This window comes from Myodes glareolus, chromosome 7 (genome assembly GCF_982192425.1).
Source record: "Myodes glareolus chromosome 7, mMyoGla1.1, whole genome shotgun sequence".
NCBI classification, from domain to species: Eukaryota; Metazoa; Chordata; class Mammalia; order Rodentia; family Cricetidae; genus Myodes; species Myodes glareolus.
The window spans coordinates 2,876,833-2,996,295 of record NC_142032.1 but is presented as its reverse complement, the minus strand read 5'-3'; the positions used below and the strand labels follow the sequence as shown (position 1 = coordinate 2,996,295).

The 119,463-nt window shown below is 41.9% G+C and overlaps 2 protein-coding genes across 2 annotated transcripts; both read left to right on the top strand.

Moving 5' to 3' along the window:
- The first annotated feature begins 71,531 nt into the window (after positions 1–71,531).
- Positions 71,532–85,344, top strand: LOC125393473 (pancreatic triacylglycerol lipase). Its single transcript, XM_087907732.1, has 13 exons — positions 71,532–71,642; positions 71,778–71,823; positions 72,987–73,141; positions 74,224–74,346; positions 75,275–75,409; positions 76,482–76,593; positions 77,980–78,099; positions 78,215–78,334; positions 79,031–79,149; positions 81,125–81,254; positions 81,686–81,794; positions 82,457–82,621; positions 85,221–85,344. Exons 1-13 carry the CDS (start codon positions 71,640–71,642, stop codon positions 85,282–85,284), a joined length of 1,401 nt encoding a protein of 466 aa, XP_087763858.1. The 5' UTR covers positions 71,532–71,639; the 3' UTR covers positions 85,285–85,344.
- A 14,665-nt stretch (positions 85,345–100,009) lies between these two features.
- On the top strand, positions 100,010–119,193 carry LOC125393556 (pancreatic triacylglycerol lipase). Its single transcript, XM_087907733.1, has 13 exons — positions 100,010–100,028; positions 100,164–100,209; positions 101,320–101,474; positions 104,574–104,696; positions 105,634–105,768; positions 109,048–109,159; positions 110,696–110,815; positions 110,932–111,051; positions 111,787–111,905; positions 114,280–114,409; positions 115,455–115,563; positions 116,146–116,310; positions 119,073–119,193. The coding sequence occupies exons 1-13, from the start codon at positions 100,026–100,028 to the stop codon at positions 119,134–119,136; spliced, it is 1,401 nt and encodes a 466-aa protein (XP_087763859.1). The 5' UTR covers positions 100,010–100,025; the 3' UTR covers positions 119,137–119,193.
- The last annotated feature ends 270 nt before the right edge of the window (positions 119,194–119,463 follow it).

The window sequence follows — 119,463 nt, the reverse complement described above, 5'->3', positions numbered from 1 at the left end:
TTTGGGCAGCCTGAAAAAGAGCATTAATCAGTCCCTGATAAGAGGCCACACCATACCTGTTACTGTTGAACTGAACTTACACATGAGTATATGGCCATAATGGACGAGGTTCCCTTACAACCATAATTTAGAAAGGAAATTACTCTTCCTTTGGAAGTTCATATAGATGGATGAATATACCCACTGGTGAATATTTTTAGAGAAATCTGGAGACTCAAAGTGCTAGTGGGTAGTTTCAAGAAAAGATTTTCTTTGGCTTAGTTTCCTTTTATTTTCTTTTGTTTCTATCTATTTGAGCAGACTTTGTGTCTTAATATTTTTGCTCAATAGGCTAATAAGATATGAGTTTACCATGAAGGGAAGTCACAGGACAGAGCGGACTCAGCTGACAGTGGAGCTGCTGGCACTTTACGGTGTGAGGCAAAGTGGTGAATGGCCCTGATAGGTGGACCTCAGTAAACTAATTAATGGTGATTTGCACGCTCCTTAGAGGCAAGCAGGCATCACCTGACATGCAGGCATGAATATAAGTTATGAGACAAAGTGTTTTAATTATATATCATGCCACATAGGTTTTATAACTTGTACCAAGTCTGTCAATATTGAAGTCAATAAAAGTTGAGTGACTGTGAAATAAGACTGTGAACAATTAATCTCAAAGCTAAAGTAGTATGAAGAATTTGTGAAAATTATAGATATATATATATGTTCATTATATTAGTCCATTTATGCCTTATATGTAATAATTAAGCTTTCCTTTATAAAAGTCAATCATAACTACATTGAAAACTGATTCATTCTGCCTTTGGAAATAATTTTAAATATGCTCAACTGGCTTATTCTAAATGGTTGGATTCTCAGATGAGTATAAGTAAATTATTATTTGTTCTGAGACCTGATGCTAGAAACAGTATGCATTTATAGACAGACGTACAGTTCAGGAGGACAGAGCAATACCTACCTGAAATGTGTGTGGGACAGGAAACCCAACAGTCTGCCTCTAGAGGTCCTGACGTGGGCTTGAAGGACTTAAAACCCCAGAGCATTTGCTGGAGACGATCTCGAAGGTCATGGAGTTTAACTTCCGACTAGATGTATAAATCTTCCTTACATCACCCCAGTCATGGAGCCTCTCCTGTTCCTTGCCAATGACATTGGATTTATTACCCTTTTACTTGGCTCATAAATTTTACCTTCCATCTGGTTTTGGATTTCTTTATGTATACGTCATACAAATTTGAGGAGACTGTCTCCTAGAAGGGATAGTCAACAGCTAACCCTCACCTCCCCCCAGCCTGCCAATAAACAATTTTTCTCTGTAATAATGTTCTAAAGTATTTTATTGAAAGAATCAATTAGTGATTTCTAATGTGGGAATATTCTGCTTCTCAGGAGATTCATTCTTAAGCAGAGTCTTTTACTCTTCCTTAAGTCAGCCCGTTTTCCTCCCTCCCTTCCTTCCTTTTAATGCACATGAGTGTTTTGCCGAAATGTATATCTGTGTGCCACATGCCTGGTGCCCAAAGAGTCCATAAGACTGAAACTGGAGTCACAGACTAGAATCAAGGTTGTTGCAAACCACCATGTGGGTGTTGGGAACTCAGCCCAGGCCCTCTGTAAGATCACCAAGTGCTCTTAGTTGCTGAGCCATGGCTACAGCCCCAAACTGGTCCTCTCTTAGGAGTCTCCGATCACTGGTAAGGCATGCCATGCTTTAAGGGGAAATACTTAACTCTGGTTTTCATTGTTCTTTTCCACAATGGGAAGAGCAGTGTGTCAGTTCCACTGTATCAAGTAAGAGATCTGTAAGACAGCAGGGGTGAGTGCTGTATGTGCATGCGTGTGCTAAAGTGCATGTACAGATTATAAGACAGCAGGGCTGAGTGGTGTGTGTGCATGTGTGTGCTAAAGTACGTGTACAGATCTGTAAGACAGCAGGGGTATGTGGTGTGTGTGCATGTGTGTGCTAAAGTACGTGTACAGATTATAAGACAGCAGGGCTGAGTGGTGTACATGAATGTGTGTGCTAAAGTACATGTACAGATTATAAGACAGCAGGGCTGAGTGGTGTACGTGCATGCGTGTGCTAAAGTACGTGTACAATGAGCACCCTGATCATTACTATGTTTTTTCTTATTCCCTTGGGCCTGAGCCTTTCCCTGAACCTGCAGCTGGGCTGGCCACCAGAGATCCGTCTGTCCCTGTCCCCCACCTCTGATGTATTCCCAATGATGGAGTTAGAGGGGCGTGTGTGGCAATGCTTGGCTTTCCACATGGGTTTGGAGGGGCATTCTTATCTGCTGGGCCGTCTTTCCAACTGCCAAGCCCACAGGTTTTGCTGGGCTTAATTCCCTTTACTCAATAAGAAACACCAATTCTTCCGCCATTTCAGTCTCCATTCAGAAAGTCAGGTAAGGACATCCTGCCACAAGAGAGGTGCTTCTATCTGGGTGTGACCACTGACTCAGTGCAGCTGCCCAAAACCACTGTACTCCAGGCACAGGGCAGGAAGTCACATCAGCCAGTTTCTCTTCAGGAGAAGTTACTTACTCAAGTATCTATGAAAGTAAACCTTAAATTCAAAGTAAAGATCGCTGTAGCACCACAAAGCCCTCACAGCACAGTGTTCAGTGTCCGAGGAAGACTTTTGTCTCAGAGGCTCCACGTCAGAGGCGAAGACCCTCCTGTGCTTCCAGATCTCCACCTCTGGGAGCCGCCCTTCCATTGTCACTTTGTTTGGATTCGAGACTGGGTTGCCTTTTCTGTACCATGTCCTGCTGAGAAAAATGTGAAGATGAATTATCCAGAGGAAATAAGTACTCTGGCTGAAATACATTTAGCGACTTATCTCACAAAGAGAGTACAGAATGTTCTCCACAAGCCTTGAAAAGCAGCAGGCCCTTATCTGTAATGCCTGAATACCGCCTCTCGTGTGCAAAGAGAGTGCGTGACTGTATTCATTTTACTCCCAAGCCATCTTTTCCCGAGTGAATTTCAATTTATTAAAATTAAACTAACCCTCTGGAAAAAGAGGTAAAATAGTATTGAACAAGGTGATAAGACTGTCTAGCTTTCAGCTTTGTGGGAGGTAGATGTTTAATAATTGTCATGGAAGGACATGTTTGTTATAGTTATCACATACATCTATTTTCCTTTTGTATTTGTGTATGTGCATGCTTAAGCTTGCAGAGGCCAGAGGATGCTCTGACAGACAGGGTAGTTTCTCAGATGCCCTTTGCTTTTTTGAATAGGCTCTCTCATTGGGCTGCAATATCCTTTAAAAATTGCAAAATAATTCTTTACAGACCTTGAAAGAATAATACTCAACTTCATATGAAAAAACAAAAACCCAGGAAAATTAAAACAATCCTAAACAATAAAAGAACTTTCAGAGATATAACCATCTCTGAGTTCAAGCTGTACTATAGAGCTAATAAAAACACCATTGTATTGGCATAAAAACAGATATATTGATCAATGGAATTGAATTGAAAATCCAGACATAAATCCATACAAGTATGGACACCTGATTTTTTATAAAGGAGCCAAAAATAATCAATGGAAAAAAATCTTCAACAGATGGTACTGGTCTAACTGCATGGAGAATGCAAATAGATACATATTTATCACCCTGCATAAGACTCAAGTCCAAGCAGATCAAAGACTTCAACATAAAACAAGATACATTGAACCTGAAAGACAAAAAGGTAGGGAATAGTCTTAAATACATTGGCACAGGAAATAACCTCCTAGCAAAACACCGCTGCCACAGACACTAAGATCAACAATAAATGAGACCTCATGAAACCGAAAAGCTTCTATAAGGCAAAGAACACTGTCAGCATCCCCAAATTTGCAAGTCTTTAAATAGGTTTAGGGACTGGAACTCAGGTTCTCATGCTTTTGAGGCCAGCACTTACTAACTGAACTATTCTTGCAACCTCTCTATTTTCATAAGTTTAGTATTGGGAGGCTGGGGAAAACCTGAAGTAGGAAGGAAGGGCCTATATGAACTCTCAGAAGTTTGGTGGGACAATAAATATAAAACAGTACCAAGTCTCACTTACCCCAGCTGGCTGGCAAACTTACCACGTAGTTGAGGATGACCTTGAACTCCTGATCCTCCTGTCTTCACTCCCCAGGTACTGGGAGTGTAAGTGTGCCTAGGCTAACAAACATGCACATGTGCACAGACATACTCACATGAACATGTACATATACCACACACATAATTTACAAGCACACAGGTTTGAATCAAAGAATCATGAAGTCTATATAGTCAGGAAAGGATGCAAATTACCTGTATGTTAACATAATCCTGCCCATGGAATCACTGATATAATTTAAAACAATAGAAATAAAGGTCAACAGTATACTACTTTGTATAAAGTGTTATCCACACAGTAAATAGTTCATTCACTTAGTTAGATTTCTATTGCTGTGAAGAGACACCATGACCATGGCAACTCTTATAAAGAAAAACATTTACTAAAGGTGGTGGCTTACAGTTTCAGAGGTTTAGCCCATTATCATCCTGGTGGGATGCATGTACCTGGGGGTATCGTGGTGTGCCAGCAGACATGGTGCTGGAGAACTGTACATCTTGTTCCAAAGGCAACAGGAAGCGAATTGAGTGTCTTACTGAGGGAAGCTGAAGCAAAGGAGCCCTCAAAGCACCCCCAACTTCTTCATCCAACAAAGCTGCACCTCCTAATAGTATCACTCACTCCTTTTGGGGAGCATGCTCTTTCAAACACCGCAGGACCCAGGGTTACCCTCATTTTATAAGTGAAGAAGGGAACAGTAGAGATTTTAACTCAAAGTCTCATTAACAAAAGGCACAGACAGAATTTGAACCCAGCGATTGGACTGCAGAGGACATGATGATAGCAAGTCTGCTACAGTGTCCCACATCATGTTAGAGGTGTCCATTTTCTGAATGTGGAAAACCTTTTACCGCAGTCTATTTATATGAAGTGCATGCTTACACTAAGAATTACATACTAGGGAGAAAAGGAATTATATATTAGGGACAAAAAAATCACATAAACACCTGGAAGTATCTAATTCTGTTTTGGAAAACATTACCTTTTTATTGTGTATTATCTTGCACCTCAAATTCTTAATATAACTTTACAGATTCAATCAGTTTGTCTTTAATTACTAATTATGAAGTTGTAAAACTTCAAAACTGTTCATCATCAGTTAGAGATTTTAGCTACACCATGGTTATATTTTAAAAAGTATGCTGTATTTATGAACATATCTGAAGTATTGGTATTCTATATTTCTGTTTATTCACTATGAGATCACCCAAGGAAACACATAATTTTCTTACTTGCATAAATCTGGTGAGCACTTGAGGAGTGTGCATGTATCAAGGTATCCCGAATTTGGCTTTTAACTCCTCTTTTTGTTGGTCTTATATCCATGGCTATAACTTACCCATTAAAATCTCTGGTTTTTTCCCCCTGAGTATGTAGCAATGAATGAGAAAATGTTGCCTTTCAGTTTCTGACTCAACATCAATGTTCCATAAATGTTTGACTGGATGAATAAACGAATTATTAATGTGGTTCTACAGAAGTATGTTGATCTGAGGACATGTCTTTCTATCTTAGTATTCCTTTACATACTCTTTATTATATGGGGTCCTTATATATCACTATCTATGTCATTTCTGTTTTTCTTTCTTCTTACACTCTTAGTTCAGTATTATATCTATAAGCACTAGTGTGCTAGAAATAGAATTAAATAATGTCAGTGTTGAAAGAGGTCAGTTAGGTAGCCCACTCCTTTCTCTGAAAGTTGTTATAGTTGGCCAATACAGCATAGCAGCAAGAAGACATATATTTGGTATAAGCACTGCCTGGGGCTGAACCCTGGTTTTGCTTCTTGAGAGTAAGTCAAGCCTCAATTTTTTTATCTATAAAACTAGGACAGTAATAAAACAATCCCAGAGCTTGTATAAATTGAAGATGATTCATGCAAAAATACTGCCTTGATATCTAGGACATATTAATAGTGGACGATCCATAAACAGTTCTTTTCGCAAAGGAAGAAAGCCAAGGACAGACTTGATAATTTTACAAGGTCATAGTGTTCGGTGATGGCAATGACCAGTCTCTAACTTTGCTTCCCTAACCTTCAGCTCTCCTCTACTGAACAAGTGTTGTTAGTTTTCATATATTCCAGGATTTGCCATGAATACTGAAAGCAATTAGACTGCTGAGGGCAGAATTAAAAAATAGACTAAGTCTTTCTTGGTCTGCTATCATTTGGTATTTTGAATCTGTTAATACAATGATTACTAAGGGAATGGCAGCAGGCAGAGAAGTATGAAAGTTCAAGGAGACAATCCTCATGCTCTCCCTCAGTAGGAAGTCAGGGAGATGATGGGGAAGTGGAAAGAAGACTGTTAGGGTACCAGTGAAACAGGAAACATGGAATTGTGGCACCCTGGAGCTGGGAAGGAGGCAGCAGGGAGGAGGGAAATTGGCAAAGGAGAGGGAATGGAAGCATTGCTGAGGACCCTTTAGTGGGTGACAGGAGGTGGGGTCTAACACAGAAGGAGGATTAGCACTTGTGGGAGCAAGGTGTTAAGAAAGATAGGGTGATTTGTGAGGAGCTCAGGAACTGGGTGCTGGGAACCTGTGGGAAGATGCTCTGTTTGCTTGTTTTCTTCTTGACAGAGGAAGCAAAGTTATCAGCCAAGAGGATTGGTGAGCAAGGGTTTGGGTGAATAGGGGAAGCATGAAGTGCAGACCAGGAACTTCGGAAATGAATGGCCACTGGGCACTTTTAGAGTCTGTGTAGTTTGGAAATCACACATCCCAAGTGAGACAGCATACTTGGTGAATTTTCCCAGGCACAGATGACAGTGGAAACTTAACTAGAGTCAGGATTTTATGCCAAGAGAAGTAGAGCTGTCACATAGGAATATCATGTGGCCATGGGATTTAAACTGAGAGAGAAATGAGGAAAGAGACTTAAAATTAACAAAGTAGCTATATATGTAACTTAGGTAATACATATTTTTCCATTACACACACACATGCACACCATATATCATTACATAGCTGCCATAAATAAAATAATTATGTTTATTTACTGGGAACCTGCAGTCTATTCTGGTCAGGGAAGCAGACCTAGGTCTGGCTCAGCCTTCATCAGAGAAGCTTCCTCATAGGCAGAGACTGCTTGTTTATTCCCAGCCACCCATATCTAAAATAATCATACAGAAACTATGTTAATTACAACACTGCTTGGCCTATTAGCTTATGCATATTTCTAGGTAGCTCTTATACCTTAAATTAATCCACTTCTATTTGTCTGTGTATCACAAGTGGTTATAGCCTACCAGTAAGCTTCTGTCCAGCATCTGGCATCTGTCTCCTGAGGCAGCTACATGACTTCTCACTGCTCTCTCCTAGCATTCAGTTTAGTTTTCCCACCTAGCTCTAGTCTGCTCTTACATAGGCCCAAGCAGCTTCTTTGTTCATTAACCAATAAAAGCAACACATATACAGAAGGACTTCTCATATCATCTTCCCTTTTTTGTCTAAACAAAACAGAAGGTTTTAACTTTAACATAGTAAAATTATATATAACAAAACAGGTATCAAGCAAGAATTACAGTTATAATATTTATAGCTACTTTATCTTTTATCATAACTAAGAAAAACTATTACTATCTATTCTTCAACTCCATCAAAGACTCCAGAAGGATATGATATTACCTAAGTTAACAGGAAGTGCATTGTAAGCAACTTCTAAAACTCTAGAATTGACAGAGATATCTTACAGCCTGGACAGTCACCCAAAGTTCTTCTGTACCATTGGGGTATCCATCTTCAGCCTATAGGCCCATAGTATCCAGCAGATTTTCCCATGAAGCAGGAAATTTTAAAGGCAGTGCTGTGGGACAATGGTCTTATACCATGTAAAGATTTGTCAATTGCCTTGTACCCTGTAAAGATTTGTCATTTATCTTGTATCCTGTAAAGATTTGTCACTTGTATTGATTTAATAAAATGCTGATTGGCCAGTAGCCAGGCAGGAAGTATAGGTGGGGCAACCAAAATGATAAAATTCTGGGAAGAGGAAAGGCTCAGTCTGCAGTTGTCACCCAGATGCAGAGGACATAAGATGAAAATACCTCACTGATAAAAATTACAAAGCCATGTGGTTAACACAGACAAGAATTATGGGTTAATATAAGATGTGAGAGTTAATTAATAAGAAACCTGAGGTAATAGGTCAAACAGTTTATAATTAATGTAGGCCTCTGTGTGTTTCTTTGGGACTGAATGGCTGTGGGACCAGGCTGGACAGAAACCCCTGTCAACACTTCTTCCTGAGGCAGATGGAAACAAATATAGAAACCCACAGCCAGACATTATTTAGAGACAGAAAGATTTTGGAACATTCAGCCATAAATGGGATGTCTCCATTAAATCCCTCTCATCAGGTCTCAGGAACCCTGTGGAAGAGGAGGCAGAAAGAGCAGAAGAACCACAGGGGATGAAGGACACCAAGAAAACAAAGCCCTCTAAACATGATTGGCACATATATGAACTCACAAACTGAGGCAGCAAGCACAGGGTTTGCACCTGTGGGGTTCTAGAGCTTAAAGGAGAAGTAGCACATGCCCCATCCCTGACCCAGAAGCTATCTCCACTTAATGACCACTTGTAAATTAAAATTTAGTTTCCTTCAAGTGACTCTCCCTGGGGAAACAAATGGTTCTTGAAGGTAGACTGCATGTCCAGCACCAGACGGCCAAAAGAAATGAACTCAGTGGCATCATTAGAGGCTCCTTGTCTCATAATGTCATGTCAGGGCTCCTCCTCCTTTATATATATATATATATATATATATATATATATATATATATATATATATATATTCTGTCTCTTGTGACTTCTCTTAGGCTCTTTTCCTTCTCTTTTTTGTTTAGTCCAATTCCAAAGTGTTATTTTTGTTTTATCTTATTATTTATTTTACTATTATCCTATAGATACCTGTTTGTTTTCTAATAAGAGACAGAAAGGCTAAAAGGAGTAAAAAGGGAGGGAAACCATAATCAAGATATGCTATATGAGGAAAAAAGAGATGATTTTCAATTTGAGGAAATAACAATTATGTCTACATCATGTTTGCACTATTGTACATATCTCATCAGTTGTAGAAAAACTAGGTCCCTCTACCTTCAGTCTTCTGGTACCTCACATTTATGTTTAAACATCTGTAGAATCAGTGTCCACAGCTCAACCTCTCCCCTGGGTTCAGTTCCATCGATGCAGCTAACTGCCTTTGTAGCATCTGCACTTCAGTACCTAATTCATCTCAAACATGCATACTCAAACTTAAGCCTCAGTATTAATCCTGAATACATTTCTCTCACAAACCTCCCCCACCTGATTAAAGGCCTGGAAGGTCTGTTTCGTTCCTTTTGGACCTTCCTTTGCTTCAAGCGTTTCAGATCTGGCCATTTCCAAATGTCTTTACTGCGACCACCTAAGCCACCATCGTATTACATTGTGTATCACTCTTGCTCCACCTTAGTCCATTGTCAGTGTAACCTAAGTTAGTCAGTGCCACTTTTCTGCCTTCCTGTCTTACTTCAGAGTAAAGTCCCAAGCCCTTCCACTGGCTTCCACCATGACCTGCCACATACTAAACGCATTAACCTCGGCTGCCTCTCTAACAATTGCTGTAGGAGAATTGTCTAAACAGTCAGTCCACTGTACCAATAAAGCAACCTTGAATCAAAGGATGGAGTTGCAATTGGCTGACCAGGATTAGCGATAGAGTTCTTGGAGGACTTAGCAGGGTGGCTAGAGAGGACAGGAAGAGAGACAAGAGAAGCTCTGGGAAATTTCAGGGGTTGGTTTGGGAAAAATGTGGAAAGAGGGTCAGCCAATTGCTCTGATTTCCTTGGATTTTCCAGGTAATTATCTGAATTTCTGACTCCCAAGATTTTATTATACTGGAACAAATTAGGTAATTGTTGCATCTGACAGCCACATCTGGCACCCAACCTGTGGCATTATTAAACCATACCACTGCCACTGTTGCTGAAGGAGCCGGCTTTGTCTCCCTTCCCACAGGCCCTCTACACCTGTTTGTGTGTGTGTGGGGGGGGGTTCCCTTGCAATCTTTCTACAGCCGCCTTGAGCTACTGCTTACCCCTCGCCTGCAAAGGCCACTGGAGTTAGCTACCCCACCACTGACCTGAGACCTCCCTTCCTGCCATGGGGGTCTTCTTTCCCAGACTACCAACCCAGGGCAGCTTGAGACTCGCTTAGAACTTGGGCTCTTCCTGCTGCTGCCACTGCTGCAAACTGCCCGGGGCCTGTCTGCGTGTGTCCAGTGCCACGAGAAGCTGTTGGATCCCACACTGTATTTCAGGTGCATGGATTTCTACCAGGTGTGAGCTCTTCAAACATCCTGCGTCCCTCCTAAGAGCAATCAGCTCTTAGCCTCCGGCCCAAGTGTATAATTAATACAATTCAAGGCAATCCTGCTGGCACCCTACACACAACACAAGTAGTTACAGGTGCCCACAACCAGGTCCACAGCAGCAGCCCCCATGACCCCAACACCTGCTGCTGTGCTAATCTGACTGCCTGGGCAATCCACTGCCACAGAGCACAGTGCTGCCACAACAGCTGGCTACCCATCTCCCAGTCCCCCCACCTCTCCACCTATACTGTCAGTTCTCAAGATATTAAATAATCTTCCAGTCCTTGGAATTCTCCTGTATTTATCAGCTCTTTACAGTCTGGAATTCCCTTTCCTTCTTTATTATCTAAAAGATGGTTTATCATAGTGATGGATTTAAACACTGCATTTTTACATACCTTAAGGTGGTATAGTAAAACTATGCCCACTTATAATAATTCCCAGCCTGTTAAAAGATATCAGTGGAAATTCTTCCACAAGGAACATTAAGCAGCCCCACCTTGTGTGAATATTTTGTATAACAGCCATTGGAAATAATTCTAAAGACAGTTTCCTCAAACTATAATTTACCATTATGTACAGAACAATTTATGAATATCGTATTAATTATCTGGGATAAGAGATAGATTTACAAAATTTCAACCACAGAAAGTACAAATAATGAAAAATCAGTTATGAACTCTTCATGATTTTCAAAAATTGAGGGGAGATATTAACTGACTACAGCCCACATTGGATTGATAATTCATGAACTAAGTAATTTATTTCAAACCTTACAAGGTGATAAGGACATAAAGAGTGTAAGAAAATTGTCAGCTGAGGCTGAGAGAGAATTTAGAAAAGAAATGCACATGTGGGAGCCACAGCTTGACATGTCCCGGTCATACCTTCTATACAACATGTCCTGATCATGCTACCCTCCGTACATTCTCCTACAGGAATTCTTATGCAGAGAGAAGACAGTGTTTTGTTATGGGTTTTTTTCCTACACAGGCAGAGTAAAAAGTTAAAGACCTATGTAAAAAAAAAATTTCTGGATTGATTCTGAAGGAAAAGTTGAGACTTCATCAATTAACAGGAGCAGACCCAACAAAAATTGTAGTACCTTTTCCAAATGCTGAAATTTCCTTATTATGGGCAGAAAATGAACATTGGCAATGAGTTTGCAGTAATTTTGAGGGGAGAGATTATCAGTAAATATACCAAAAGCAAGAGATTTCAATTTATCAAAAGAACTAATTGTGTCGTTTTTTACATTGTATGGGGACCATCAGTTTCTGGAGCCTCTACACATACTGATGCAGACAAATCAGGAAAGGCAGGTCATACATAAGGATATTTAAGCAAAGTGGCTCAAAACTCTTATGATTCTGTTCAAAAGTCAGAAATATATACTATTCTTGTGGTATTATTAGATGTTCCAGAACTCCTTAATGTAGTTACTGACTCTTAATATGTAAACAGAGTTGTTTTATATATTGAAACTGCTGAACTTATTCTAGATGATTCAGAATTAACTTTGTTATTTATTCAATTACAAGAAATGATTAAAAATAGAAATCACCCCTTGTATATAACACACATCAGATCACATACATGTCTATCAGGCCCTCTACCACCAGGTAATGAAGAAATTGATCAGCTATTGGTAGGAAATATGTTAGAAGCCTCAGAATTTCATAAGAAACATGTGTTAATAGAAATGGTTTAAAGAAAGATCTTTCTATCACTTGGCAACAAGCAAAGGGAGTTATAAGGAAATGTCCTACCTGTTCTTTGTGTAACAAAACTCCACTACCTGCAATAAATAATCCTAAGGGTACTCAAAGAAATGAAATTTGGCAAATCAGTGTGTTTCATTTTGCCAAGTTTAGAAAATTAAAGTTGTGCACCATACCGTAGATGCAAAATTCAGGGTTTTTATGGGAAGCTGCTTTGATTTATAAAAAGGCTAATTCTGTAATCATGCATTTATTAGAAATTATGGCCATCATGAGAATGCTTGTACATGTCCCACTGGTCAGGACAGAACCTTACTGGTAGGCCACAATCATGTAGCAATACACGGATGAATAGAAATTGGTTAATTTAAGATGTAAGAGATAGCTAGAAATATGCATAAGTCAATAGACCAAGCAGTGTTTTAATTAATACAGTTTATGTGTGGTTATTTTGGATCTGAATGGCTGGGAAGCAAACAAACAGCTTCTGCCTATACAACTGCCATAGTGAAAGGCACTAACTTCCTAGAGTTGGGGCTGCTGAGTGCAGTTCCAGGTCGTGTTCAACTGGACCAGGGTGCTAGCTTCAGGCTCAGTTATCGTAGACAAAAGGAGGGAGCAGAGCCAGCTACCAAAACCTTGGCAGAGGACCAAGGGGTAATTTTGCATTTTGTTTTGTTCATGCAGAAAAAAAAATGCTAGAGATAGTCAGTAAAATAGATTCAGATGGGAAAAAATTCTCTGTAGTAGGAGGAGCAGTAGGCTGTGTCCCACTGCCTGGCTATCTTATACCTGAAATAATCACACAGAAACTGTATTCATTTAAACACTGCCTGGCCCATTATATGTAGCCTCTTATTGACTAACTCTCACATCTTTATTCAGCCCATTTCTAATAATCTGTATGACACCACGAGGTTGTGGCTTACCAGGAAAGATTCTAACTAGCATCAGTCTCAGGCAGGAGATTCATGGCATCTGCCACACTGCCCTTCTTCCCAGCATCCTGTTCAGTATTCCCCACCTATCTAAGTTCTGCCCTATCAAAAGCCAAGGCAGTTTCTTTATTCAACCAATGATAGCAATACATAGACAGAAGGACCTCCTACACCAATCCTCTAAACAGGTCACAGAGTGTCTAAAATGTGCATAGGCTAAGAAAGAAAAGAAAATGGGTATAGGCAGTCATAGAAAAATTATATAGTTTTATAAATAATAAAAAAGAAATAAGCTATGTAGAGATGGGAAATACACTCCCTATATATCTGTATGTATGTTGATGCATTGATTTTGACTTTTTGAGTGCCAATGAGCTAATGACATCTTCTTGATGAGATGGGACTATGAAAGGAACTGCTGACTTAAACCAACTTTAAAACAGAGTCACAAATATATTGCTTTGAGGGAGAGGTTAAGCTTTTGTTTCCAGAGGAGTCATTCAAGGTTATCAGTGGTCAGATTTCATTGGAGAAGATCCCCAAAAATCTTGGTTACAGAATAAACAAATAAACCAAGAGACAAACTATGAGACAGGTGATGTGTATTTTACTTGCTCAGACATAAAACAAGAAAATCATCTTTGGCTGGCTTGTACACAATGCAAGTCCATACTTGTGTTAGTGCAAATATGTATGTTACCTTTAAAAGTCTGTGCATTTTCAGAGCAAGGAGACCAGACACCAGTGAAAACGGGCGGCCCAGGTGACCCAGCCTCTCAGATGCCTCTGCTGCAGTTTCCTCAGAGTTCTGCCCCCAAAACAGTTTCCAAGCTGCTGGCCAAGATGGTCCAGCCTCACACACTATTCTAGCCAGCACCACAAATAAGCCTGTGCTTTCCCATTGCACAGAGATTGGACCACAAATGTTATGGCTAGTTTTCCCATGACTTGACCATTATCTCAATTTTCTCAGGTTCCCTAAAATGCCTTCATCCCCAACCACCAGGAAGCAGTCTAGAGACCACGACACCCACATTCCCAAGAGGTGGAGTTGGTAGTTTTGTCGTTTGGTGGGTTACGGATGTTTGTCATCATTTAGTGGTGATACAGGAGAAAGAAGCAATCTCAAATATACAATTGATACAATTTTAATGTTATTTTGTTGTGTTGTATATATGTTTTCATCTTGTTTGGGATATTGTGCTTATAAAACTCATTGATATATAATGTATAGTTAAGAAATGCAGGTTAGTAGTTGTACTGACTGGTTTTGTGTCAGCTTAACAGAAGCTGGAGTCATCAGACGAAGGAGAGCCATTTGATGAAATGACGTAATGAGATCCAGCTGTAAGGCACTTTCTCAATTAGTGATCAATGACGGGGGGCACAGCCCAGGGTGAATGATACCTTCCCTGGACTGCTGGTCCTGGGTTCTATAGGAAGGTGGACTGAGCAAGCCATGGGAAACAAGCCAGTAAGCAGCTCCCCATCCATTGCCTCTGCATCAGCTCCTGCCTCTGGGATCCTGTCCCGTTTGAGTTGCTGTCCTGACTTCCTTCAGTGATGAATGGAAATGCAGAAGTGTAAGTCAAATAAACTCTGTCTTCTCTAAATTGCCCTTTGGTCATGGTGTTTTTGTCACAGCAGTAGACACCCTAAGAGATTAATCATCTATAGTAACCAAACTTGTAGTCCTAGTGAGTCTGTTTTCAAGGTTAAACAATATATTTTAGATAAGTTGTCTTCAAACACTTCAAAGAACTATAGAACATGGCATTTAATAACTTGAGACTGTTCATGGCACTCACTGCCCCATACCAAATCCATTAGCACCTTTGCTGCTCTCCTCTGAGTTTATCCCAGCATCTGACACTGTGAATTCACTCAGCTTCTTACTTGGTACTGTGCATCTCCACAGCCCCTCCTAGATCACACACCCAGCAGAGCTAGAGTCACTGACGGTATGGTACTCAAGGGAATACTCCCCAGTATGCATCGTCTTGGAGCTTTTTTGTACCATCAGAAAAGGCTGTTTGTGGTAACAGGGAGAAACCATTCAGAAAGTGGAAACCAGGACATTATGAAATAATCTACCAATTCATGATTTCTGAACCAGTTCAAACTAGATTCTCATAATGCACTGTATTTCAAATGTTTTCTTAAAGAACTCTTAGGTCAAAGAGGATATGAAGTATTTTAATTGCGGAATTTCTGAGGCAGTATATATTGAAACAAAAAAAAAGAATGAGTAAAGTTGAAGGATTTAATTAATAAAAGTTAAAGTCAGAGTGGATACAATATGAACAGAAAAAATAAAACATAAAAATTTCTGTGGCAGTAGCTTAATAAAACTAATAAAATGGGAGAGTCTGATGGCCAATATAAATAAACATGGGAAATAGGCTGAGATGTGGAGGAAATTAGACTGCACTCGGCATGAATGCATGTAAGAGCTTTGGCACTCTGCCTGAAATTTCTAGTTCCATAGCAAAATAAACCCCAGACAGGTGAGCAGAACCAAACAACAGAAGTGTGTAGAGAAACAGGAAGCTGTTAATAGTTCTGGAGTGATGGAGGCTTTTCTAAATAGATAAAACCCAAGACCACTAATAATAAGACTGATAATCTTGATTGAATAAAGTATATGATTTTTATACAGCAAATATGAGCTCAGACAAAAACATAAACAACAAACTGCAATAGTTTTGTCAAATATGTGACTGGAAGAGAGAAAATTTCTCTACTATCAGAAGAATTTGTACAAATAAACAAGAAACAAATATGTAGAATATCCTCCTAAAAAAACTCATCCGTAGAAAGCAAACAAACAGCCAAAAGTGCACAAAAGGCTGTTCAGATATTTTGGTAGTTAATAGATAAAAAATAAAAATAGCAAAAGCCTTTACTCTGTGTTTGTGTATGTATGTGCATGTGTGTTTGTATGTATGTATGCATGCATGCATGTATGTACATGTGTATGTACGTACATGTGTGTTTGTGTGTTTTATTTGCAATTGTGCATATGTATGTATGTGTGTGTTTCTGTGTCTGTATGTATATGTTGTGTGTATGTGTTTGTATGTATGTGTGTTTGTGTGTATGTATGTGTGTGTTTGTGTATGTATGTTTGTGTATGTATGTCTGTGTGTCTATGTGGAAGCTCGGGTCAACTCTGGTGTTGCTCCTTGGAATAGTCTCTGCTTTGAGTCTTGATACTTGGTCTCTCACTTCACACAGACTAGGCTGACTGGCCACAAGCCCCAGGGATTTGCCTTTCTACACCTGCACAGCGCTGAGATTACAAGCACGCAACACCATGTCTGCCTGGGATTGTTATTTTTTTAATATATGGATTCTAGAGATCAAATTCAGGTCCTCATGTTTGTACAACACACACTTGACCAACTCAGTGGTCTCCCTAGCCACCGAAGGTCTTCATTCTGTAGAACACATGCACGCCATTCCCATGGATGGTGGAATCCTCATCGTTATTTCCTCTCCTTCCCTGGACAAGCCTACCTGTGAGCACACCCCGTATTGGACCACACGTGTTTAACGTGCATCTGTTCCTTCTGTCTGAGAATGACGCGTTCCGGCAGGTCCCCGCTCCTTCAGCCGGGATCCCGCAGGAAACAGCCGATGGGTCCGAGACAGAGCCTCCCTGGTGCCACTGAAGCCAGAGCACAATGTGAACAACAGATAAACCTGAATTTTGTTAAGCCAGTGATTTTTGAGAGCTATTTTTTAATACCACATAACAGCAAACAGTTTTAATTAGTGTGCCTCTGATTCCATTGGTTGAGAGACCCAAATAGCAGTTATATTCTGCCGTTTAACAGCGGATAGTACTTCACTCAATCATTACATTTTCTCTTTAGTTTTCATACACACACACACACACACACACTCTATAAGGTTCAATTCTAATGTCAAAATTGTATTAATAATTGTAGTTAATAAGACAAAGAAATTTGTTATTATTTCTTAATAATTGTAGTTAGTAAGATGAAGAAATCAAACTAGCCTTCATTTGATAAAGAAACATGCTTTATTTTCCTTTTGTGTTTTTATTATTACTATAAAAGTAATTTGTATTTATCTATGAAAATTAGAGATCACAAGTATGCATGAAGAGGGAAATAAAAGCCACTTATAAACTTCCCACTGTTGCTCATTAGGTAGATTTCCTTTGAATTTTATGCTCCTCAATTACAAATAACACTGTAAGTTCTCTATACACATGTCAATGACTGCATAATATTCTCAAGTGTCGTAGTTTCAGGGCCATATCCTTCATAATTGCTACCCAAGTTACTCATCTTTCAAATTTTATAGAAAGTGTGTTAATTTCAGAAATGTATTAATCACCCTATTTTCCCATAAAGCAAATTTAGTATCTCACCCTGTGGTCCAGCCTGTTTTATCAGATTTAGTGCCCTTCAGTGTTAGACTCTTTCATCATTATCTCTTTACGGAAAAGTGGGAAACGACAATAGTTCTGGTAAGTCACGCGGTGGCTTGAGTGAGAAATGTCTCTAAGCTGAATTTTAACAGTCGACTCTGTTGGGGAGGTTGTGGAACCTTTAGGCCGAGCTTTGCTGAAGGGAGTGTATCAATGGTGCACACATTTCCTGCTTTTTCTCTCTCCCTGCTTCCTGTGCATGGACGGAAATATGATTAGCAGGATCCTGCTCCCATTGCCTTGCCTCCCAGCTATGACGGACACAAAATTTCATTCTTTTAAAGTAGTAACTAAAATCTAGGGCAAGTCAAGGTGTGTACTTACAGGATGTCCTGAGATCTGGTCCATGTGCTGTTTATGAACCTGGCCATCTTATTTGTAAGAAGGTAGAAGTAATCTCTGAGTAGTTAACAAATCTCATCCCCAAGGAAGTCAACAGGCACTGGTGATCACACAGGGGATTGCCCAGTTTATACCAGGGGTCCAACCACAGGGAAAGACGAAGTAGAAGGACAAAAGTAACTGCCTTTCTACTGTCTCTCCCTCACAATGCAGTCTGGGAACAAGAAGCCACCTTCTTAGGGAGCTCACTCTCACTTCCCCTGTCTACCTTTCTTCCCTTAGCTCTCTACCTCAGCAGGAAGTGTCAAAGATAGATGTGGTGTGGTGCAATAAACTTCAAGTCAAAAGTTTTCAATCCCCACAGCCACAAGGGGGATGCATACACCAGTCAGTCTGGTACATCCTGTGTCAGGAGTTTTAGTCCAGGCTAACACACACCCAACTGTTGAGTGGTTTTGATTTCCTAGAAATGAAAGCACAAGGATGCAATCTTTGGGATGAGTTGATCTATCACTGATTAGGCACTGTTTCTTCTCTGTCAGGGTCTGTTAGAGGAAATCTGTCAAACCTCCACACTTTAAGTAGCCCTTCCTGTTCTGTAAGATGCCTATGACTTCAAAAACAAACTTTCAATGACCTTGGTTTATGGCTAGAGTCACAAATGAGTGAGTACATACCATATTCATCTTTTTGGGTTCACAAGCCCAGAGAAGCCAAATAACAAGGTGAACCCAAAGAAAACCATATATAGATCCTCCTGGAAACTGGAAGCAAACAAGATTGCAAGGCAAAAGCTGTGAGCATGGGGGTGGGGACAGGGATGGGGTGAGTTTGGGGGAAGGGAGAGGGGGAGAGGGAAGGGAGAAGGGAAGGACTGGCAAGAGCTTGGGGGAGTGGGAAGGTGGAGATGGAGGAAGGGCGGATATAGGAGCAGGGAAGAAGATATCTACAGTAAGGGATCCATTTTAGGGTTGGCAAGAGACTTGACTCTAGAGGGGATCCCAAGTGTCCACGGGGATGTCCCCAGCTATGTCCTTGGGCAGCAGAGGAGAGGGTACCTGAACTGTCCTTGCCCCACTACCACACTGATGATTATCTCGAATATCACCATAGAATCTTCGTCCAGCTATGGATGGAGATGGAGACAGAGACCTTCATCAGAGCAACAGACTGAGCTCCCAAGGTCCAGTTGAAGAGCAGAAGGAGGGAGAAGATGAGCAAGGAAGTCAGGACCACGAGGGATTGGTTCACCAACTGAGGCAGTGTGCCTGTTCTAATGGGAGCTCACCAAACCCAGCTGGACTGGGTCTGAATGAGCATGTGATCAAACTGGACTCTCTGATTGTGGCTGACAACGGGGATTGACTGAGAAGCCATTGATAAAGGCACTGGGACTTGTTTTTATGGCATGCTCTGTCTTTTTGGGACCCTAGTCTATATGGATGCACAGCTTCCTAGACCTGGATGTAGAGGGGAGGGCCTTGGACTTCCCATAGGGCAGGATTCCTGGCCCTCTCTCAAGCAGAGCCAGAGAGGTTGGAGGGGGTGTGGGGGAGCAGGAGGGGATTGGGAGGAGGGAAGGAAGTGTAAATAATTGAATGGAATTATATAAATTTTAAAAATTAAATTATAAAAAGTAAAGAAAAAACCCCAAACTTTCAGTACCAGAGTTCAAGTTTTCTGTTACTGACTTCATACGCTTTTGTAGAATTTTTCACAATTATTTTGAAACAGTACTTGAGATGGGTATACCAAACTGAAGAAGAAATGCACACAGATATTTTTTTCTCCGTGTTCTACTTTGTGACGCTCAGCAGCTTTGGTGACACTCAGCAGCTTGGGTCCCTACAGCTTGTCAGACTGCCAATTTGACGCTTTCATGGGGCCTCTCTAATTGTAGGTATTCTCATGAATAAATGAGAATTCTCATGAATAAAGAGTAAATCAGCCTTTTGTACTAAATTCCCTCTCCAAAACAGCTTTTCTCTTGATGACAAAGAGGACTACAGTCAGAGTTTGCGGTCTCCAGTGGGACCTGTAAGAGCTGGAATGAAGGGGCTCTGGATCTGTGTTGAAAGGAACTGCTTGTTTGTCCTGGCCACCCAGAACTGAAATAATCACACAGAAACTGAATTATTTAGATCACTGCTTGGCCCATTAGCTCTAGCTTCTTATTGGCTAACTCTTACATCTTAACTTAACCCATCTCCATTAATCTGTGCATCACCATGAGGTCGTGGCCTACCAAAAAAGTTTCAACACATCTGTCTCCAACAATGGCTTCATGGCTTCTCTCTGACTCTGCCTCCTTTCTCCCAGCATTCAGTTTAGTTTTCCCTGCCTATCTAAGTTCTTCCCTGCTATATGTCCAAACTATTCCTTTATTAACCAATGGTATTCACAACATATAGAGAGGAAGCCCACATCAGATCTGTTTAGATACATAACAGTTATATTTCCCATATGGACTGCATTATTTAGCAGAAAAGTGTTTCAGAAACTCTGAAAGCAATCGATTTTATTTCCTATCTCTGCAAATTCTGCTTCTGGTTTTTGCTCTCTTGGTAGGAATGTTGTAATCAGAATACAAGGACAGAGCTCAGCGGTTCAACACTCAACCTGAAAACCATGGGGGTTTGGACCCAACTTGCCAAGTTCCTTGACCTGTGGTGTCCACCCTGTTAGTTCCCACCACGGTGGTTAGCCCACCTCCCCACCAATGCAGTTACATTGCTGCCGGGTGCCTTCCCACTGTCAGCTATGTGGCACGCACACTCCATAAAGGTGCTCTTCAGTCACAGAACTCTCACTCGCTCTCTTGCCCCTCTTATTTCTCTCTTGCCTGTTCTGTCTGTCTGCCTCTCTCATGTCCCCACTCTGAGATGGCCTTTCTCTGTCTCCCCAGTCTTTGTCCCCTCCCCAATAAAACTCTTGCAGTAACTCAATCACACATGGCATGTTCTCTTGGCAGCATACCTTGGGGGAGCCCACCAAAGGTACCCTTTTTCCATTTCAATCCTAACTTGTAGTCTTTGTGCTTACTGTAAGGTCTCTAAATCAATAGAGAGCATAGAGTCAGATTGTTTCTTGAGGCCATAAGGTAGATTGATGGGAGTTGGTGTGAGCTCTGACCCCCCAGAAGCAGTAGGAATGCTCCTTTTAAGGTAGTTGTGAAAGGGAAGGGAAGAGAGCCTTGTGCTTGGAGGAAAGAAAGTGCAACCTTAAGGATTTATTGAAGCATAGAAGCATCCAATTGATGTAGCACGTTCCCATATAGAGGAGGTGCTGTCTCTGAAGGGTTTAAACTTTCCCATTTTCACAACTGAATTTAGGTTTCAGTTCTCTGAGAGAGGCAAAACAGGTGTCTCTTCCAACAAAGGGCCATTAATCAACAACACCCTTATTCACGGACAAAGAAGAGAGAACACAGGAGGCCTGAGTCAGCCTCACAATGCCTCAAGGACAAATCCTGCAACCTCCCTTCTGAGTCTTGTAGGGGCTTGCCCAAACTTATCCAAAAATGATAAAACTGAACCTCAGCCAATTAAAAATATACTGTTGCTTGCTTGACCTAATCTTGACCATCTTGTTTGAGATGACCTAATGCTTCCTGAAATTCCCCTAGCTGTGCTTGAAAGGAGCCTGCACGCTCCTCTGGAGTGATCACCAGCATTGAACTAATGAATACAGATCGACAAGGGACAGACAAGAAACACCTTTGCCATCAAAAAACAACTTGGGGGCCTCTCAAGGGCCTCAGTGTCAAATTTGTTTCAATCGTTTTCTGTCAGCACTGGGGAAACCCCTCCATAGAGCAATTAAAAGACTTAATACCTGTTCTTAAAAGCCATACTGCTCTGAACGACATAACAGTTTCATTAGATACAACAAAAATTTCAGGAGAGACCATAGAACAAGTTTGACAAACTTCTATAAATCATCAAAAACCAAAGCTAAAAATACAAATAAATGGCATTGTGATTGAAGGTTTACTAGACAGATGGGGATGTAACAATAATTTCACCAAACTCTTTGTATCCAGATTGGCCTCTGTATGAGGTAAATATTCAGCTTTTAGGGAAAACAAAGAACAAGGTTAATCAAGTGTATAGGGCTAAAAAGACAGGTAGGGAACTGCTGTGGAACTCCTTCAGCCAATAGCCTTTAAGAGACTAGCCCACTTTGGGTGGGGTCTCCTGCACTATAAAAGCATGCGTGGGTCTCTTGGCTGCTGGATTCAGTTCCAGTTCCCCACTCACTCAGAGGACTGCTGATCTGAGTCTAACCCTAAATAAAGAAACCTTTATTATACTCCATTCTGGGCAGTGCAGGACTATTTTATTATAAGTTCAACAGGAAAATTAAAGCCATATGTGGCTAACATAGCAATGAATTTATGGGGACATGATTTGTACAGCAATGGAAACCCCTGATTAACATCTCTCTAATTTCAGAAACAAACCTTAAACTAAATAAGGATTTAAACAGTCAAAGAAAAAATTATCAGCTGGGGCTAAAGGAGAATTGACTTGGGTAGAAAAGAAGTTACAGGACGCACGTGTGGATCATTTGGATTTAGAGCTTGGTGGTGTTCTGGTTGTTTTCACCTTCTCACAGGAATCCTTATACAAACAGAAGATAATATTGTAGAGTGAATATTTTGACACACAAACAGAGGGAAAAAAGACCTATGTAGAAAAGTTTTCTAAATTGATTCTGAAAGGATAATTAAAACTTGGTCTGTTAACAGGAATAGACCTAGCAGAAACTGTGGTACCTTTATGTGAACAGAATGAATACTGGCAAAGAACTTGCAGTAATATTTTGGGAGAAATTATCAATAAATATCCTAAAAGCAAAAGACTTAAATTTATAAAAAGGAATAATTGGATTCTTCCTCACATTGTATGGGGAGCAACAACCTCGGGAACCCCTACATTCTACACTGCTGTAAACAAATCAGAAAAATCAAGTTATAAGTCAAGAAATTTAAGGAAAGTAGCTGAAAGCCCTTATGATTCCATTCAGAAGTCAGAATTATATAATATTCTCATGGTATTAGATTTTCCCAAACCTCTTCCTATAGGTGCTGACTTTCAATATGCAGAAAGAGTTGTTTTACTTTTGAAATTGCTGAACTTATTCCAGATGTTTTAGAATTAACTTTGCTATTTGTTAAATGACAAGAAATAATCGAAACTAGAAATCATTCCGTGTATATAACACACATCAGATCCCAAATAGGTCTACCAGGCCTTCTAGCACCAAATCAATCAGCTACTGGTAGGAAATGTGCTAGAAGCCTCAGAATGTCATAAGAAAAAAAATATGTTAATAGAAAAAATCATGTTTAAAGAAAGGTTTTTTAAACCACTTGTCATCAAGCCAGTCAAAGGAATTATGAGGAAATGTCCTACTTGTTCTTTATATAACCAAACTCCATTATGTGCAGGAAGTAACACAAAATGGACTGTAATTAAATTTAGCAAATGGATGTGTTTCATTTTGCAGTTTGGAAAATTAAAGTATGTATACTGCTCCAAACAAAGTCAGTGTTTTAATGGGAAACTACTTTGAGTTCTGAAAGGGCTGATTCTGTAGTCACACATTTATTAAAAGTTATGACTATTAGGGTAATGTCTTTGCAAATTAAGACTGACAATGTTCCAGTATATGTCTCTGTTAAAATGGAACAGTTTTTTGCATACTACAACATAAAGCACATTATAGGTGTACCACACAAACCTACGGAGCAGGCAGGTGCAGAAAGATCTAACTGCACTTTAAAAGATATGCTTAATAAAGAAAAAGTGGTAATAAAGACCCCCAGAAATAGATTGCACAATGCTTTATTAACTTTAAATTTTCTAAATGCTAATGAGAAAGGAACCAGAGCTGTGGAGAGACACTGGATAGTAGAAAAAAACTGCTGAACTAAATAAGCTTGTATACTTTAAGAATGTGTTGATTTCAGAATAGAAACCAGGATATATGTTACTTTGGAGAAGAAGTTTTGCTTTTGTATCAACAGGAGAAGAAAAGCTATGGACAACATAAAATTCATAAAGATTGGATTCTAAGAAGACAGACTTCGTGATTAGGAAAGGCAATAGTTCATCAAACAGTATGGTCATTCAATCTAAACTAACTTAAAAGACTAACAATTGGCTTTAAATTTTTCAGATATAACCTGTCGAAAAAGGGAAACTACCCAAAGTTAGGATTAGAGCAAAGTTTTTTATTATTATTTTGTTTTTCCAGGAGAATAAAAACATCCAACTAAGGAGTCTGCAGACCACTGGACATCTAAGTGAACTATCTAAAGAAGGGAGATGCCTCAAGAAAAAGAATAAATTGGCCTAATGGTATAGCCCACTTCCAACAGGATAAAATTTTGTAAATCTTTATAGATGTTTGTCTCTATGTTCTCTTCAGATGTAGAAGGCAAACGATCTTTTTTTTGTAGTCCCAACTCAATTAAAAATTAAAGCTGGCTATGAAGTTGAAGCATGGCTCTCTTCTTCTCTAAACCCAAATATTCTTGTTAAATGAAAATCCAAAATCTCTGTCTTATGCCATAAGAGCTACCTGTTTTGGAACAAAAGAAAAATCAAAATTAAGGGCTATTCTATTTACACTAATTCCATAATTCCTTGGTATTATTTTGTCTCTTTAAAACTTTTTTAAGGTATAAGTGTCTCAAAATGTATCAGATATCTATGTATAAACACACAAACACGCTCATACTTTCTGTTGTGATGCAACTGCTTCCAGCAGTTGGAGTGGTAAACATGGCTCCCAGAACTGGCTGTAAATGGACTTCAGCCATGTTGGAAAGTTGAGCAGGGTGGAACCAACAGCCAATGTGGCCACTCTAGTCCTAGCCATGCCTACTTAACAGTTTACAACAGTGATCAAAAAATGCTTACGGATATGCAATAAAGACAGATTCAGACAGAGATAAACCTCTGAAGCAGTAACAGCATGCTTACAAAATGTGTGTAGGCTTAAGAAAAAAAGAAAATGGCCATCAGCAATTATAGAAGAAGTGGTTTTAAAAATAAAACAAAGTAAAGAGGTGATGAAAATAATATAAAAGAGTACAAACAGTCATAGATTAAAGACATAAAGATAATAAATATTAAAAAGTAATGGAGTTTTAAAAAGTCATGTAAAGATGAAAAATACACAGAGAGTCTGGATTATGTATATTATTGTGTTTTCTTGGATTTTTTGGGGTGCTAATGGGTTGACTGTTAAAAAAACATTTGACTCTGAGGCCTGCTAAGCTAAGCCAACATATGTATTTTAAAGGTATCCTTACTTCAAAATTTGAGTCTAAAGATATGTTACTTTAGAAAAGAGTTCTGCTTTTTTCCACAGAAGATTAAAATCTGTAGATTCCTTCTAGGCTAATGTGATTTGATGGAACAAGACTCTCTGAAAGGTGTCCATGAACCCTAAAAATATTTTGCCTAACAAACAGCAGGAATTATTTCAGTGTAAGCACTTCCCAAATTAAATGGTCAAAGGTAATAAAGGCAGATATGTTAGAGAGATGAATACTTTGTATTGGTATGGATCTTGGTCTATTGGTACAAATTTAAGGTCAATTTTGTTACACTGTGTATATGTATTTCTGCTCTTGTTTAAGGTATTGTGTTATTGTAGCTCATTTAAACATGTAATATATGTTAAGAAATACAGATTAATAGTCATTTGTAATAATCAAACTTTTAATTATGTTAGGTTTTCTACATATACAGAGTTATATTTTAATTAGATAGATAATCTTCAACACCTCAAAGACCTACAGAATAGGCATTTTAAAGGTTTTAAGAACTTAGATCTTTCTTGAACATGAGACATTTCTGCTCCTAGCAGCACCAATCTACTTCAAGAGGATGATGGGCATTCAAGAGGCTCCGTATGCACTTTGTCTTCACTGTGACAACGTTAGTCATTTGGGAAAGAAACTGCTCTTGCCTGGATGATTGATGGTATGCTGTATGAAATAGATATGCAGAACCCACAGAAGATTGACTACTGAACTTTCCAAAAGACAGGATGGTTCTTCAGGGTTCCTGCTTTTCAAAGGAAACTGCCAGACATTCTGCATGGCACAGAAGAAAGTGACTGACAAACTGCCAATATAGGCAAATCAGTCTTTCAATTTTTCTAATTCATAGAAAAGTCTTTCAGATACTATGGGCCTGTAGGCTAAAGATGGATGCCCCAATATTACAGAAAAACTATGAGTGATTGAGTGAGTGTCAAGGCAGTGAGACGTCTCTATAAATTTTAGAGTTAGTTTTGGAAGTTGCTGACAATTCACCTCCTGTTTTCTTAGGTAAAATTATATCTTTCTGGAGTCTTTGATGGAGTTGAAGACAAATAGTTATAATTATGATAAAAGATAAATTAGAAATAAGAATTAAGATTCACAAAGATAGGCTAGATGATAGAATATTTTTCTTAATTCGACAAATGTAAATGGACTAAGTATTGTAACTATAATTTTTGCTTAATGACTGTTTTGTATATTTAATTTCACTATGTAAAGCCTTCCTTTTTAATTAGACAGAAAAGGGATAAATATGTACTCAACAACATCTGTGTCAGTATGACCCTGCTAGAGCTCAGCTATCCTACAACAAGATCTGAGTGCTCCAATACAGCTGAAGCACAAGAAAAAAGCCTGAAAAAACAACTTTATAAAGATGATAGAGGTCCTTAAAGAGGAAATGAAAAACTCCCTTAAAGAAATCGAGGAAAAGACAACCAATAAAAGATAGAGGAAATCAATAAATCCCTTAAAGAATGCTAAGAAAGCCAAGAAAAACTAAACAAACATGTGATGAACACAAATTCATTACATGAAAATTGAAATAGAATCAATAAAGAAAGCACAAACAGAGGGAATTCAGGAAATGGAGAATCTGGACAAACTAGCAGAAACTAGAAATGATAAGTATGACTAATACATTTATTAATACATTACTAATACATAAGAATACAAGAGATGGAAGAGTGATGAAGCTACAATAGAAGAAATAGATTCATCAATCAAATAAAATGTTAAATCAAAAGAACTTCTAACACAAATCATCCAGGAGATCTGGGACACCATGAAAAGACAAAACCTAAAAATAATAAGAATAGAAGAAGGATAAGAATCTCAGCACAAAAACCCAGAAAATGTATTTAACAAAATCATAGAGGTAAATTTCCCAGACATGCCTATAACAGTACAAGAAGGTTACAGGACACCAAATATAGATCAGAAAAGAAAGTCCCCACATCACATAATAATCAAGACATTAAAATACAGAACAAAGAAAAAATATTAAAAGCTGCAATGAGAAAAGGTCAAGGAACATATAAACACAGACCTATTAAAATTAGACCTGCCTTCTCAACTGAGATTCTAAAAACTGGAAGGACCTAGACTGATGTCTTGAAGACTCTAAGAGATCATGAATGCCAGCACAGACTACCGTACCCAGAAAACTTTCAATCACCACAGGTGGAAAAAACAAGATACGCCATGACAAAGTCAAATTTGTAACAATAACTATCCACAAATTCAGTCCTACAGAAGGTACTAGAAGGAAGGTTGCAGCATAGAAGTTACCTACATCCACAGAAATCCAGTTTGACTGTGGGTTTACTTGAGAGATGTTTTCTGATTAAAGATTGAAGTGGTGGGGGCCTAGCCCACTGTGGGTGGTGTCACTCTCTGAACGGGTCATACTGAATTGTTTAAGAAGGCAAACTAAGAAAACCCTGGGAAGCAAGTCCGTAAGCAGAATTGGCCTCCTTCTGTGGTTTTGTTTGAGTTCTTGCTTCCCCTTCCAGTTTCGAGTTCCTGCCCTGGCCTTCCTCTATGATGAACTGCAACCTGCAGGTGAAATAAACTCTTTCCTCTCCAAATTGCTTTTGGTCATAGTTCCTAATATAGTAAGCAAAACCAAATTCACACACGCACTCACACACACACACTCACACATACACTTACTTGTAAATGGAGACTGTTTTTTGTTTTTCAGCAGCCTAGTCCCAAACAATTGCACAGAAACTATATTAATTACAATATTGTTTAACCAATGGCTCAGGCATATTCCTAGCTAGTTCTTACATTGAAATTGACCTATTTCTATTATTTTATATTTTACTATGAGGTTTGTGGGTTACCACATTTATAAACAAGCATTTTGGTAATTTGGGCATAATTTTCTCCAAGCTGCTTTTTGCTGCTTGTTGGGCAAATTATTTTTAGGGTTCACAGAGACCTTTTGGGGATCTTGTTCCATAAACCACATTATCCTGGAAGGAATCTGTAGGTTCTCATCCTCATCTGTGGGAACAGAAGTGGAACTTCTTTTCCAAAGTAACATATCCTTAGGCTCAAATTTTGAAGTTAAGATACCTTCAAAATATATATGTTGTTTTAGCTTAGGAACCTGTACAATGAAATGTCTTTCCGTGGTTAGTTTAATCACAGTAAAAAAAATAATAATAAAATTACAATAATATACATAATCCAGACTCTTTGTGTATTTCTATCTTTATGTGACTTTTTATCTTATTACTTTTTAATATTTATTTTATTATCTTTATGCCTTTAATGTATGACTTTCTGTACTCTTTCTTCTCGCTCTCTTTTAAGTCCATGTACATTTATTCAACACTGTGACCCAATCAGAGATTTTTTCCATCATACATTGTAATACCAGAATATACTCAACACTTGTTCTTGTTCATGTTTTGTGACTGAGTGGGCAGGGAGGTGGGATCGGGTGAACAGAGACATGGGGCATTAATATGTATGTGTGAGCAGGACATGATGTGTGCATAGGCGTGCCTATGTCAGAGACCCCAGGAAGTGGTTGGGGATATATATGCACAAAGTCATCTACATGTGGTTTTATTTACTTATCCAGCATGAAAGTCTTTTTAGAGTCTTGGCACAAAGAAACTGACATATATTATTGATTAATGTGAAATATCCAAGCTTAGACACGGAGGTCTGGCCCCAAGTCAGAAATTACTATTTGAACTTGTACAGGGGTTTGGAGTACTTGGTGTTCTTGCAGAGAATTAGATCTTAGCTTCCATGGTTCTTAGCATCCTGTCATGTGCTCACAACTACCTGTGACTCCAGCTCCAAGGGATCTGACATCCTTGTCTGGCCTCTGTGGGCATACATGCACATATGTACATACATGAATAAAAATAAACTAATTTTAAGAAACTTTATCTATTTACTTTTGTATGTGTGTGAATATGCATGAGTATTCACGTATCATGTGTGCGCAGGAGCCTGCAGAAGCCAGAGATGGAGTTGGACCCCCTGGAGCTTGCATTGCAAGCAGTTCTGAACAGCCACGTGGGTACAGGGAATTGAACCAGAGTTTTCTGTAAAAGTATTAAGTGCTCCTAACCACAAAGACATCTCTACAGGTCCCAAAAGAAAACCTTTATAGATAGATAGATAGATAGATAGATAGATAGATAGATAGATAGATAGATGTGTTTCTTTCTAAGAAGAGGTCAGTGCTCTTAGTTAACAGTTAATTTCTGCTAACTACTTGACAATCACTCATAAAAATGACTTCATCCTTGAATGGAGCTGTGTGGAGAAATAGTTGGTTTTATGTAGAAGGCTTCTCCTCTCTGGGGATGCATTTATTGCTCATGTGTTTGGGTCTGACAAACATTCGAAAGCAGCACAGGAAGCATTTTTCTGGGGAATTTAATCAGAAACTAATTTTTTTGAAACATGATCAGCTAGTTAAAAATTAGGGTAGTAAGCATGTAGCAAAAAAAAATGCATCTTCCATTCTGGGAAATAATAGATTTTTTTTTCTGTGTTGAGCCCTGAACAATAGCTAGAATTGCTGAAGGGCTGAAATAACCAAACCAGTTCTTTGTATTCCCGTTGTTTCAGCTCTTTTGAACATTATATCCAAATTTGCTTTTTGGCAGCATTTGTTATGCAGTAATTAGATGCTACTGTGTAGCAGGCATAAGTCCAGGGGAAATTTTTTTGTTTATATATTTTAAATGCCATCCTCAAAAAGGCCTTGAGAAGACTGAGCTAATCAATAGCCGCAACCGAATATATTACTATGTACTTGGGACATGAAAATTATTTTATTAAAATTTAATTATTTATATGGAGCAGAACGAAGTCACAGGTAGCTCATGAGATTTTCATAGAGATCAATATGTGACAAAATACTAAATCTGATTTTGTTGGATTCATAAAGCACTTGGTGTCAGATCTGAGCTAAATGTATTTTTCATTTGGTTATCACTATGGAAAGGAGAAAGAAAATCTATTTTATAGTAGGGAGTGAGAAAGGTTTTCATTTTTAAGCTTTAGGGACTTAATCCTGTTTGGTCAGGGTAGAAAACAGGCTTTCCCACTGGCGTGGGCTGTAGCAACACTTTGAATGTCCATGCGAAGGAGGATGGGAAAACCCTTCCCTGCCCCGACTGTGGCCCATCCTTGCCCTATGTCTGTTCTCTGTTTTCTGGCCTGGTAAACCGCCAACGGCCAAACACCAGCATTTCTTCCCCACATCCTCCTCTTCCTCCTCTGCCTTTCTCTTTGCCACAGACACTGCCTTGTGTGGCCAAGGGAGGCTAGCGTCCACCATCCTGAAGGTGTGAGGAAGCAGGTCTGAGAGAGTGGCGGGCTAGCCTGCTGAACCTGTGTTCTAGTTTGTTTACGAAATGTGTTTGACCATTTTGTCCCCACCTTATGGTACTGTCTTTGGAAGGTTGCAGGCCCTTTGGAAGATGTTGTTTTACTAGAGAAAGATCCTGGATGGTGGAGGGGCGTGGCGCTGGAGTTTTCGATCCTGACCCCATTATCTTTCCTGTCTGTGTTTTCTGGTCTAGAGAAATGTGAACAAGAAGACTCATGTCCCAGTCACTGCAGCTTCTGGCCACTCCTGTCGCATGTCCTGGTTACTGTAATGGACTGTACCCACAAACTGAGCCAAATAAATTCTTATTCCTTCAGAAGCTTTGTGTACGGTTTTAGGTCACAGCTTAATAAACAGTTTCTTAGCCATCTCTCCAGACCAATATTTTAAATCACATTAATAGTATTTAAACCTTTTTATAGTTTGATATTTTCAACAAACATGAAAATGAATAAACTTTGATATGTTACCATTAAAGTAAGGAAAATTATTCAAGAAATCAACACTATATTTACAAAAACATTTAGGAAATAATCGCTTATTAAATTAGAAGGTCTACTATGGTGCCTCTCAAATTGATTCCCTCTCCCTTCCCTTTAAGATATTCAGAACAATGCTCTGTACGCAGGACACTGTGAACCAGCACTGCCCAGGTCCTGAAATGGTGCTGACCCCAGATACAATTGTGTTCATCTAGCAGAGCCTGTGAGAAAAAAAAAAGTCCCCATCTTCTCAGATCAACTGTGGCCTTTACAAAAATGAAACGGAAAAATCACAGTTTGCTATTGTTTCTGTATAGAATGTTGTTCTCATTAATAAACACTCTATGTGCCTCAGAAGCAGACTGTGACCTGGGACTGAGTCCAGGCCGGTGATGAATGGGAACTGAGGCATCAGTGACGGGATGGAGCTGTGTGGGAATTTCCCTGAAGAGGAGCCCGTGATTTAAAAGTATGGGGATGTAATCTCACTGGGCCAAAGTGGTCCTTCCATCTGGCTGAGGTTCTGAAGTCTATTTAAACTATTTCCTGGTTGAAAAGGGGATTATTGTTCTAAAGTGACTGAAGCATATTTATTATGGTATGAAATATTGAGAGACAATTTATGGCCACAGTTAGTGACAGGTTATGCTTTATGGGTTGGCGTGTCTACTGTTGATAATGACAGGCAATGAGCATATTTCTCAGTCATCAGGGCGTGCCTGCAGCTGCAGATTTAGACCTCATCGTCGCCCTACAGGGTGAATCTCTGCCAGTCTCCTGGGCCCCTTCCTCCAACACAGATCCTGATGTCTGCATAGCAAGGGACCCTACCCACTAAGCCATCTCCTCATCTCAAGTCTATTTTTAAATGATTATTACTTAAAATATACATTCTAGTTGCACTAATTAAGAGTGATTACAGGTACATACTGAAGCACACATGTAGGATTAGCATTTGACCCTAGCGTGGGGAGCCAGGACCGGAGGACGACTAAGCGTGCTCAGCTCCGTGTCCCATGAGAGGCCCTGGTCAGTAAGCAGGGCTGATATGGCCTGATGCCTGGCCTGAAACCCTCCTGTAGCCTCTGCATGAGCACATGAAGCACATGCCACAAACATACATCAACCACATACACACATAGATACTAAACATAAGATCAACTCAATTTTTTATACCTTATTCCTTATTATTGTTTTCTATTCAGATTTTATTTCAATCAAGAAAGTCTTTTGGCAGTTAGTTTATTTAAATTCAGACCTAGGCTACGTCTGCACAAGGCACTTGATTGTCCTGGCCTAGGTCACCTTTAATCTGTACTAGTTAACACTCCCTCTTCCAAACCTGTTAAGTATACCAGCTCACATGTCCTGTGAAAGCATTCATATCCAGCAGATGGACTCTTCCATTAGGTTGGAAGGAAAGCGGCCACACTTTCCTTAAAAGCTGTCAAGTTAGCTGTTGGATTTTTGTCTTTAAAGGATTATGTATATAATATTTTATGATATTTAAAGGCTATCCCAATTGGAATCATACGTATTGGTAGACAAGGAGGAGAAGGGTTCCTGGAAGGAGCAGCTAGTATGGAGATCCAATGCTGGAGGAAGCCTCAGACCCTGCACTTAGGGCTGAAGGAGTAAGGAGCAGTCTCTCTGTGCAAAGGAGAGGAAGAGCCAGTCCAGACACCAGCTGGAGCTGCACAATCCTTCCCCAGGCTCCTCGGGCTAGGGTGAACACAGAGGAACCCCAGGTCTGCAGAATCTGCAACTTTCCCAGAAGAAGGGGGGATGGGTTGTGTAGGAACAGAAAACTAATTTATGCCAAGTGATTGTTTTACAGATTTTTAAAACATGGGCTCATGTTAGAATAAGGTTTAAAGAAAATCTCACATCCCACTTGAGAGCTTCATTTTCTGTCTTGGGGGAAATTCACTTCTTTCTCATAGACTCCCTGGCCAAGAGACTCTGTAAATCTTTCCTTTCTGGAGATTGTCTAATAGCAGTGACAGGTGTGGTTTTTGTCATGCCATATTGTGTCTTTCCCCCAAAATTCATGCTTATATTAAAATCCCAGATGGATTCTTTATTTTATGCATGCTTTTCTTGTTACACTCTTGAGGGGTTTACTCAGCATTGACTTCTAGATTTTTTTTCCAATAAAGGATGTCCAAAGTCTGTATAGTCTGAGCCAAACACTTTAGGCATTTTTTTCTTTACATAGTTGGAGTTTTGCATTTAGCCTTCGCATGGTGATCTATTTCTCTTTTCTTTTGCAGGCTTTGATATATGTATTCATTTAATAAATGGTACCAAGTATGCTAAGCAGTGAGGTTATATGAAAACAAGATACAGGCCCTATGTTTGAGATGGAAACAAAGAACTCTCAGAGGACGAGAGTTGGACTGGAGGCAGACATAGGGTGAGCGGAGCAGCCAGAAGAACCAGCTCTTCCACTGTTCCTAACACCTTCATCCCCAATTTATTCATCTCCTGAGGATGCTGTGAATGAAGACAGAGAAACAAATACGTTTTCATTTACCAGCTTTTGGCTGCCACACAGATCTTGTCACGAGCAATTGCAGTTTAGAATTCAGCCTTTTGTTTTGCCAGTGAACTCTGTCCTGGAGGAATAGAATCAGCATTTCATTCAGCCATACACAGGAGTGTCTATCCATCAAGGCTGAACTGACTGTCATCATGGCTGGAGGGGCAGTCATCTGGAGAGTCTTAGACCAATGGAGCAAAGACTGTGCTCAATAGATTTAGGATGACGCTAACCAAAGCCTGACCTTGGGCTTCTCTCTGGCAGTCCAATGGCTCCTACTGAACCAACTGCAGAGTCATGAGCATTGAATATGAGTATAGATACAATTACCAAAGTTTAGTTCTTCATTTAGTAATAACCACGGCAAACTCAGCATCACATAGTAAGGCTAGAGAGGAGAGTGTGTGGAGAAAGACAATGTCAGTTAAATAGTCTAAAAAACATTTTTCTTCATGATTACCTCAAAAAACTGTGTGGGCAGCACACATCTGGGCATTGTTCATCCATGCAAGGTGAGATTCTCAAGTTCGTTCTTTTTCTAGTTTCATATGTTCATGTTGTATATGCATGTGTGTATGCACATTTTTGTATGTGGACACACGTATGCAGGAGTATTGCATATGTGTGTTCATGCATGTGTTCTGAGTGACTGCACCACACGTAAGTGTGAGATGAGAAGCAAGGTTGGTGACCCTCTGGCTTAATATAGACTGTGACGTTGATATCTCAGGTCCAGGAGTTCTGTTTCCTCCCAAAGCTGCAGGGGGAAAGATGCAACCTTTTTTTTGTTTTATTTATAGAGCTTTCTCTCACCAGCAATTATAAAAACCCTATGCATTTTCTAGGCCAACAACTAAAATTCTACTTTTTGTCATAGTGAGACCTGTAATCATGGCGGTCAATACTTAGAAAAGTATTGACCCCCATGATTACTGAAGAAAAGTATAAGATGATGATGACAATGATAATAATAAATATAATAATAGGGATGTGTGAATTTGTTCAAAACAATGAAAACAGTTGTTTTTGAACTCTCAGAAGCTAGGGTCTCCTTTTGAATTTACAGAGCATCTTAAAATCCAATGCAGCGACGTTGGAACCCAAGATTGTGGGTAGGGATCTGGGGTCTGGTTCTCACTCCAGCACCGTTAGTGAAGTGAGCTTGGGAAATCCAGTCTCCTCCCATACCATCAGTGTTCATAGTAAAACAAAGTAGTATTCATGTTTTCTGGGGGCGAATTTTTCGTTCTGAAGCCCATTGCTAGAATTAAGTAAGGGTATGGATAGGACTCTGTCAATCAATCAATACGAAATAAACATCACTTTTATTCTGTGGTCTCCAACAAGACATGGCTCTAGTGAGATGAGGTTTCTTATTTTTATTCTTTATGATCTTCATTCATTCCTTTAAATACATTGTTTTCCAAAAGTTTGTCTTTTCGTTGTAGACAGCGTTGCTTAAGTTTAACATGTTAGGGAGCCCTCTAGTGGACAAACGAGTTCATCGCGCTACCCAGCGACTGAGGCCTCAAAACCACTATACTTCACATACTGAAATTCTGGTTTGGCAGAAAACTTGAAATGTAGAATTAGCATCCATAATAATGTCTGCTTGTTTGTATTTATGTGGAGACAGGAGATTGATTCTGGGTATTGGCCTCTAGTGATCTCCACCTTATCTCTTGCCTGGGTCTTTTTACCGCGCATGAATTGCCTTAGCTCAGCTCCACTGGCTAGCCGGTGAGTTTCTCGGATCTCAGTACTGGGATCACAAACCGGACCTCCACATCTGGCTTCCGTGTGGGTATTGAGAATCTGAACTCGGGTCTTCATGCTTGTCGGAGAAGCCCTCTTCCAAGCTAATAATTGCCCAGCCCCGAGAGTGGCTATGAATCATTGCTCTTGGAAGAAGAATTTGAATTTGGAGGCGCAAAACATGAAAGTCTTTTACCGTGTTCACTAAGTTCATAGATCGCATTCGCCGGGGAAAGGAGGCTCCAGGGTTCAGAACCCATTCCTGCTTCCCGTGTATGTTCCCAGTACATGCCTAGGACAAGGGCAGTATTCGTGTGACAGAGAAGGGGAACGCTGACGCTAGCAGAGGTGCCCTGGGCATCGGTCACCAGCTATATGGGACATGGCATCACACTTATGTGTCCACGGGCTTGCTGCTGCCATGGCAATCAATAAAGACATTTTTCTACAGTCTCAACATTACCCTCGCATGAACAGAGAACTAAAGGCACGTGAGGGCAGTATTCAGGTTATGTCTTCAAGTCAATTTAACAGTATTAACTGGTCAATTCTGGTTTTAAAAGGCAACAAAAAACATCTTAGCTGAGCAGCAATGCTGACCTTTGGAAACAAGTTCTTACCAACCATTGATTGCCATTTTTAACGCGTCAACACACTACTCTGTCAAATACATCACATTGATACACACACAAAACACGTTATGGAGGAAGCAGGGAACGGGAAAAGGATGCTGGCAACTCAAATCCCTTAGGGCGACTAATTAGTGTGATTAATACTTTATAGGGCAGCATCGACACGGTAAGTTTCTTTTTTAAGATTTACATTTGTTTCTCTGTGCATGTACATGCTGCATGGGTGCAGAGGCGGAAGAAGAGCCGGTGGGGCACATGACCTGAACTCTGGTCCTCTTAGAGAGCAGCAAGTGTTCTCAGCCACCAAGCCATCGCTGTAATTCCCCGATGTAGCAAGTTTCTGTAACTCTTTAAATTAAATTAGCTCATCTCACATAGAAAAATGCCATGGGATGTTCTAGGACAACTGTTTCAATGGATTTTTATTTTCTAATTTTAAGTTTACTTCTAATTAACTTGTAGTTGTGCATCCTTCTGGGGTACAGTGTGGCATTTTACCATATATTTATGCTGTGCAATGATTAATTCAGGTGAGTAGGCATACCTCATTATCTCAAATATTTATCATTCCTTTGTTGTTTTCTCTGCTAGCTTAGTCTATTTTAATCCCACCAATCAAGAAGCAGAGGCAGGTGGGTTTCTGTGAGTTTGAGGCCACCCTCTTCTACATAGAAAATTTCAGGCCAAACAGGGCTATATAATGAGACATTGTCGCAAACAAAATAAATAGAATTTTTAAAAAAGAGTAATTATTTCTCCCGTCCAGATCTACCCCGAGCCCATTAGCCACCATCCACCCATTCTTAGTATCTTTCCCAGTCTCTGGTAACTGGTAACTATTTTCCACTCTTTACTAGGAAATTAATTTGGGGGCCGAGGATGTAGTTCTGTGGTAGAAGTCTCGCAGGCTTAAGGCTCTAGAGTGCGGAGTTCAATCTGTACTGTGAGCCATACTTTTCAAAAGCTTCCCATGGAAGTGAGAACTCGCAGTTTTTTCGTAGCACCTAATTTACTTAACCTGATGTCCTCTAGGTTCATCTATGCCGCCGGGATACTTCCCACTCAGTTGTGAAATTGTACCACAAGCTCTTTATAGTTATCAGCTGATGGGTTCTTGCATTGTTTCCACACCTTGGCTTTTGCGGGTAGGGCTGCAATAAATACGAGAATGCAGATGTCTCTCGGACATGCTGATTTCAGTTTTCTTAGCAGTATACATCAGAGTGGAATTGTAGGATCATATGGCCGCTCTATTTCTGGCCCTTTGAGAAGCTTTCATATTGTCTCCATGATGCATATACTGATTTAGAGTCTCACCAATCATGGAAGAATGGATGAGAGATCCCCCTCTCTTTATGTCCATGACAGCCTTTTATGATAACCACTTAGCTGGGTTGATTTATAATTTCTTGACTACTGATGGTTAGCTTCCTCTCTTTCACCCTGGAGACTGAACACAAAGCCTTGCTCTTTTCATATATACATTACTCATTTGTGTGTCTTTGAGAATTATATACTTACATCGCTTACCCACTTTAAAATGAATCCTTTTTGCTGCACACACATGCACACACACATGCACACAAACACCAGCACTCACACACACACGTCCGCACATTGCACACACACGCGCATTCACACGCACACACATGCACTCACACATGCACACACGTGCACTCACATATGCACACACGTGCACTCACACACACGTCCACACACGTTCACTCACACATGCACACATGTGCACACACATACACACATGCATGCATGAGAACAGGCTGTCGCTGTGTCTCATGCTACCCTGCAGTTTTCCTCCAATCTGTCTTACAGCAGGATGCTTTATTCCCATCCATCTCCCAGTTTGCTAATCTTATCTCCTGTCTCTCATAGGCTGTTAAACCTGTCAATCAGCCCCATAATTTCAGTTATTGTAATTTCTATACTTGACATTTTTACTTGGTTCCTTTTAATAAATTTCAATTTTCTCCCTTCTTAAAAGCCATAATTATACTTGCTATAAATACTAATTTTATAATTATCTCAATTACATTGTTGCTTATTAAATCACCCAGTACAGTTTAAAATGTTTTTATATAACTGTCTGGAAAGAGACTACTTTGAGAAAGTTTCTCTTTTACATAGAATCAGCTCACAAACTCCCCTTGCCTGGAATCCTGTGTATGAATTTGCATGGAAGTAGGATTTGTTATCTATATAAATAATAAAACACAATTAACTTACCTTTAGTATAGAATTATTTCAGATAATATAAAAATGAAGCATTAGTTATGTCACTTTTGAAAATTTTTAAAACTGAAGCTTTGCAATATGTTAATTTAACCAGTAAACTGCTGGGTTATTTGTCGAATTGGTGGTATCGATTAGATAATTTGCATCAGAGGAGAAAAGTTACTGCTCTTGATCAGTAGAAGGAAAATAGACTTCTTTAGAAAATTTAAGGAAGGTAAAATAGGTTGGCACTACCTCACACAGAAGTAATTTAAATCAGAAGTTAGCAGAATAGTAAGGAAAAATGAAAATATATCAAGTTCACACTCTAGACCTGCTAATTCCAAAAAGATTTACACACTCCCTGGACCAGTTTTTGTGACAGGCTATGAGTGACTGCCTCACACACGGCTACAGGAGTCTTGGAGGTCACTGAAACTTTGGGTCCCACCCCTGTTTCTCTGATAATACTAAGAAGAAACAGAATACATCATACATCAGACCCTGGGTGGAGACACCACAACCTGACTTGTTCCAAAGATTAGAACACTTCATTCTGTTGTCTCCTTCCTCGGGCTAATCCAGTAGAGCTTACCATCAGCCGTCCAACCAGAAGACACACCTCAAGGAGCCTGTGAAGAAGCTGGGAGGAGCAATTATTCGCTAACAAGAGAATGCATTTATTGTCCTCCAAACTTTGCCCCTGTTGCTTGCAGAGTCACCACCCTGCTGTCCTGAAATGTCTGCTTGCTCTTCTTTCTTTCTTAACCATGCTTTTCTTAACACTTGGGTTTCCCCCACCCAGCTCTGCAGGTTCTCCACCCCCTGCTTTTCACCATAGAGCTGCTTACAAAAGGACATAGCTTCCTCTCTTCAGTGTGTGTGCCTGTCTCCCTCCTGCCCTTCTCTGGGGTTTGTTTGTTTTTGAGACAGGGTCTCACTGTGTAGTCCTGGCTGGCCTTGAACTCACGGAAATCTATTTGTCTCTGCCTCCTGAGTGCTGTAATTGAAGGCATTCATCACCACATCCAATGTTCCTTTTCTCTTAAATCCAAGAAAAAAATTCTTTGAGTTTCTTTCTGAATTGGATTTTAAATTCTTTCATTGAGAAGACTAGGAAAGCAAAGAGAGGAGCCTAATTTCCCTGGTGACAAGACACGAGGCACACGAGGCACAGAAAGTGCCAAAAATCAGTCAGTGGTGGAAACAAGACCCTGGGCTCAGCAGTGGAGCTCCAGAGTCAGCAGCAACAACGGAAGTGCTTCCCCAGTAGTGGAGCAAGGGAGTGATGGACACCAAGAAAACCACGGAACCTGACCAGATAAAGCTCACGGTGTAAGCTAGCAAGGAAAGTGCACCCTTTTCAGTTGCAACAGCAATACCCCACATTAATAACAAAGAAACCCAAATGGGGGAAGGTTGGGGTGATGTGGATGAAATCAATGATGAGAAAGCAGAGGCCAGAGAAGAAAGCAACCCCTAAAGGGGCGACCCAGGCACCTGAGAAAGTGTGCCGCCTACTTAGCCTCGCGCACCGAGCTGCACGGGGACCATGCCGCTAAATACTTCAGCTAAAATGAGCTGCCATGCTCCAAAGTCCACAGCTCTTATTTAATCTTAATAATCCAGTCATCAGGAATATATAAAGCCAAAAGTAAAACCCACCGACATCTTCTCTTTTTCTACCTGTCAGCATGTGTGTCTTCAGGGATGGCCACAGAGTTCGTTCTAAAGATGTCCGGTGCAGGCTGGCTTACTGTGGGTAGGGAACTGCTCTTGGACGGCGCTCTGTAGTACTCTGTGCTTATAAACAACAGTATATGATGAGGACACACACACACACACACACATATATACATGCACACATACGCAGGCACACACTCCTTTTGTATTGGATTGCTATTTCTAACACCTTATTAACAAGAGAATGGCGTAAAATGCATCTAGCTATGTAACTATACTTAGAAAAAGAAGTACACGTTTTAATTTTTTAATTGATTACCAATGATGAAGAGGAAACTATAGCGGGAGAAAGGCAAAGCATTTTCCCTCCCAAATATACTATTTTCTTGTAAATTTAGCTTTGCAAAAATGGATGTTTTACATTCTTACCCTTTATCATGTTTGCATTATAAAAGTTTTTTTTAAAGCACTTCAGAGATTTGCTTCTATTACTTTAAATTATGTGGGGTGTGTGTGCAGGTGCATCTGGGTGCTTGAGCTTGAGTGCAGGAGTCTGGGGAGAGCAGAAGTCTTGGACTCCCTGGACCGGGAGTCACAGTGAGCTGTGGCACTCCTGAACTGAATGCTGGGAACTCAGGTTCCCTGGGAGAGCAGCTCTTAACTGCAGAGCCGTCACTCCAGTCCCTTTGAAAGCATTTTCAGAAGTCCTAGAAAGGATGACTGACTCAGTCGTGTTGAATTCCCAACTACTTATAAATGCTGAGTCTGGGGGAAAGAGGATGAAAACCTTGTCCTTCCTGCAAACCGGGTGACCACAAAGAGTCCAAGGGCCACGTCCCAGGGTGTAGGTGTTAACACCAGTTGCATTAGGACACCGTGAATACCAGCGTATGGTAACACCAATGGGTTGAAACAGTGTCAATATATTCTTATCGGTGAGTTCAAAATGATTCTAAGAAATAGAACCAAGATGTCATTGATCGCCTTGGAAGGATGTGGAACTACTTTGGACATTGATAAACAAATGGAAAATCAATAATTGATCCCATATTTCTAATACAAATTATAACTCGGAGTCATTAGTTATTAGACAGGCAGATTTTCTTTACAGAAAGATTTCAGACAGAATAGGAAGAAGAGGTGATGGTTAGGATGTCATTATTTTTAAACACTGAGGAATTAAAGTGTCTGGACATTGATGGCTCATAACATCACAAGAGACATCAGATATATGGAAGTCTACTAGGCAACTTAGCTGTGATTCCCAGCTTCATGGGCCCCTGCATGGGATGATTCAGATTTCAGTTCCCATGCCCCACGCCCTTAGAGTTTTTATCACTGCTTTCTATCTTGTGTGTGTCCTAGTCAGCGAGAGACGTACAGGTTTTAAAAGCATCGAATTCTAAGCCCTACCCTTGAGCCTACAATTCAATAGGCAGTCAATGAGGACTTGCTTTTATAAAAGTCCAAATACTTATAATGCATCATCAGGAATAGGAGCCACCAACATCCCTGTCATTGTCCCCAACACCTTATTATGAGTGTCCTGTGTGGCGCTGCAGCCAGGCGAATCCTTGGGACCCTTTGGAGGAATCTGTCAAGAGACTGATCTCCTCACTCCCTCCTTCACCTTAGTGCTGGCACCTTCAATTTCACCATCCAGTGAGAAGCACTTAGGTTTTTATTGTCAAAAATGACTAATTAAAGATGGGAAGGGAAATACACAGCCAACGTGATCCCATTTTTCTTTCCCTGTAGCCCCACTACTAAATGATCACGGTCTTCGTTCCCACTGAGATCAAATGTGACCTCGGAATCCTTCTCACTCCAGTGCTCTGGGCTCTCAGGACCAGTTAATTATTGTTGATACACAAATCAAAAGCAATTTGTCATCCACGGTCCTGGCACTGCCATCACCCCTGTGTACTTCAAGTAGGCAGAAAAATATGATGTGTTTGCACCAGCTGCTCAACACACACCAAGGTCTGTGGGTGGAAGGTGACGATAAAGCGAGAGCTTAGAGCCATAAAGGCTGATGAGGCATTTATTTAACAAGGATCCCATGTGTATGTGTGTTCTGTGTACATGTGTGTGAATGTGTGTGTGTGTGCCCTGGGTATCTTTTAATCAGGTTCCCTCTCATTTTTGATTCAGGGTTTCTCACTGATTCAGCCAACTAGCAGACCAGTGAACCCAGAGAATCTCTTGTCTCTGTCTCCCCAGCACGGGATTTATGGGCATGGCCACCATGCCAACCTTTCAACATGGGTTCTGGAGATTGAACTTGGATCTTCATGCTTGCATTGAAAACACTTTACCTGCTTACCCCAGCCTTCATCAGTAACTTGAGAGTTCACCCATGTCCCAGGGAGCCCTGAGAGTAGCCCAGGCAGAGTGGGTAAAGACGACCCTACTTTCACGAGGCTTTCTGTTCCACACTGCTTGGAGGAGCCTCTATAATGGGTCAGCATAGTGCCTTACTCAGGAGTACTGTTGCCGTGACGAACACCATGACCAACAAGCAAGTTTGGGAGGAAAAGGTTTATTTGGCTCACACTTCCACATCACTGTTCATCACTGAAGGCAGTCAGGTCGGGAACTCAAACAGGGCAGGAAGCTGGAGACAGGAGCTGATGCAGAGGCCATGGAGGGTGTGGCTTATAGGTTTTCTCATTATGGATTGCTCAACCTACTTTCTTATAGAACACAGGACCACGAGCCCAGGGGTGGAACCACCTATAATGGGCTGAACCCTCCCCCACTGGTCATTAATTAAGAAAATGCTCTACAGGCTAGCAAACAATTAACTTAATTGAGGCTCTCTCCTCTCTGATGATTCTAACTTGAGTCAAGCTGACATAAAACTAGCCAATGCACAGAGTCTGGTGATTTCAGCTGAGGACAAGGACAAAGCATCATTCCCTTCCAGGACACACACAAAGTCACTGTTTTCCGAGGAACCCTCCTTCCCTTCTTCAGAACCAGATGCAGCCTGTGCTGTAGGCCCAGAAGCCGCCCATCAGCCTTAGTAGCATTTTGTGTCATGGCAACAACCTCCCCCTCCCCCGATACAGTCTCACACTATTTGTGAATTGATTCTTCAACTGAGCTTGTTAATTTGCACAATTTGGTTTTATTCTCCTGTTTGTTACATCGCCAATGCCACTGAAAAGGATCAATGATCCCAGCATTGTTCACTGAGCTGGGAAATCAGAGCTGGCAATAGCAGTGTGGATTCCACAGCTCAGACAGATGGGACAAACCCGAGACCAGCCCTGGGTCCAGTGAGTCTGGATGGACAAGGGGAAAAACTGAACAGAAAATCTTTCTTCATCTTCTGTCAGGCCCCTGGTTGGTGAACATTTCTCCAGAAGAGGAATCAAGTTTTTGACATTCTCACGACATTTTTTTTAAAAAAGAAAATCTAATCACTTAAAGTATATAATATTTTTTGTAAAAATCACATGCATACATGTGTGTACACACGTGTGGATTCATGTATATGTGAACGCAGATGTAGGCCAGAGGCCAGCCTCGGGTGTTGTTCCACAAGAGCTGTCCACAGTATTTTCTTGTGCCAGCTTTTGCTGGAACCACAGGCTCACGCACTTGGCTCAGTTGGCTGGCTAGTGAGCCCCAGGGATCTGTCTTCCACCATTGAGTGCCAGGATTACAAGTGTGCCCAGCCTTTTACAAGGTTGCTGGAAATCAAACTTAGGTCCTTGTGCTTACATGAAGCCACCTCCCCAGCCCCTGTCTATTATTTTTTAAACAGCAAATCAGTACATTCTGAAATGAGGCCCACCGTCAGGAGACGAGCTGAAGTACACACTCCCCATGGAGAGCTGTATAAACTCAGATGAGCACAGAAGTCAGCCTAAAGTCGTGACAAAGTCCTTTGAGAGCACTCAGAATAAGCTGCGGGTTAAGTTCCCATGTCAAGAAGCTGTTGGATGTTGCATCATATTTGAAGTATGATCTGTGGAAATGCTATCATTGTGCTCACTGCTGGTGAGTTTCCACAGCTGGACAAAACCACGGGCACTAAAAATGCTACAAAGGAGAAGCACCGATGGCTCCCTCCCTCTTTATTGTTGAAAGCACATGAGCTAAGATGGGCATCAGCTAAACAATTGATCCATGTGTCATCAGAGAATTAGAAACACTGGGTGGGAGTGGAAATGGGTGTTGCCGCCCCCAGATGGGTTTGCTAAGAAGATGCTGGAAGGATTCAGGAGACAGCGTAGCAACAGAGTGCCAGTTCTACATGGTAGTTGTGTCCGTAAAGAGCAGGGAGTCCACAGAAACATCCCTGATCCTGACAGTGCTCAGAGAAACTGTGGCATTTTCCATGTGACAGTTTGGTGGTCACACAACGTGTGTCCCACATACTGAATGAAGAAATAAATTCTGTTTCTGAGGAACACATGCCCTTGGTGAAGACATTTCAACTCCCGCTTCTAATAGTCAAAGTGAGATACCCCAGTGAAAAATTCAGCTTTGAGAACGGTTTGAATTTCTTCTTGTGTGTGTGGAGGGAAAGTCAGAATTTTTAAATTTTAGAAATTATGTCAAGGGGGCTGGAGGCAAGTCAGTGGGTAGAATACTAGCCTAGCATGTGTTATATTTGCCTAGAACCCCTAGGTTTGATGGCCAGCACACACAAATTGGGTGTGGTGACACAAACCCATAATCCCAGCCACAAGGAGGTGGATACAGGAAGGCCAGAAGTTGAAGGTCATCTTTGTCTACTGAGAGAATTCAAGGGCACCCTAGGGTACATCTGAAATTCATTCTCAAAAACAAACATTTTTTAATGTAAGAACAAGCAGGCCCTGTGGGAAGAGTACTGAAGAAGTGACATGAGGGAGAGGTGATAGAAAGAGGGAAAGGGGTTTAATTGGGGAGCAAATAAGGAAGTTAATACAAAAGAGGGGAAGGAGAAGGTCAAATAACACTAGGATGTTTGAAAAATCCATAAGAAATTATAAGATTTTATATTTACTTATAGCTATACATAATGCAAATAAGTACATGTGTAAATATCTATTTAAGTCATGCCATAGGTGGTAATGTTCCCCCAAAGAGTCATAGACCAGAGTGTGTAGCAAAAACACTACCAGGTGTGAAAAAGAACCTTTCAAGTTGTTGGTCAGGAGAGTTCAGGCGCTCCCAAAACAATAGAGGCTATGACTGTCTCCCTTGGTTGCCTCCCAGAACTTGAAAGCGTGACCCTGTTGCTGAAGACACCACACACTTCAGACACAGAACTTCGAGCTGCATCTAGCCCAGAAGCCTCCTCCCTGGCGACTAGCTTTCACCACACGGGAAGATGCTGTGCAAGCAAAGGAGAGAAACAATGAATAGTCCCACTGAGCTGTGATGGCTGTGAGTTCCAACAGAGACCAGCGGGGCAGTCACAACGTGGTGGTAACCAACAGCTGTCTCATGGGACCACGGCCTATCAAACAGGAGCAGACTCACACCTGGCCCTGGAACGTAGCTTACTCCCTATGGCTAGTGAGGTTGTGGATCTCAGAGTAGAAGTTATCACTGCCACTTTACTAAACAAGTATAATTCTTAACTCTATTCTAAATCCTGATCCCTATGCCCAACAGACAAGTCCTTCTCACCCTCATGGAAGAAACTTCTCTTTGCAGCCAACAAAAACCAACAAACTGTGGGGTGCCCAACCCCAGCTGATGGATCTACAGTGCAATCCCCATTCTTTTTTTCCTATTTCTTTTTTATTCCTGTTTCTTTTTTAATTGATTTTTGTTGAGCTCTACATTTTTCTCTGCTCCCCTTCCTTCCACTCCCCTCCCTTTCAACCATTTCCCATGGTCCCCATGCTCCCAATTTACTCAGGAGATCTTGTCTTTTTCTACTTCCCTTGTAGATTAGATCTATGTATGTCTCTCTTAGTGTCCTCATTGTTGTCTAGGTTCTCTGGGATTGTGATTTGTGGGCTGGTTTTCTTTGCTTTATGTACCACTTATGAGTGAGTACATGTGATAATTGTCTTTCTGGGTCTGGGTTACCTCACTCAAAATGATATTTTCTAGATTCATCCATTTGCTTACAAATTTTAAGATGTCATTATTTTTTCTGCTGTGTAGTACTCCATTGTGTAAATGTACCACATTTTTCTTATCCATTCTTCAGTCGAGGGGCATTTAGGTTCTGGCTATGACAAACAATGCTGCTATGAACATAGTTGAGCATATATCCTTGAGGCACGGTTGAGCATCCTTTGGATATGTACCCAAAAGTGGTATTACTGGATCTTGAGGAAGATTGTTTCCTAATTTTCTGAGAAATCACCACATCCAAAGGGGTTGTACCAGCTTTCACTCCCACCAGCAGTGCAGGAGTGTACCCTTTTCCCTACAATCCCTCCAGCATAAGTTCTCATCAGTGTTTTTGATCTTGACCGTTTTACAGGTTTAAGATGGAATCTCAGAGTTGTTTTGATTTGCATTTCTCTCATGACTAAAGATGTTGAGCATTTCCTTATGTGTCTTTCAGTCATTTTAGATTTCTCTGTTTAGAGTTCTCTGTTTAGGTCTGTATTCCATTTTTTATTGGATTATTTGTTCTTTTGATAAGCAATTTCTTGAGTTCTTTGATATTTTGGAGATCAGACCTCTGTCTGATGTGGGGCAACCCCTATTCTGAAGGCTAAGGGAACATCATGGACGTGCCAGATAGTAAAAGCCAGAGGGACAGGACATCTGCTTTGAGGCTGTGTTTCCTTGACACCTGTGAAACCTCATCAATATGAAGACCTAAACAAGACCCGAACCACAAGGACGCAGTAGACGTGCTTGATGTGGAAGGGTGGAATCTTTCAGGACCCCATGCTTAAATGAAGAATACAGGCAATTAATGATTGTTGAAAGAGAGAGAATTGGTCTGCCCCAGGGATCAGCTCTGTGGTGGCTTGATTGAATAAGAATGACTCCCAAAGACTCATATTTGAATCCTTATGGAGTGGCATTAGGAGGTGTCACCTTGTTGGAGTAGGTGTGGCCTTGTTGGAGAAATTGGGTCACTAGGGGTGGGCTTTGGAGTTTCAAATGCCCAAGCCAAGTCCAGCCGCTGCTATCTGTCTCTTCCTGCTGCCTGCTGAACCAAATGGAGAGCTCTCAGCTCCCCTTCAGCACCACGTCTGTCTCCACACTCCTCCACTGTGACAATAAAGACCTAAACCTCTGAACTTCAACAATTAAACAGCCCCAATGAAATGTTTTCCTTCATAAGAGTTGCTGTGGTCATGGCATGGTCACGCTTCTTCACACAAAAGAATCTCTAAACAGTTCTTCAGTTAGCTTAACCAATACTAAATTTTGATCCCTGAAAACATATACATCCATGCAACACTAAGCAGGCTCAGTAGGTTGTATGTAGTTCATTTTCTTTTTTTACTCTTTACTCTTTGGGGAACCTGCTACCCAGCTCCCACATAATCACATGGATATTTATTCTTTCTTGTGAATGCCCAGCCTTAGCTTGGCTTATTTCTAGCCAGTTTTTCTTTTGTCTCTTGGCTTTTGTTTTTCTCTATTTCTGTATACCTTTTCTTCTTTTTCTGTGCCTGGTTGTGTGGCTGGGTAGCTGGCCCCTAGCATCCTTCTCTCCTCTTTTTTTGTTCCTCCCGTTCTCTTTTTCTCCTTCTATTTATTTTCTCTGCCTGGAAGCCCTGCCTGTCTCTCTCCTGCCTAGTTATTGGCTGTTGAGCTCTTTATTAGATCAATTAGGTCTTTTATACAAAGTAACACCGCTTTCCAGAGCTAAACAAACACAACACTACTGCTTAGCGTCTTAGCTGGGGTCATCCTTGTGGATTCCTGAGAATTTCCCTGGTACCAGGTTTCATACTAGCCACATAATGACTCACAGAATTAAGCTATCTCCTTCCTATTTTTTTTTTATTTTCGAGACAGGGTTTCTCTGTAGTTTTTGGTGCCTGTCCTGGAACTAGCTCTTGTATACCAGGCTGGCCTCAAACTCACGGAGATCCGCCTGCCTCTGCCTCCCAAGTATTGGGATTAAAGGCATGTGCCACCACCACCCAGCACTATCTCCTTCCTTGCTCTCCCTCTCTGTCCTTCCTCCATCTCAACCATCCCATTCCCATGTGTTTTCCTCCTCCCTCCCCCTTTCCTGTACCCTTCCCATTATGTCCTCCCTTCCCTAGCCCCTGGCGTGGGAAGTCCTTCTGTCTATGTGTTGCTTTTATTGGTTAATGAATAAAGAAACTGCTTTGACCTGTGATAGGGCTTCTCTGACTTTCACACATATGGTCATTTATTCATTCAAAAGATATTTGCCCGAAGCAAGAGCATGCTGCTTTCGTTTGGAGAACAGCCAGTGTGTCCGAAGCTGATGTCTGATACAGAAAGTGAGGGGAGAGTTAGCAGAGACACAGCTCTACAAGATGTAGTAAGGAACTTAGAACAGTTCCGAGGAGGGTGGGAAAGAGCCAGTGATATTAACTTCCGAGGAGGAACACTCTACTCACAGAGCTCCTGGCTCATGTGTATGCCCGTTCACGTGACTGTGACCACCACCGAAAGGCTACCGTAAACTGGTGGCCACAGTAGAGTGTGATTTCTCCTGTGAATATCTGTGGGGTCTTTGGTCTAAACAAGGAGACCTGAAGAATGACTTTCTTACAACTTCAGGACTTCCCAGCAAGGAAATATCTTTTCTTTCCTGGACGCTTAAAGTTCATCTTACATATGTTAAGTTGTGAGCATAGGCCCCAGCCCTTCTCATCCATCCCAGCCCCCAGACCTGGTCTGGACTCCAAATCCCAGCAGGCCAGGTCCTGACCCCTCCATGGGGGTGGGGTCAGGACCACTCCCCAGGGTATTTAAGTGATCTTCCAAAAGAGAAACACGTGGTCCCTTTTCCTTTCTCCTGGTGGTTGCATTTGCTTGGCTTCCCAGTTCCCCCTCAGGACCACCAGAGAGCGCAGAATTTCCATTAAACCTGGCTATTTCTTAATTTGACTTGTTTTGATTCGGCTTGATTGGGAATTTTGCATCGGCGGAGAGCTCGCGTTAGGAAATAGTCCTAACAGCATGTGTTTTTATATGTGGGCTCACGTGTGTGCACACATGTGTGCGTGTGGAGGACTGAGGTTGATGTCAGATGTCATCCTGAAATGAAGATCTCTCTGCTTTGTTTATTGAGGAAGACTCTCATAACAACTGAACCCAGAGTGTGTCTGTCCATCAACCAGCGAGCCAGCTGGTCCCAGGGTTCCTGCCTCCGTCCCGCCTAGTGCTGAGTTGATAGGTGGCTGTTGGCTACTGGGTCCATCCAGATCTGACCTGGGGATCCCTGGGGAGTGCTCAGGCTGAGACACTTCAGTATCTGCCCCATCGCTCTCACAGGCAGGCTCATCAGGAGCTCGCTGAACCTCGCCTCTTGTCCTGATGACGCCCACCATTAGAGGGGCCCTGGATGAGGCAAGGGTGTCAGAGTTGGGTTATCTTGAGATCTGGTGTGCAGGGAAGATGGATGGGAGCAGGTTTTTTGAGTTATGGTGGCAAATACGTGCTGCACCTGCTACCTGTGAGAGCCCTCTGCGTACGGCCCACTCACTGGGCGTCTTTCTCCTCAGTAGAGGCGGTCTGGGACCCACGCCTGGCCTGCAGCATGATTCTGACCTCGGGTCACCTGGGAACCACAGTTCCCACGGATAGGATGGATATTAACGGTTTCGTTCAAGCACTCTGCTGAAGAATCCGGGGTAATTTAGATGTAGAAATGGAAGGAGATTGCTCTTTTTCCTCCCTAATAAAGCAAGTCTCCTTTTAGGAAGTTGGTATTATACACAAAAGCTCTTTCTTCAGAAACATTTATGAGTGTAACCCAGGCCATCAGGATGCTTGCAGACCAGCAGAAGCATTGTTTTCTTTGTATAAAAACTTGAAGTTTTAATAGACTTTGGGGGAAATTGGTGAATAATGAAATGCTGAAATACTCTAAACTGTTTTTCTAGTGGGAAATAAATGGCACTCTGGAGGGCTGGATAAATCATTATGGCTAACAAAGTTCCCCGGTGCTGCCTCTAGTGAATTTGTACCAAGAAGATTGGATTTGTATAGATTTACACAAACAAGGTCAGTCTATAGAAAGGGAAGCTGTTTCGCCAGCATTTGGGCAACACAAATGTAGACTATTCATCATAGAACCACACCTGCCGCATGCCCTCCGTAGCTCTCCCGTGAGATGGGAGGACGGATAGCCCACGTACACAGCAGTATTTATTACCCCAGGAGACGGTGCTGCCAGAGTCATCCCTGGGCCCTTGACTGACAGTCTGTGCCTCGGTCATTGTAGGGACTTGGCTCTATTTCTTACACAAAGGTAAGACATTTATCTAATTTTAATTTTAATTTTTCATTCCTATGTTGAATTATTTATATGTAACTTCAATTGTTTCTATATGTGTGCTTCTTTATGAAGTCTCCATCTCTGTCTTCACCTGTTTCTTCCAGATGGCTTTTGTTTTCTTTATTGAATTTCAAAACTCTTTGCATATCGAAAGTATCAGATTTTTTTTCTCTTATACCATGTATTGTCCCCAGGATGTGGTTTACGTTTTGACTTTTTTTTTTTTACCTTTTTTTTCCTTGTTTATTTATTTAAAGAATTTCCACTTTCTCCCCTCCTCCCAACACCCTCCCGCTCCCCCCACTCCCTCTCCTCCTCCCTCACCATTCCCAAGAGCAGTCAGGGTTTCCTGCCCTGTGGGAAGTCCAAGTTCCTCCCCCCTCCCTTCAGGTCCAGGAAGGTGAGCATCCAAACAGACCAAGATCCCAAAAAGCCAGTCCATGCAGATGAAACAAGACCCAGTGCCATTGTCAATGGCTTCTCAGTCAGCCCCCATGTCAGCCACATTCAGAGAATCCAGTTTGATCACATGCTCGTTCAGTCCCAGTCCGGCTGGCCTTGGTGAGCTCTCATTCGATCAGTCCCCTTGTATCAGTGGGTGAACGCACCCTTCGCGGTCCTGAATTCCTTTTTCATGTTCTCCTTCCTTCTGTTCTTCATTTGGACCTTGGGGGCTCAGTCCAGTGTTCCAATGTGGGTCTCCGTCTCTATCTCCATCCATTGTCGGATGAAGATTCCCTCTGGTTCTGCTTTCCTTGCTCACGATCTCCCTCCCTCTGCTTCTCATTTGGACCTAGGGAGTTAAGTCCAGTGTTCCAATATGTGTCTCTGTCTCTATCTCCATCCTTCGCCAGATGAAGGTTCTATGGTGACATGCAAAATATTCATCAGTATGGTTATGGGCCAAGGCCAGTTCAGGCACCCTCTCCTCTGCTGCCCAGGGAACAATCTGGGGACCTCTCCTTGGGCCTGGGAACCCCTCCAGAATCAAGTCTCTTGCAAACCCTAAAATGGCTCCCTTAGTTGAGATATAAACTTCCCTGCTCCCATAACCATCCTTCCTCCCTCCCCCCCATTCCCCCAAGCCATCCCCAATCCTCCCCCTCTCCCCTCTCCCTAACCATCTCCCCTTACTTCCAACCCCCCACCCCCCATGCACCCAAGGTTACCTGGCAATCTTGTCTACTTCTGATATCCAGGAGGATAACTATATGATTTTCTTCAGGTTAACATTCTTATTTAGCTTCTCTAAGATCATGAATTATAGACTCACAGACCTTTAACTATGGCTAGAATCCACTTATGAGTGAATACATGCCATATTCCTCTTTTTGGGTCTGGGTTACCTCATTCAGTAAAGCATTTTCTATTTCCATCCATTTGCATGCAAAATTCAAGATATCATTGTTTTTTACCGCTGAGTAAAACTCTAATGTGTGTATGTTCCACACCTTCTTTAACCATTCTTCTATTGAGGGGCACCTAGGTTGTTTCCATGTTCTGGCTATTACAAATAGTGCTGCTATAAACATAGTTGAACAAATGCTTTTGTAGTATGTTAGGGAATCTCTAGGGTATATTCCCAAGAGTGGAATTGCTGGGTCTTGAGGGAGGTTGACTCCCAGTTTCCTGAGAAACCGCCACACTGATTTCCACAGTGACTGCACAAGTTTGCATTCCCACCAACAATGGATGAGTGTTACCCTCACTCCACATCCTCTCCAGCATAGGCTATCATTGGTGTTTTTGAGTTTAGCTATTCTGACAGGTGTAAGATGGCATCTCAAAGTGGTTTTGATTTGCATTTCCCTGATCGCTAAGGAGGTTGAGCATGACCTTAAGTGTCTTTTGGCCATTCGAAGTCCATCTGTTGTGAATTCTCTGTTCAGTTCAGTACCCCATTTTTTAATTGGGTTAATTAGAGTTTTAGTGTCTAGTTTCTTGAGTTCTTTGTATATTTTGGAGATCAGACCTTTGTCTAATGAGGGGTTGGTGAAGAACTTCTCCCAGTCTGAAGGTAGCCTTTTTGTCTTACTGACAGTGTCCTTTGCTTTACAGAAGCTTCTCAGTTTCAGGAGGCCCCATTTATTTATTGATTCTCTTATTGTCTGTGCTACTGGGGTTCTACTTAGGAAGTGGTCTCCTGTGCCTATGTCTTGTAGACTACTTCCCACTTTCTCTTCTATCTGGTTTAAGGTGGTCAGATTAATGTTGAGGTCTTTAATCCATTTGGACTTGAGTTTTGTGCATGGTGATAGATATGGATCTACTTTCATTCTTCTACAGGTTGACATCCAGTTATGCCAGCACCATTTGTTAAAGATGCTTTCCTTCTTCCATTGTATACCTTCAGCTCCCTTGTTGAAAATTAGGTGTTCATAGGTTTGTGGGTTAATATCCGGGTCTTCTATTCGATTCCATAGGTCAACTTCTCTGTTCTTATTAATAGTAAATACTTTTAAAGGAAATGCTGAAGGAGAGGAAGTATAGTTCAAGCTAGGTGTTGAAGTTCAATAAAGGGTGGTCAAGGAAGGGCTTACTATGGGGGTGGTAGTCTTTTGGGGGAAATCCTGGGGGGCATGAGACTCAAACCAGTAGGTGTAAGGAAGATTCAGGCAGAGGAAGGGGGGCAAAGGCAGGAAGGGAGCTGAATGGTGTCTACTTCAGGAAGGGAGTGAACTGGAGAGATGGCAAGAAAGTGTTCACACTGAAGGAGCTGTGAGTAGAGTCCAAAAAAGGCTTGTCCTCTGAAGGGACTGGGACACTTCTGGGAGGTTCTGAGAAAAAGCCTTATCGTTGCTGCTATGAATCTTTACACTTTACACAGACGCTTGCTATGGTTTGAGTGTTTGTGCTTCCCCAAACTCCAGTGGTAAAATCCTAAGACCCAAGGGAATCCTGTCAGGAGACAGAGCCCTTCAGGACTGGCTGGCAGAGCCCTCAGTAACCACTGATGAGATCAGAGTCCTTGTAGAGAGGTCCCAGAGAGACCATGCATCCTTTCTCCTTCGGAAGGAACAGCAAAGAAACTTTATGCACAGAAGCAAAACTGGCCAGTATCTTCCAGTTTCCACAGACACAATGCCTTTGTTTATAAGCCGCCTAAATAACAATACTTTGCCACAGCATGCCACAGACTTAGTCCTTTTTCTTGGCAATATTGTAGTTCTTTGAACAAACAATTTAAAGGCGAAAATAGATTTTTTCCACTGTCTTCCTCCTCTCTGCTTTATTCCCATGGGTTTATGGGAAAGGTGAGCAATGTTGCCTGTTGTGATCAGACTACAATCATTCAGGATTGTTGGTAGGAGCTGCTGTGAAGACTTGGTCTGTTTTTCTCACCCAAGGGTTGACCTGAAACTTACAAACCCAAATGGTTCCAAGATGTTCTTCTGTTCTCTGATGTCCCTCTACTTCAGATAAAGAGAGCTTATTGAAATCCAAACATCAGATTTTATAGGCAGATGATGTCTAACACCCATTGGACAAGGAGATTCACTCTTTCCTATCCATAACTAATCTGACTCTGTCAGAAGTACCTCGTTTCTCCATGTTTTGTCTTCTGCGACACATCACTCAGCCATATAACTCAGCCGGCCTCCAATCTCCAGGGTGCACTGGCCTCTGCCCTCTCCTTCGCTCCACTTGCTAATGACTTGCACCTGCTGTCTGGATGATGAAAGCCTCTTCTAGAGACACAGGCAGGCTCTATGGCACTGATCTTTTCTTTATCATGTACCCTGGTTTTATGATCCTACCCTCTTTCTGCGGAGGAACTGATGGGCATGGTAGATGTTATCCATACAGATGCCTGCTCCCTCAAGGAGACACTTCCTGACGTGTTCCTAGCTGGAATTTCCCAGGTTGAATGCTGGCTTCCTGCTTTTATCATCTTCCATTTGGTGGCCTGAAACTAACCCTTTCTTGATGCTTTAGCCACAGGTTCAGTAAGTTCCCTTTCTCTTCCACTTCACTAGAAGAGGTACATGGGCCAAGCTGACGTTATTCTAAGCCAAAACCACACCCATAGTTTTGAATGGTCTTTTTGAATTAGGCATGAAGAATTAGCATTTGTTTTCTAAGTTTCACTTTCCTGTAGGTTAGAAAAGCTGTTCATAGGAAAAGTATGTAGGTGGGTAATTATTTTATATATTTCTTTGCCAAACCTCCCAGTAAACCCTGCGATAAGAAAGCCTTTTAAATCATAAGTACATACATGCGCAGAACTGTGGCATCAAAAAGAATCACAATGAAAAAGCAACCTGTGGACACAGATGACGAGAGCCACAGGTAAACCAAATGTGCACACAAGATTCCCTTCCAAGGTTATTGTCACAAATCTTTCGGTGCTTAAAATTGAAAGCATGTTTTTAGATTTATCTTTCTTTTCTTGTTCCTTTTCTTTGGGATGATAGCAAAAAGAAATAAGAATGCTTTTATTTTCTGGCATGGAAATGTCTGAGATGCAGGTCAGAAATAGAAGGGTTCAGACACACCTGGAAAGGGGAACAATTGAATGTGATGAGAACTTTAAGTTCAACATAAAAATGAATTATATGAATAAATATCCAGAGGTACCTATCTGTAGCAAGGAAAACAAGTCTCATAACCCAAGACATGGCACAAAAGACATCTCGCCTCCTTAAGAGGGCCATTGCTGCCACATGCAGGGAGCTCTTGAGGAAGCCTTTGCTTGGGGTGGGAATGAATGTGAGGCTGTGGGAGAGAATACCTAGCGAGAAGAAATATTGCCATGGACTTTATTTTAGCTTACCACATGATCATTCAACAAAGACAAATTCTCGGCTCATTTTGTGGATAAACTACTACACCCTTGAATTTTGGAAGGCTTCCCACATATTTTCCACAGTGATTCCCCTGTGAGAAAGACAATAACACGTGATTGTGTCATGGTAACAAAGGCAAATTTCAAGCAAGACTCATTATTAAAGCTGTATGTATTTTATCTGATCAAAATAAAGCTGAAAATATGATATTTGTCTTGAATTTATGGTCCTGAAATTCTGAACTTTACGTATACCTGCCAGGAAGCGTGTCTCAAAAGTGTTCATAATAGAGGCAGGGGTGACAGCTCATAACTCAGACTTTTGCTATGCAAGCATGAGAACTTGAGCCAGATCCTCAGAACCCAAGTAAAATGCCAGGTGGACACGGTAACACACCTGCAGTTCTAGCCTTGGAGTGGAGAGACAAGGGAATTCCTACAGCGAGCTAGATAGTAAGGCTTAGTCATAGTGCTAAACTCTGGGTCTGATTGAGAGTCCTTGCTTTTTTGAGTAAGGTGGAAGAGCAATTGAGGATGATTCCTGACATCAACATTAGACCTTTATATGCATGTGCTAACACATACAAGTGTACCCACACACATTTATGCTAACACACATGCATATGTTGACAGAGGTTTCTGTCCTACGCAGTCCCAAAGAAACACACAGAGGCCTACATTAATTATAAACTGGTTGGCCTATTAGCTCAGGCTTCTTAATAATCAACTCTTACATCTTAAATTAACCCATAATTCTTGTCTGTACTAGCCACATGGCTTGGTGCCTTTTATCAATGAGACATCCTCATCTTGCTTCCTCTGCATTTAGGTAATGACCGCAAACCAAGCCTTTTCTCTTCCCAGAATTCTATTCTGGTCACCCTGCCTATACTTCCTGCCTGGCTACTGGCCAATCAGCATTTTGTTAAACCAATACAAGTGACAAATCTTTACAGGATATAAGACCATTGTCCCACAGTATACATATGCACGTTCATACATTTATACAAATATACAGTTACATACACACATAAACATACATGCACATACACACTAACATACAGTGATATGCACCCATACACACATATACATATATATACACATGTACATACACACAAATATAGTTACATATGCACACATACACGTATATCCATATATACATACACACATATACACACATGCACACAGACATACACATACATACACACATGCACATGTACATACACACACATTCACACACATAGACACACACATATATACACAGAAAGACACATAGGCATACACACAAATACAAACTAAATAAGAAAAAATATTCCCATTAGATTTATCATAACAGCCCAAAGTCAATAAGTAATAGGCTAATTAAGTGGATTGTGTTAGAACCATACCATGACATGTGTACCCCACTTGATGGTATATGCAATACCATGGAGACTCTCACAGGACATCAGTGTGTTTGGTGAAAACCCTAAGGCACAAAACACACACACACACACACACACACACACACACACACACATCATGTGACTCTATCATGATTTTCAAAGCCAGGCAAAATTGGTCATCACAGATGACATAGCTCAGAAGAACAGCTTCTGTGCCTGAGAGGCATATCCAGTGGAGCAGAGCTCCCCACCACAACCAGGCTGCTTAAGGAACCAGCATTCCCCACCCTGGCAGATCTTTGGAACTTCCCATAGTGTTTCAGAGCCAGGCATCCCTCCCATATTTGCAGCAGCTACCTTTAGCTGGGCTATCACTATGTGCTAGAGGAGGATCCTAAGGAAGCTTGGCTCCAAGGATAGCCTAGATCTTGTCTGGATGGATGACTTCTTGAGTGTATGCATTAGGAAAATTAATCAAGAGACACATTTACTATTTGTGTACTTTGCTGAACATAAACCCTTAACAATAAAATATGTTTCGAAATGTTTCAATATGGTAGCCAGGGGTAGCTCAGTAGGGACAGTGCTTGCTTTGCAGGTTTGAAGACCTGAGCTCAATGCCAGGTAGTGTCTGTGTCTAATCCCAGCACTGTGGAAGTAGACAGGGGTTTGCTAGTCAGCAGACCATCCAAACTGGTGATCTCCAGCCTCACGGAGAGACCCTGCCTCAAAAAGTAAGGCAGGGAATGATTGATGAGGACACCTGGCCTTAGCCTTTGGTCTCCATCTGTACACATACATGGGAGAGAGAAAGAGAGAGAGAGAGAGAGAGAGAGAGAGAGAGAGAGAGAGAGAGAGAGAGAGAGAGAGCATTTCAACTTAGCCTTAAACAGTGACATTTATATATTTTCAGATCTTTGGGATCAGTAATCTTGAGAAACATTATATAATTCAATTTAATTTATACATGTTGTTATTATTCTTGTCCTCCCATTTAATAGCTATTTTCTTCTATAGATTGGGAATTTTAATAATATCTGCCTCCTTGGTGTTATTGTGTGTATGAGCATTTGCCTGCAGGTGTGTATGTGTGTTCCTGGTGCCCACAGGGGTGAGGAGGGGCCATCGGATCTCCTTGAACCAGAGTTACAGACAGTTGGGATGTGGGTGCTGGGAACTGATCCTGGGTCCCTTGCAAGAGCAGTAAGGGCTGTGAACCATCAAACCATCTTTCCAGCCTCTACCTTCTAAATTGACATTTGTGGAAATAGTACAGTGTTATAAGTTCTGACACATGTTCACACTTCTGGTAAAACTGCCACCACCAGGGTGTCCACCACCACCACCACCTAGACCTTTCCTCTCCACATTGCCCGTTTCTCTTCACTGAACCTTAACTTTTCACAGCGATGAATCCATGTTTCCTCTTGCCTCAGCCCCAAGAAACCACATATTTTCTTTTTGTGCATTTCCTAGATAAAGTGAATCAGTCTGAAATATTGATGTATTGGCTTCCTGGATTTAGTGAGATGATGCTGAGACTTCTCCATATTATTTATTGAACTTATCAGTAAAATAGGTTTTTAGATAAATTAGCATTGCGGTATTGTGCAGCTATGGCATGTTACTAATACATTCACCTTCGGAAGAACGTCTGAGAAGCCTGGGCACAATCTGAGGCCAGAGATGTGTGATAGTGACCCTAACGAGGAAGGCAGCAGGTCCTCAACTGGCCCTAAAATGTAACTCAAATTCCAGGTGGTTTAGGAACTTTCCCCAAGACTGAGAGTTAGAGATACAGTTACCCACAGAGGAAGAAGAATAAAACAGAATAAAATAGAATGTTAGATGATGGATATATAGTAGATAGATAGATCGATAAATCGATAGATAGTAGATGAAAAAATGAATGAGGGATACTGAGAAATCTGTCACTTTAGGGACTAGTGATGAAAGCAGAGGACTGAGTTTGGGATACCTGGCTGTAGTGAGCCTCAGTTTCTCCTTCTATGGTGAAATAGTGCTTAAGATTATTTCTAAAATTACTGTCTTTAAAAAGAAATACTAGCCAGTGAAGCTGTTTCTAAGTTAATTACTTTGTTTTTCTTTCCAAAATTTCTACACATCCCTAACATAAATGATTCTGTCTTCCTTGATTTTCTGGTTTTTCCTCTGGTCCCAGGAAAACCATCTTTAAAAGCTCTGATGGATTTGCGTGCTTTTCTGTGAAATGGCAAGAGACGCGAAGTCTTTTGATTCAGAAAACATTGGTGGTTTCATCATGAGAAAATCTTTTTGCCTTTCCTTCAATATATTTAGTTGAGGGGCCCTCTAGTGGGAAACTCTGCACACCGCGTAACAACTGCATCCAGAATGAGCATCTACATGCTACTCGAAACAATAAAGACCCATTTCCGTATTACAATTAAATTTTCAAAATTCAGGTTCTCATTCAGGCTAAATTGCTATTTGCATTCAATACTAAAGTGTATGAGAGACTGCATACGTAAGATTACAACATTTAACTTTCTTTCTGCAGGCTGCTTGCCATCCACTTTGGTAGCGATGCCAGTTTTGTAGATTTAAACCACAGAGGCCATTCTCACAGCCCCCCTTCCCCATCCTCACATCCCCCAAAGTTTTCCATTCTTTGGAAACTTTGGTTGTCTTCAGGCCTCCCAGAAAAGAAAGATCTTTGGCATGTGATATTTCTAGGCTTGTGCCCTGGACAGGTGCTGCCTATCACGCTAAACTGCACTATGGAAGGAGCCCTGCTCACCCCTGGTAGGATCCTGTCATTCCCTGGGAGCTCCTAACCCTCACAGTCAGGTGTACTCCCGTCTTCTCAGCTGTTTCCACTTGGTGGGTGCAGACCGTCAGGGGCTGTGCTGAGCCTCTATGTGCAGCAGTTCCTATAGCCCTCCCCCGCCCCAATAACTCTGAGAACATTGACCACGACTGCTCCCATTTTACAAAGAAAAACGGTAGAGGGTCAATTAAGATAAATGGCGATATTGAAGATTTTGCTCCAGCAGATTGTAGGAGAGTTCTGTCCCCTACACAGATAGGACTTAGAGCTGGAGTCGATGGGTGGTGCTCCCATGACCAAAGCAACATGCCAATGCATTTGCATTTAGGCTAAAAGATGACATTTATAAGCAACAGGAAGAACCAGCTGTCAACCCAAGTAGGAACACTGAAGGTGACAGCAATGTCAAACCCTGGGAGTAACAGCCCATGCACGGGCTTGAGTACTTCCTCCTCTGTGGGTTTGGGGGCCACCAAAGCAGAGCCGACAGGCAACACACTGGCTGGTGGCTCCCTGTGCTGACAGGAAGGAGAGATGGGTATGATCTCTGTCCTGCATGGTGTGGTGGGAAGTCCCTCCCAATAGCCACACCGGGCTGTGAATCGTACACACTCCCTTGTAGGGCTCATGAAGGCTCATGTTTCCTTGGGAGGAGAGTGCAGAGTGTGCCGGCAGAGCCAGACACATGCTGCTTGTAACATACCCATAATGTGGAGTATTATCTTAAGGGAGAGACATCCAGCAGCCATATAAAGGAATGCTCTATGCCCAGGACTCTGCGTGGCTAACTCACAGGGGAAGCTGGTCTCACAATGGTGGCTTTTCCAGTGGCACAAATAATCATTTTTGTGTTGTGTCTGCTCAGCTGGAGAAGCACCAAAGTGCCATTGATCCGCTTTGGTAGTTGTAAGTCAGAGAAGGTCTCCAGTGATGCTTGAACAGGTGGGCTCTTTCACCTCCATTCCAAAGCCACTTGGCTTTTATCTTTGACTAGCAATTTATTAACTTCACCTTCTCACTTTTAAATGTCTATCACTAGTGAGGCATAGTGGCGTACACGTATAATCCCAGTACTTGGGAGGCAGAGGCAGGCAGGTCTAGCTTGGGCTACATAGCAAGATCCAGGACATCCAGGCCTATATGAAGTGACTCTATTTAAAAATCAAATAAAAAATAAATGTCTATCCAAGTTGACTTGAGTCAAATAGCAGACATTGAGATGGGCATCCCTCAAACACCCATGGCCAGCAAGGCTCGCTGGAGATCTTGTTGAGAGGCAGGCCCTAGTTTAGCAGATACAAATGACTCTCACACCTGACTGGCTTGCTCCCAGATGATGCTGGAGCTATTGGCTCATGGACCACACATTGAGGAGCAGGGATATGGGTTTCTTTATAAAAAGATGAAAAGAAACTTATATGTAAAAATAATTCTTTGATTCTGAGTCCGAGGCTATAAAACCACTAGGTGTATAGAGAGATTTCCCCCAGGAAAATGTTATGTTTTATCAAATTCACTGAATGTTTGATATAATTTTACTACAAATGGATTTTAAATGTCATTTTAGCTCTCAATATTTGATGAGGACTATACTAAGATGACAGAAGAAACAATGAAATTCAGAGAGAGTTCTTGTTACCAACATTTAGCTGATGTGTCTGGGTCACCCTTTGATTTAGTCACACTCCTTTGAACAGTCCGTCTTTTCTTCTAACGTTGCTTCATATTTTTATCTACGCTATCTCTGTTCGAAACAGCTCTTGGGATCTGCAAAATATGAATCACGAGGCACAAAATTTCCTTCATAATTTTCAGGTGTCAATGAGATTTTGACACAGTTGACGACAGTTCACAGTGTTATGATATCTTGGAGAGAATTTGTTTTTACATTTTGTTTTCTGCACGTGTATGTGGTGTGTGTACAGAAGCATGCGTTGGTCTGTTTGCATGTGTGTAAGCAGGTGTGGGGGTGTGTGCAGGCCAGAGGTTTGCACCAGGTGTCTTCTTCTGTTACTCACTCTCTACCGAAGACAGACATCTCTATCCAGAGGGACACAGTCTTTCTCTGCACCCAGAACTTCCTGATTCAGCTGGTCTAGCTGACCAACGCCTAGGAATCCTGTCTCTGTAACATGTTAGGATTAGAGGCCCACCTGCCCACCAAACCTGCTTGTCATTATCCATGGGTGCCAGGACACAAACTCTGGCTCTCATGCTTGTGTGACCAGTGATTTATCCTCCAAGCCACACACTCAGCCCTTGTACAGGGCTCTAACCAGAAAAGAACACCATTCATCAATATGTGATCAAATCTGATTTCATCAGAGGATTTACCACATGTCAGTCCTTGAGAGGCAGCTTTTCCAGTAGTTTCCAACTCCCCTGGCTCTACAGGACAGTCTTGCCTGCCCTGAAATGTTGAATAGAGAAAATATTTGCCATGTCATGGCAGTGACCAGGGAGTCCCATCCCCATAGAGAAAGAGAAAGAAAGGAAAGGAAACTGAACATTTTCTAGTAATTTTTATGACTCATACAACTTTTTGCACATTATGTACTTAAGAAATACTTTGCCAAACTACTTACCCAAGAAATGATATTTTAGAGGAAATTAAATTTAACTTTAAACTAAGTTTAATTTAACCTCAATCATCTAAATGATTGCTTTGTCTGAAATATTTGCCTTTTATCCACGTGTTTGATGACGTCTAGACTAGGCTGCGTTCATCATACAAAAGAAAGGAAATAACTGGCTTTATTACTTGTGCTCATTGTGACTTTCACTGTGTGAGTATATTAATTACTTGTCAGTTATTTCTGAGTAATCAAGATTTTTAAGGATGCATTCATTTAACCCAGACTTGGGATGTGCATCATTTCACAGCTGAAATATGAGAGTGGTCAGAGAGACGGCTCGCGGGTTAAGATCACGTGCTGCTCCTGCAGAGGACCTAAGCTCAGTTCCCAGCGCCCACTCCAGCTCCAGGGTGACTGATACCCTCTTCTGACCTCCACGGGCACCCAACACACGTAGCAAACACTCATACAGACACACACATACAAAAACACAAAGAAAGCTTTGAAAGGCGTTTTATGTGTTCTATGTGTGTTACAACGTTGTTAGCCAGAGAGGTATTATCTGTTATCTTAGATGGGGACAGATAGTGATAGTAACTAGAGGAAATAAATTGGATTAAGTTAGCAAATTGTGGCAAGGCCTTCTAGAAGCAGAAATATGGCAGTGAACATTAATCTAAATAGTAACAGTACCAAGTGGCTACTCTGTGCCAAAACCTATTCGATACCGGCTTTCGAGCTGCTCATCCTCAATGAGCAGGAGGGCCAGTCTCAGTGGAGACCTCTCCAGTCTCCATATCCAACTCAGAGCTCAACAGCCTTAGCCTCAAAGTATAAATCTGGGCAATTCTCATCATTAGGGAAGTTAACACTTAAGTATCCCAGGGACTGAGGATGATAATTAGGAGGTGTGAAGATTTAGGGCACATGGGGAAACAGCCACTAACTGGAAGACTGTATGAATGAAGAGAAGATTGGACCACACCCTTGAGAGTGATCTGATCTGCAGGCTCATCCACCCGTGTTTACCAAAATTTCAAACATCCCTACATTCAGTCAAGTTGACAGATATAATTAGCAATCTCAAAGAAACAATCGACTGGGAAAGCCACCTCATCTCAAGACTTCCTTTCTCTTCTCTTACGTGGTCTTCCCCAGAGTGCGTGCCAGGATGCACTGAACTTGGCGTCACTCTCTCTTTTCTCTCTCCACCAGATTCATCTGAAGCTCCCAGCAGTCGGTAATTTATGTCCCCTGTAGTTAACTCCCATCCAGAAGACTCCTTCCCCCTCCCCTTGCCCGACACTAATGCATTTCAGGTTCCGAGAATTCAGCAGCGATGAGAAATTGAACAAATACGTACACAACTGGTTAGACTGTGTTATAAACTTAACAGGCTACCAAACCGTATCTGGGACGCTGCAAAGAAAAAAACTGTACCGAGAGCTGTGTTTTCTGACACAGGAACCGCCAGCCACAGGCGGCAGCTGGTCATCTGGAGTGTGACGAACACTGGCCCAGCGAGAAGAATAGTATTTCGGGCTTACTGAATTATACAAGCTACAGACATGAGCTCTCGTCTTTCCTGTGACATTTTAAAAGTGTGGATGGCACTAGATTCCTACCCGGCAATGCTGAGCAGGACAGTACAGGCAGTCTCTGTTTAGAACTGAGGGCTGGCGGTGCACAGAACGCAGACATGGGTGCGGAGGTGGGAGGTGGGGGGTGTGGGAGAAGGAGTCAGCCCACGGACAAGCAAGGCAATTACAAAGTTACCGCAATAACCCCCAGAAAATAAAAGTGGTTTTTATTCCTATCTTACAAAATTTACTTTGGCAGTATTAGCGATAGGGAAGAAAACGTGACTGAAGCAAAACCTGCCAGGTTATCAAAACTATGTGCATGTGTAAACGTTTATCTCGGGAAGTCAACACTCAACCTTTAACAGGTGCGTGCATTCCCAATGTGCTATTGCTTCTGTGCTCACTCTTCAGGTCAATTCTAGACTAACACAGTCTGGGCAAACTCAGCCTTCCACACGTCCATACAAAAGTAGGTCAGAGGTTAGAGGGAAGAATTTGAGCCTCTAGATTAAGGCTCTGCAGCTTCCACACTCCATCCTGGAAAGATTCTTTAACTTCTCCGAGCTCCACAATCTTTACCAAAACAAAACAAAATCAGGAAAACCTAGCTAGGCTTTTCACAGGTTTGGAGTTGAGTTGGAAGCAAAACTGACAAATTGTGGAAGGCTAATGCTGTAAAATTTGTGTGCTTGTCTTTGTAACCGCAGAGTATCTGATGTGGTTTCCTCACTGTGTCTGGGCGACTAGAACCTTCACATTTGGCGAGAGGGTTGTTGTGTAAGGTACAAAATACTAACCACCCCCTATAGTCACAGAATTTTCTTTGTAATCCTAGGCCAACATGCCTTCCTTCCCATGGACAGCCTTGGCTACGGCAGAGCTAGATAAGAGGACTCAGGTCAGGCTTTCTTAAGGCTGGGTCAGTGAGACCCAGGTTGGCTCCTGTGTTAGTTATCTGACCACACAGGTGTCTCAAGGCCTTTCCGTCCCTTGCCTGAGGTTTGGTATCACAAAGCTGCCAGAATCAGGGTGTTACATAAGGGAAGCCTTCCCTCCTCTGCAAACAGAACTATTTGACCAGAAACCTCCAGTCTTGTGTTTTTACATTAGACCATTCAAGGTTTCTGGGTCAAAGTGGAGTCTGTGTTAGATATGCTCAGAGTGTGGAGACCTGTAAGCATTTCCGATGGGAGCCCACGGCAGCTTCCATGTCTGTACTGATGAAGGCTGACCTCTAAACCTACGATTTGGAGATGTGAAGGACATCAGAGGCTGGTGCAGAGTGTAACCTGTGTGGTAGGGCTGGTCCCATGCTCACACTGAAGCGTGTCCTCCATGTGCAAAGTGCTACACTCTCTCAACTTCATGTTAACTATGCCTAGGGGACTAGGAAAAGGGGCTGATTTTCATAAAACCTTGAGGTATACGAAGCCAAAGGTTGTCTATAAAGATGCTGCTTTATAGACAACTTTTATAGACAACCTTTGCCAGGGATTGAAGTAAAAAATGAGTATTAGACTCCACCATATTGGAGTCAAGACTTAAATGTATTTTGGCAATTTAGGAGGTCACAGGAAAGTGATAAAAACAAACACTGGGAAAGACAAATGCCCAAGTTTGGCCGTTCAAATCCCATGCTCAGACACTCCCCCAGAATCAGATGCTTTCCCATAAACAGGTCATGGATGTTAGAGAAAGAACATGTGTTAAAGCAATCTTGGGGGCTGGGCGTGTACCTCAGTTGGGGGAGTGCTGGTCTAGAAACCTTGTGTGAAGCCTGGTACTTGATCTCCAGCAATATGGAAACGGGCATGAAGGTGCACGTCGGCAGCCTCAGCGTTTGGGAGGTGAAAGCGTAAGGGTCAGAACTTCAAGGTCATAATTGGCTACATTGTGAGTTCAAGGCTGACCTGGGACATGTGAGTTTCAGTCGTTGTGAATACGTGCTCCTATGTTACCATCACCCACAAGGCAGCTTACAGATGCAACTGCATGTAACTTCAGCTCCAGGGGATCCACTGCCTTGGAGGACACCTGGAGAGGTGTCGTGTGCACACATCAGAGAGGTTGGGGAATAAAACCTAGATCTAGTCCTTGGGGAAAGATGCCAGAAGTCTCTGTCACACAAGCAGAGGCAGAAACCCAGGAAGCATGTGAACAATCCGAATACTACGATTGTACATTTTATCGCTCAGCTGAAGAAGGACTGGAAATGGGGGAAATCATTCTGACAGGGTTGACAGGATACAGCAGATCAGGTCCCACCCACTTGTTGGCATTTCTAGATGTGGAAAATGGATTTTTTTCTGGAGTATTCTAAAATCTAAAACTATTGCAGTTTATAAAATAGTTCCCCCATTCACTCGGTATTTCAAAATTGACTCTGAATTCTAATTCAGTAGACTGAACAAAATAAGGGTCCCCAAACAATGTGACACATAGCTGAGATGCCAATTCAGAAATGTGTGAATTACTTGGTAAGCAGAACAGGAACGACTTGACAATGCAAGAGGGATGACGGCTCATATGGAATATAACTGTAGTTGAATACAGCATCGCCAGGAGAAAATAATGTAGGAATAGAAATGTCCAGCTCTCTTTCCTTTCTTCTCTCTCCTCCCCTTACCCTAATCCCCCTTCCCTGTCCCCACCTCCCCATCACCCTCTCCTTACTTCCTTCTCTCTCAGATCTCCTTCTATCTCTTTTGTGGTACTGTAAGTTGAATTTAGTGCCTCAAGCCTACTAGGCAGTGTTCTAAATGGAACCACATCCCCAACTCAGGACTTCAATTCTTAATGACTCTTAGGGAAGTTTTTAGTTCTATCCTGTTTTTGTTGGATTCTTCACTTATTACTCAACTCTTTTTGACACACACACACACACACACACACACACACACACACACACACATATATATATATATATATATATATATATATATATCCTGATTTTCTAAGCTAGTGACTCCTAGTCTAAATGGTTCAAATCCTTAAAATTAAAAAGACAAACACTTATCCAAACTAACCAAAAAAGGGAGAGAGAGAACATTCAAACTAACAAAGTCAGAAACAAAGAGAAGGAACACAATAACAGACTCCAAAGAAATACAGAGAATCATTAGGTCATACTTCAAAAACCTGTACTCTACAAAATTGGAAAATCTAAAAGTAATGGACAATTTTCTTGATAGGTCACATACCAAAATTAAATCAAGACCAGATAAACAATTTTAAAAGATCTATAACCCCTAAGGAAATAGAAACAGTCATTAAAACTCTCCTAAAAACAGACATGTGGATCAATGGAATCAAATCAGAGATGCTGACATAAACCCACACCTATGAACATCTGATTTTTGACAAAGAAGCCAAAAGCAGACAATGGAAAAAAAGAAAGCATCTTCAATAAATGATGTTGACATAACTGGATGTCAATCTGTAGAAGAATGAAAATAGATCCATATCTATTACCATGCTCAAAGCTCAAGTCAAAGTGGATCAAAGACATCAACATAAATCCAGTTACACTGAAGCTGATAGAAGAGAAAGTGGAAAGTAGCCTTCAATACCTGAGCACAGGAGAACACTTCCTAAATATGACACCAGTGGCATAGACACTGAGATCAACAATTAATAAACTGAGAAGCTTCTGTAAGGCAAAGGTCACTGTCAATAAGTCAAAATAGCAGCTTACAGAATGGGAAAAGTTCTTCACCAAACCCACATCTGACAGAGAACTGATATCTATATATCTATATATCTATCTATAGATATATTATCTATATATCTATATATCATCTATATGTCTATATATCATCTATATATCTATATATCATCTATATATCTATATATCATCTATATATTTATATATCTATGTATATTTATATATCTATATATCATCTATATATCTATATTTCTATATGTCATCTATATATCTATATATCATCTATATATCTATATATCATCTATATATCTATATATCAATATCTATATCTACATATCAAGCTATATAAAGAACCCAGGAAACTAGACGTCAAAATACCAAATAATCCCATTTTTAAAAAATGGGGTACAGATTTAAACAGAGAATTCTCAACAGAAGAATATCAAATGGCCGAGATACACCTTAAAAAGTGTTTGACATCCTTAGGTATCAGGAAAATGCAAATCAAAATGACCGTCTTGCACCTGTCAGAATGGCCAAGATCAAAAATGCTAATGACAGCCTATGTCGGAGAGGATATGGAGTATGGGGAACACCCCTCCACTGCTGTGGAAGTGCAAACTTGTATAACCACTTTGGAAATCAGTATGGTGGTTTCTCAGAAAATTGGGAATCAATCTACCTCAAGACCCAGTGGCGTCACTCTTAGGTATATACCCAAAGAAAACTCAACCATACCCCAAGGACACTTGTTCAACTATGTTCAGAGTAGCATTATTCATAATATCCAGAACCTAGAAACAACCTTGATGTTGTTTCAACCCTTCAACCACAGAATGAATAAAGAAAATGTAGTATATCTATCTACACAATGAAGTTTTACTCAGCACAAAAAAAATGACATCATGAAATTTGAAGGCAAATGGATATAATTAGAAAAATCATCCTGAGTGAGGTAACTCAGACTCAGAAAGAAAAACATGGTATGTCCTCACTCATCGGTGGATATTATGTGTAGAGCAAAGGACAATCAGGCTACAGTCCTCAGCCCCAGAGAGCTAGGTAGCCAGGAGGACCTTAAGAGGGATGCATGGATCTTCCTGGGAAGAGAAAGAAGAGATATCCTGGGTAAACTGAGGACATAGGGGAGTAAAGGGGAGGAAATGGGGGAATATGAGGGATCAGGCTGGTTGAGTTGTGGGCAGGCCAGAGGGCAGAGTGATGGGGAAGATAATATGAGGTGGCCATTGTGGGGTTAGGGAGAAACCTGGTGTCAGGGAGGCTCCTGGGAACCCACAGGATGACCACAGCTAAGACTGCTAGCAATAGTGGAGAGGGTGCCTTCCCCTGTAAGACTGGTGACTGACCTAGTTGTCATCATAGAACCTTCCTCCCGTACCTGATGGAAGCAGATGCAGAGATCCACAGCCAAGCACGGGCCAAGCTCCAGGAGACCAGATGAAAAGAGAATGGAGGGATTGTATGAACAAGGCAGAGGGGCATGTCCGGATCCTGATGGGGAAACCTGCAGGGGACAGCTAGCCTGAGCTTGTGGGAGCTCACAGACCCTAGACTGACAGTTAGGGAGCTGGTCTGGGAACCACCTCAGCCCTCTTCAGGTGGGTGACAATTGTGTAGTTTGGTCTTTTGTGGGGCCCCTAGCAGAGGGACCAGGACCTGTCCCTCGTGCATGAGCTGGATCTTTGGAACCTATTCCCTATGGTGGGGTGCCCTGTTCAGCCTTGATGCAAGGGGGGGCAGAGCTTGGTCCTGCCTTAGGTTGATGTGCCCTGCTTTATTGATTCCCAAGGTAGGCCTTACCCCATCTGAGTGGAGATGGAAGAGGAGTGGATGGGGGATAGGGGAGGCAGCAGGAAGGGAGCAGGAGAAGAGGAGGGAGGGGAAACTGTGGTTGGTATGTAAAATAGATTTTTAAAATGATGAAAAACAAACCCTTTTCACCCCTGCATTGGCTTCCTCCACCAGGAAGCTGGGTGCTCCCTGGGAGGTGTGTGGTGTGGCAGAATACAGTCTTTTGTTCTTTTCAGCCATAAGGCTGCCAGCTGCCTCCTGTACAAATCCTGGACCCTTTTGAAAGAGCTTTCTTTGTCTTTGAATTTGCATGTTTTTCTCAAGTATGTACCAGTGTTCAGCATTCCCTGAGAGCCCTACCTGAGCATCAATGGGGAGCAGGCACCCCAAGTCCTTTGTCCGTTTAGGGATCATTCTCTTCAGTTATTTGTTTAATTACTGGCGCTTCCCTCCATCGCCTCCTGTCAGAGCTTCAATCATTGACAAGCCCGTCTCCTCGAACTCTCTCCAGCCTGCGACTTTGAGACTTCTGCCTCCTGCTTCTCCCTGGAGATGAGTTATTAAATGATAATCTCAGTGTCGGGCATGGATTACCTCCCTGTGAGGGACTGGTTAGAGAACACAGGCTAGTCTCGCTACTCTTGGTGGTTTACCATAGCTAAGCGGTAAGACCCGATTGCTGAAGACACAACACACTTTGGATGCAGGACATCGTCCTGCTTAGTTTTCATAGTGAGGGAGGTTGCGACACAGGCTGCTGGGAGAGCAAAAGGATCCGTGGATCTCTGTAGCAGCTAAGTCTACGTGCTACGATACCAACCTGCCAGTCAAGATGTGTCCACTGGTGCAATAGTGGCCCAAAGCCAACTGTTTTGGTGTTGAATGTGAGGTCACAGGAAGGAATTTGGGCTTGCAGACCTGGAAAGTCTATGGCTAGGGAGGTCATTGGCCCTGGGAGTGCATGAACCGACTACTAATGCTTTGCTAAATAGACCTGCTGTCAACCTATCTTCGGCATATGGATGTTTATATATGTAGATTAGAACTTGGTTCATCCTTGGCCAGAGAAGACTCGTTCTGCCATGGTCAGCAACGCAGAGGCTCTCAGCTGATTAAAGTGTTGAGAATAAATGATCGTTGAGCGGTCATCCCTAAATGAGACACTAATGTCAACCACTGTAAGACTCGGGAAACATCTCAGAGGAACGGGCAGAAGGATTTTAAGAGCCAGAGGATGAAGAGGAGAGCCATCGTCTGGATGTGACATGACCATCCCACTCATGACCTCACTGTAGCTATCGTTACCCACACAAGACCCGCACACGATCAAGCCAACAATATCAGGCAACACTGTAACAGGCAACACTAACTAGATTCAGTGGGCTTCAGAGAGAGAGAGAGAGAGAGAGAGAAGAAAGAGAGAGAGAGAGGGAGCGAGAGACAGAGAGACAGAACGAGAGCATAAAGGTGGGAGTGGATTATTGGCGTAGGGTGTCTGGAGTCTGGGGTCATTAGAAATGGGGTGGATATGATCAAAATACACTGAACATATGTATGAAATTATGAAAACTAAATAAGAGATACTGTTTTTTAAAATTATCTGTCCTCCCATAACTACAGATCAACTTCACTAACCCAGCCCAGTTGTCTGCCACAGAACCCTGTGCTTTCAGAACAATTTTGAAGACTGTATTTGTAAAAGTTGAATTTTATTTTCTTTCTATTTTATTCATAATGTCATCTGATGGTAGAGACTCCCACACCTCTCCCTCCTCCTCATTTTCTTCTTCCTTGTCTTTTTCCTCCTCTTCTTAATTTTACTACTATTATTATTGAGGGAGGCCACAGTGGACATGTGGAAGTCAGAGAACAGATTTGGTAGCTGGTTCTGTCCTTATGCCGTGTGGCTTCTGGGTATTCAGGTCAAGTTTGCACTGCAGCATCTTTATCCCCTGGGCTTCCTTTGGTTGTTTTGTTTTGAAATAGGGCACACACATACAGTGTGTGTGTGTGTGTGTGTGTGTGTGTGTGCAGCTAGCCTGAAACTCACAATCCTCTTAAATCAGCATCCCCTGTGCTGGGGTCACAGGTGTGCAAATCATGTGTGCCCTTCTGTTAATTCCCCCAGGTCAACAGTGTGAACTCGTGACATAAACCAGCCCCCGCTTTTATTTTAACTACATGCTCTTGAAGGTTCTTTTTCTATTTGACTGTGTTCAAGGGGTGTCAGGGTCACTCAGAGGCTGCACAAGCTGTGTGGCCAACAGAGCTGGTCTTCAAAACAGCTGTTGTCAAACATGAAAGAGTTCCCACGTCCATAGATCTACAGAGAATGCTGAGCAAACAAGGGAGAGAACAAGAGACTGTTCACAGGAGCAATGCAAAAACAGTGGTTCTGGGCGGTCCATGAGCACACCAGTCGAGAACATTCCACATCGAGCACTTTCTCACCTTCCCACGAACACCTTGGAACACAACCTACTCTACCAACCCGGGCTTATCTGTGATTAAAATTAGAAATATGTCCTTGGAACCTCTCCCTTCTCCTGCCACTTTTCCATGACACTGCTTAGAAAGATAAGGCTCTCCTATAAGAGAACATCTCAGCTTTCCCCTGTTGTCCGTGGAACCTGACGGATCCGCCATGGTGAGTCAGGAACACGATTTTGAGACTGATTCATTAGAGTGCCCCCATTTCCCCACAAGTCTGAGTGAACGTGATTATGTCAATGTTTTGAAACCTGAGTTCTTCAGACTCAGCCATGTTTTTACTTCTGTGCAGATGCTGCCGCTGTGGACATTTGCTGTGCTCCTGGGAGCAGTAGCTGGTAAGAAAAGATGTGTGTGGAGATGGGAGAGGCTCAGTGTGCGGTTCTTCCCCGATGACCATGACAGCTGGGTTTGAGCCATGAGGAGGATGAGGACTTAGTTAATGGAAATGTAGGATTAAGGGAGATTAGGAATAAATTGAGTTTAACATGGGGTTAAGAGAAGCAGAGCTTGGAGTAATGTGAGGTACAAATTCCCAATGCTCGTTTCCATTTGTTCTCAGACAAATAATAGTGCCGACAAATCACATATGACATTGCACTATAAATGCACAGTTAATCTGATCTTCCAGTCTAACTAAAATATTTATTTTCTGCACCAGGACCCTCTGAGGCCAAGGGAGGCTTCTGAACCTAAGTTTATCACCTACAACTCTGTAACACTAAACAAAACCCCGAAACCCTGCAAACTTCACAATATGTGTGGTTGAAATGGGTGTGGTGACATCTTTCTTCTGGAATGATTATGGGGCTTCAGTAAGAGTAAATCATTGTGTTCAGCGTCCGGCACATAGTAAAATTCAGAGAAACACAGCCCTCATGACAGCTGTTACTCGTGCTCCCATTAGCTTTGTTTTCGTATTGCTCCCAAGCTCTTCTTTGAGTCGTCCCTACACGGAGCAGCTTGCGAGACAACAGCCGTCAAATCACTGATGTTTCTTATGCTTAGAGTCCCTTCTACATCTCAGAAATCCAGGATGGCTCAAACACAGGTCAGCCTAGGTGAAGATACAAAGTTTGACCCTTGCATAAAACTTAAAATTCCTCACCCCAAAGTATAAAGCTAAGAGGTAGCTAAGCTACTCGGAGTTGAGAACCTCCACAAACATGCCTATCACCAGTTCCTGGGACAAAGGATCACCCCATATCTAGGTATCAAAGGCCAAAGATTAATTATATCTGGGTCAAATAGCTAAAATAAGTTCTTAACCGATGCTGAGCAGAAGTCTGAGGGGAGTGACGTGGTCTCTGAGGCAGAAGGGCAGGCGATAGCCTGTCTGTCACAGAGCCACCGTTGCCAACAGCTGCTCGGTGACTGAGCAAGAGGGGTGTTTGAGAAAGCAGAGGAAACTCTGCTGTAAGATACAGTCCAGCTTACATTGGTTGATTGAACATTAGGAAAGTTGAAGGAACATCTTTAAAATGTCTGTGGGTGATTTCAGGAGAGGAAGTCTGCTATGATAAGCTTGGCTGCTTCAGTGACAGTGCTCCGTGGTCAGGAACTTCAGAGAGACCCCTGAAAGCTCTGCCCTGGAGCCCATCAAAGATCAACACCCGCTTTCTCCTGTACACCAACGAGAACCCAGACAACTTCCAGGTAGGAATGGCGATCATTCTCTGGACTCAGTTTCCTGTGCTTTATGCACCTAACACAAATATCCAAGCCTTCCAACAAGAATACAACAAACAGTGAAATTTGTGTATTTTTTCAACTTTTAGAGCAGTCAGATTAAGTACTATTTAAAAACTTAATTTATAAATGGCCATTCAATTCTTATTTTTTCTGTCCTATCCCCAGTGAAACAATCTAAAATTAATTACATATGCAGGAATGGAATAATTATGCATGCTTATGTAATATGCATGCTAATATATATTATAATAAAGAATGTTATATTTTATTTGTGTATTTTAAATACGATTCCCTAGTATAGTACAGACACACAGGAATCCACTTAAGACGGTTCGAGTTAACAGGATTTGATTGGAAGGTGCTAGGTCTTCAGTAGAAGCTTCTGGACTAGCAATATCTGAGCTGTAGCCGCAGGAAGGAGCAACAAGGAACCAGCGCTTGCAGTTTTGCGCCCATCATGAACGTGAATGACCGGCTGCTCTATATGGGGTGAAGCGGTGATAGAAACTATGTTAGGTAATCACCATAGAGTTCCAACGTATAATACTTTCCAATCAGGTATGGCATCAGTTTTAATCCTAGCACCTGAAAGGTAGAGACTGATTCAGGAGTTCAAGGCCACCCTCAGCTACTTTGTGAGTCGAAGTCACTCGGTCTGCACAAGACCCTGAAAAACACACACACACACACACACACACACACACACACACACAAAACCCACTTACAATGTTTTCAGCCTACACTGGGTTTATTGAGCAATAACTCCTTCATACCTGGAGGAATATTAGAATATATACACATCTCCCAAAGCTGAGTAGATTATACGCTAACATAAACAGGCATATGGACAAAGACTTCCACTGAAGATCTTAATGACAAGCAATGTGGGAGACACTGTGTCTGAGCCAAACAGCTACAAGTGAGCAACTTGGGGGTGACTGTGAATGGCTTCCTAGAATCCTATCTACTGTCTCCATCCACACATAAATGATCCTAAAGGCTACTAGAAGAAACTTGACCCCAAAACACTTTTCCATCCCAAACAGCTAATCACTGCGGATGCAGCAACCATCAGGAACTCCAATTTCAAAACAAACAGAAAAACCCGCTTTATCATCCATGGCTTCATCGACAAGGGAGAGGAAAGCTGGCTATCTGACATGTGCAAGGTGAGATATGTCACTTTTCTAAGGAAGTATATTCGAAATCAGCAGCACACTGAACTAAGATGGTCACCACCACACTGGAGTCTGAGAATTCCTGAGCCTAGAGCTGAGGGTAGGGTAGGGGTGGAGGAGTTAGTGGTGGGTACAAGCATTTGGGACAGTTGGGATATATAAACAGAAACTGCTCATTCATTTCCTGGCCGCCAAGACCTGAATAATCACACAGAAACTATATTAATTACAACACTGTTTGGCCATTAGCTGAGGCATATTCCTAGCTAGCTCTTACATCAACCCATTTCTAGTAATCTACGTATCACCACACGGCTGTGGCCTACCTATAAGGTTCTGGCGGTATCTCTCCTTCAGCAGCTACTTGGTGTCTCCTTGACTCCACCTACTCTTTCTCTATAGCTCTGTTCAGATTTCCTGCCTGGCTTTATTCTGCCCTGCCATAGGCCAAAGCAGTTTATTTATTAACCAATAAAAGCAGCACATATACAGAAGGACATCCCACATCAGGGGTATAGGGTAGAGAGGTATGTAGTGGCTCCAGGATATAGTTATTTAGCAACTAATGCAGAGATATTTCAGGCTTTTAGCCAGAGAAGCTGCTTTCCAGTAGCATTCCATTAAGTACAGACCCCTAATGTCCAATATTTTTCTCTATATTACATTTCTATGTATCTGTTGCAGTAGAAACCTCAAGAATCCAGTTCCTACATGGGGCCACGCCTGGTCTGGAGCCAGTGCTGGACTTGGGGAAGGACTCCATACTCATTAAAGACTAGGGTTCTGGTCATAGCTTTGGGGTTAATGCCGCAGCTACTACGCAGGTCAAGACGAGAATTTGCCAACTCTTCAAATGTGTTATTCTGTAGTGTATAAGGGACCTGGATTGTTTGACCGCTACTTGTGTCTTTCCCATCAGAATATGTTCAAGGTGGAGAGCGTGAACTGCATCTGTGTGGACTGGAAGGGCGGTTCCCGAACAACATATACCCAGGCCACCCAGAATGTTCGGGTGGTAGGCGCACAAGTGGCATATTTGGCTAACCTCCTTCAGGTAACTGATCCTGGGTTACATCAATGCTCTTAGGCAATGCTCCCTGGCTTCCCCTTCCAGAACAAAACCATGGAAGTGATGGTGGGGATGATAATGGAGAAGGACACATCTAAACAAGATCATATTCCCAATTTGATTAGAGATGAGCTCTCCCCATCTTGATTCAGGCTTCATCAATAACCTATTCAATTCAATAACTAGTTTTTATTTTTAACTAAATGAACTTAAGCAATGAGGTAGGTGATATCACCTGAATTCTGTCAGCATTTTTAGTTTAGTTCTTGGCATGGAGCCTGGGGGACACTCATCTGATGAATTACAGCACCAAACTGTCAGGGGTTGTTTTAATTTTGACCTTCATTATCAATTTCATATGGCGAGATCAGCCACACGCTTATGTTTAATTTTTTGTCTTACTTATTTGTGTGTGTGGGAGGCTGTGTATGTGTATCTGTGAGGTGGATATGTTCATGTGAGTGTGCACACATGTTTGTGCATCTGTGTGAGGAGTGTCTTCCTGGATTGCCATACACTATTTTGTTGAAGCAGCCTCTCCCTGAACATGGGACCTGTCAGTTCTACGACACCAGAAGGATTGGGTTCGGAGGACCTGCCTGCCTCTGTCTCTCTAGCGCTGGGGTTACAGACACCCATTTTGGACAGAGGTGTCGGGGACCCTAATTTGGAACCTTGTGCTTCACTAACTGAGTCGTCTCCCCAGTTTTCCTTTGTTTTATTGGGCAGAAGCACAATGACAAGGAGCTAGTCTGAGCAGGCCGTAGAGAGATGGCAAACTCTAATGCGCTCGAGCAATGGCCTCATGGACTTCTGGTCCGACTTCCTGTATCACCCTCTCTGACTGTGACACACAAAATCCTTCAGGGGCTTTCTCTCGGCAGAAAAACAGGCTAGGATTCTAGACCTAGAGGAAGGTCTTTTCCATCTCTTTCTAGTGACTGTGGGGGTAGGGGGTGGCGTCTTCTTAGAAACCAAGGTTTGGAGGTGGTCCTTTTTGGCCACCTGGCGTTTGGTATGACTTGAAAACATTTTAATGAGGCTTCCCTTTCAACAGTCTGAACTCGGATACTCACTTAGCAATGTCCACCTCATTGGCCACAGCCTGGGTTCCCACATTGCTGGGGAAGCTGGAAAGAGGACATTCGGTGCCATGGGGAGAATCACAGGTTAGTCCAATGCCAGATGATTAGACCATATGTACTCTCTGTGGGGACCCCAGGGAGGGAACTGGTGGGTCTGCTCTGAACTTCACACACTTTCTGAACCACAGAACCACAATGCCAAGTACTCAGAGCCCAGTCCACTGTGACCCGTAAGCTGTTTCCTCACTTTCAATCTTTGGCCATCACCACATTGTTTTATATATATATATATATATATATATATATATATATATATATATATATATATATATCTTGATTTAGGAACACAAAAAACACTATGCCTTTCCCCAGTTTTCAGATGTTCGCAAAATTAGTTTCTTTAATGAATATCATAAGTAACAGTAGACTTAAATTTGTAGAGTTTGTGTATAATTAATTGAATTCTGCTCTAACACTAGTGGATAACAAACCTCAGCCTTGGCAACTACAACCCCATTGCTGGGGGAGGAGACAGGTGGTCGAGCTCTCTGGGCTTCCAGTTCAGGGTCCTGCTAAAGAGATTCCAAACGCCGTTCTCAGCTGCAGGCTGGCTGCATTAGGCCGGTGGGCCACAGGCTCGGGCAACCTGACAAGGAAGAGGAAGCTATTGCTGTCCTGATCTGAGACATGGCTACTTCAGGGAGCAACCAGTTTCCTGCTCTATCTTCCAACTTTTTCTGCGGACCTGACAATTCTCTTGTTCTGTGTTTTGGAAAAGCTGGTTGCATTTGGATTAATGGGAACAGTCCTCATTGATTTATTTAAAAAATGTTCTTCCAGAACACTCTTTCCCATAGTTTACAATTGGCTAACACAGCCTGTTCTGCCAGGTGCTGTACCATGCCAGACCATGGACTCAATCACAGAAAGCCTCTGCCTTCCTAGAAGATTAGAATTCATGGAAATCTTAAGCCTGAAGAAATTAGTTCAGTGGCGCCTGGGGTCAGCCATTTGATGGAAACTGTTGCTAATGATCAGGGTTCTTGATGGAGTTAAACATCCACGAACAGAGGCAAATCCTGGTACAGCCAGGGAATGCATCACCTCTCTCATGTGCACTCACAGTAGTCTCATGTGCACCCCCCCGTAGTCTCATGTGCACCCCACCATAGTCTCATGCGCACCCCACCGTAGTCCCATGCGCACCCCCACCGTAGTCCCATGCGCACCCCATTGTACTCTCATGTGCACACCACCGTAGTCTCATGTGCACACCACCGTAGTCTCATGTGCACCCCACCGTAGTCTCATGAGCACCCTACATAGTCTCAAGCGCACCCCACCGTAGTTCCATGCGCACTCACAGTAGTCCTCATGCGCACCCCACCATCACAGCCGGTTCTTGATGGAGGGGGTGACTCTGGATACTGAGTAACTGATGTAACTGATGACACCTCCTTTTTGCTCCAGGGCTGGACCCAGCTGAACCTCACTTCCAGGATACACCTGAAGAAGTCCGACTGGACCCCAGTGATGCTCAGTTTGTGGATGCCATTCATACAGATGCTGGTCCCATGATTCCCAACTTAGGTGAGCTTCTCCAGTGTGTCTCCTGGAAGATATTAATCTCGGCATTAGAATATTTGACAGGGCCTCCTTGATCATACAGTATTAGAAACTTCCATTATTTTTTAAAAATCTCCAGGATTTGGAATGAGCCAAACTGTGGGTCACCTTGATTTCTTCCCAAATGGAGGAGTGGAGATGCCTGGATGCGAGAAGAATATTCTTTCCCAAATCATTGACATCGATGGAATCTGGGAAGGTAAAGCTATTGTGGGCACAAAGACTTCCCCTGTGAAAGTTCCTGTTTCTCATTGTTAGACTTGCTCGCCGCTTTGGGATTGATCGAAGGGTCTTCTGTTGTGTTCCTGTGGCGTGAGACTGTCACTTGTCACTGTGACAAGTGGGCATGGGAAACTTGGGCAGACATTGTATTTGCAACCCAACTTTTTCCTTACTTTTAAAAAGAGTTACTTTTTATAGGTGTTTTGCCGGTATATGTTTAAGGGCATCACATATGTGCCTGCTCGGTGCATGTGGAAGTCAAAAATATTCGGATGCCCTGGAACTGGAGTTACAAGAGGTTGTGAGCCACCCCCCGCTGTGGATGCTGGTTACCGAACCTGGGTCCTCTGCAGACGCAGCAAGGGCTCCTAGCTTTCCTTGCAATTCAGTTCTGAGAGGCCTAGTTCAGGGATCTTACTACATATCTATCTGTCTATATGAACCAGACTTTCCCCCTTCTCAAGTTGCTTTTCCATTTTGCTTAGTAACTATTATGATTCTAAAGTGTGTTTAGTTTCTTATCTCACATGGTACATAGACTTCACAAACTGTTCTGTGTTGTGACCTCCATGAGCTTGCCCTGACTAGATCGCTGACTATGGCATCCGTGCTCTCAGCATAGCATGACTTAGGGAAGTAACGTGTGACGCTGATGTCACGCCTGACCCCACAGGAACACGGAACTTCGCTGCCTGCAACCACCTGAGAAGCTACAAGTACTACTCCGACAGCATCGTCAACCCCACGGGCTTCGCCGGCTTCTCCTGCACCTCCTACAACGTCTTCGCTGCAGTGAGTGGCTCCCATCTTCCCTGTGGATTTCATCGGATGTTTTAGTTTGTCCCCCTCATTACTGGAGAGCCAGCGGTGCCTGTGCTCTGTCGCTGGACCCCCTGTGACGATGTCACTGCTGGTGACCACTAACAGTTGTGCATTTGGGATGTTAACAACATTTCAGTAGCAGGAAAGCAGGAAAGCATCCCAGGGATTTAGAGCAATGCCTTACTTAGCATTTCTCTAACTTTCCTCTGTCTCAGGTAATAAATGTTCAGACGTGGGGGGTGAGGAATCCTAAACAAACACATAAAACTCAAGTCTGTAGCTATCTGAAAGCCCTGTCTAGAGGCTGATGATGAGCATGGAAGATTTTATTTAAATGCTGATCTTTAAATTATAATTACGGACATATGGATATGCCTTGGCAGCCGTACATTCATCGGTCGTTTTCAGTTTGGTCACGGTTTATATCCAGGTTGACTTCTTCCATGTAATCGTGAACATGGCATTTCTATTGACTTAGGTTTTAGAAAGTTGACTTTTCACTATAGCTTTCTTCATTTTAATCAAAAGTTTTAAATCACTGCCATGTAACATAGAAAATTTCAAGCAATCAATGTTCCAGGTAAGTCACAAACACTAGAGAGAGATGCCTTAGGTATTAAGAACAAGGGCTTGAATGACATTGGGCAAAGCATTTTGTTTCCCTAAGATTTTTTCTTTATCTAGAAATGTGATGATGCCAGACTCAATGTTCCTGGTAAAGAAATCAATCACGTGTTAAGTGCTCAGCCCAGAACAACAACAACAAAAACATGCTAATCAAAATATGGGAGAGGGGAACACATTTTGTTCACATATAAGTTTTCTAAACAGTAAAAGTTGAGCACCAACCCCACCCCATCCCCAGTCTGAGGTTAGCTTTATCTTCCTGTAAACAAATGATCCGACATGTTTAGGTTCCTTGTAACAAAAGTAGCCTGGTTCAACTACGCTCCTCCGCCTTTGGACACTATGCTTCCATTCAGTCTGGTGAGGGCCCATCAAACTACTGACGGCCCAACCAAGTGTTTGATTGGCAGAGTAAGGGCTGCGGTCTCCTGGTTCCTTCGGAATCCAGGCTACATCCCTGTCTTAGGGATGAGCACACTCGGAGATAAAGTCTGGGACTTTTGCACTCTTCTTGGGAAATGCCTAGGGCATTTCGCCCCAGCTGTCCTAATCTCTCCTTAGCTTGCCGGTGTCCAAACCAGAGACTCCTTCTGACCCATCATCTAATCTTCTGATTGAGAAGTCCTCCATGATTCCTCTTGTGGAGGAGCCCACCCTCCAGAGTGGGAATTGGGCCGTCCTCCCAATTCCGTTGTTTGTGCTCTCTCCTTTTTACCATCACCCCAGGCTGAGGAGAGCATTTCCCTGTACCTGTCTTCTTTAGATGCCAACTGCCTGGCTAAGTCTTAAAGACCAATTGGGTCATTTTATCTCCACCCTGGGAGACCCAGGGTCATTTTATCTCTACACTCAGGTTCTGAGAATATGAACATGCCATGGAAAGCAAAGGAAATGGACAAAGGCCTGAATTTGGAGCCTGTCACCCTCTGACATAATCCTGTTGTGCCTGGCAGACAGTATGGTTTCTAGTTCTTCCCTATGCTACCTTTCTAAACTAAATTCTAATCACCTAGCAGGAGGGTGAATGTCGTAGAACACACAAAGTTCCAGAGACAACGGGGAAAGCATAACACATACATGCCAATTATCCTATGGTGTGGGTTTTATATTTTTTGTGTACTCAGCAATGAAATGGAAGGCTTGGTCTGTGGACAGTGAGAGGCACTCACTACTTTCACTGAGACACGTACCTTTTCACTGCCCCACCATTACCACCAGAGACAGAATTAGTTTTGACTCAATTATAAAGCATGTCGGGAAATATGGTGCCCTATTGACAGTCAGAGCGTTGTCAGTCCTCATTTCCTTGGTCTTTCAGGACAAGTGCTTCCCATGCTCAGGCGGAGTGTGCCCACAGATGGGTCACTACGCTGACAAATACCCTGGGAAAACAAAGGAACTGTATCAGAGATTTTATCTGAACACTGGTGACAAGAGTAACTTTGCACGTAAGTTTTCATTTTTATTAATTAAGTTTCTATTTAATTAATTATATTAATTAAGTGGTCATGTTTTCCTTTGGGAGAGGTATAGATAATTCTGGGTATAAAATGCAGAGTCTGGTAAACGCTAGTAAAGCACTCTACCTCTGAGCTACAGACCTAGCCGAGAATTTAAATGAGATGAACTTCTTAGACTCTTGGTTTGAAAAACAAAAACAAAACAAAAACGCCTCATTCATCAGCTCCAGAAATGGTCTTTCCATCAGCACTTCCAGCGCCTGACCCCCACACTGAGGAAACAGCCGTGACAGTTCACCAGGAAAACTGCCAACAATCCGATCCAATATTCAAATTCTACAGCTATTGGGTAGCTACTAATCCGCCATCAGTTCCTCTTCTCAAAAGCTGACCGTGTATAAATGTTGTCTCCCATGCAGGTTGGCGATATCAAGTGTCTGTCACCCTCTCTGGACAGAAGGTCACTGGACACATTCTAGTTTCCCTGTTTGGAAACGGAGGAAACTCTCAGCAGTACGAGATTTTCAAGTGAGTAAAAACATGGCTCGGTGCTTCTTAGCTTTCAGCATACTAAGAACGTCTCACGTACATGGTTAATAGCCTTTTCTCTATTACATGTATGTAGCATACATATATCACAACTCACACACATGGTTAATGCCTTTTCTCTATTACATGTATGTAGCATATATCACATCTAACAAAAAGAAAACTGTCTTGTAGTACTATATTTTAATAAATTTCAAAACTGTATTTTTAATTTTTTTCTGATATTTTCTGAGGAAACCACTCATGTTAATTTTGCTGCCTGACATTTGGCTTATAATGGATAAAAAAATTACCCCCTACACAATGGTAAAGAAGAGATTTTTATAATGATTCTGTCATTTATTAGACTATGAGCATTGTGACAAAGACACATTTGAGTCCATGTGAAAGAAAATATGACTAAGATAAATCTGAGTTTCTGGCAGAAAAACGAACCCCAAGGTTCAAATATATGTGTAAATTTGCATCAGACACTTGAACGACAAATGTTTTATCAAGCAGCTTAGATTAAAATGGAATGTGAACTGGTTTTAAGAACATATGCATATGTTTGCACGCGTGTGTATATTTATTTGCATGATACATTCTGGGCATACTTATGCATGTTCACATAATATTTCGTTGACTTCTTAACTTCCCAGGGGCTCTCTGCAGCCAGGTACTACGCATGTCAGTGAATTCGACTCCAGCGTGGACGTCGGGGATGTGCAGAAGGTTAAATTTATTTGGTACAACAACGTGATCAACCCAACTCTACCCAGAGTGGGAGCATCAAAGATCACGGTGGAAAGAAGCGATGGCAGTGTGTAAGTAATCAACAAAGTAAGACGGCCTGACAGTGTCTATTCACACTGAAACAGTTCACACCTCTCATAGGAGACACGAGATACACGTGTCCCTGTCACTTCTGCTTCCTGAGGCCTCGCATGTCTTTAGAAGACAGTGCCGAATGTTAGGAATGTCACTTTGATAGATCCTTAGACGAGGGAGAACGTTTCCTTTGGCAGACCATTCAGACTATGCATGTGGCTTGAGTGTGCCTCACCCCCCAAACTTCAAGGGTTCGCCAAATTGCCACTTAGATTGCCTGGAATTGCTCATTTAGCAAGGAACAAGACAGCTATACACTGCCCTGTGGCACAGGTCTTCCTGGTGAAGCCTGAGGTTCAGAGATCAGTTCTCCATGTTTACCGAGACCGACATGCCCTGAGCTGTGGATGATCACAAAGGAATACCAAGAGTGGAGAACAGACACGCTGATGGTATCCATGGCAGTCCCGGCGTCCTTGAGTGGTACCTACATTTTGGTGCAAGGTGCTGTTTCTTCTGGTGGCAAATGCTTGGTTACCTTTCTGAAAACACTAGGACTATCGTTCTTGCCAGAAGTGGAGTTCAAGGCTCCTTGGGTGCCAAAGGAAATGACCAAAACTTCACACAAAACACATAGACAACAGTTTTCAAGATACTGAACTTTGAGTAATGGTAGACAGTGAAGCCTGAAAATCAAAATCCAAGTCAGGTGCCTTAAAATCACCTGAGCCCACAGCCCTGAGAGGCTTTCTCAGCTGTGGTGCAGGCAGGGTTGTGTGGGCTCTCAACATTTAGGAGATGGAGCTAAGAATTGAGGTCTCGAACAGCAAGACTTTGTGGTACAATCTACCAGAGAAGACAGGGCTACAGGGAGACACGGTAGAGTTCTAGGGAGTCTCCTTGTACGTTTGACACAGTCTGGTGTCCTCACATAGGTGAACAAACCAGCCATGGCCAGGGAACAAGCCACTCAAAAGAACTGGAATGGAGCCCATTTCTCTTCAGGGGTGTAACTAGACCCTGTTTCTACCACGCAGACTGAAGAAGCCTGGCATTTTATGGATATTGGGTGGAGTACTTAGTAAGGTCCCATTTCTTGCTAGATTCAGCAAAACTTGAAATGGCTTGGAATAATTACATCCCACAACACAAATAAGAAGTAAAATTGTGTAGCAGTAACGAGATAAAAATCCAATACCCGACTTTAACTCAAACATTCCAGATTACACAAACAGTAGCTCAATACAACCCATAATGAGGAAAGTAATCAATGAAATTAACATTCAGTTGAGTTGGTATGGATGTTAGAATAACAGATAAGGATATCATTATAGCTATCAACATCCATTCAGTTTGTTCAGAAAAGGTCCGGAGAAGATGGCACATGTTTATGACAATATTGGGGTGATAGGAGGGTATATATAAAAGCATATCATATGATAATGGAGAGGTAGGGCATGATATGTGTGTGTGTGTGTGTGTGTGTGTGTGTGTGTGTGAGTGCAGCATTTGATGATGGAGTGTGGGGAGAGTATAGTATAAGTGCAGCATTTGATATTGGTATGCAGGGAGGGTGTAGGATATGAATAAGCACAGCATATGATAACATCATAAAGGGTAGGAGAGGAGAATCAGAAAGATATCTGCTGGAAGGCCCTGTGCCAGATGTGAATAGGTACACTGTCACTTGATATGTTAATGGAATGAGTTAGGTGTGTGTGTGTGTGTTACCAATTCTAAAGTAAGCAATGTAAGAATAAAGAGCTATGGCAAACCAAGTAACAAAAAAGCTAAAAGTCAAGATTAAAAAAGAACTCAACGTGAGCGTGAGGAGGCAAGGAGAACAGAAAGCAGAACAACAAACAACAACAAAAACTCACAAAGACGATTGACATCCTTTTACCTGACGGGAGCAACAATTCTATTAAATGACAGTAGTCAAAACACACCAAGATGAGGAGACACAGACCAGCACAGTGGGTTTTAAACATCAATACCCAATTGAATTGTGCTTATCTAAAATGTGTTTTAAAGAGACATCCAAAGGTGGACAGGAAAACTCGCACTCTTTCTCACTGGAATGGCGCAAACAACAATAAATGCCACCGTGAATGCATTTAAATAGTTAAATTTAAAAAGACGGAAAATACCAAGCATGTTTGGAGACAAGGGGGATCCTAGCTCCCAGACACTGTGCACGGCATAGAAAATGATGCAGCCATTCTAGAAAGTAGTTTGGTGACAATTCTTTGGAAGCCAAGCCTCCCAGTCAGCACGCTGTCCCAGTTCCTAACGTCACGGCTTTGCTTCCCACAGCTCCGTTACACACTGCCAACAGTGGTCTGGAATAATATGGGGCGTGAACACGTCTTGTTCTTTGGGGGTGACTGACAACTTTTCTGTAGATGAAGTTTACAATCATTTTGTAAGGTTGGGAAGTGATTCGGTCTCCTTCAGCATCCTAGCGTCTGATTGTGTCCATCTCAGACTGCTGGAGCAGGGGTGTGGAGGTGGACGAAGGGACATGGTTACCCTCATGCCCAGCTCTGCCCTTGCATGAGGAAGAGCTCACCCTTCTGTGTTTTCTTTCCTCAGGTTCAACTTCTGTAGTGGAGAAACTGTGAGGGAGGATGTCCTGCTCACACTCTCTTCGTGTTAGGAGGTTGCTGACATGTGACTACTGAGTCCCACTGTAATAAAATCTAGTATTAAAGCAATACATTCTGCTGTCAGTGTTGATTAATTCTAATGAAACTTCCGGATGAGAGGGTAAAACCGTCAATTCTCAGTTGCTGTGAAGAGCCATACGTGATTGACTATAAACATTTGCTGTGCATTTGGGTTTGGGAATATCACTTAAATGATAGCACCATCATGCCCCCCCATTAATAATATTAATCAATTTTGACCATTTAAGACCGAGCTTCAGGATCTAAGGATCTCCCTCGTGGTAGCCCTGTGATGACAGTAATAGATTCAGCCACTTTCTCCATCATTCTCTAGCCAGACATCTCAGGAGTAATGGAACAGAACAGGAGATGAGGATGGGACTCTGAGACACGTCTGATCTTTTCTATGGTCTTGTTTCTCTGGCTGTGGTTCTCCCAGAACCTCTTCCAGAAGCACAGACCAAAGCATCCTGCTCCATAAGGCCAGGGACAGAATTCTGATTCCATAGTCTTTATGGGTTCTTCTCAATCTGGCTTTCACCTAGAATTCCAGTCTCACCTCTTAGCACATTCATTCTGAAACTTCATATTCTGGACAAACTCTTTGTTGTTTAACAAAGATTTTATCACTTACACCTGACCTCGAGTTATTACATAGAACCATGGAAGCAAAAATAGTATAGTACTGTGGCAAAAGCTTTCAGTATACCAACAGACTGCTAAGGCCACCTAATCTTTGACAAATGATATCTTTGATAAAAATCTTTGACTAAAAAAAGCATTAGAGAAAAGGGAGACTTTTCGTATGGTGCTAGGGAAACTAGGTGTCTACTTGCCCAAGATGGAAACCGGATTCCTATCCTCCAACCTACAAATGTCAACTCAAAATGAAGCAAAGTACAGCAACTGCTGTGTGGATACACTTCCATACACAGCCACAGACAAGGACTTGCTGAGTGATTGCAGTAGCTCAGGGAGTCATTGTAATACTTAATGCATGTGGTTACATGAAATCTGTGATGTGGCAAAGGAAGCAATCAGCAAAGTGAGGAGAGAACCTACCGAAGGGAAAACTAATATTTTCTAGCTGCAACAGGGGGTTGTCTATGACTTTCTCTTGGTCTGTTATACTACTCAGTAGTGTTTAGACAGATTCAGTACTCCTGTGTTACATACTGGTACCCGAACCCCAGTACTCTAGAGGAGTATTTCTACCTCAGTTCTTCTAGCATGATGATAGATTGATAGATAGACAGATAGATAATAGATAGATGATAGAGAGATAGAGAAGATAGATAGATAGATGATAGATGTACACATGCATGTGTGCATACATACATACACACACTCACAGAAAAGACAAGAAGGGAGACAGAGGCAGAGAGAGAGAGAGAGAGAGAGAGAGAGAGAGAGAGAGAATATGAGGACACCCAAAAGAAAACTGGTAGAATTTGAGGAATTTGAGAGTCCATGTTTATTCCTTACAGTTTTCTTTGGGTGTCCTCATATTCTCTCTCTCTCTCTCTCTCACTCTCTCTCTCTCTATCTATCTATCTATCTTCTCTATCTCTCTATCATCTATCAAGTTGCAGGAAATCAAACCAAAGCCCACATATGATGAGGTTGGTCAAATTACAGTGAGACTTCATGTCACAACCTTGGAAGGTGTTGGCAGTTAAAGTCAGGGCATTGACTAGTAAAGAATAGGATCCTGTAATTCGGGGTGGGCATGTGTGGGAGGCCCCTATTGAAGCTAAGAACTTTGAACCCTCAGACTCTCAGGGCTTTGTCTAGCCTGAGGAAGCATCCCCTCCACTCTCAGCAGAATTTATACTCCATCTCATTCCCTGAAAAATTTCCCTTTATGCCTTTGATTACAAAAACTAATCCTTCTGAATGAGATGCCAGGTAAGACAACACCCATGTCCCTCAGGGCCCTCTAATAGTTGGCTCTAGACCTACAACCAGACTTGAGGCTAAGCAGGCTGAGTGGGAAGGTAGAAAGTGTAGTCCAGGAGGAGGTACACTATACTACTACAGAGATTAACATGTTTGTGAATTCATTCAAGCAGAAGTCTGGAGGACATGTGTGGGAATGGGTCTTAAGGGTGTGAGATAATGGTGCAAGGAACACAAAACTGGATCAGGCTGGGTTTATTGATATGAGACCTCTGAGTGAAGATTCTAGGCTTAACATGGAGGGCCTCACAGTTGAAAGAAAAAGGCTGTCAAAAGTGTGAATAGCTAACTAAAACATTTATCAAAAGACATTTATAAAAAGGAGTTGGAGGTTCCTGATAGCCCTTGGCCTCATGCTAATGGAGGGATTTTAAGGCCCAGGGAAATTGCAATGATAGAATGGGTATATTGTACAAAACCCAATCCTTTACAATGGAAAGACCCAGAAGATACACCCTTCACTAATCCTATAAAACACAAAATGGTGAAGGGGCACCAGCACAGTTGAAGAGCTCTGTTGACACCCTTTTCCGTGTGTCAGACCTTAGAGTTGGTGATGCTACTGCTCTGTGGGACAAATTAAATGCAAGGGGTTAACCTGGGCCCTGAGGTAGCAGGGATCAGCTGACAGCACTAAATTACCAAAAACAGGTGATTGCAGTATTCATAATGGGCAGCACAGACAAAAAAAAAATGTCCATAAGGGCCTGACCCATAATGGTCAGCTCAGGCAAAGTGATTTTTATGGTGGCGTAACTCCTATGGGACTTGGTACTTGCTAATTAATCATTGTATTTCCAGCCATGAAATAGATAAGAAGCTTACTGCGTTTCTGTTTGATCTGTATAAACAGAAAAATTCTCAGACAAACGAAAGAAAGCCTACATAAGATCATGGCGAAAGGCAGTCTTGGCCCATGAACTAATTTCCAGACTTGAGCGGGTGTGCAGACCCTTCAATGAAGGGATGGCCACAATCCTGGAGAAAGGCCCTTGATAAAGTACTTAAAAGTTTTACTGTTAGCTTTTCTCCAGTCCTTCGCTTGAGGAATCTATGGCCCCTTTACAAGGAAAACTATACCGTGGGGGAAAGGTAACAATCAGACCTTCTGGATTCTATTGGATACTGGTTCTGAATTGGTGCTGACTCCAGGAGACCTTCTCCCCCAGATAAAACATTGTGGACCACCAGTTAAAGTAGGGGCTTATGGAGGTCATGTGACTACTGAAGTTTTGGCTGAAATCTAACTCACAGTAGGTCCAGGGGTTTCCTAAGCTCATCCTGTGACTATTTCTCCAGGCCTAGAATGCCTAATTGAGATAAATAGAAGATGGCAGAATTCTCACATTGTTACCCTGATCTGTGGAGTGAGAGCTATTATGGGAGCCTTTAGCGTTTCCTCTCTCAGGGAAAATAGTAAATAAAAGCCAGTATCTCATCCCTGGAGGAACTGCAGAAATTAATGCCACAAAAGACTTGAAAGATGTGGGGGCATGGGGGAGTTCCCATCACGTCATCCTTTAATTCTCCTATCTGGCCAGTGCAGAAGACAGATGGGTCATAGAGAATGACAATCGACCATGGGAAACTCAATTAAGTGGTGACTCTAATTGCAGCTGCTGTACATGTGGTGTCCTTACCGAGATTAACACATCTCCTGGTCCATAGTACGCAGCTATTGACCTAGAAAATGCCTTTTTCCCAGTATCTATCCACAAAGACCATAAGAAGCAATTTGCTTTCAATTGGCAAGGCTATCAGTTTACCTTAAAAGTTTTACCTCAAGGGTGTTTTATCTCTCCAGGCCTGTGCTGTTTGGAAGGGATCTTGATCATCTGTGCTTCCACAAAATGTCACACTGGTTCCCTATATTAAAGACATTTTGCTGATTGGAGCAAGGAAGCAGGAGGTGGCAACAACTTTGAACTCATTAGTAACACATATGTACATCAGAAGATGGAAAATAAATTCAGCCAAAATTCAAGGGCCTTCTACCTTAGTGGAATTCTTAGGAGTCTGTTGTAGAATATTATTTTAACTGTAAATATGTGCTATAATTGTTTATGCTATATTTGTTTAATTATGAAAAGATGTGTTGCATTTGCTTCATCTTGCCTGCCTAAGGCACCTGATTGATCTAATAAAGAAAGAGTTGAAGAGTCAATAGTGAGGCAGAAGAAGGATAGGTGGGGCTGGCAGGCAGAGAGAGTAAACAGGAGAAATCTAGGCTTGAACTCCACATAATAGGTATGGGGAGCAACCACTGAGTGAGTGGGCCAGAGACAGAGACACTTGCGGGTCCCGATGTGAATCTTGGACCTTTAAGGGAGTAGACCTAAGTCAGGACCCCTGTGGGTCTTGGCCTGAGTCTAGGACCTCTGAGGAACTAGGCCTGAGCCAGGATCTCTGTGGTTCTGGGTGTGAATCTGGGACCTCTGAGGGAGTAGGCAGGAACCAGAGATCTCTGCAGTTCCAGGTGTGAGTCTGGGGACCTCTGGGGAAGTAAGCCTGAGCCAGGACTTCTGTGGGTCTGGGTATTGGTCTGGGATGTTGAAGGGAATAGGCAGGAACCAGAAACCTCTGCTGATCCAAGCCTGAGTCTGGGACCTTTGAGGGAGTAAGCCTGAGCCAGGCCCTCTGCGGGTCTGAATGAGCCTGGGAACTCTGAGGAGGTAAATCAGAGCCAGAGTCCTTTAGTGAACCAACCTCAAGCCAGGGACCTCTGCAGGAAAGGATCCAGACCAGGGACAGTTACAGAAACAGGTCAGAGCCAACAGCGTAGGCTAGAGCAGGCCTGAGACAGCAAACTCCAAGGGAGTGGAGCAAAGCCTGGGAGTGCTGAGTGACCTCCAGGAACACAGAGTGACCAATGGGAAAACTAGAACCATGGCACTGACTGTACCACGAGGAACCTTGGATTCACTGGCACCTAGAATATTATTCAACAGAATCACAGACAGTCACACCATTTAGAGGAAAAGATGAGCAGAAAAGGTAAAAACACATGTAACATCACAAAGAGCAACACAACAGCAGTAAAACCTGAAGACCCTACAACAGCAAGACTAGAACAACCAAATATAGATGAAGCAGAAGAAAATGACCTAAGAAATAACTTCCAGAGAATGTCTGAAACTCTTAAAGAGGAAATGAGAAACTCCATCAAAGAAATGGAGGAAAAGACAAACAAAAAATTGGAAGACATCAGCAAATCCCTTAAAGAAAACCAAGAAAAAACAATCAAACATATAAATGAAACTATTCAAGATTTGAAAGCTGAAATAGAGACAATAAAGAAAACACAAGCTGAGGGAATTATAAAAACAGAAATCATGAGGAAAAGATCAGGAACCACAAACACAAGGATGAACAGCCGAATACAAGAGATGGAAGAGAGAATCTCAAGCACTGAAGATACAATCGAGGAAATAGACTCCTCAGTCAAAGAAAATATTAAATCTAACAAAAGCTTAACCCAAAATATCCAGAAAATATGGGACACCATGAAAAGATCATTAAGAATAATAGGTATAGAAGAAGGAGAAGAAGTTCATCTCAAAAGAACAGAAAATATCTTTAACAAAATCATGGAAGAAAACGTTCCCAACCTAAAGAAAGATATGCCTAGGAAGATACAAGAAGCTTACAGAACACCAAACAGACTAGAAGAAAGAATATTAAGAGATGCAAAGGAAAAAGGCCAAGTAAAATATAAATGTAGACCTATCAGAATTACACCTGACTTCAACGGAGACAATGAAAACCAGAAGGCTGAGGTCAAGCATTATGCAGACATTAAGAGACCATGGATGCCAGCTCAGACTACTATATCCAGCAAAACTTTCAATCACCATAGAAGAACAAAACAAGATATTCCATGACAAAACCAGATTTAACAAGTACCTAGCCACAAGCCCAGCCCTACACAAAATACTCGAAAGAAAACTCCAACCCAGGGAAGTTGGCTATATCAACAAAAACACAGACAATTGATGGTCTCATCGCAGCATATTCCAAAGAAGGGGAAAACACACAAATTAACAGCACCAACAGTGAAAATAAAATTAACAGGAGATAGCAATCACTGGTCATTAATAGCCCTTAATATAAATGGACTCAGCTCACCTATAAAAAGGCACAGGATAACAGATTGGATACGAAAACAGAATCCATCCTTCTTCTGCATACCAGAAACACACCTCAACCTCAAAGACAGACATCGCCTCAGAGTAAAGGGTTGGGAAAAATATTCCAATTAAATGGACCTAAGAAACAAGCTGATATAGCTAACCTAATATCTAACAAAATAGACTTCAAACTAAAATTAATCAAAAGAGACAAAGAAGGACATTTCATATTAGTCACAGGAAAAATCCATCAAGAGGAAATCTCAATCCTGGACATCTATGCCCGGAATACAAGGGCACCCTCATATGTAAAAGAAACACTTCTAAAGCTTAAATAATATATTAAACCCCACACACTAATAATGGGAGACTTCAACACTCCACTCTCACCACTGGACAGGTCAGTCAGACAAAAAAATGAACAGAGAAATAAGAGAACTAACAGATGTTATGACTCAAATGGACTTAACAGACATCTATAGAATATTCCATTCAAACAGAAAAGAATATACCTTCTTCTCAGCACCTCATGGAACCTTCTTAAAAATTGATCACATACTTGGTAACAAAACAAACCTCAACAGATACCAAAAAAAAAATGGAATAAACCCATGATTCTTATCAGATTACTATGGCTTAAAACTAAAATTCAATAGCAATACTAATTCCAGAAAGCCCACAAACACATGGAAATTAAACAATGTTTGTCTGAATCATCAATGGGTCAATGAAGAAATAAAGGGAGAAATTAAATACTTTCTAAAATTCAATGATAATGACCACAATTTATGGGTCACAATAAAAGCAGTGTTAAGAGAAAAGGCAATACCACTAAATACCTACATAAAGAAGCTGGAAAAAAACCTACACTAGTGAATTAACAGAACATTTGAAAACATTAGAACAAAAAGAAGCAAACTTACCCAAGAGAACTAGACAGCAGGAAAAAAATCAAGTTGAGAGCTGAAATCAACAAAATAGAAACAAAGAAAACAATACAAAGAATCAATGAGACAAAGAGTTGGTTCTTAGAGAAAATCAACAAAATAGACAAGCCTTTATCCAAACTAACCAAAAGGCAGAGAGAGAATATCCAAATTAACAAAATCAGAATTGAAAAGGGGGACAGAACCACAGACACAGAGGAAATACAGAGAATCATCAGGTCATATTTCGAAACCTGTACAACACAAAATTGGAAAAGTTAAAGGAAATGGACAACTTTCTGTATAAATATCACATACCAAAATTAAATCAAGACCAGGTAAGCAAATTAAACAGACCTATAACTGCTGAAGAAATAGAAACAGTCATCAAAAGTCTCCAAAAAATTAAAAATTAAAAATAAAAATAAATAAAAAAACAGGACCAGATTGTTTCAGCTCAGAATTCTACAAGGTTTTCAAAGAAGAACTAATACCAATATTTCTCAAATTATTCCACACAATAGAAACAGAAGGAACATTGCCAAACTCTTTCTATGAGTCTATAGTAACCCCGATACACAAACTACAGAAAGACATTACTAAGAAAGAGAATTACAGATCAATCTCACTCATGAACATTGATGCAAAAATACTCAATAAAATACTGGCAAATCGAATTCAAGAAAACACCAGAGCCATCACCCATCATGATCAAGTTGGCTTCATCCCAGAGATGCAGGATGGTTCAACATATGAAAATCCGTCAACGTAATCCACCATATAAACAAGCTGAAAAATAAAAATCATGTGATCATCTCATTAGATGCTGAAAAAGCTTTCGACAAAATACAACATCCTTTCATGATAAAGGTCTTGGAGAGAGCAGAGATACAAAGAACATACCTAAATATAATAAAGGCAATATACAGCAAGCCAACAGCTAGCGTCAAACTAAATGAAGAGAAACTCACAGTGATCCCACTGAAATCAGGAACAAGACAAGGTTGTCCACTCTCTCCAAATCTATTCAACATAGTTCTTGAGGTACTAGCTAGGGCAATAAAACACTAAAAGGAGATCAAAGGGATACAAATCAAAAAGAGGAAATCAGACTCTCACTATTTGCTGATGATATGATAGTTTACATAAGCGACCCCAAAAATTCTACCAAGGAACTTCTACAACTCATAAACACTTTCAGTAATGTAGCAGGAAACAAGATTAACTAAAAAAAAATCAGTAGCCCTCCTGTGCACAGATGTAAATGGGATGAGAAAGAAATCAGAGAAGCATCACCCTTCACAATAGCCACAAATAGCATAAAATATCTCAGAGTAACTCTAACCAAACAAGTGGAAGACTTGTATGACAAGAACTTTAAATCTTTGAAGAAAGAAATTGAAGAAGACACCAGAAAGTGGAAAGATCTCCCATGCTCTTGGTTAAGTAGAATTAACATAGTAAAAATGGCAATCTTACCAAAAGTAATCTACAGATTCAATGCAATGCCCATCAAAATCTCAGAAAATTCTTCACAGACCTTGAAAGAAGGTACTCTACTTCATATGGAAAAGCAAAAAAACCCAGGATAGCCAAAACAATCCTGTACAATAAAAGAACTTCTGGAGGCATCATAATCCCTGACTTCAAACTATACTAAATAGCTACAGTACTGAAAACAGCCTGGTATTGGCATAAAAACAGACAGGAGGACCAATGGAACCAAATTTAAGACCTGACTATTAATACACACACCTTCAAATACCTGATTTTTGACAAAGAATCAAAAAATATCAAATGAAGAAAAGAAAGCATATTTAACAAATGCATAACTGGCATAACTGGATATCAACATGTAGAAGACTGGAAATAGACTCATATCTATCACCATGCACAAAACTCAAGTCCAAATGGATCAAAGATCTCAACATAAAGCCAGCCACACTGAACTTTATAGAAGAAAAAGTAGGAAGTACACTTGAATGCATTGGCACAGGAGACCACTTCCGAAATATAACCCCAGCAACACAGACACTGAGAGAAATAATTAAGAAATGGAACCTCCTGAAACTGAAAAGCTTCTGTAACGCAAAGGACATGGTCAACAAGACTAAACAACAGCCTACAGAATGGGAAAAGATCTTCACTAACCCTACATCAAACAGAGGTTTGATCTCCAAAATATACAAAAAACTCAAGAAATTGGTCATCAAAAGAACAAATAATCCAATTAAAAAATGGACTACAGACCTAAACAGAGAACTCTCAATGGAGGAATCTAATATGGCTGAAAGACATTTAAGGAAATACTCAATATCCTTAGTCATCAGAGAAACGCAAATCAAAACAACTCTGAGATTCCATCTTACACCTGTAAGAATGGCCAAGATCAAAAACACTGATGACAACTTATGCTGGAGAGGATGTGGGGTAAAGGGAACACTCCTGCATTGCTGGTGGGAGTGCAAGCTGGTATAGCCCCTTTGGATGTTAGTGTGGCGATTTCTCAGAAAATAAGAAGCAACCTTCCTCGAGACCCAGTAATACCACTTTTGAGTATATATCCAAATGCTCAATCGTACCACAAGGACATGTGCTCAACTATATATATATCAGCATTGCATGTCATAGCCAGAACTTGAAAACAACCTAAATGCCCCTCGACCAAAGAACGGATAAAGAAAATGTAGTACATTTACTCAATGGAATACTACACAGCAGAAAAAAATGACATCTTGAATTTTCCAGGCAAATGGATGGAACTTGAAAACATCATTTTGAGTGAGGTAACCCAGACCCAGAAAGAAAACTATCACATGTTCTCACTCATAAGTGGCTTTTAAACATAAAGCAAAGAAAACCAGCTCACAAATCACAATCTTAAAGAACCTAGACAACAATGAGGACCCTAAGAGAGACATACATGGATCTAATCTACATGGGAAGCAGAAAAACACAAGATCTCCTGAGTAAATTGAGAGCATGGGGACCATGGGAGAGGGTTGAAAGCAAGGGGAGAGACAGGAAGGGGATCAGAGAAAAATGTAGAGCTCAATAAAAACATTTAAATCATAAAAAAGAAAGAAATAGAACATTTGGGCACTAGTGAGTCACAATATTGAATTAAAAGTAAAATAGAAGGTCCAACCAAAGAAAAGCCTAGGACCACTTGGGTTCAGTGACGAGACATTAAAATTTACAGAACCTTCAAGAGGATTGATTACCTTAACTGGCATTTTGATCCAGAATTTACTAACAGAAAATCCTCTAGGCCAGCAGTTCTTAATTTGTGAGTCACAACCCCTTTGGAAAACTTCTATCTCCAAAAAATTTACATTACAATTCATAACAGTAGTAAAATTACAGTTATGAAGTAGCAACAAAATAATTTTACGGTTGAGGATAATCCCACATGAGGAACTGTATTAAAGGGTCGCAGTGTTGGGAAAGTTGAGAACCCTGCTTTAGGTGAACCTGTGAGGGTATTCCTGAGGGAGCGTTCCTGGGAGGGCTAACACATTCCCTCAACTAAAGCAGTACTTTCTGGCATGGGTCCAAATTAGGTCATGGGTTTTGTTCTTTTGTTGCTGCTTTGGAAGAGCTAGGCATTGGAGTGTGTGCAGCCCATCAATGAAATATATGTCTGACCCAATGACATTCCCAAAGGGTCGTGTATTATATTCTTTGTGAGCAGTACTTACCAAGAAAACAGATTGTGGGAAGGGGACTTAGATTTTAAGTAACAGGACTACCTCCATGGCATATCTGGCTGTCTGGCAGTGTAGATAGAATAGACAAGGGAGCAGTTAGGGAACCACTGCCACATGGCCCAGCAAGACTGTTCAGTGGGGAAAGGAGCTTGCTGCCAAGTCTGAGAATCTGAGTCTGGTTCCTATAATCTATGTGGTGAAAGAGAGGACACTTTATCCACTCACTTCCACATGTGTGCTGTGGCTTGCAATCACCTTAACATGTACACACACAGATGAAACAAATATGCTTTTAAAAAGTAGATGTGTTTTCAAACACAAACAACACCAGTCGTAAGGGATTGCGATGTTCCATTTAACCTCCCAAAAAATATACCCATGCTTTCAAAATTATCATTAACAAGATTTTGGAGAAGAAACACATTTCTTCCCATGGAAATTATCATAGTGTCTTAAAATATGTAAACATGTCCTAGACAGATCAGAGGAATATTTGTGAAATATCACACATGTTCCAGGTTTATCCTCATGATTATGCTTTTGCATGCATGTATAGCCTTTACGTGCATGGTTATATACATGGTTATACATGGTTATATGTATGGTTATATACTCTAGACGGCAGACACGGAGAGTCAGGGCTCTGCTCTGAGTATGCACGATTCCTTGTTTGGATGATTAAGACACTGATGATTTTCATTCATTTTTCAGAAATAAAACATGCATCTTTTGGTGCTGGCAAATGAAAAGAAAGTGTGGGTTTTTTTTTTTTTTTGAAAAACGATTGTGAGGGCCTAGACAAGAAGTAATTGCCACGTTCAATGGAGATTTTATTTACTAAAATTTGCACTTGAGCAGTAAAGAGGAATCTTTGATTGTAACAAAAGTGGAGTCTCAAAAAACGTGTGCAAATCTGCTTCCTATTCTAAACCACCTCTGTGTTCACTCCTGACCACTCTTCAGACGAACTTTGTATCAATGCAATGCAGAGAACACTGGGCTTCTACACGCTGATAATGGCAGGACAGCCGGGGTTAGTGGGAGGGATGAGCGCCTCTAGACTGAACTTCACAATCTGCGGAGGAAAACACACCTCTCACAGAAATGGACTGGATTTGATGTAAAAATACATATGCACGGAAACATTAGTAAAATGTAGGCACGCTAATTTTTCTCTCTTACAGATTAGATAATGAATCAGGGTGGAATGCTGACTCCCATTTCACTTTCTGGGACTGAAGCCTCGTGTTTAGTGAAGTGATATTCTGAAGGCACAAAGCACTTACTCCTCTCTGGAGCCCTAGAATTTTCTTCTCAGGGAACTTTGGAATCTGAGGTCAACATGCCTTCCTTCCCATGGACAGCCTTGGCAATGGCAGGGCTAGATAAGGGGGTGGGGCTCAAGGCAGGCTCTCTGGAGACTGGGTAAATGAGACCCAGGTTGGCACCAGTGTAGTTATCTGGCCACACAGGTGTCTCAAGGCCTTTCTTTCCCTCACCTGACCTTTGGTATCATAAAGCTGCCAGAATCAGGGTGTTGCATAAGGGAAGCCTTAGCTCCTTTGCAAACAGAGCTATTTGGTTAGAAACTTCATGATAGACCCTATGGGACATGCTCAACATAAAGTTACCATGAATAAATGCTATGGAACACAAGGCTCTGGCCCTAAGCTCTTTGGGGAAGGTTTGTGTTTTCAGTTTGAACTGTGTTTAACTGAGCAAATGATTATTAAGAGAACATTTGGAGTTCTTTGCTGTTGGATGGTGTAGGCAGTTGTTACTGCAGCCAGTTTGCAAAGCACATGGCTTTCTGGGTTCATTCTCTTTCGGTTTGCTCATTTATTCATCAGTGACTTGAGGGCCTGCCATGTAGCAAGCATTCAGCTACCTGCTCAGGTGTGTAAAAGTGTTCCAGAAAATTCCATCCCTCTGTCTTTGTGGCCTGTGACTCGGTGTGGAATGTCTTAAGTGGGAAACGTGCTAAGGGGAGGCCTGTTAAGGGCCTTGGGTGGAAACCTGAGGAAGGCTGGAGAAGTCGCTTTGAGGGAGAAGAGGGGACAGGCTGAGAGGAGGACTGGCTGGGGATATGCCAACACTGCTTCCATGGAATTCTGCCCCTGCATCGTTTTCGTGTTTCCTTTGTCAAATTTTCTAGGTACACACACACACACACACACACACACACACTAAAATAAATCTGTATAGGCCCTGGAGATATGGCTCAGATATTAAGAGTGTTGCTTGCTCTTCTAGGGGACCCAGGTTCAGTTCCACTACCTACATGATGGCTAACAACGACCTATAAGTTCCAGAGGATCTGATGCCTTCTTCTGACCTCCTTAGACACTGCATGCATGTGGTTCACAGACATACATGTGGGCCACACACACATAAAATAAAAATAAACAAAGCTTAAAAGAAATTTGATTTGGTTTTAACCAACTGCCACAAACTGAAAACATCCCAGATATCTTCTCTCAGATTTCTTCTTAGCATAAGTTTCCAGAACACTTTCCCCAAAACTTTTTATTTTTTTTCTCTTTGTCTTAATCATTCTTCTATTGCTATGAAGAGATGCCATGACAACTCTTATAAAAAGAGGTGTTTAATTGGAGCGGCTTACTGTTTCAGAGGTATAGTCCACTATCATCATGGCAGGGAGCATGGCAGCAGGCAGGAAGACATGGAGCCGGAGAAGGAGCTGAGAGTTCTACATCCTGATTCACTGGTCAAGAGGAGAGGAAGGGGGGGGGGAGGGGAGATGGGAGAGGAGAGAAAGAGGAGGAGGAGGGGAGAGGGGTGAGAGAGAGAAGAGGGGAGAGAGAGAAAGAGAGAAAGAAGAAAGGAGAGGGGAGAGAGAGGAAGAGAGGGGAGAGAGAGGGAGAGAGGGAAGAAGGGAGAGAGAGAGAGAGAGAGAGAGAGAGAGAGAGAGAGAAGAGGGGAGAGGGGAGAGGAGAGAGGAGAGAGGGGAGAGAGAGACTGGGCCTGGTGAGGGCTTTTGAAGCCTCAAAGCCCACCCCTGTTGAACTAGGTCAAAACTCATAATCTTTTGCAAGTAGTGCTACTCCCTGGTGATTAAGCATTCAAATATCTGAACCCATGGGGATCAACCACCAGTCTTATTTATAATTCCCTTAGCGATTGGCACACTCACCATGCCTCTGTGCTCTTAGCAATACATACAATTCCTTTCAATTCTCATTTGTTCCTTGTACAAGATATTCTTGAGAAATAGTTGAGTAGTTTGGACTGTCAACAGAAGCCTTCCCTTGCTTTTCTAAGGAGAATTGCTTTCTTATGATGGCCTCTCCTTTTCTGTGTTTGGGAGGAGGAAAAGGTAACAGAAAAGCCATGTGTGCTGGTTCATGTGGACACTCAAGTCTGTGGAAACTGGCCACCCACTCGGTCCTGCACTTCAAACTGTACACTAAGAAGTGGATGTGAGCCTACAGTAAAAGACAAATCCTGTGCGTTCTTTATCACGGGCAGAACCTAAGCTCCAAAGGCCAGATATGTGTGCCTGGGGTCAGTAACGCCATTGGAAGCAGCAAATCTAGAAAGGGGTCTTTGTAAAGGTTCAAAAAGATGTTCTGAGGGTAAGAGGTGGGACGACAGAATAGCACATGAAATGTTAAAGTAGAAGTTGGAAAAGGAAGGGAAATGGGAGGCGTGGGAGAGCAGGAGCTACCAAAGCAAAGCACATGTGTAAATAAAGTAGTAAGCTAACTTTCAAATATATCTTTTTTTAAAGATGGTGGTTCTGGGCGGTCCATGAGCACACCAGTCGAGAACATTCCACATCGAGCACTTTCTCATCTTCCCACGAACACCTTGGAACACAACCTACTCTACCAACCCGGGCTTATCTGCGATTAAAATTAGAAATATGTCCTTGGAACTTCTCCCTTCTCCTGCCACTTTTCCATGACACTGCTTAGAAAGATAAGGCTCTCCTATAAGAGAACATCTCAGCTTTCCCCTGTTGTCAGTGGAACCTGACGGATCCGCCATGGTGAGTCAGGAACACGATTTTGAGACTGATTCGTTAGAGTGCCCCCATTTCCCCACAAGTCTGAGTGAACGTAATTATGTCAATGTTTTGAAACCTGAGTTCTTCAGACTCAGCCATGTTTTTACTTCTGTGCAGATGCTGCTGCTGTGGACATTTGCTGTGCTCCTGGGAGCAGTAGCTGGTAAGAAAAGATGTGTGTGGAGATGGGAGAGGCTCAGTGTGCGGTTCTTCCCCGATGACCATGACAGCTGGGTTCAAGCCATGATAAAAATGAGGAGTCAAGTGAGTTTGACGGAATAAGAATACAAGCACTTAGGTTATGTTGCTGGATAAAACCCCCATGACCTGTTCAAATGGATCGTAAACACACAAATAAATCAGATGAGCATAAATGTGTAATATATTCATTTTCAGTTTTTCTCAAAAATATTTGGATAAACATTTGAACTTTAACATTAACATTTATGATCAAAGACCCACACTCATAACTTGCATTCAAGGAAAGGGGCTCAAAATCTCTTTTCACCAAACTAATGCTATGACTCTAAGAGTAATACATAATCCTTACGCCTTCTGAGCTTTGGTATCTTGTTATGTGAAATACAGATAATGAAATCTCTCAACATTAGAGCGATGCTTAAGATAAAAGAATCATCGTGTCCAGCATCAGGCACAGAGTAAGATTTAGAGAAAGCATCCTCCACAGCTCCCGTTTCTCTTACTCTGTCTTCAACCTGGTCTTAACACTGCTCCAGACACCCTCTTAGACCAGCAAGCCAGCCTACGGCTGTGTTACACCCTAGATGTTTTGTCTGAGTGCTTTCTTCATCACAGGACCCAGGTTAGTCCTCAAACATTTCAGCCAAGATGGAGACACCCAGTTTGGTCTTGCATGGAACTTAGCGTCTCCACCTTAAGTACAAAGTCAAATGGTGGCTACTGAGAATTAAGAGCCAACATACACACAGTGCCCATCAGTAACTGGGGCCCAAGGCACCTCTGTTTCTGGGTATCAGTGATCAAACAATTGGGTTGAGAAGTTGAAATGAGTCCCTCGTTGGGGGTCGGCAGAGACATGGGAGCACCATGGTCCCAGACGTGAGGACCAGCAGGCTGTCTGCAGCTGAGGCACTGTCCTCTTCGGCTGCTTCATGAGTGTGAGCAGGGGGCGTTTGGGGAAACAGAGGAAGAAAAACTGCCACAAGATGAAACTTAACTCATATTTTGCCTAAGACACTATTAAAAGAACATTCTGGCTAAACTCACTCCTTGACACACTGGGTGACTTTAGGACGAGAAGTCTGCTATGATAGACTCGGCTGCTTCACTGACGATTCTCCATATGGAGGAACTTTGGAAAGACCTCTCAAAGTGTTACCCTGGTCTCCGAACCTTGTCAACACCCGCTTCCTCCTCTACACTAACGAGAACACCAACAATTACCAAGTAAGAGAATTCCTGCATCTTTAGGACTTGACTCCAACTCTATGTAATAGCAGATTTTTATTTAGATGTGTTCTGTGCTTCCATAGAGAGTACTACAGAGAATCATTTAGAATTTGATGGTTGCCTGGCTCACAGATGTAGAAGAAGGGGACTCTAGGATCAAAGGTGTAGACCCTCAAAGCCCCTGGCTAAGGGCTTCCACAATGCATCACAGAACAGTGAGCAATGCCACGTGGAGGGAAAGTGTGTGAAAGATGAGGGAAGGGTAGAGAACCATCTCCTAAGGAGGCCTACTCCTGCAATAACCACCCCACTCTTCCAATGCTAGCAAGGACCACTCATGAAGGCAGAGTCCTCATGACCTAATCACCCATGAGGAACCCTCATTCTTAACATTGTGTCAGTGATAATTAAGTTTTTAACATTTTTAGAGGTGACATTAAAAACTTCCCTTATCAATAATTCCATCCTAACTTCCCCAAATCCACATCCTTCCATACACAACATACTCCTTTTTCCCCAGTAGCCACATCTTAACACATTGCTACAAACCTCCAGTCTTGAAGCTCAAAACTTTGTCAAAACCTGATGTAGATAAGACCCAAGGCATGATTCATCCTGAGACAGTCCTGAGTCCGTGAGAGTGAACAATATGTCTGCTTTCAGAGTATACTTATGGCACAGACATAGAGCAGACATTTCTGTTCCAAATGGAAGAAACGTCCCAGAAAAAAGTATCCACCTCCAAGTAAATGCAAACCAAGCAGAGATAATAGCATTAAACTCAAAAACAACTTTTTGTTTTACAAACAACCTCCAGAATATTCTTGGGAAAGAAGAGTTGGGCCTCCAAACCGTGCTCACTGTTTTGAGGGCTCAGTCCACACAGCAGTTCTCATAGGCTTGACCCTCAGACCTACAGATTGAGCTGATGCCAGCATGCGGCCAGTGCTGAGGGCTCAGGGCCTCCACCAGGCACTGCCCTAGTGGTTCCCTGTGGGGGTCTACCTCATCTCATAGTCTGGCTTTGTCTCCAGGCTATCCACAAATGCCTTGCACATCTAGATGAAAGTTAATGCCTTCCAGCCCTTGCATTCTGCAGGCCTGAGTAGAATAACGCGTATATCCAAGATTTACTGGGTGTTTTCTCTAGAGGGGTGGCCTGAATCACACTTGAGCCACAAGTGAACTCCTGTTTTGACCTCCGAGACTAAACACAGCTTCTATCAGCAAGGGCAAGGATAATGGTCCAGGTCCACCTTTTGTGGAGCTCTTGTTCTATGAAAGAAGACACAGCCTCCAAGATCTTGGGACTCTTTCTTTCTTTTTTTTAAAATTATTTATTTATTTTGTATACAATATTCTGTATTGTATACAATATTCTGTCTGTGTGTATGCCTGCAGGCCAGAAGAGGGCACCAGACCTCATTACAGATGGTTGTGAGCCACCATGTGGTTGCCGGGAATTGAACTCAGGACCTTTGGAAAAGCAGGCAATGCTCTTAACCACTGAGCCATCTCTCCAGCCCCTTGGGACTCTTTCTGCCACCATGCTAATGCGTGTCACTTGGCTTCCCCTTTGTAACGCTGTCACTGGGCACAAACCCGCCCTGCTCTGCTCAAGCCACCCTTTCACTCCTTACATGCCCAGGCTGCACGTTTTCCCAGGCTCTCTGTTTGCTTCTCTTTTTGTTATAACTTATACCTTGAAATAATTTTTACTCCACCTGCCTATCCAGTGAAAAGTATCCACACAGAAGCCTGATCACTTTGCTTCCTTGGTATCTCATCTGCCAATTAGTCTTTTGCTTTTAAGTTCTGTGTTTTACAAAGTCCTAAAACATGAAAACACCGCTCAGCTAAGTTCTTTGTAGCTATAAAATGAAGACGGCCTTTTCTGCCTTTTACAATGCACTGCTCTCTGTTTCTATTGGATGCCTCATGAAAATGACCTTTCTGTACACGTTTCTATCTGCACGCTGATCATAATCACTTCAGCAGTCTCTGAAAATAATCATAAACAATCATAGCTCCACCATGGTCATTTCTTTCTTTCAGAGTCCTCACTAATCCTGTCCTGGTGGTCCATTCATGGAGAGTGCTCACTAGCACTAGTCCATGTTCCATTCACACTAAAATAGGATTATTCTGAGTTTGCTCCTCTGTACCAAGTACTCTCCACTCTCCACTAAAGCAGCACCCACATTTGGGGGTGTTTATTATGACAGCCCCACTCCTGGGACCAATTTCCTGTCTTAGTCATTTTTGGAAGGGGAAGGAGAGTGGTTTAATAGTATCATTAATTTGGTAAATTATAAAATATATACATTCATTTGCATCAAAGTCTGGAGTCTAGGGCTTTTAAAATTCGTAGTGTAACCTGGTGAAAGTCTTCCTGTTGTACCATGAAAAAAAAGGAGGGAGTGAAGGAGGGGGAGGGAAGTATGGGAAGAAATGGGGGTGATGTATCCTTTTATCAGGAGCTCAGTCACACAATAACTAATAATAATTGTAATAACCCTACAATGTTCATATCATTTCACTCATAAGAGCTGTGTGGTTGCCTGAGGGCTCTGCCTCATCCAACTATCACAGTGGCAAGGAAAGGTCATGTTTCAAAAGGAATATTTACAGAGTAGGAAATACATACTCTAGCCTTCTCGGGATGATTAGTCAGATGGTGAAACCTACACCTTCATAAACTTCCAGGGAATGTCTACCTATTTAACTTATAAGTTATAAACGTCTATAAATGTTCTACTACCTCTATTACCTTTCATATTGTTTCATATTTTTTATTATTACATATAGTACATATATAGCACATATATCCTGTGTGTATAGATTCATGACATATGTATGTGTGAGTGTATACACCATACAGACACACATTCTCATTATGTGCAGAAAAGATCCTCATCACCAATTATAGAGGCTATATGATCTCAAAGCTGCAGTTTTGGTGTTGACTTTTAGGTGGCCCCGTAGTTTAGCTATAACATGAGAATTCTTATTCCCAAGGATCTCAAATCCCAATAGTCCCTGCCTGCCTACCACCACCTACTAGAAGAACTTGACCTGAAATACTTTCGCAAACAGGTGATTACCGCAGATGCATCAAAAATCAGGAGCTCCAATTTCAAAACAAACAGAAAAACCCACTTTGTCGTTCATGGATTCACAGACAAGGGGGAAGACAACTGGCTGTCCGATATCTGCAAGGTGAGGGCGGGAACTCTCCCTGAGACGGCAGTCGCAGACGCTAACTGCCCCTGTACCTGCAAGGAACGTTGGTGGCCACAGCACAGGGAGGCCTCTGAGGCCTGTGAGCCTGGACTGTCACGTGAGAGGGAGGTGGTGGTGGTGGATACGGCAGCTCTGGGGCAATCGGGACCGTGAAGTTGGTGGGTGGCCTTTAATGACACATATGGGGACATTCCTGGAGAAACTGCCACAGGTGCTTCCTGGTTGATCACAGAACCCTTGTTCTCTGGCCTTGAATTTCCACATGAAGAGCTAAGGGACTCCATTCACTCAAACTCCTTTTGGTTGTCACTAGGTGCCCTGAGGTCCTCTGGTAGCCAATTTTAGCAATACTGTGAGGGTTTTCACGTCTGGCTTTGAAGTTTTTGCAGAAATGATTCTACTTTCTTTCATCTTTGGCTGTGTTCCCAGTCATAATGGACACTGAAAAGAGAAAACCAAATACCAAATAGAATAAATTTCCTTAGTAATGAAGGAACATTATTGTTGATTCAGTTATCTATGGATTCCGGTAGATATGCAGCATCTGGTGCTGTCCTGTGAAAGAGCTTTCTAGTAAGGCACAGTGGACTCCTAAGACACGGGCATGCTCTAATGAGATAACTCACGTCTACATTTTTAAAATAAAAAAAAATGTCTATGCAGCTGCTGCAGTTGAAATACCAAGAATACAGTTCCCACAGGGGCCGTGCCTCAGTCTGCCTCAGTGCTAGGCTTGAGGAAGAATTCTGTATCCATTACCAACTAAGTGTTCTGGTCATAACTTTTGGACTAAAAGAAATATGTGCCCGACCTTGTTCAGGTCGAGGAGAGAGTTTACCTGGTCTTTGAGTGTGTTAGTAACAAATCAAGGTCCTGGATTGCTTACATCCTTCTTGTGTGCCTTTCCTGCCAGAACATAATCCAGGTGGAAAATGCGAACTGCATCTGTGTGGACTGGAAAGGTGGCTCTCGAACTGGGTACACTCAGGCTACACAGAACGTGCAAATCGTCGGTGCGGAGATCGCCTATTTGGTTAAGGCCCTCCAGGTGAGTGCTCCCTGCGTCCTGAGAAAGCCACACCCATTGCTTCCCTCAACTCTCTTGCCAAAAGAAAACTCTAGACATGAGCATTTTATGTGTCAACATATTTAGCTGATATATACAAATTGAACGTATTTGATGAGCACCATGTAGTGCTTTCATGAAATTTATGCTTTGTTGTGTTCAAATCAGGATAAATACGTGGGTCCAAGGTGAAGTCATCTGTTATCACTTCTTGTTTTTGAAATTTATTTACATTTTGTATTCTACACTCACCTCACCATACAATACCACCCCAGAGGTTCTCACTTGGTTATTCCTAGTGCCCATTGATCAACCAGTTCCCACTTCTCACTACTGTTAGGCTTCCTAGCCTCTAGCAATCACAGTCCCACCCCCAGTTTCTACAAGATCATCATTCTTCAGGCCCACCATTGGTGGGATCATGTGGCGTCTATCTTTCTATGCCTGACTTGGCCTGGGTCTACCTGTGTTCTTGCAAGACAGAATGTCACCCTTGTCCTGACAAGTCATAGTGTATACATGCCATACACGCCATGTTTCTTTATTTATCCGTCAGTTGATGGACACTTAGGATGCTTCCATTTCTTGGCTGTTATGAATAATGCTTCATGAACATTAGGAGTACAGGTGTCTTTTCCCATACTCAGCAGTAGGGTTGTTGTGTCGTGGGATATTTCTGTTTCACTTTTTGAGGATTCTCCAAGGTGCTTTCCACAACGATCATGCCGCCAGTCTCCCTTAGTAGTGTACGAGGGTTTTTTTCTATACACTCTTGACAGCATGAACTGTCTTTAATCTTTCTCTCACTAGCTACTCTTTTTTATTTTTAAAGTTTAATTTATTTAATACACATGAAGTGTTTTGCCTGCATATATGACTACAGGCCAGAAGAGGGCACCAGATCTCATTACAGATGGTTGTGAGTCACTACGTCATTGCTGGGAGTTGAACTCAGGACCTCTGGAAGAGCGGCCTGTGCTCTTAACCTCTGAGACATCTCTGCAGCCCCCCCCAACCCAACTATAGCTATCCTTAGTGGAGTTAGGTGATAGCTCACCATAGTTTTGGTTTGTATTTTGCCGACAAGGAGTGATGTAGAACATTTTTTTCATCTGTCCGTTGGCTGTCTATACCTCTTTTGAGAAATGTCTGTTTTGGTATATTGTCCATTTATGAAATCAGACCATTCCTATTTTTGCTATTGAATTATTTGAGCACCTTTTCTGCATTGAATATTATTTTCTGGTTGCTTTTACAGTTTGTAAATATTTTTTCTCATTCTGTAGGTATCTTCACAATGTGCCAGAGAGAGACTTTGAAAGTTGATATAGCCCATTTGCCATTTTTACTTTTATTTTCTGTGATTTGGGGGCCATGTCAAAAGTAGTTCTTGCTCAGACCACTACCCTGAAGCTAACATGACAACTGACCAAGACATTCCTGTGCTGAGACATGGCCTTCCACCAGGTTGGAAACAAAAATGCAAAGCCATCTAGAATTGGGTTCAGCTATATACCTCTTCTCAGAAAGTTGTTTATGTATGTATTTATTTAAGAGAGTTTGCATAAACAGTGTGGAGGTTGTTTCTAGTGAATTTTAACAAATTCAATTTGTTCTGGTTTTATTGGTTATTAGCATGATAGTGCTGATCTCAAGATTAAGCTAGCTATATTTTTTAGAGACGCACAAAGATTTGATTTTTTTCTAAGCACCCTTCCCCTATTTAGCAAAGAATCATAGTGAGAGAATTGTTGTCAAAAGAAGATTCATCTTGTTCTACTTGGCTTGATTAATGTGTGGGAACAATGACTGGCTCTTTCTAAACCATTCATTGGAATTTTATTATGTCTGTGCACACTTGCATGTGTGGCCTCCTCAGAAGCTAGAAGTGGGTGCTGAATCCCATGGGACAGGAGGAATAGGTGGCCATGGGTTGCCATGTTCGACCCAGGTATCTGGAAAGACAGCAGTGTTATTAACCACTGAGCCATCTCTTCAGGCCCTTGTCAGAATTTTTTAGAAGAAAGCTTATTTTAGACATTAAAAGGCTTTTAAGAATACGAAGCCAAGTGAAGCTCTCAGTGATGAAGGGCACTTAATGAAGTCGTCTCTCTTCAAGGCCTCTGCCATAACTTTAAGATCCTGGGATGTCTAGGACGTGGCCTTTGATTCGCCTTGAGGCTAGAAACACTATAATGGAAATACGTATTTAAGATTCCTGGGCAGCTTTTCCTGGAAGTAGTAGACATTCTCATAGAATCCATAAAGCCATCATCTGATCATGTTAGGAAATATGTATTCTGGTTAAGGCCTTTGTCATATAACCATTGTTACAAAATTTGCCCTGTTTCAAGAAAAACAGATTCTTAATGAACTTACACAAATAACTGTGTTACCATAGAAACAAGAATTTGCACAAAATAGTGTCTGAACCATGGGGGAATCAGTTAACAGGAAAAAATTGTTTTATTGTTGTTCACATAATATACTTTACCAAAATTGCTATAGGATATAGATAACATTAAAAGCTTTCAATTAGAAAATCAAAATATAAAAAGCATCAGTAAAGCTTCCAAAAGAAAGTCATTGAAAAGTCATTTTTCATCTGTCTCAGACCACGTAAGTCATTCGGTTTCCTGCTTTGTGTGGGAGTAGAAGCTCCTAGACCCTCTTTGGAAATTCTTAGAAAATACCACAGGATATTAAAGCTTCTCCATAAGCCTATTTTTAAAAGCACTTGTTCAGTTTCCTTTTCCATGAATTTCCAAAGCCTGCAGAGAAGAATTGGCATCACACAGCAAATGTCTGTAGAGAAGTGTACTCAGTACAAAAGCATGGCTGCCAAAGAAACATGTCTTTGCATGGGTAGGTGCATGCCTTCTATGCAGAGGCAGAAGCAGCTGAGAAAGACACACACATGGAGGGGAGAGAGACATGCAGAGACTGGAGAGAGAGAGAGGCGGGGGAGAGAGAGAGGGGGGGGGGAGAGAGAGAGACACAGAGGGGAGAGAGACACACAGAGAGGAGGGAAAGACACACAAGTGGGGGGGGGGGAGAGAGAGAGAGAGAGAGAGAGAGAGAGAGAGAGAGAGAGAGAGAGAGAGGAAAGACTCACAGAGAGCAGAGAGAGAGACAGAGGGGAGAGACACACAGAGGGAAGAGAGAGGCAGGAGAGAGAAACACAGAGAGAGAAGAGAAACAGGAGAAACATAGAGCAACAGACATCTTGGATAACAACTTGATTGCTTCCCTCCCTGACAGTCTGACTTTGGCTATTCTCCATCCAATGTTCATATCATTGGTCACAGTCTGGGCTCCCATGTTGCTGGTGAAGCTGGAAAGAGGTTGAATGGGGCCATTGGACGAATCACAGGTTGGTAGCAACAACAAAAGCTCAAAATCAGAGCACATGTGGCCTCTGTGAGATCCAAAGGGAAGGCCAGGATGGGGATCTGGAGCAGAGTCCTCTGTAGCTTGTCCCACTTGGGTGGCATGATCAGAAGTCAGGCTGGGTGACTTTGTGATTGACCTTGGCTCAGGTTACAGTATCCTCTTTCAAATACGCAGTTACCACACCAAAAGTGAGGCTCAAGGACCAGAGTCACTGTTCTGTTATCTCCTCCGTGCTCAGATCTTCACGAAAGATGAGGTTCACAAATAGAATAAATGTCACAAGCAGTGGAGTCTAACCCATCACTAAAGCTTCCCATACTTGAAGCTCCCTGAATTCTGTTTCGGTATGGATGAATGATGATGTTGAGTCTGGCCAGATGCAAAGCAGAGCCACAGGGAAGGGAGCACCCTGCCTCTTCTGGGTGCTGATAACTGTGTTTAAAGGGACTTTTTGTGCAAGCTGACTGTTCAGGTAACCTCATGAAAAAGACATCGTGCTGGATCCAAGACATGGCCACAACAGGGGACAACTGATTTCCTCCTCTGCCTTCCAACTTTCTGTGTTGGCCTGGCAATTCTTTTTCTTTTTAAAACTTGTAAAGTGTGCAGTGTGTGTCTGTAGTGTGTGTGTGTGTGTGTGTGTGTGTGTGTGTGTGTGTGTGTGTATGAATCATTCATGTATATTCAAAGACCAGATATGGTTGGTGTCTTCTCTCCCCCACCCCGTAAGATAAGGTTTCATTATGCATCCTTGACTGGCCTAGAAATTGCTGGATCGACCAGGATGGCAGAAAACACAGAAATCTGCCTGCCTCTGCTGCCAGAGTGCTGGGATTGAAGGCATATGCTATCATAGTTTTAGAGACAGGAGATCACCAATTGGCTAGACTGGATAGCCGATGAGTTCTGGGGATCCTTTGGCCTTCATACCCCCTGTCCTGGGGTTATAGCAGTGGGATGCTGCCCCTGGCTTTTATGTGGGTGTTGGGGAGCAGAAGTCATGCTTAAATGATGAAGATTTTATTCTCTGAACCATCTCCTTGGCCTCTGTCATTTTTTATATGTTGAAAAACGTTAGTTGCATTAGATTGATGGGTGTTATGTCAAATTTCTATCTATTAATTTGATGAAAAAAGAAATTCTTCCAGAATGTTCTTTCCTATTGCTCAGTGAGGAGCTATGACATTCTGGGATCTTATTCTTCTGGGAGCTTACAGTCTGTTGGGAGCTTTATAGTCCATGTCTTTCATAGTCAACCGCTTCTCTGCTGCCAGGGACCAGGATTCTGTCCAGACTAAACATCCTTAAGTAGAGGCAAATTCACTTCCAAACAAATAGGAAACAACCTAAAGGCAGCTTCCTCTTCAGAAGGTGATGAGCGAGGAAGATGTGATCTCTTTCTCCCTTGGGTAATTTGAGATTACAGCCAGTGCTTACACTCATGTATGGAACTAATGAAGAAAGTTAGATGTGCTTGAAAGCCAACACAATTTACAACACGGATTATTTGCTTTAGGATTGGACCCAGCTGAACCTTACTTTCAGAATACACCCGAAGTTGTCCGACTGGACCCTAGTGATGCCCAGTTTGTGGATGCCATTCACACAGATGCTGCCCCCATGATTCCCAACATGGGTGAGTTCTAAAACATGCCTGTCCAGATGTTAGGCAGAAGCCTTACATTAGTCAACAATGTTTCAAGGCATCGATAAGTAACACAAACCTTTCCTTGCTTCTAAAAATTTCTTCAGGATTAGGAATGAGCCAAACCGTGGGTCACTTAGATTTCTTCCCAAATGGAGGAAAAGAGATGCCTGGCTGCCAGAAGAATGCTCTCTCTCAGATTGTTGACATGGATGGAATCTGGGAAGGTAAGCTCATCATGGAGACTGAGATTTTCACCAGGGGACAGCTGTGGTCCACGCTGTTAAACTTGATGGTGCCATGCCACCTCTAATTTGTGCTGCAGAGGTCTCTAACTACATCTCGTAGATACAGGCTTCCACAGGGACAAGTTGGCATCAGGGACTTTGAGAAATATAGTTATTATCTCAAGAACCTGACTCGGGGATTGGAGTGGCTTAATGGCTAAGGACACATATTGCTCTTGCAGAGGACCTGAGTTCAGTTCCCAGCACCCACACCACTGATGCTCACAACCACCTGTAACTCCAGGTCCAGGGGTATCCATAATCTCTGATCTCCACCACTCATTTATCTCTCTCTCTCTCTCTCTCTCTCTCTCTCTCTCCACATACACACACACACACACACACACACACACACACACACTTTAAAAAGTAATGAAAAATGTAAACGTTTTCTAAAGAACCTAATTCATGGAACATGTTACTAAACTGCATTTATGACTATCCAGACCAATCTCTCTCTTCTCTAGTTACCTTCCCTTTCAACATTCAGTTATTTTAATCTTAGTGCTGAACTTCAGATCACATGTCATGAATGCTTATCATAAATGGTTTTATGCTGTGACTGTCAGGAGTTCACATCCATTAGAGAAGTTTAATCTATGCCCTCTATCTTCATCCCAGTGGTAATTTTTAGAAAAGCAAAATCTGTCATTGATATCATGTCTGACTTTGCAGGGAGTCGTGACTTTGTGGCCTGTAATCATTTAAGAAGTTACAAGTATTACACAGATAGCATCCTCAACCCAACTGGCTTCGCTGGCTTCTCTTGTGCCTCCTACAATGATTTCACCTCGGTAAGCACCTGCATTTCAGTGAAAGACCAGCGTGGCTCACTGCCCGTGACGTCACTCAGTGCATGCTGTGCTGTCATATTATACCCACCCTTAACGATAGGAATACACCTTAATACGAAGTGATCAAGGACTTCAGAGAATTCAGCTTGAAGATGCCATGTCCTGTGTATGTAACAGGTATGAGCATTTGTTTTAGAAGTCATCCTAAATGGAGGGAGGAGCCTGCAGACATTTGAGCTGTGTTGACAGCATGTGATGAACATGGAAAATTATCTTTGATTCCTGACTTTTTAAACTGTGAAGTTATGGCCATGTGGAGATTCTTGGAATTCTCACAGTACTCACAATAGCTGATGTCACTGAATCTTGGTTGTTTTTCTTAATTATTATTTAGACACCAAGGTTGGTTGGTTCTTACATGTTTTAGAATGTGGCATGCCTAGTTTGCCTGGGTGCTGCTTGTAAGATTGACTTTTCTTCCCACACTAATTTTTTTTCAAATAAATATCTCTAACCTGTGTAATTTAATAAGGAACACTTTAAGTGAGTGAACCAAGGATCAAGGCAATCAAAATGACCAAGAGGTGTACCCTGGTGGTCAAAGATGAGATAAAATTATGCTTTCGCTGTTCAATGACTGAAGAACTCCAGAAAACATTAGTCCCTCCTTTTGAGACATTCCTTCATCTGTATATGCAAATCATAATGGAAATCTCAACATATCTGAGAGGAAATGCTAATGAGATGATTTATTTTAATGACCCTACAGCAGAAGTGGTGGTAAATGATTACCGAGTAAATTCTGGTTATCATGAGAAAATGGTGCTAATTCTAATTCACAGTATAAGTACGGTAAGAACATACAGAGACTGGAAACATTCTTCTGATACCCGAGGACGGAGAGGAGAGAACACAGACGGGTGAAATCTTCAGGCGTTCTGGTTAGTGCAGGGGCAGATTTAACAGCAGAACGGTCCTTTCAGAGGCCACTGGGCCCTTATATAAAATTGTGTCTGAGTCTCACAGATGTCTCTGCATCTAAGAGGTTGGTACGGGGTCACGTCACCCTAGTGGTGACTTGTTAGTGTGTGTTCTATATAGGCAGCTACCTGGGGCACACAGTAGTCCCTCGGTACACGGTCTCTTGGCGACTTTGGGCTCTGAGTCACATCCCTGTCTCTTTCAGTGTCATTGTGCTCTTGGCAGCTCGTGATGAAGTCTAGCACCTGCCTACTCTTCTGGCTTCGTAAATTCCCTCAGGGGCTATCCATGGAGGCTTGGGTGAGGTTAATGGGAAAGAGAGGGATGGAGGAAGAGGAGAATGAATTGTTTGCTGCATATGCAGATAATGACGTGAAGAACATCTACTCCAGTAGACATCGGAGTGGGTCCGTTGGAGCATGATTTTAGGGTCCTCAGGAGTCACAAGATTGTTTATGATTAGAAAATCAACGGGCTTCTACATCTCTCTGGTCTTACACAGACCTACTTCGGCCAGTTTGCTGGGTCGAATCAGGATGCACTTCTCAGTAAATAACTTACTTTCTGCAGGTCAGCAAGTTCAAAGCATGGCTCACAGAACACAAGATGAAGATTGGGCCACAAATGACTACTGTCACTTGCCCTTCTTCCAAGTGCATTTAGCCACTTCACAGTGGTACAGTCCCCCCATCCCCACCCCCGCTTAGCTTCTGACCCAGAGTCTCTATCAGCCCCATTATCATGTCTCGATTCAATTCTCCACGTGACTTTCCTAAGGAAAAGCCTTCTGTGGAGGTGTGAAGGGGAATGGGGCCGCTTATATCTTCCCAGACTGTTCCCCTCCCACTGTCCATCTCTTTTATTATAAACTCTTGTCCCAACAGGGGAGGACATTTTCTTCTGTCTGCTTCAGTCACCAGACACCTGGTTAAGCTGTAATGGTTAACTCTGTGATTTTTCTCTAGATGTCAGGGAGAATTCTAAAACGTGAGTTTGCAATCACATACTAAGTGAACGCCATGGGAGCAGAGGAGGCCTAAGCTGAACCTCTGGCCCTCTGAAGTCAGTGATTGTCACCGCCTACTCTTGCTTATTCAATTTTCCAAAATAGATTCTAGTCTTCGAGGATACTGCTCCTGCTTAGCATGCTCCAAATCCTGAGTCCCACAACAAAGGCTGTGGCTTGTATCTTTTGTACAAACAGAATGAATGAATATGAATGAAGTTCTAACAATTCTTTAGACAGATGGCTATCTTAGGGCAAAGGGGCTAAGCTGGAGACGCAAAAGAGAAGATAAATGCATGCAAGTCAGAATGCTTCCGTTGTAATGAGATGGGCAAGATGGTCCACTAGTAAGGAAAGAGCATCCTCACTCCTCGTTTGCTTCCCCAGGACAAGTGCTTCCCCTGCCCGAGCGGAGGATGCCCACAGATGGGCCACTATGCTGACAGATACTCTGGGAGAACTAGTGGAGTCGGCCGGACGTTCTACCTGAACACTGGCGATGCCAGTAATTTTGCTCGTACGTTTCTAATCTATTTCCCTTACACTCCAAGTACAAAGTATTTTCTCGTGTTCACTGATAACGATGAAACCGATTTCCATGTGGAAGCTTTAAACATGGCTCTGCACCATGGGAAATGCCCGAGGCCACATAAAGTAACGCTGTGGTCTGAGTAGCAGGGCTGGGCACACCGCCTGGGCTACTCGTGAAACAAAAACGAACTTTTTCACATTTTATCATGGAGCTGAACTCAGAAGGCTTCCTTGGCTCCATTCTCTTGTACTCAGGCATAGGTTTTGTTGAACAGAATTTTGAGATTTTGTACCAGAAGGCAGTAGTCTCTGAGGCATCTGGAGTAGTTAGATTGGCAGAGCAGAGATGTGTTTAGGACAGTAGACTCATGGGGGCTGGCCCTGGTGGTGTGGAATGGTGAGGTACGGAGGAAGACAATTACTTGGATGTGTGTGTGTGGGGTTAACAGCCCTATGAAACTAAAGACAAAATGTATTCTTCCTTCAGTTTGGCCTAGGCTAACACTAAAGACGCAGACTAACAGTTTACAATGGATTAGTACCAAGGCGACCTTCTTTTGATTGTCTAAATTGGTTTATTTCCAAGGCTAACAAAAAATAGAACTATAGAATTTAAAAAATATAGATTGCTTACACAGAAACACGGCAGGACTCTACAACTTGGTGATCAATAAAAATACAGCAAAATAACCCATTCTACTATTTTCTGATGCCTTCTGAAGGTAGAGTTCTTAGAACATTGAACAATGAATTGCAAAGACAAATATATTCCCAAGTCCTTTGACTTGAAAATCAAAATATCTATGAACTTCAGAAGTTTCTACACAACTCCCACTCATCAGGGCTGAGACTATGACATCTGTAGGCTTGCTAATACTGTGTATAAAATTTTCAAAATTCTAGTGCAGTAGGATCTAAGGATCTAAATTAATTATTTATTATTAGTTATTAATTTATTAATTAATTTAATTAATCTGGTTTCACTGTGTCTTTTCTCCAATTGATATTCTGTGACAATTTTGTTCCTGAAGGCTGGAGGTACCAGGTGACTGTCACTCTGTCTGGACAGAAAGTCACAGGACACATCCTGGTCTCCCTGTTCGGAAATGGCGGGAACTCTAAGCAGTACGAGATTTTCAAGTGAGTAGAATATTATCTGCTCTTCCTCACTGTCATACTGCATAAGAGTTTGGCTCTTCATAACCACATGGCGGTATCATCACATACAGCATGGAGGGAATACTTTTCATACTTACATCTTCTTGACACATTTCAGAAGTCTACTCCTATCTAATTTCTCTGCTCTATCTCCACAAACCCTTGTGCCTACTCTGATGCCCAATGCCTGAGTCATAAGTGGTATATAATTCTTTCCCTTAAAAAAATCTGAGGCAAAGATAATACAAATATGGTAAATGAATTATATCATAATATAATGTACTATATTGTGTAAAATCCCGTTTCCAGTTTCATGATCCTTGAAGTAATTAAAATTGTCAACAGCAAAAGCTACCACCTAGCATACTGTGTGAACATATTTAATACAGTAGATCGGTAAATGCCCATCACCAACTCAACCCAAGAAACAGTCTAAGCTGTTAGAAACTCATACACACACAAATGCATCACACATGAGTTTATGTGCAAATGCATTACACATGCTAATTTGTGCATGTGTTTCTTGTGCTGTGTATTATTGCTTTCACTTTCCTCACTCCCCAGGGGCTCTCTCCAATCTGGAAAGACTCTTACCAGTGAGATCGACTCTGCCGTGGACGTCGGGGATGTGCAGAAGGTTAAATTTATTTGGTACAACAACGTGATCAACCCAACTCTACCCAAAGTGGGGGCATCGAGGATCACGGTGGAAAGAAACGATGGCAGAGTGTAAGCGATAAGAAACGGGCAGGGAAAGGTCAAGGGGCATCCAGCACTCTCCTCTTTCTTTGAGACTACATCTCCTACAGAGTCACATGCCCCAGAGAGGTCTACTTCCTAAGACCTCGTGTGTCATTAGGAGACAGTGGCAAATATTAGGAGTGCCAGTTTGATAGACCAGGGAGAAGAATGTTTCCTTTACCAGACAGGCTTAGACCATGTGTGTGACTCGTGCGTGTGTGTGTGTGTGTGTGTGTGTGTGTGTGTGTGTTGTCCCCTAAACTTCAGGAGTTTACCAAATTGTCACGTCAGTTGTTTGGGAACTCATTAATCTATCAAGGAACAGAAATAAGCCTCAGGCTCTCAGAGTTTCAGAGAGTAAGGGTAAGAAGACAACTGATTTCAAAGCGCAGCCTGCTAGAGAGGTGTAGAGGGAGGATAGTCCAGGGGATTCTGGACTATGCTAAAGACAGCTAATGCTAAGTAGGACACATACCCCTTAACGCACAAATACTTTTTAGAGATGAGAATGAAATTCTCTCCAAACTACCAGCACTTAGACAATGCTTCAGCAGTAAGTCAGCAGTACACAACATGCTAGCAAATCTTCAAACACATTATTCTAGCAGAAAATGAATCTACAGAAAGGAATCATGAATAACAAATAAAAAAGTAATTATTTCAAAAATACATGATATTTTAGGCATTCTTAAAATCCCTTTCAAGCAATTGACTATTGAGAAATAATATTTTTTGGTTTATTTGATAGCTTTATATGTTAGGTATAAGTGAAAGATGCAATACAGTCTTGGAGGGTCGTCACCCTGTAGGAGAGCTACTATAGTATCATTTGTAGATTTACTATGATAAGCTAAAAAATGTGTGTGCTTTTAATTTTGAGGCAATCAGTAAATCAACAAATTGGGGGAAAAGGGAACAAATTGTTTTTTGAAGTAAGACATGAAAATGGGGAAAGGGAAGCAAAGGCTATAGAGTAATAGTAAACACTGAATGAAAATGCAACAACCACTTTGGAAGCCAAGTTGGCCAAGTCTTAAAAACCCAAGCATACACCAATCTGCAATACAGCCACAGAACTCTTAGGTTCAATAGACTTTTCTCACTCAAAAAATATTAAACGGAAATTCCAGAGCTGAAAATACCTATAATTTTAAATCACATGCTCTTCTGAATAGTATAACGAAAAATCACGCTCCCCCACTTCATTCCAGTGCACGAGCCGTCAGCTGTTCTGGGGTAGCCATGGGCATACACTACCCGTTCATGTTAGTCTCTGAGTAGCCCTCACGGTCATCAGAATGTCTGCTGCATTACACACTGGGGCTCAAGTTTTTATTATTTTGTTTAATATCTAAAGCTTCAGAACAAGGCTTTTATACCTTCATTACAGCACTGTGTATCACTCTAATTACTTACTGTAATCATGTATGTATGAGGGAAACGTGTGTGTCATGGTGTATGTGCAGTTCAGAGGATAACACACAAGATTCCGTTCTTTCCTTCTGCCGCATAGGTCCCAGCACTCAAACTCAGGGGTTCAGGTTTAGCAGCAAGTGCCTTGGCCCCTGAGTCTTCTAACCTCTAAATTTACTTTTCATTATTTCTTAAATTTATTTTAATTTTTTGTGTCTGAGTGCTGCATATGTGTATATATGTGGAAGCCAGAAGAGGGTGTTGGATCTCTTGAAATAGGAATTAAAGATGGCTGTGAGCTTCCGTATGGGTGCTGGGGATCAAACCCTGGTCCCCTGCAAGAGTATTGAGTGCTCTTAACCGCTGAGCCACCTTGACAGCCTTCCAAAGAATAGTTTTTATTTCTAAGCTGCCCTCGCTGCCTCTCCACCTGGTCTCTTTTCTCTCCCTGAGAGTCTCCACTTCTCCTTTTCTAACGCAAATTCCATTGGAGAAACATCTAAATTTAAATGTTCAGAATTTATTCTATGTCAACCAATGCTCAATAAAGTGATCATAATAAATGTATCTGCCTTTGGGGCAATTCCCACAGTTATCCCAATTTTACAAATAACCACACACAACTTCAATGCCAGAATTCGCATGAAGTTTAACTGCAGCAAGCTCATTAAATGTGACCAAACTGCAACACTCCAGTATGTCTATATTTACTTACATATAGATATTGCATAGCCTTCATTAATATTGGTTCTTAACCTTTATCCTGACATTTGCAAAGCTGTCAGACCATGGAGGGGAAGCAACACGAAGAGGGAAAAAGTGGATTTTCTGAATACTTTTTAAAGGCCATGCACTTTACACATGCTAATATACTTTATTAGAGTAAATTAAACCCAAAGTGTCACAAGTGTTGCTTACAGAGAAATTCAGTTATTGCAGTTCAGTGTTGAATTAAACTGAGAACGGCGAGCTAGCGTACGACCTCATGGGCTCTGTGTAGGCTCCTGCTATGCGCCGTTCTCTGCTCTTGCCTAGTTGCTTTGGTTGACCGAGTGTTCAGTATTTAACAGACTATTTAACTACTTGATAAATCGGACAAACAAGCTTTTCTTGCTCTTTAGGGCATCCAATGGTAGCATCTCCTTTTTTCTATTTGTACAACTGTAAAACAAGCTTGGATTGAAGGATTCTGTGCTTCAAAAGTCAGTGGCCAGCCTCAACTGCTGAGTGCACATCTCGCTCAGACTCAAGGAGAGCTAGAGTGGTCCTCACACCTAACACAATGGCACCAGCTGTGTGCCAGGAAGAAGTGACCTCTTGGCGTTTTCTCTCCCCAGGTTCAACTTCTGCAGTTCCAACACCGTGAGGGAGGACGTCCTGCTCACCCTGGAGGCATATTAAGAGCTTGCTGACGGGATCACTGCATCTAGCTGCTAATAAAGTCTAGCAGCCAAGCAATCCGTTATGTCTCTTGTGTCTTTCGCTGTCAGTTCCCCTATGCACAGGGACACCCTTGTCATGTGGTGGTTAAAAATCCCAGATCTTCAGCTGGTGTGAATGGTTACATTCTGATGCATGCCATGTGGCAGTCATACTTGGGAACGTTACATACATGGCAACCACCACGGTGTTCACATAAGGTTACCAATGCTATTCTGATGCCTGCAGTCAGACTTCCAGGATCAAAGGATCTCCTCTTGGTTGGCCCACAGGGACATACTCAATCTA

Excerpts from the sequence above, each read along its gene's own strand:
- LOC125393473 (XM_087907732.1), top strand. Across the intron at positions 71,824-72,986 it reads GCTCCTGGGAGCAGTAGCTG|GAGAGGAAGTCTGCTATGAT; the intron begins GTAAGAAAAGAT and ends GGGTGATTTCAG. Across the intron at positions 73,142-74,223 it reads AGAACCCAGACAACTTCCAG|CTAATCACTGCGGATGCAGC; the intron begins GTAGGAATGGCG and ends CATCCCAAACAG.
- LOC125393556 (XM_087907733.1), top strand. Across the intron at positions 100,210-101,319 it reads GCTCCTGGGAGCAGTAGCTG|GACGAGAAGTCTGCTATGAT; the intron begins GTAAGAAAAGAT and ends GGGTGACTTTAG. Across the intron at positions 114,410-115,454 it reads CGATGCCAGTAATTTTGCTC|GCTGGAGGTACCAGGTGACT; the intron begins GTACGTTTCTAA and ends TTGTTCCTGAAG.